General features: G+C 37.7%; 1 protein-coding gene across 4 annotated transcripts; it reads right to left on the minus strand.

The window, feature by feature from the left end:
* Positions 1-56784: 56784 nt before the first annotated feature.
* bcl11ba (BCL11 transcription factor B a) lies at positions 56785-116027 on the minus strand. 4 transcript variants are annotated; one of them, XM_015350524.2, is made up of 4 exons: positions 114979-116027; positions 102510-102884; positions 61883-63739; positions 56785-60515 (listed from the first exon to the last, which is right to left on the minus strand). In XM_015350524.2, the coding sequence occupies exons 1-4, from the start codon at positions 115034-115036 to the stop codon at positions 60415-60417; spliced, it is 2391 nt and encodes a 796-aa protein (XP_015206010.1). In that variant the 5' UTR covers positions 115037-116027; the 3' UTR covers positions 56785-60414. The 4 variants fall into 4 exon arrangements, with proteins under 4 accessions (XP_015206010.1, XP_015206012.1, XP_015206011.1 ...); XM_015350526.2 differs by having other exon boundaries at positions 56785-59148; positions 114979-116005; XM_015350525.2 differs by having other exon boundaries at positions 56785-59865; positions 114979-116005.
* Between the last annotated feature and the right edge of the window lie 5869 nt (positions 116028-121896).

A 121896-nucleotide genomic window follows, 5' to 3' on the forward strand; every position in this document is an offset into this window, starting at 1 on the left:
CCGCTGCAGGAATTCTTATGCCAATAGTACTAAGAGAAAAAACTGATATAGCGCCTTACCTTGTCCGGCACACATACTGTACATGCTTTACAACAAAACTTGTTCATGTTCTAACGATTCAATTTTAACTAGAACTCTCATCTCTGGAAGTGCATGGCTACACATTTTTGCTTTTAAATTTAGTGCACTACTGTAGAACATTTGAAATACAAACATTTTTATGTGGCTTACAAAACATATTAAATAGGCAATTCATATTAATTAATATTATTTAAAATATTTTATTTTGTTTTCCTTCAGTACTGTATTAGCACATTAAAAGAATGTATCACAGTACAACATCATGTGCAGTCTGTGCTGCTTTGCACACTCTACATTTCCTCTCATTTAACTGGAATGCAGAGGAGTTGTTTATTGTTTTTTTGGACTTAAAAAATCTCCTTTGCTACTCTTAGATCTAACCTAACGATTGCTTTAGATGTTTTACAGTTAGCACCTTGTAATTGTTTGAGAAAAAAAAAACAGTCCCCTAGAATCCGGACTCTAATTAGCCAGTTGTGTCTAAAGGAAACTAAACTAAAGGTGAGCTGAATTCTCAGCCAGCACAATGTAGCTGTGAAAGCAAATAATGCAATGTTCCAAGAAGATAGTTTTTTTGTGGGGTCTTAGCCAATTTAAATAGGGTATTGATCCACAAAATATGATCTGTATTGGAACCACAGTGGAAAGGATTATACAGTCAAAATGAGTATTAAGTTCTTTCTCCAAAGTTCCAAAGCATAAAATGTGTAATTTTATTTAATAGTTATAAAATCATTTGGAAATATCCTAGTGTCCTTATTTTGCCCGTGAGCTAAGTGTCCACTTCATAATAAAGGAATTAAATGAGCGATTGGCCACTGTCTGTCGGCAGGGAGAATCAGGCCCCGTCTGTTTGAAGATCAGGTTGCAGCCCTTCAGGTAGTCTTCAGAAAAAGACACCCATGCCTCCAGAATTTACAGTTTAGTTTGAACTACCTGTGTCTTTTCATTTCATCTTTAACTTTGAAGAGACAGATTTTGCATCTGGGAATCAAAATATTTGCAGGTGAAATGTGACTTCTTTGTAAAACAGAAGTCAAATGCTGAGTACCTTAAAACTGCTGTATAACAAATAACAATTGAGATACTTTTTTCCAACTTCCAACTGTAGGGTACTGTACTTCAGGATCCTAATCACAGTTGTTATGTTCCTTTGTATATTACTAATTTAAGACGGTGACTATTTTTTACTTATTTATTTTTATGTTTTTATCTGTGCACATAAACCAGGGGCAGTCTTCCACATAAAAAACTTGATAATAATGTTTAACTTTGTCATGTTGTGATAAGTCTGAATTAACATTTTTGTACACAGTGGACAGTGGCTGCCTTCCTAGAATAATGGCTTGGCTTTAAAGAACAAGAATAAAAGTGTAGGAGCATTCTTTTATTTCCAGTATATTAGCTATGTATAGTCACCTGTTTTGTGCAGAAGAACTGTTCTTATTTCCCAGCCTTACTCCATGCCTACTGTACAACAAAAGCTTTACCAACTGATTTATAAAATGTTTTGAATCAAACAAGCAAGATTTGAAAATTAATTATATCTTGATTTAAAGTGTGTAAAAACTAAGACTATAAAAAAACAACAACAAATGTAAACCATTCCTATAACTAGAAAAGTCATAGGCTAGTCAATTATTTTTCATGATGTGTTTCTGTGGAATTGTACTTTTTAAAAAAATCAATCTCCCCGACTGTAAAAATGTGATCATGCAAACTCTGTTAGTCATGGGATGATGCTTTAACGAGATCAGCCAATCAACCCATGTTTAGTTCATTAAAATCCATCCCCAACTTTGAGCAGACTCAGGTAAACTAAGGGTTTGGGCACAATTGTATCTTGGAACATCAGCAAATCAGCTTAAGACAGAGAACCACCTTTCACTCTGCAGTGTGAAGCAGTGCTATCAGAGTGCAACCCACCCAGAAGATCTGTTTTTAATATATGATTTTAAGAAATGATTATTTAACTAGGCTGCATTGTTGATTTTACTATATAAGTCAATAATCTTTTCTATTCCCCAGATTTAGTTAATCTTCCTAATTACAAATTAGCATTCTCCACATACCAGTCGTAGATTTCCAAATTAACACCCCCGGTTTCAAGGGACTGTGAATCAGCCATGCTCACTAATTCCTCCACGGACTGCCTGACGCACGGCAGATTTTAATATTCTTTTTTCCCCTCCTTTTTTTTTCTTCAAGTGTCTGGCTTGCGAGAACGAATTTATGAACCCAGCTATCGCTTGCACTTATCCTCTTACTGCTGGAGGGGGAGAAACAGAGCAGGCTGAGATCATGAGCATTAATAACAATTAAGGAGTAAAGCTGTGAGGTGGCGCAGGGATGATCTTCCTGTCTTAAGCCATCAGGAAGGTTGTGGGTTTGAATGTTGGTGGTGCCTGACATTGGAAGGTGGTGTCTGAATCAAGGAGTTTCAATTAGGGAAATCTAGGCTTGTCAAAATGCTAACGAAAAGTAAAAAAGGTGGATTATGCTTTGTATAGTAATGGTAGCAGGTGTTGGACTGGGGCTGATGACTGAGGTCTTCATTTCCTGATGCTGGTTTACTCAGGGGCTCGTTAAAGGGATATGAAAGGTGAAGTCAAAACATTGCAAACAGAATAAGCCAAAACCACGGACATATACAGAAATAGTGTGTTCAAAGGTCCGCTTTTTTCTGTGATGTTATTATATAAAGTACAAGTAATCAGTAGTGTCACTCATGCTTAGGATACAGTGCCTAAGCAAGAGTGAGAATTCAGTCCACCAAGTATACAGAAGTATGCAGGACAAGCAACAGCTAGGGGTTTTAAGGAAGAAACAACATTAAGAAATGCTGAACATCAAGAATAAGATAAAAGAATAAAAATGATAATAAGTAATAAGATTAGTTATGTCACCCAATATGTACAACTTATATGTCGAATTTTTTTTTTAGAAAATATGGAGAGGAACATTAATTATATTTATATTATTCCTAAACCATTTGCCTGCAACTCCTTTAAAATAAAGAGGATCCCAGATATCACAGCTGCAGTCCAATGGCACGCATTGAGAACAGTCATGGGGGAATGGGATGGGATAAAGCCGGCAACACGAAGAGATAACCTCATTGGCACACTAGGAGGATATGGGGAACTTTTACAATAATGAGAGAGTTGCGGTGGAGCTAAAATGTTAAAAGTACAATTCACCCTGATGAAGGAGTGGTACATTTTTTAGTTGTATCCAAAATTAAATCTTTATACAATGATAGTTAAGTACAAGGAAGTCATTTATCCAAATATTTATGATGACCAGGAATACAAGCATAAAGGACCTAATAGCAGAAGGTAGCAGATGGTCATGATGAGAGCAGAGTTCTTCAGCATTTGTGTCATTAAAGCTGTGTTGTATTTCCTCTAAAGGATCAGCAGTTGTACAGGACTCCTGTTCTTTGATTGGCATGCTGTTGTTTTATTAAATCCCCTTAAGGTCATTTCTTCCAAAAAAGTATGAGGTTACAGAAGAGGAATGCAAATGTGTGGAAGGCAGATGAATAAGAAGAACACTTGATAAAACATAGCCATGGAGTTTAATTACAACACTTACTGTACGAATGCCTTTAGAACTTTGTTAAAAACAGTGGAAAAAAAACTGTAATCTGTATAATACATTGTAATTCAAACTGCATTTATACTTTAACATTAGATACAAAATGACTGAAACATAATAAAGTTATAGCAGAAATTATTGCTTTTTCATAAGATGCATATGCTTAATTAGCAATTAAAATGTTTAAGTACTGTTAATTATCCATGTTAGAGTGAATGACAGACTTTCCCATTTTTTATACTGATCAGAGATGACACAACACTGTTTTATAGCTTTTTGTTCAGCAGTCAAGTCTATATTTGTGTAATGCGGTTAATAATCCACTAGGGGCAGAGCTGAGGCACTGACAATACAACCTGCTTTGGCTTGACACAAAGGTCCAAGTGGAAGAGACACCCTGCTGAGCTGTGTAGCCTTTTCCTCTTAAGTCACACGGGTCTGAAATATCTGGATTTAAATTTGTCCTCCAGAAGCAAGCACAGGGAAAAATATCTATGCATTTACAGTTCCTCATCAAACACAAAGTTGAGGGCAACAGGGGGAAAAATAAACAGATTTGAAAAAGCAATCAACATTTCCCTAAAGCTTGGAAACTGATTTGCATCCGATTTCTGAGATCATGTTTTATTTATCTGTAATCACAACCAATCAGGAGAGAAATTAATCAATGAAGGCGCTAGCAGGAGTGATATCCGGCCATCTGGGGGTCGCGATTGCCCCCCTCTTTCCGCTGTGCTTGTTGTGGGCCCATATTTAGGTGACTGATTTTTTTTCCAACGAGCTCTAAGGAACTCCATATGGCCAGGATCAAAGGTGTTGCTGGGTGCATGGTTCTGCTTTATTGCCAGCCGCTGCTGTTAATTAGAAAACAAGATCAGAGGCAGTATTAAAATCCAATTAAATTGATATGAACAGATTGCCAAGTGATGTTCGCTAATGTATAATTGAGCACCATGCAAATTTCAGTGGCTGCCTTTTGTTTTTTGTGTCTCTCTCCTTCTATCTCTCTTGTGCAGAATGAGCGATGAAGCTTGAAAGTTTTTTTTTTTCTTTAGCAAGAGATAAACAAGTTAATGCCATGAGATGAGGGTATTGCTTTCATCAGTTAAGTTAAAGTGGTATCCTCCAGATGTAGCTCTAGCACTGAGCGGTGTCAGTACACCTTACATTCCTAGGATTCAAGCTTTCCCAGAAAAGTCATTCCAAGGGTTGGGCAACTTAAATACCTGTCTGGACACGTGTGCATTAGGGCAATTTAGCAGACTCAGAGGGTCTGTGAAATGATCAGATATTCAGGGTGGAGTATGACTGTCATGTGGTATCTTGTGGACCAACTTGTATTAACGGTCATCAGCAATCTTTTGCATGATTCACAATTTCGCGGTACATTTTCAGTTCTATGTTTCCAATAACTAGCCCTTTAAGGAGGACTAGATAAAATCCTTGTACGTGAGGCTGTGACTGAGGAAATGTAATAAACTGCTTGAATTTTTCTGTAGTTCCGACACCAGTGTCACCAACAAAACCACAGCTGGACTTGATTTAACACGGTGCCATTCCATTCTCACAGTTGGTCCTTATTTTAGTTGCAGCCACATCTACTTCTCAAGTTTTTGAAACTGCACACACACGTCACTTAGCTTTCTACTGTAGTTTCTGTGCATGTATTAACTATAGAGCTTAAAATTAATTTACACCAACACATGGGTCAAAAAAGAAGATGCATTGGCTGAACATTCTGCCTTCTTCCTGCTTTCCTTGTGCACTGAGGGCTCCATTGCAGGCAGGTGAGGTGTCTTTGGGTGTTGTATTGTGCATCAAGGGCGTTCAGTCTGCACTGGTCAGCATGTGTTCTACTCTGGGTCTTCCACAGGAAGGCAATGGCGCTAACAGTAATATCATCACATGAGCTACACGTGATGTGTGAATTCTGAAAGTGTAGACAAATCACCTCTCTGGTATCAGAAAATAGACGAAAGCATACCTCTGTACACAAACGAATGTACCTCTGACACAATATAAATCACCCGCAAAGAATTAACATGATCAACATCGACATTCCGGAGTACATTTACTTTTTCAGTTAATAGTTTGAGCTCCCAAAATTGATAATTCACGTTTACTCTGGGACAGTACATTCAGCCATCTCAAGCCTGTCATAGAGTGGATTTGGTTTTCAGTTTGAATGGCTTTGATGTTCTATCGAAGGTGAGAAAAACTTACATATCCATAACTAGTGCTTTTTGAATTACAAAATGTAATACTAGAAGTAATTGTGCCAAAGGCATGTTGTACTTTACAGCTGATCCTGTGCTGTTCCTCTGAACCTGTGGACAGCCTGCTCAGGGTTTCTATCATGGCAGGAAGATGTGGAAAGTAGAGTTGTTCCTACACCTTGCCCTGGAGAGACATTGCTACAGCTGCCAGCTCGGTAAGAGTGACCACAGATGTAAAAAACAACACAGGCGCATTCTGCCTCATTTTCCAGAAAGCTTAGCTAGTAAATGCCATGGGAGTAGACGAAATTAGGATAATCATATATGTCAAAAATCTTGGACAGAATCCAACAATTCAACACATTACAAAAATATTCTGTCATGCTATTCAGACACACATCTCTTTATTGGATTTCAGGATTATTCTGTTTTTCAATCAGTTCTATTTTTGGATATGCAAAATTTTCACTTTGTACAAAACAAAATCTTTTAACATCTTTTTAGCGTAGCATGGTCGTGACAGATGTAACCAGATCATCGGATACTTTCTCCTTTATAACTTGAACCACAATAATCAAAGCTCTTTTTTCTCTGATAGAATCATGAATGGAGCCAGGTTTTGTTAAATGAGTACTTGGACATTGCTGGGTCATAAAATTAGAATATACCATTTAGTATTATTTACCTTAATAACAAACCTGCAGTGCTGTTGTGTAACACTGAAATAATTTTACTGCAGCAACATTTGTCAGATTACTCCATTTTGATCCTGGGAGTTAGCACTGTAAAGTCGTTCTTCTGAAAGAGAAAGCAGGAATGTACGTAGCTTGAAATTGCATAAGTAAAAAATTAATTTTACGACAGATAAAACTGACCCAGACCATATATGTGCACGAATGAAGCAAAAAATACAGTTCTTAAATCAAATTATGAAATCTTTGTATTAATAGTATTGTTTTGTATCAAGGTCTACAGTAAGATGTTATACTGTATGTGATATACACTTCTGTGTTTAGTTAATTGATCACTGGCCAATATCATTCTATATTTCTCAAGGTTCTGCACAAGAAAACTTACCATGTAATACACATATACAGTAATAGTGAGTTTAGTATGTGAACTAGTAATACAGTACATGCCTGGTGCAATTTCAGAGCACAATGAGACCAGTGGCCCTGCTTGTAAAGGGGTTTCATGGTTGATTTAAAATCATAACCACCACTGTACAGGTTAATGAGTCATTAAAAAGCTATGGTGAAAATGAGCTTGTATAATGTAAATTTTATCAGCTTTCAATAAGAGCCTTCACTTGTTCTACCACAGACAATTCAATTAACAAATTGCTGATTTTTTTTATTTCTAATAATTTACATAATGGTCTGTGAACACAACAAAGGGTTCTCTATCTTTGTGAAAATCTTCTATACTGGTGACAATTGGTTAACACTAAAATAAATCCACAGCAGATCCAGACCTAAAATAAATTATTTGTGCGAATGCTGGCCTTTTAATAAGCGACAGTGATTCTCCTAAGCTGAGGGTATCTTTATATACTCTGTAAGGCATCAGAAAAGTTTAGAAGTGCTTCCAGCTGGTGGTATTTGTCACTATGCTTCACTTCTGCATTTCCTAATGAAAGGTCTCATGAATCGCGTTAAAAAAAATTTCAAGCCAGATAACGATATGCTAATGTGATTGTCAGGAAATAAAACTTGAGTATCGGAAATTGCATAAATGCTCTGCAATAAAAATGGTAAAAATTTGGAAATATGCTCATCTTTATGAATAGCCGTAAAAATCCCAATAAATTCTAATAAAAGGATATGCAAAATATGTAAAACACGTGAGATACTGTATGAGCATTCCACTCCAACGAAAGGATGTGAAGCTATTGATTTAATTACAAAGTTTTAAAACTCTATCACTTGTTTGTTTCTGTGATACACTGCATGCTATATGAAAATAGGTGTAAAAAATTGGCTGACAACTTTATTCTGAAAATACTGAACCGTTATGAGATATCGAACACACCAGTGTAGTAATACGTGAAGCGTGTCCTGATAATACTTTTATTATTGCAGCTATAACTTGATATTTAATTCCCTATTTTCTCATACCATGCTGTTGTACATTATCCTTTTGTTCACTTTGAAGAAAGCAGGCCGAGCTGACTTCACTGGTCTAAGTATCACACAAAGGATACAAGTTTGTGGACACCTGCTTCATTCACTATTGAACACTCCTTACAGCTGAACAACAATCCATCACAAAGGGATTGGTTAGAAAGGCTGCATTAAACATTATTAGGATTATTTAGGTATTGTTGTCAACAACCCTTTTTGTAACCACACAACCGCAAAGAAAAAAAAACTTTGGAAATATTAAGTAAGCAAACATACACAAAGGCTCAATATTTAAAAAATAAAAAGTCCAAATGCAATTCCATGGGTTTTAAAAGGTTACTGCACATTATACAGCCAAGAAACTCATCATGTCTCTGAGTAGCACGCATTTAAAGAACATTAATATATGATTGTAACATAAATGTCCAGCCATTATCATTAAATTATGCGATGGAAATTCAAACTCTCTCTTTATTAAACTCATATTTTGTGCTGCCAGATGGCACTGCCCTGTGCAAGGAAAGATAATAATTAAATTAGACACCTTTAGTTGCTCCTGTGTCTGACAGTGCAGAATCAGTGTCTTTGCTAGACGCATTGTGATACTAATCTAATGACTTTATCAGGTGTCAGAAATTCGCATGTATACAATATTATGCATATTATATATGATATAGTCAGCAAGTAGAGAACTTCAGGGAACCAAGCAGTTTTCATCAAGCTTTCTGCTTTCTTCTCACATTGTCTCAACTCAAGATCACTACATTTTTTAAACAGCTGTTTGAAGAACAGTCGCTTTTTCTATCGAATCGGCCTGTTTTTTCTCTTCATGGTTCAAGACATGAATCGCCAACAATAATAAAAAAAAACATCAATAAGGAACTTATACTTATACTTGTGTGGTTTAACAATGTAGCAATAATTAGCTACATTTTATATGAAACTTGAATTTAAAAGTAATTTTACCATTTAAAATATCTAAAGGAGTCCAAAAATTATTTAATGGAGTATCTATGCATTCAAAAAACAAAAGATGGAACTTTGTGTCCTGTCTGTCCTTTGCTAGGAAGTAACCCAGCAATACCTCTGACGAAGTACACTGTTTAACCCATCACACTATACAAGAACACTGCAGCCCAGTCAAGACACGTCAGACATGCGCTCGCTTCACACATCATTGCACCATCTGCAGAGTGCCTGGTGCAAGCAGAGAAACAACAGGCAGGCCTGAAGAGGCAATTGGTGCCTCATCCTCACAGCTCTGGAGTTCTGGGTTCAATTCCAGTCTGGGTACCTTCTGTGTGGAGCTTGCATGTTCTCTTCCAAGTCTGTGTGGCTTTCCTCCAGGTAGTTCTGGATTCCTTCCACTTTGCGAAGACTTGCTGCTCAGAATAATTGGTGTCCATGTGTATACCCTACTGGCCTGTCCAGGGTGTAGTCCAACTGTTTTAAAACAGAAGTTTTGAAACAGAAATATAGGAAAGTCTAACCTCAGCTTCTACTGCTCTCCTACATCTCTTCACCCGATGTGCTCCCTTTCATACATCTTTTAGTTCACCACTTCCTCCGTCTGATCTTCACATTTGCCGCAGCTCCCTGCCTCATTCCCCGTGAGGCACAGGGGAAAGATGGAGGGTCCTGCCAGCCTTGTCCTTCCAGTCAGCCTGCCATTTCCTCAGCCAGATAGACTTTCAGCATGCTGTCTTAATGAACTTTGCCACTGCTTCACACTAAGCAGGAAAGGATAGCAAACCCTTGTGCTTTAAGGTTTTGTCTGACAGGGTGTGGCAACACACCTACTGTACTGGTCTTTCTGAGCTTCAAGTAAGCACACTGGGTGCGACAAAAAGTCAGAATGTCAGTGTGACAGATAATGACCAACGTGTAACTAACTGCATCAGAGTTACCTGGAAGCGAAGGCATAGCCATATGACAGGTAAAGCAAACATGCATTGATATTTATGTTACTTACCCACACATGCAAAAAAAGTTAAAAAAAAACATACTTTGCATTATCCATGCAATCATTTGGCTTTACCGTATCTGGTCTTTATCGACTGTCTTTACTTAAGAGCATGAGAAAGATCACAAATGAGAGGCTGTTCTGTAGCTGTGCCCCTTGTACTGTACCTGCTCAGGAGCCGGAAGCTGCTTGTACCCAGGAGTTCCCCACCCCAGCCTTCAAGAGCAACTGCGTCAGTCTTCACAGAGCAAGATGAGACTCCTCTGGTGACCTGAGTACCTGAAGACTCTGGCACATTAATTGCATGGTAAATAAAAAGGCAAAACTGTCCTGTTTCTGCTTTCAGTATCATTTCTTAAATCAGCCATCTGTACATTATAATTCCATGAGGCAGAAAATGTTAAATTCATATTACTCTTTTAAAAGTTAGTAATATATTATAATCCAGTGATCAAGATTTTTCTTTACAATAGTATGAGTTAGCTCTCTTTTGCCAGACTATTTAATGGATCAGACTCTCCCTTACTGCTCAGTGTATAAAATATTTTTTTGTATGTAGAAAAAATTAAAAGATACCCATTAGAAATCAGCACAAGCAATTACAAATCGTTAAAAATTAGAAAATAGTAAAATATTGCATTGTGATAAAGGTGAAAATCCTAAATGGGCTTGGTGGTATGAAATATTAACAGTCTCATAGAATGGTTTTAAAAGGAATTTTGAATCTAATAAGATTTTAGCAACACATCTCAGGAGCCATGAATAGTACTGGTGACAGATACTACAGTTTTGCTAAATTACATGTCTTTATAGTTAAGCAGGAATACAAAATGCAAGACTCCTTACAGAAATCGGGTAACACACCGTAGACTGTGGTGCAATAGGAGTGAATATGATCAATTTCAAACTATTGTCAGACTGTTACACCACCTGACTGAACACTGCCAGAATGACTGGGAGCTTGTGTTGTGCAAAATTGCATAAAAACGGCTTGAAGATCGCTAGCTCTTCAATCCTGACACAGCCAGTCTCATTTCCTTCAATGCAGAACTTATTGTCTGAGTATTGACTTATTTCATGCCAACCAAAAGGGCAAAACCCGGTCCCTCCTTGCTTTGCCAGGCAGTAAGTCAGACAGGATATCAGAGGTCTTGCATGATTAACCAACCTCACATGATCTTTCCTCCCTGGGCCACAGGAGCGCTAAGGGTCACTGCACGCTGCCCATGAATAAAAACACAAGCAGACTTCTGACGAAAATGAAAAGTGAAAAAACAAAGCTGTTTAGGTCAGCTACTCCCACATTTGGGTCTTACCATAGCAGAGCACAAAAAAGATAAAACAGGAGGGTTGTTTCGAAGAGAGGCAGGCCCTCCATTGAAACTGCAGTTCACAGAGGCTTGTGAATTTATTTATGGACATCACTAGAATTGGAAAGTTTTTTTTTCTTGGAGAAGTTTTTCAACCAGGTCGTCTGAGCCTTGAGGGCTCAGTCAGGGCTGTAGAGCCTGAAGGCTGAAGGGCAGTTTGTTGCTCGGAGAGAGATCAGAGAGGAGCATCACAGTGCTGCACATGTACACCACAGCAAGAAAGACATCTTTCTCCCTCTGAAGTCTTTCAGACTGCTTTTTGGTCAATTTTCTTTGACTTATTTGACTCAGTAAAATGAAGGACTGGTATACGTTTTTTTTGTGCTCCCTCCTGCCAGTGCAGTGGATTTTGCCTGTGTGCAAACCTTTCAACGGTGCCAGTTCTTGTCATACAAAGTGCCAGGTGTGAAGGCCTGGTATCAGCATAAAGAGCTATGTTGGCTATAACACGTACTGTAGGTTACTCTGAGTCTCCAGACATCTGCCAGCCCTGTGGCCTTATAAAGAAGAAATGAGTAACTAATGTATACCCTGGCTTCAATCCCCTCCCCAAAAAGGCATGTTTAAGTAATGTAGTGAGTGAGTGGTTTCCTCAGGAACAAGTAGATTCTACATTCACTTATTGATTCTTAATCTTCTGATCGTTTAACAGTTAAAATTAAGGTAATTAAATTATCTGAAATTGGCTTAAAAAACACTTATTACACTGTTCAATGAGTCTTTAATTTTATAGTGTACTGTGTAGGATTTTGGTTTACATTAAATTAATTACTGGTAATGGTAACAACTTCAAAATAATTACATCAAAAACAAAAAAAAAAAGTCCTGTTGATTTTTTCAAAATCTTGAATCTTCTAGCTGTTGTTCATAGTTGGGGCTGCCGGTGGAGATGCACAGTAGAAGGGGCAGATGTATACAGATGTGCAAACACGACTCTGGGATCTGAAACACTAAGTTTACTCTCGTCTGTTAAAAATAACAAAGAAAAAACAAATCATACTCTGTCACTAATTTATGTCATCTTACATGATGTTTTTCCAAAATTTTTCATTCTGCCACAATCACTTGGGGACAAAACGGATGATAAACTCCCACCTTCCCTTCCCTTATTGCTTAAGTGAGCATGAAGCAGAGAGTGACAGTGTCACATGCTCCCTGAGTTTCTGCCACACATAGGATATACAATGACATAATCTTCTTCATTTCCTTTATCTGCTTCTACTGTTGAAATTACCCAAGACAGTTTAAGGATGTAGAATTGATTCGTCTGAATAGGTTCTTTCCAGAAATTTACATGGCGTTGCTACAGTACCTGACTTAACTTTCCAAAATTTACCACAACCTTTCAGATCTGTAAATCTGACTTAAAGTCCATACAAATTCAAATGTAATAGGAATTATATTATCTGTTTGTAAACTGGTCAAAGCAATCCAAGATTAGGAATTTTCAAGGAATAAGCTATTGCCTGTTTTTAGATGTGCTTGGTCTTTCTGTCACCTGTTCTGTATCAACATTTTCAATGCTCTGAAATAAGCCTGCATCTATTAAATGTTTAAAGCATATGTTTAACAGCCCTCACTGCTAGACATGATGGGAACCTATGTGCTCCATATTCTCTGCAATTCCAAGGTATTGTATTTTAATTCCCAGCTCTCATCCTGCTGGACTGAATTCCATCCAGATCCGTGCTCATTTTGTGTGGGTTTGTAACTGTGCTGGGTTGAAACAGGTTCCACTAGGTATTTTAGAGCTTCCTTGGCTGACATGAATCAGCCCCTTGTCCAAAAACAACAAAACACACAATAATAAGCATTTGGAGAAGCAAGCAGCTCCTGTTACCAGGAATTAATATGGATGCCAGGCTGCCCCCTGCTGTAGCAATCTGGAAGAATTACAGTAAAAAGATAGACAAAAAGAACAGAAATACCTCACTGCCTCACAAGAAAGATCTCTCAGACCGAAACGCAAGTGTGCTCTTCTCTTGGTTCTGTGCTACAATGAATGACATCGCGCACACACAAAAAGGACTTGGCTACTGCTGTCTCAGAGCCTTTTGTCAGAGCAGACCTTGGCACATTTCACCCTAATGAGTGGCTTCCAGCTCAGCTCCACTCTATAGTCCCTTTTTAATGGATTTGCTTTTCTGATTTGCTGAAAATTACTCGCTTGTGCCAAATCTCTGTGCTCCGGTTTCTGGCCTTGGTCAACCACAACCGTGTAACCCCAAGCCTCCCGGAAGCAGAAAAATGAAAATAAAAAATTAAATTAAAACCACAATGGTTTTGCTTGTTGTTTTATCTGTTAGTAATTAAAACTGTTTTTGTTGTTGTTGTTAACCAATACTCATAAAAACTGGCCACAGGATGTGTATGTAGTGGACATAACTGCAGCCAAACTGTACCCATAGGAACCCTCAAAGTTTACATCCAAACCAGCTAGGATTGGAACATTCACAGTGAATATAGACTAGAAAGATATTACAGCTCTTGGACCTAAGTTTAAGTGTTTCAACCTTCAGTTGCAGTCTCATCTCTTGTATCAATGCTGTAAGGACCTGCAGTGCATATTGACATTTGGTTAAGAAAACTATTGAATCTCCTTTAAAAATGACATACAGCTACAAATATTGTACACAATTAGAAATTATAATTGTAGCCTTTTTTGGTCAGATATGTATTTCTTCAAATTACGCTTAGAATTTTTTGGCATGTTTTAGTGTAACACAAATCACCTTCACTCCTATGGTCACCTGCCTTATCTTGTTTCTGTAGATCATATAATAAATTAAAGATAATAATTGCTTATTACATTCAGACAAAAAAGCAGGATTTGGACTTCTGTTGAGCTGTTATACAAAGATGACACTATTTTTTAAAGGTAGGCAACAAACTAAGTTACATGTTATCAGTTCTTCTTGCAAGTGGCCTGTATATATGCAAAGCCACAGCATATATGCTACATAGACATCTGAGACAAAACAGTCACTCTGTGTTTTATATTAGTTCACAAGAAATCTCCATCAATACTTCTTGGGATAAATTTAATTCAATAAACCTAGAAGAGATATCTTTGTCAAATAAAATGTTGTTTAACAAATATTACAATATTGTAGTAGATTAGTGAACAGAACTACAGGAGACTGTGGGCATCTGAGGCTCTGTTACTCCACAGAAACATATTTTCACCCCAATTTCTTATTATGCAACACTAACCAGACAACCAGTATGAGAGTGATATTTTTTAAGAGATATAGCAATACATATGTTGTAAACATTTCTGCTGCCATTTCATTTTTCTCTGCACTGGCAACTCACATGTGATCAACCCAGAGCCCATCAAATTAACATGGCCCCAAACAAGAATCAATTACAGTCATTAGGCACCTCTACAATGGAAACATCTAGATTAAACATCACCGTGCTACAAAACTACAGTTTACATATCAGTGAGGATGACGATCTCTTGAATACTGGCGAGAAAAGGACATTTTGGGAATAAGACGTAGATGTGTGATGTGTGAGAAATTACAGAAGGTTCACTGAAGTAACAGTAACCTCTGTAACAAAAAATGCATGTAGGTGACAGGATTTTAAAGGTGTTGGGTCATTAATGTACTGTATAGTGGTATTTTGACAGCATTTTGAGATCTCTGCTCCACACACTGCTACAATAACCCCAATTGCAATACAATCCCTTAATCATTCAATATGATAATGCTTTTCCCAACATCAAGGGTCACTCAAGACTTTCTGTCTCAATCTTGGAATAATGCACTTGTAATAGGGTTCAGTGGCACTAAGCATATTACAGGGGTGACATCTATCTCTTGAAACACAGAGAGTGTAGAATTCTCCCATGGGAGAAGACCTGGTCTTTTGACGTAGAGAGTTCATTGCTATTTATGCGAGGCTGTACATTGTGTATCTTTGGAGCCCGTGAGCTGCCATGCTCAAATCCCAACAGAGGCAGAGCAAAACGGCACCTGTCACTGTCACGATCGTCATCCCTCCTCTTAAAGGCGCTCCGACCCTTTCGTATTTTAGTTGATTACGTGCAACTGCCCACTGTTTTGCCTGTTATTATTTAAGCCCGGCACTCCTGCTGTTCCTTGCTCAGCATTGGAAGATGGCTTGCCTATTCCCTGGGCTCGCGAGTAGCCCAAGGCCAGGCCTATTCCCCAGCGTTCTGACCATATGAGACCGGGTCCTAAACTGTTCTTCATGGGAGCCTGGACTGGCACCAGTTACAGTCACACTTATACCCTCTGTACCACTAGATCTTAAACTGGTGAAGCTCACTTGTGGGACAAGTAAGGTAGACAGACGTGAAGGAACAAGTAAAGGCTTATTCCATACTGAAAGGAAACGAAAAACAACACTTTGGCTGTGGGGCTTTTTTCTGGTGTGAAGAACTTCTTGAACTTCTAGGCAGATGCGAGTTGCTTTACAGATTGACCTGATTAATATTTTTGAAGTCTGTTTGCAGTAACTCTGACAGTCAGCGCCTGATTGTTTGCATGTTTGTGTTGGAGCTGATAGTGGATATACCAGGTATTGGTCGGACTTAAATACACCATGTGACCCAATTCCACTTGTAGACAGAGTTGTTTCCAAATGATGACACATGGAGTTAATCTGACTTTATCCTTTCTAATGTTTACTTTGAATATGATGTGGCACACCCAGGGCACGGGGTGCAGTAGCGGGTCTTGGTAAGTATATATGCACACTGCCGTAAGGTAAAAATACAGTACTCTTTCATTTACAGTTGTGGAAACCTCAAAACAAAAGCCTAAAACAAAAGCTATGCTCATCCTTGAGCTCGAACTACACATCTTCTGGTTTATTCCTCTATATCAATAGCTGGGCAACTAAGCTAATGCTTCCAAACACAAGACTCTTTGCAAGACCAAAAACACACTAAAACATCCGTCTGCATCATTCGGGTTGTTTAAGCAATCATGTAGCGCATTCCATTGATTTGTTCACTTGTACATGTACCAGGTTATGTGTCTCAAACTGAAATATGTTTATGTTCTTAGTATTACCAGTGGTGTTTCCCTTGATGGAAGAAAATGTGTGCAGACACATGGTGGCAACTTACCAATGAGTGGGGTGGAATTAGTGTGACCGATATCTTTTATACAAGAAGTCCTGCCATGGTCAGCTTGTTCCCCGGACCTGAGTCCAGTAGAACAGCTGTTGCACCATCACTCATAGCCATCAACAGGAAACATCTGCAAATGACCAAGGCTGGCCAGTTGGCTGCAGAGGCACATAAAGGGTGATGAAAACCCCCACAGCAGTCTGTCCAGAGGCTGATCAAGGCTCTGCATCAGTGCTGCAGGGAGTACTTGGGAGCTCATAGCCTTTCTCACTGTGAAATGCTTTTATTCTGTGAATTGAAGTGTGTAAGGTATTGAAATGTTATCAGGATGTTTTTTGTTCTTGTGATTTTTGGTTGACAACCATGTTTAAAATATTGGAATTAATCCATTAGACATGAGTGGTGAATTTCTCTTAAGCCTCAGGATATGTGTTTTTGTTTTTAAATATATGATTGCTACTGTATATAACCTTTAGAACAAAAGATTGTTAAGTACGGTGGAATAAGAGCAGGTGTACACAAAAAAAATAAAACCCAAATTGAGCTGTGTTCTGGATAACTGTGCCATTTTTTTATCTGACAGTGATTTCTTCATCTGACAGTAATTTTAGCCCATAAGTTAATGAATAATGTAATAAATGTGCTTAAATTCTAGAGACAGAAGTCAGTTTAACATAACCACTGCCATCACCACTGACATTAATTGCTACCTAATTCTGGCAGTCATGGCTTGAAGAGGCCAAAAGGAAAGAATAAGTGCACAAGTGAAGAGTATAAATCCTTGACGTGCTAGAGCAGTGATGGAGGCTACTGTTTCAGTGTATTGTTGGGAATGTGAAAAGGCCATTGTTTGTTGTTGGTGTCTGAAACTGGAATGGTCGTCTTTTTAAATTATGGACGACCTCTTTATTGGTTGTTTGTGACTTAAAAAAGACATGCAAGGACACCTATTAGTTGAAGGGTTTTCAAAAGCTAATATTACTAATATGATTTTCAAAAGCTAATGTTCGTGGTCAGATGCTTTTTCTAGAATGGATACCGTAAGCATATGTTGTGCAGTACATCAACATTGGGTTATCAATTAAATACACCAAGAAACAAAGCTGAGGGTATACATAAACATATCTAACAAAGTATTATGTAAAACTACATTATGAGCATGTAGTATCAACATAAAAGCATTCAATACTGTTAGCATACAGTGTATTTTCAACCCATGCTTTTTCTTGCATGATTCATTATTTTTTTCCATCCTGGAAGAATGCTGCGGAATGCTATTCTTGAATTCTGAATAATTCGCTTCAACATACTCATTTTTGAGCAAGTAAATTCAGTCAGTTAAAAAAAAAAACTCATTAAAGTTGAGTAACACAAATCACTCAGACATTAATTCTGAAGTAGCTGGCACCTTGTCCTCTGCTGATAATGTGAAAAACAAGTATCTAGAACAGTTTTGCCTCTTGCTACATGAAAGGCACATGATGACATCAGCTCTCTTTCCTAATTAATAAAGTGCCATTTGTCCCAAAGCATAAATCCTCTCTGTCATTAGCCTGAATATAAGATGGGCACTCTTCAGATTTTTCTCCTAGGGCAGCCACAGTCATGTCTAGTTTTCTACTGCCCTTTAAGCAACCATTAAGAGTTCAATATATCCAGGCTAGTTCTCCTGAGAGCACAGCGGACTCTGCGTGGTCTTGCTGTGAGCCTGGATTTAACACTTGGAGACAGCTTTTTAAATATTGTTTGGCCTTACCTCAGCGATCCCCACTCCAGTTAGTGTTTCCACTACCAAGTAACAGATTGTGAAGTAGGACAACCAAGGAGAGCTAATGAATTATGAAATCTTTATCACATGAGGTTGTTTATTTGTATAGATTTATGTATATAGTACTGTATATGGTTTAATTTATTGTACTATGTTAAAGCAAGGTCTGTTTAAAAACCAGCATTTACTTATCATTTCTTTTAGTTTTGTCCATTGAGTTGCAATCTACAGTATAAGGAATTTTAATATTGTATTTTTAATTTAATTACTTTAATTGAATTGTGCCCCTCCCCACAAGTCCTCTGAGCTTATGATCCTTTCAGATCCATGTGCTTTTCTGGCCCAGTGCTCACTCACCTGGTCCAAATGGTGGGAAACAGTGAAAGCTGCAGGTTTCATCCTAGATTATTGTATCATCAAACTGGTGTTGGCCAAACAGGGAGAGGTTCTACTTGATGAACATGGATTTTTAAACAACCAGAGGCTAGAATAACTGGCACAGACATTACTGATCTGAGATCTGAGCCGTTTTCCACAGAAAACTGAAGTAGATTAGATCTATTGAATTGGTCGTAATATGCTACACATACTACAGTATGCATGCATCCAGAACCAGACAACTGTTTTGTTTTTCAATATACACTGTGTTATCCTAGGAGGCATCATTCCCAAACAGCAAAGTATTATGACAGTATAATGAAGTTATAGTGATCATGAAATGGTCTCACAGAGAGTTGAGCAAAGGCTAGCAGAAGACCAATGGCCACTCCAGGACACATCATTGAACTTCAAGGTGTTGTTGTGTAGTCTGTACAAGTTCTCACATCAAACTCAGCTCCTTGCTTAACCTTCCCCAGGGGTCCTCAAGCCTAGCCTGCAGAATTTGTCTAATTTAACGTTAGTGAAAACAGGCTCATAGAAAGACACCGACAGCTGTATTTGAATAATTCTGCATTTGGAAATATAAGAAAAGGTAAATCTCCAAAGAAACAATTTCAATAATATTTCTTTTTTTTTGCTGTGACATATCATGCAGATATGCAAAGCACAATACTGTAAACTGTGTGAAATAAGGTTAGAAAACACGGAAAAGGGTGATTTGTCATAGGTAAAGGCCAAGGTAGAGGAAACAGGAGAAATATTTTGAAGCATGACCTTTTGAAATTTCTAATCTTTTCTTGATGCATAACAGCATCATAATTCAGCTGTGTTTAAATGTTTAACATCATGCACCCATATGCTTTAATTTCTCTTTTGTCAAAATTGATCAGTGCAGCGCTGGATGCTTCTGACTGGATTTGGCCGAAACGGACACAGCACAGTACCAGTCCTGTGTTACCTCCTCCTCCGAGTACATTTTGACTGTGCCCTTACAGTGCATCCTAACACAACGTCCTTCCCTAATGTAAATTACAAAGAGCACCGCATTTAAATAGAATAAATGACTCAATTAACAAGATGAAGCACGGCAGCATGGTGGCGGGCCTCCTCGATGCCACGGAAAATAAGTAGGATAAAAAAGAATTATCCCAGTGGGGTGTTAATGCAGGAAGGGGCACACTCCACAGCAGGTGGGGTCCGTGACTGACAGCCACCCAGCAAAGCTGACAGCTCCACCGGCTCTCTGCTGCTGGTTGGGGTTCCCCCCCATCTCAGCCCAGGAAGGGGACTGTTGTGCAGCAGCAGCAGAACAGGTAGTCGCTAGTCTCTCTTTTGGTGTAATTGGATTTGGTTTTTGTTTGCTAAGTTCATTTCTGTTTCTCTGACCCAGGATGCCTCTGGGATCCACGGACATTTCGGAAATTATTTGCAGTACCCCTTCCACAGTCAGAGAGACGAAAAAGTTCAATGTTAGCAGACACTTTCCCTGTCAGTTTATCTTGGGGAAAGGCTTACACACCCACAGTAGTTTGAGCTGTGAGCTTTATAATAAAGCAGCAGAATACGTGTGTTTTGTGGACTTTTGTGAAGGGCAACAGCTCTTCCAAGAGAAAATGCACCATCGGTGCTTCCAGCAGAATGTTCCCCTGTCGAACGTCTGTTAGTGGGATCACCTCAACAAGCCAGGGAGCTGTTATTGTTCCATGCAGGAAAGGTTTAGCATTCCCTTTTCCAAGTTCTTTTCAATTCTTAAGTGCATAAAGAAGATATCTTCTGTCAGACAAAGACAGGTAAAAAAGTTATTTTTCACTGAGAATTGGCTAAAGGTCATGAGAACAGAGAAATTCTTTTGTGTTTTGGAGGAAAGACCTTGAGCAGGAAATGGGTGAAGTTCCTATAGAGTTTTAAATAAAATAACAGTAATAGTAATATAATTCTTTTACTCTTTTATTATTGACATTTGTATTTCAAACCTCATATGAAACAAAGATTTTTTCTATACTGCTATTATACTGAACATCAGAATATGAAGCATTATTTTATTGTAGTAGTTCAGGTGAGTATCTGCATCAGCATGCGTAGGCTGCAAAGGAACAAGTAACAGGTTTATTCCATGCTGAAAAAAAGAAGAAAGAAAACACAACATTTTGTCCATGCAGCCTTTTTCAGGTGTGAGGGAATTATTTGACCATACTGATGATGTAACATTTTTTTAATTTGAAATGATTAATCTTCCAATGAAATGCCCCCTAAATACTTATCATTTCTGATCAGTTCTTTTCATTTCTTGACAGTAATTAATAAATACTGTATGTGCTTTCATGTCAGATGCATCGATTAGGATTCCAAGTCAAAGTCATTTCAAATCTGGAAAAGTAAAAATTAATTTTCAGATCTAGGATCCCTGTCTAATAACTTCAGCATTACAAAATCAATATATTACACTTTCAATAATACTGTAATATAGTGTTTTTCCCTAATTATAGGAATTTAAGATGCAATGCAAAGAAATGTAAGATATCTGTTAACTAATCACAGATTTTATGTTAATTTGTGGTTAAATGTCTCAAATATTGCGCTAAACAAGTTTTTTTGTCACAGATGGAGGCAGACATACGAAACAGAATTATATTAATTCTCTTTTAGACCTATTATATTGAAGATATCTTTAAAGTAAAGTACAGTAGAAAGCCAATACTGAAAATAATAAAAATAGATTTTGGTTATATTATGTATATGTAGGTGCTCACAACACTTTTATATGTACAATAAATAAGCATATATTTAATCAATATCCGTTGTCTTGCAAAAAAAAGTCTTAATCAATTTAAAACCATATTTTAAACTGGAATTTCCCTCTACTCTGGTAAATGTACATACAAATGTGAACTTTTATTAGTTAATAGAAAGAGCTAAGCTTCTAAGGATAAAATCCTGAAAGAATGAAAATCGGCCTCTGCTAAATGCTAAAAAATCCTAAATCTTGAGTTTTGTCGCCTGAGTGCGACTGGTTTTATTTTGGGAGAAAACCCCTAATTGTTCGACTGAAATGGTGAATAGGGGGAGGTGGGAGGAATCAAAGGAAATTTTCAGTTATTCTGATTTGTTACAACCAGCCTCAGTGGAAAGCCTGAAAATCGTATCTAGCTTTATTAAGCACAAAGGAGGATTTGAGTGCTTCAATCCAGCAAGCATTAATTTATTCATTTAAAACTCTTAATATATGGCAATAGTCAAAGGATCACACAACACATGTAAGGCATTTCTTTCTCTCTCTCAGTTTTTTTTTTAATTAAAAAGAGGTCAGGGTTTTTTTTCACAACCGTAAGACTATTTTCCTTTTACACTTATTGAAAACACAGAATTGGCTTTGCTGAACACAAAACAAGCTTTGAAGTTAGGAAAATTGACAGGGTTATTATCTCAGGTGTGTAGATATTCATTTAAAAAAATGAACTGACAGATTTTACTATCCTACTGATTTCCACCATATTTATCCTGTAACAGGGGTCACATACTGATTATTTTCAAATCATTCACTTTTTTAACAATAAATATTTGCTTTGTATAGCAGAGCATAAAACAGAGCAACAGTATTAATAACACTTTATTATTTCATTTAGAATCAATTTGAACCATCTAACATCATTTTTTTATAGTGCTTCAGTGAACAACAAAAAACATTAGTTTAATTCCATTCCGTAAGACGCCATGTTATCCTTTTCTATCCATCCATTTTCCAACTGCTTTATCCAATACAGGGTCACAGGGAGCAGGGCCTCTTGTAAAAGCTTTTCCCAGCTGAGTTGCTGTGGATCTTCATTTTCACCATCCATCCATTTTCTTACCCCTTCTTCTGATTCAGGGTCATGGAGAAACAGGGGCCTATGTCGGCAAGCAATGGGCACAAGGCAGAGTACACCCTGGACAGAACTACCACCCATCACAGGACACACACACACACACACACACACACACACACACACACACACACACACACACACACACACACACAGACAGCACCCCAGGGCCCCAGGGCCCCAGGGCCCCAGTGCTGCAAGGTAGCAATGCTGATCACTGCACCACTGGGCCACAAGGCCCTTCTCAACTTTTCTCCTTTAAAACAAACAGCATCTCTTTCACCTCAGAGAAATTCAGGGACTATTCATGTCGACCTAATACATGACACTGAAAAGTATAAGAACCGCAGGTATGTAACCCATTAAGCCGCATTATTCCAACTGGGAGCTTGTGCCCGGTGTGTTGACATGGCTTCTCCATGTTTCCTCTGGTGTGAACAATACTCTACTGCACTCCCTTACACTTTACTCTTCTCTTCCACTTCACTACGAGATACTATAGTATAATTTACTGTGCTTTTACCAAGGTGTGGCACCATACATTTTTTAAGTTAGATGGCCAATCAACCTATCTGCCTTATTTACTTAGTAACTAACTAATCTAAGGATCTTGTCCAGCTGTTTCTTGAAATAAGCCAGGGTATCAGCTTCAACAACACGTTGTGACATGCACTTCCAGGTATATACTATGTATGTGTATTCTGCATTGTGTTTTACTGTTGCTTAGGGTTGTTATGCAACATTGCAGCAGTATTTGCAACTCTTTTTTCCTTTCTTCAGAAAATAAGCAGTTTCACAGCTCCAAACACAACAAAAGTTGGTCATTACAATGTCGTTAAGATTCAGAATTGGCAGTTTGAGCTCAGCATTGACTATGAGGATTTGGAACAACACTTTATCTTCCATTCTCACGTTTCCATCCCACGTTAGGTCAGAACTGCGCAGAGCCGTGTATGTGTACACGCACATGTGTATGGCTGAGTTCAAAGACACAAAGCATTCCTGTCATTGGATAGCTGGCTGCCCGGGCCAGTCTGTCCCGGGAGGAGGGAACCTCTCCACACCGCAGTCACAACACAGCTGGAGGCTCCAGCAGGTTGTATAGGCCCTGACCCTGGAAGGTCACATCCTGTGAAGAAATTCTAAGACTTGACATCTGTTGCATGGCTTGCGAATGGAAAAAAACTCCAGCCTCTTGTAAAGTAATATACAGGCCTGAGCAAGGCAACCCCTATGCCAGGAACCTCGATTACCACTATAAGGAACCTTATACAACAAAACACGGATAACCACAGTCACCGGGCCAACTACCGAACCAGTCATCCTGTGTCATTGTTAACCATCTTAGATTGGAAATTAATAATAGGGATAACATTAAGTAGATTGAAAAACTACAAGACTCTCAATATGGTATTAAATTTAATGATGAATAATAAACTTTCCATATTGTATTTTTAAAGTAATCTCCTCAAAGGAAAGATATCTACATTTTTCGGGTGAGGCTCAGTGCACTATGTTTCTAAAAGTTTATTTGCCAGTTCCGACCATCGGTTTTAAATCACTGGTATTCTGTGCATTTTATGAAAAAAAAAAACGACCACACTGTCAAGGGAGAAACAAAAATGAGACTTTGTATCTGGTGAAAATCCTTTCTAATAAATGCTGTATCTACGGAGAAGAAGTTTTGGAAACTGATGAAGAGCTTAACATGTTTTGGTGATATGCTGTCATTTCTGCTTTTGAAGGTCCCTATTTTGAAATTCAGAGCTATTTAATTGTTTCCCAGTGTTGTTGGCATGGTTACCAAAGGAGAAAGCTGAGACTAAAATCTTATGACTGAATCTCCCTGAACCTAATGTAATCTGGGGCCAATCTCAGTATGAACGCTCAGCTCCCAGCTCTGCCTCCTTTTATACCAGGACTTCTGCACATGATGCAGTTGTGCAGATGTGCAAAGGTTTTTGTGGCAGGTGGAAAGTATACAATGAGGCTCAGAAATCATTTTGGATCAAAGCTCTGTTGCCTTATGTACAGTATAGCATTTGTGCTGAAGGTTAATTTAAAAAAGAAAATATAAATATGTCCTGTGGTAGCATTAAACTGGTGAATTTGGTCCTGAAGAATAATATTAAAATAAAGTTTAGGTGGTTTAAGCTCTAGAGACATGGCTAAAATATTATAAATAAACTCATAATTTCATAAATAGCCCATAATATTGCCACATGGTGATTAAAGCTATACATTTAAATGGCTTGTGCGGTTCGAACAGAATCTTTTCTTTAAACTCTAAAACTGAATTTTATGTTATTTATTATCATGCTCTACTAACGAGTATTGACCAGCATAATTTACCTTTTTCACAAACGATCATTAGTTTAATTTGATGAACTGTTTCTGAGATTAAGTTTAATGACATCATTCTCCTTGGGGAGAGCTTTCACTCGCTGCCCTTCTATTTCAAAGAAACACAGAGAATTAATTTTTACTGTCTGGTTAAGATAATGTGTGTTTAAGACATAAAGGAGTGATCAATATTACTTGCTTTGCAGTGACATTGCTCAGTGCAGTTTATGGACAGTCTGCCCACTAATCCATTTAATAAATCACTTTAAAAAGACACCCCATTGATCTTTAATTAGTAGTCACAGTTAATCACCTTTATAATTCTTTTATCTTGTAGCTAAAATCAGTGTGTTGCAGTATTTGAGTGAATCCCAGCTCATACTCATGTAAAAGGGAAAAATTCTCTTTAAACCAGGTTTTAAGTAGCTCCTAGGCCAACATGCCAAATTTCAACCACTAATTCTCATCCACAAAAAGAGTGGCAAACCTACTTTTTGTATACATGAATCACATGGGACAATTCTACTTTTTAGACGGATGAGTGGATTATAATGGACACGTGTAGAGTCTCACAATCCCTTCAGCAAGGTCACAGTTGTAGCACCTGCAATGTACGAACGACGAGAAAGTTTGTGTGATGTCGCTGATAATATAAGTTGATGCTGTGATTGTTGTAATAGTCCTTACATGCATGCTGTTAATGACTGATATTCATGTTTTGGTATGTGTGTAGCTCTGGATGCGGAGGCTCAAAGATATGCCAGCCGTGCCTGCTTAAGTGAGGAGCCCGATTTATCCTGCAGGTGTGGTGTGGCCGAAAGAAAGGACAGGTTGGCCACAGGTGCCATAGGGAGCAGCTTACCTGGAGTGTGTGCTGGTTTCCCCAAAGCACAAGCTTCACACCTGGGGTTCAGGCACCTGTCCTCCCCAGTTACAAGGGTTCTTAATTGTTTGAACCATCCCACCCCTGCTGCCTGATCTGTCTGGGCCTGTACACTAGGAATCAGTTCTTTAGTGAATCACTTGACAACTTTTAAAAGCTGAGAGGTGTATGCTGAATAATTGTCTAGTAATTTAGTTATTGTCAAATAAGGCTTAGAACTATTGCTCACATACAGTATACTGTCTAGTAAAATAGACAGTATACTGTAAAATAGTCTTTTAATGCCCATAGATTACATGTAGAAGTTATTGAAATACTATTGACTTACAGTTTAGTATGCACTCTCCCTGCTGCCATTAGGTACAACAGTTCTTCTCACATTCTGCCCTTTCAATTCAAAATTCTCACTTCAACTACAAAAAATAACATTAATAAGAAACACTTTCACCTGTGAACCAGGTTTCCTCTAGTATAATTGAAAATTGTTAATCATTGGTTCTATCCCGAAGAAAATAAATTTAAAAATTAAAAAGAGAAACAAAGGGAACTCCCGGTACTCAGTATATATTCCCCTAAAAAAACTTTTATTGACATTAGGAAAGGAAATGTTTTTTTTAAAATGTGGAAGAAAAGAAAAATACTGAGATTGAGAATGAGGAAGGAGCTGAATGGTGATTATAGCTGATGAGAGACATACAAATGTCTGTACAAGGATTCAACTTTATGATGGTCTTCACAAAAATACAGTGTGTAGAACAAGCGAACAGGTTAATAACAGTATTTGGGGAAAGAAGCAGCAGAATGCATACAGACAACCTGTTTAATAATCTGGTCGGGCAATTTTCATCAGTTTTTCTACCTTTTCAATGTACTGTTATAAAATCATGTGTAGCAAAGTGGTAGTATTTTTAAATCAGATCCCAAAAATCTTGTCAGTTGTGAAGCTTTTACAGGCACACAAAGAGAAAACTGCTGAGATTCACTTTTGAAGAAATTAAATGCCATTTCTTTACTAGTCTATATACTGTACATTTCTTACAGTTCCAGTTATCAGAACAACAGTGTTTATCGCACAAACGAGTTTGGTCACAGAGTGATACTTTACAGCCCTGTTCATATCTTGCAACCACAAAGTCACACAAGTGCCTCATACCTTGTTGATTTTCTCACATTAGGTTTATCTTCATGTCCTTATCTCTGGAAGTAATTGATACTAAAGTATGGTTTTGCAAGTGATAAGTATGCATTTTATGTAGTTCATTTGCTATTGCTTCAGTCTCATTAGCTATGTTTGTAACAAAATTAAGGGGTTGACAGCACATTGTCATAGCACTGTCTCCACTGCAGAGCTCCACCTGACAGCAGCCAAATGAGGGAGGAGAGGGATTTAAATGTCATTTGGGCATTTGTTGTAACAAATAATAATAATAATAATAATAATAATAATAATAATAATAATAATAATAATAATAATAACTACAGTAGATTAAGTTTTTTTTTCCTTGCATAGAACAAGTTTATTAATTGTGTTGAAGTAGTTGACACAACATTTACTATATAATAACTAATTGTTTTCATTTTTTAGGAAATCTTTACAGGGAAATTGTTACATTTTATGTGACAACAGGAAATGGTCTAAATCCTTGATATTCTAAATATCAAGGATATTCTTGATGACACAGCTTCAAAATGCAGACACCACCAATCATAATATACCTAAACAGAAGGTTGTAGATCTGGAGATCTATGAATATTTGTGCAAGTTTGTGTATACAGTATATTTTCAGTACAGCACTGCTGTCCTTACCTTTTTTTTGTTTTCAGGTATATAGTTTTCACCTACAGAAGTAGATGACTTACAGTAATTCCAGATGTATTCTCTATTTCACATCTGCATATGCCAGCATTAGTTTAAGAAACTATTAAGGAATTTGTATCTCTTTTTATTATTTGTGACCAGACACTAAGATTTGATTTTCTGTGTGCAGGACCACAGATGTTATTGAAAAAGGCGTTCCTCCACAAACTTCCAGAGAAAGTCACTTCTCTGACTGAGAAAAAGGGCAAAAATAGTCTAATGTTCACCAACAGCCATGACTGCCAAGGGATTGACAAAATAATATGCACCCATCGCTTTTGCTGAAGCAAAAAAATTTACAAAGGATGTGAAGCTCATTTTTTTTTAATCAGTAAAGGAAGAATGACAAGCCCAATCATAACAACACATCAGTTGTTAAATGGGCTTTTGCAATCACTGTCAGACAGGTTCCATTAGGGAGTCGTCCTTTCATGGACATCAATCACATTTTTTGGGGTTGTTTTTTTTATTATTATTTTTATTGCATTTCCTTAGATTTGAATTGCATGTTTTTTGCATGACATTTGCGTAATAGTAGTTCACTAACAAAGTAACATAAAGAATATTGTTCAAATTAAAAATGTTAGTAGATTTTGCATTCTTAGCAATATGTATTCAACTGTAGGCATATGTAAATCAGTTTTGATGGGATAAATACACTTTCATAACTGTTTTTTTCATTCTTCTCTTCCAAAATAATATACTGTATTTTTTTAGATGTCTTAATCATCTAAAAAATAAACATAACGTGTGTTGTTGCTTTTTAACACATATACACCTTGATAAAGGATGTAGTGCTTTTTTTGGCATTGTATTTTAAGTAAAAAAACATAAACAATAGAAATTTAGTACATTTTACAGTATTGCCAGTTTCAAACACACATATATATATAAATGTATACATTGATCATCAAAAGAAAGTTAGCACTATTTTTGCATTTATGTTTACATAAAATAAAGTATATGATTTTGGATGTTGATTAAATGTTTGGATAATTGAATCATCCGTGCCTGACTCGAGTGACTTCATTACACAAGCACCAAATCCAATGTTGAAACTGAGCTTTGGTTAATGTAGCTTGGGCACAGGTGACGAGGTGTCAAGACTGATGAAAAACCAAAACAAAAAACATAGAAACCCAAAAGCCCCACCTATTGAGACACCTGCATTTCCAGCCTGCGTTCCGGTGTGTTCAGGTATATGTTTGGGACACCTCAGACGGGCTCGCCAGCAGTGGAGCCAAGACGGATCTGATGGACATCAGCAAACAACACAACCATGCAGAATGAAGCACAAGTTTCTGTGAACAAAACATCAGCTGGCAGGGCATTCCATGTGCGATGGTCTGGACAGGTGTGTGTAGTCACAACAAAACTCCACTTGCACTTGCTGATGGCAGAAAGGACACCAAGGTTCCTGACATGACATTACAGCACAACAGCTAAAGTCCTAATGCTGCTCATGTATCAACATCTTTCTTGTGAGATGAGATTGTGAGAGTTTTTGTGAACACCCCATTCACCAGTTTGTGAATGGCATTGAGGGCTGACACTAATGAGAGGGCACAAGCTTGTCAAGTCTCCACAAGAGGAATGGGACACAATCCCACAAGACAGCAGATGCAACCTTGTGCAAAGCATGTGCCACAGATGTACTGTACTTGTATTACGTCCTGTAGTGAAGACACACACATTCTAGACTATAAATTTCACAGCAGACTCCCTGCTGATCAGCCATGCTGATGATAAATGTAATTAACAAAATGAATTTACCTGTGTCATGTCTGTTAAATAAAATGCCAGTGTACTGGCTACAAAAATAATTGTCATTTTCCACAAATCTTTGGGACTCATTTGCAACTATAAGTGTCATCATATTAATGTTCAGTGCTTTTATTCTCCAGGGGTAGAAATGTTTGTCTGATTTGGAAGACATGGGAACTGCAAAAAGAAACTAAAGTTTCAATCTTAACATATGAATGTTATCACTGTGAACTAGATTATTTCGACCACTTTAAGCACAATTGTATAAGGAGCCCAGCAATGCGATTCTACTGAGCGTAATGAATGTTCCACAATTCAAAATAGTCAAATAGTCAGCTGTGAATAATGAAAAATAATTAAGTGATATTATGTAATATTTAACTAACTAAAAATGGTAACATTGCCCCAGTAATCTAAGAAGTCTTTGGAAAATAATACACAAATATTAATGAACAAACAACATAATACACCAACTAAATCCATTCGTCTGGGAACACACTGGACTGATAAGTTCTCTTCAGTGCAGTCTATGCAGGATATTAACACTCCAGACTGTACAGGCTCTCCAATGACTAGGCAAGATCCCAGCCCAGGAGTTCATACAGTTCCCAAGGGCTGCTTGTGCAGTTTCTGAATTTTCATTCTTTAAAACATGCTTTAAGCTGCCAGAAACCAATTAGCATAGGAACAACCTGTAAAAAATCGTTAATTGCATGAAGAGATCCAGGTGTTTAATTCCTTCATTTTCAATCTATGTTTTTTCTATCCCTTATTGATCACTGAAGAAGCAACTTTGGCAATCTGTTAAAGTAAAAACTCAGTGCATTTCAAGCAGACTAATTATTGATTGGAGTGTCATTTATATTAAATTAATTAGTGGATGATGCCAAATGCTTATAATAATGGATTGAAAGAGAAAATACATTTTTTATATTATATCTTATATGATCACTTACATATTTATTTTGCAGTAAATTTGCAATACACAATTATACACTAATAAATACCAAAAAATGTACAGGTGAATTTATCTATGTGCATGTGATAAAAAGAATAATTTAAAAATCTATCATAATTCATATTATCAAGTAAATACTCTATATTACAGTCTATAAATTTCCTAAAATTATCCAATTCAGATTATCAGCTTATCATTGGCAATGAAAACAGCGTGTGGATTGAAAATGAATTAGCCTAATGAAAAACAGCCAATCACCTCCCGCATTTGACACATTTTTAACAGGATTCTCCTGTGTTAAGTGACATCTAATGGTATAAAGTCTTGTTTAAGTGGAAGTTTAAGTTGTAAAATCCCTTTAAAATTATATTCATCAATCCATGAGCCATCACTGATAATACCCAACCTCTGGATTCCTTTCCTCAGATCTGATGGCTTGACCAGCCTGGCCTGATGTGCACTAGGCATTAATAATAATAATAATAATAATTTAACCTTATATAGAGTTTTTCGGGACACTCCACTCGAAGCACTTTACAGGTAATGGGGATCCCCTCCACCACAGTGGGCAGATGAAGCCAGTTGAGAGATGGGGATTATTAGACTAGTAAAGACCAAATGGAAATTTGGCCAGTACACTAGGGTAACACCCCTAATCTTTTTGAGAAATGTCCTGGGATTTTTAATGACCACAGGGAGTCTGGACCTTGGTTTTACGTCTCATCCAAAGGCCTGCTCCTTTCTTTACAGTATAGCGTCCCTGCCACTATACAGGGGCATTAAGAACCACACAGACCGCAAGATGAGTGTCCTCTGCTGGCCCCACTAACACCTCTTCCAGCAGCAACCTTAGTGTTTCCCAGGAGGTCTCCCATCCAGGTACTGACCAGGCTCACACCTGCGTAGCTTCAGTGGGCCGCCAGCTGTGAGTGGCAGGGGGATATGGCTGCTGGCATTAGTGACTTGCAAAACAAAATTCTGACCAGTAGCTGCAGCACACATTCCACACATGGACAAGAGGTTTAATAATTTGTCTGTGTTTAACCCCCATGTTTATTGCACCTAACACTTTTCTGCTGTCATCATAGTGACAACCAGGTGCTGTACAACTCGCACAGCTTTACACTTCCAGAGCTTGTGGATAAAAAGGACATATCAGCACTTCTCTGTGCTGTATGCTATGCTATAATCAAGAATGCTCTAGTTTTTTGCCTGTGACTGGGAAAATAATAACATTAAAAGTTCAGGTTTTCATTTTCTTTCTTTTTTCTCACTGAAACAGTACATCCACTGGCTGAGACTGAGCTGCAATTCCGTTATTCTCATCTAGTGATCTTGCCATGCTATAAGGACCCCATACTCTAACTGCTACCGTGACTGAGTTCAGTCTCTTGGAAACTCTCCTGAAGTCTCTGGATTATTGGTCTGATGCCAATTTTACATTCCACAGGACTTTGAAAATCACCTGAGCCCCGTCATAATAGTCACTCTTGACATTGCAGACTTGGACAGACTTTTTCTAGCTGAATGGCACTTTCTCACAAGATCTAATTTTCTCTCAATGACATCCTCTTACATCAGTCATTTTGTGCAGCACATTTTATCTGTTTATTTTGTTCAGAATTGCCAATTATTTTTCTGTTTAATGCGTCCACCGAAGGGAATCTCTCAAAGGCACGTCCCCTGCGCCAGTGTTGTGGGAAAAAGTCCTGTGAGCTCGTGGCTGTGTAGCCTTGCCAGTTTTGTCCTGCCCAAACCGGTGGTGCTTTGCTAATTGTGTGCCGTGGATGGGGAAAACCCAGCCAGAGACAATGAACTCTAGGCTTGAATGGTAATGTCCGAACTACACAATGACATGCAGACATGGAGAAATGCATATACTGGACAGAAATCGGGTTAATCACAGAGACTGTAGCCAGTTTTGTACCTTACTAACCCTTTAAAGCTGTTTTTTGGGTGTCATTTTCTGATTTTATTTTCTGTGGATTGGTAGGTTAAGTGTGTACTACACAGCATATTCTTTAACCCTGAGAATAATAGTTTGTACACTGTGTACACTGAATCTGGAACTATTTCAAGCACACTGTCAATCTTTCCATACACGTAAAAAGAGTACTGATGTCTTATGTGTGTTTTTCTTTCTTTCAGCTGTCAGATTTTGACATTAGTTTTTCTTGTGCTTGTATACTGTACAGTTTTGCTTTTATTAGGTGTATCATCAAAAATAGGGCACAGTACCATGTTCCTTTAAATAAGATTAGCATTTAGTTTCACATTATATAAGCAAACATAAAAGCTTGATCGCATTTTTTTAATGATTATTACTCATAGCTGAGAAATGTGCCCTGGGCAATGGAACATGCTTTTTTGCTATTTTCGGAGTGAAGTTTCTACTCGAATTTCCTAACCTCGATAAATTCCTTTAGCACCTCCATGCACACCTAAAAGCATTCACCTTATCTGTCATTTGTCCATGAAATATGTTAAGAGAAGCTTTCACTGGAAAACAAAAATCACCATTTATATTTCCTTAAAAAAAGGAGGTATTCTTATTGTCCTTTCATTCACTGCAGTTATTTTACACTAACTTGCTACAAGGTTACAGTAAAGCTTAATAACATGATAATCAATGTCTTTGCTAGCCGACAGTGAAATCTTCAAGGTTACCAAGGATTTTAAAACAACTTTTGTGTTTTTTTCCAAATGTGCTGGTTTGATAATAAAATTAGGGTTTTTCACTTTAGCCAGTTTAGTGTACATGAAAATTTGCAACAAAAACTAAAAGCATTAGCATGCAGTTAACCTTGTTTAAAGCTCTGCACTTGGTTTGTTTCCTGAGATAAAAGGAAAAAAAAACTAAGGACATAAATCTAGTCTGTTTAAACCATTGCATGGCCAAATACCTTCCCCCATTTCATTTCATGATATGGAAGTTTCCTCTGAGGTTCAGGGAATGAAAGAGGTTGTGAAACATTCACTTATGCCTATCTATCTACTTTATTTAGGTGGTGTACATGTGGATAACAGCAAACTCCAAGAAAAACCTGTGTCAAATGTTGCGCGGTATGGTGCATGATCTAAATGTGGCAAGTAGCCACACTGCAGTAATGATTGCTAGCAAAGGCCTCTTTTTAATAAATTAGATAATTGGCTATCATTGTTTCTCAGTCCTATTTTATGATTCAGAATGAAAATGGCACAGACCAGATGCCCAGCTCCTGTACTCAAAGCACTTTAATTAGAGCAGGGCTTCTGAACCTAAGGACCACTGGAATACAAAAGAAAAAAGAGCAATTAACGCTCTTGCAGGCCCCTTTCTATCCATCTGTCATAACGCAGGTGAAGAGATGATAAAAGATCCCAGTCTCTGCACACAAAAGGCTGGGCCGTATGGAGACCCTTATGGTCCACCCCCACCCCCTTACGTTTTCTGCTTTTCTACATCAAAACCTGCCTGGGAATTCTAGGGGCTGTGGTGCAGACAGCCTGCTAGTTCCTCCTCAGCTTTGTTTCAGAAACTGCATAAACAAGCCGCAGCTACCCTCACAGCAGCAGTCAAGGAAGAAGGAATATTCATTTACTACACCTCTGAAACCCAGTCCTGCCATCGTATTTTAAACATCTGGGCCCACATGCTCAAAACTTACCATCGCTTTTACAGTGCCAGTGAAGGTGTTTTACGTGACAGCCTTTTGTTGTGTGAATTACAGAAAGCCTTTTCTGTCAAAAAAACATAATTCAGAGTGACACTGGAGACATATTTCCTATTAACACAGTATTTGTCTGATACTACAGGATCATGAAGCCAGCTGGTCAGATTATTTAGAAAATGAAATAAAATATGAAATGTCCACCTTCCTAGGTTAATTTATGTGATTATGAACAAATGGTTGAACTAAAGGTAATGATGAAGTATTTGAGTTGTATTATTTCAATATTCACTTTTATCTCCACCTCTCAGAACAGAAAAGGTTACTTTAAGCATTGACCTGTTTGTTGTGTTGTCTTTGTCTCCATTTAATCTTTTTTGCTGGGTTAACCAGCAGTACAATATAATGCTAAACTCCACCATCAAACTATATTGCCAAGAGTTTTTCACTGATAAAGTCTTTCCTTCAGTTTTATTTTTCTGGACATTATCCAGCACTAAGCAGTACAGATCAGTTTTAATAAAACTGTACTACAAAATGAATAAATAAATGAATGAATAAATAAATGTTCACAGTGTGACATCACAAAAAACCTTGCTTAATTGCATGTAAAACAGACACACTACAAACTACAGTACATACAAAATGTTTTCACCATTAAAGACTGTAATGAACTGTAAATATGCTCAACATGCTGCCTGTTTTCTTCCCCATCATTTTTCAAAGATAGATTATTTGGGGTCGGAAGTACATGCGATGCTACAGTATGCCCACACAGTTCTTGATGAAAGTGATAAAAATATTCCTCAAGCTCTTTTACAACTGCTTCAGGTTGTTGCGTTAAATGCACTAATGATATTCTCTACAGATATACTGGTAAGAATGTAACTGTGCTGAAATTCATCTAAATTAAGTGTGTCTGCATTCTGATGACTCCAAAGTAAAACATATGTAGGTTATTTGGTAGCTCACAGGTGTAAGGATCAGCTACAGTGTACAGTATTTCATGCAGAAATATATGCACCTTTCAAAGGCTTTCTACATCTGGTTTCCTGTTGCCATGGTACAAAAATAATTTAAGATAAGATCTGTCTTTATTTGGTTATCAGAGTGAAAAGTATAGTGAGAAGTGAAACACTTAAAATGTCTTGCTGTAAAGTACTATTAAATCTGCAGTGGGGTCCATTTTGAGCCAGATAAAGTCTTAGACAGGATGAAGAAACGATTAATTACTTATAAGAAGCACTGATTATATCTTTACTCTTGAGAAACTGAGTTAGATGCACTCTGCTTCCTTAATGCTTTAACTTGCTAAGTTTATTACCCAGCTGTTCTGTTTGGCATTATAATATATTACCAAGATATGATACTCTTTATTATGAAGTGATCAGAAGTTTGGCTGGATTCTGACAAATGCGATAGAGGGATGAAATACGTTGAGCATATTTGCTGTGACACCCCTACAGTAATTGAGGGAATGGCAGCCTAGCTGTGAGGATAAGGCTTCCCAAACTCCTTCACTATTGCGAGGAATGAGCCAGGGAGCTGCTGTAGGGGTGTAGGTGGGGAGGCAGACGGAAGAGAGGGAGTTATACAAAGGGAAGACCTGGGTGGACGACCTATACTGTATATACGTAGGTGAGCGGAAATGTGAGAGATTAAGATCTAACCTTCCTCCTGAACTCAAACATAAGATCTCTATAGTGTGCAATACATAAGCAGAACTAGGCCACCCAATGTGCTATGCACCTTTTGATCATGTGCATTTGATTCACACTAGGGTGATTTTAAAACCACAAACTAAAATACAGGGAACTTTTCTTCATGTCACATAGAAAGGTTTTGTGGCCCAGTTTCAGAAATTCTACCAACTGATGAAAGTTATTTCTCTATAAGAGTTTTATCTTTATCGTAATTATCAGTAGTATTTGTGATTGTCTGTATCAAGAGGCATTGAAGACAAAGTAAAATAGTTAAAGGAATTGCAGTGATTCTCTAAACAACATATAGTTTTCCCCTTGAGAAAGTATAGCTGTGGCTGAACTCAATCACACAAAAACACTATTTCACTTTAAATACGCACTTTAAGACATTTTTTGGTGTAATGTGACAGAATAATTCCAGTACCTGTTATACAGTAAGAGCAATATGACACCAAAGTGAAGCAATTTTGAAGTTTTCTTCACTCTTATCCTTAATGTGCTGTCACTTATGAAAAGCTGTATCTAATAGGATCCTCCTTTTTCATGTTATTTCACATTTAATAACAACAAAATGAAACAGTGGCTTATGCCATATGGTTACATCTTAGTCATAATTATATATTGTATGTGACACTGAAATGAGAGATACTCACAGACATGAGTTAATGCTCACTGTCCCTTTTATTAACTACAGCAGCAACCACAATAGCCACCTAAGAAGGCAACAGCCATCCCATAATGCTGTAGGTTGCAGGGTATGGCAAGCCAGATAAGACACACAATACAGAATATATAAGGAATGGTCATTTCACAACATGTTTTCTGAACTAAGGATTTTTCTGCCTCAGTAATAGGAGCCTTTGTCTGCCAGATTTTCAGATGTTGAAGTTCTTTCTTGTACCAGCAGTTATGTTTCGGTTGGACTCTACACATCAAAACAAGTGTGCAGCTGACATTCCATCATGAGAAAGGTGAGACACTTTGACAGTAGTATGAGGAGTGCTTCTATAAGACAGCAAGAAGGCATCCAGACATTTTTTAATGTCTGATTGTCATGAAAAATGTCCCTCTGTGGATCTTAAAGCTTGGTTCTGAACAATGTCATTCTCACAGAGTAAACTCAAACTCCTGTAAACAAACCAATTATTATATGTTCCTCACGCTGTGACATGAGGAACACATTAATGTCCTCCTTTCACTGTCCCTGTCAAATCCAGGCCACTAGAAGAAGTTAAGCTACTCTGGTGTTACCTAAGTAGTTTTGGAAACTTCCCATTAATCACTATGCTATGAACTCTGCACAGTACTGGATCCAGATATGTATACCATCTACCACAGTTGCTTTGTGTTTTGACAACAGGGGCAAGTGCATCTCTCCTATTACAATAACTTTATTATGGCAGCTGAATTTTAACCTGACAAATCAGTGCTGTTTTACATTGTAAGGGATGTTTCTGGTAAGAAGTACTTTCCTGTTATAAGATACTGTACTGCTTGTGTAAATCGTATTATTTGCCCATTTAGTGTATATTATGGTGCTTGTTTAAAAAGCTGAAGTGAAAGTACAAGTGTAATGCAAACACCATGTGCAGATGGGAGAACAGTGTTCTGAGTGATCCTGTTCTTTGTACTTTAGCAAACTGAAGGACACAGGAAGGCACTGTTGTTATCATTGCTGGCTCACAGCTCCTGGGCTCGTATGGAGCTTGCATGTTCTCTGCATGGTCACATGCTCTTTCTCTTGGTGCTCTGGTTTCCTTCCACGGTCCAAAGTCATGCTGTCTAGGTTCTTAAAATGTTCCCCATCCCAGGTGTGTTGTGCCCATTGACTGCTGGGAGAGGCCCTGACCTTAGGTGGGATTAAACAGTTATTGAAGATGAATGGATGAGAGAGAGAAATGTTTTATTTTACAAAAACACAGCAAAGGTCTTATGATCTTAGTCTTCAGAGGGATGGGATTTTGTAAAAATACAAAAACAATTAACAGAAATTGTCATATTTTATTTTCAGAAAACATGGCATGGTAATTTTAGAAATCAGTCAAAGCTAGTCAGTGTATGATTATTTACATACATATGTGAAGCCACTATTAGTTATGTTACAGCTAAAAGGCTTTTGTAGTGCAGCACATAGAAACAACAGGTTTTATTCACCAGATCTCCAATGTTAAAATATTTTTTTTATTTAATAAAAAGGGAAAATAATTATTACCATTAATAATCACAATCATATTATCACCTAGCAATGCATAATGACGAAATATTATGCAAATGCAAGGAAGTATTACTGTAAATGCAGTCAGAATGGTTAGATCTTTCACCATCATAGCTTTATTAGTTTCTTATTAGTTTAATTAAATACAAGTACAAAAAGCAGTTATATCTATTACAAAAATCAGACTGCTTACAAAATGAAGTGATCAGAAAGGAATGACAGCTAAATTTGTTTTCTGTGATTTGGGATTATTTTTTCATTTGTTCTCTTTGAATGCCTGGAATCTTTCAGGAAACTGTCCACAATTTAAATATTAATTATAAGTATATAAAATAGATAATAATTAAAATATTTTAAATATTGCATTATCATGCTGTTTTTATAACATGTATATTTAATATGGTTATAAATGATGTATTTTATAGTTACATGATATATAGGTTTTAATTTATTATTGTAAATTTGAGACACAATCAAATATTTGAAAGGTTTAATAAAAATAAATAAAATAAAACAACAGTAATTCCGTGTAACCACTGCTAACCTGAAGAAGACCTCCCCTTGTATTAAAAGGTATCTCACATACAATTATCAGATTTTTGTGTCGTGCTGATATCTGGACAGCCTTTGGGACTGATGTCTTTAGGACACAAGTGTTGCTCATGTGTGATATTATTCTTTGTGGATTTTTATCAGATCTGCCTTAGAGGGGAAAAAACGATTGACAAAATATAGTGTGTGCAATGAATATCATAAAGTAAAGTCCATAAATGAAAGGAAACAGCTTAACTGTGAGATTTCTGACTGCATCTTTGTGGTTGAAACTTTCTGTCTTAAAGTGCTACAGAATGAGGGAGAAATTCAGAAGCAGACAGCAATCTCATGGGAAGATGTCTGACGTTTAATGAATGGCGATGGAATGTAAAGTTATTACAGAAAGGATCCTGGTTTGCATTCCAAAACATCAACAGAAAGTACACCGCAATAAGGGGCTGGTTACCCAGTATGTTATCATTCGACCAGTCAGAACTTGATAAAAGTAGATTCCAAGGGAAGGCCACACTTTCACAGCTTGTTTGGTTTTATGACATAATTATAGATAAAATAAAATAAAATTATAGAGACTAGAATGTTTCCAATTTGACAAAACGGAGACTTATTCCTCCTTCAAAATAAAATTTGCCCATTTATCACACTATTTATCCAGACCAGGTCTTTTTGGGTATTATTTGACTGGCTGATTAAGGCACATGAAAAACCATCGGTAGGAAAATGAGCAGAACCAGCTGCAGACTGGAGATTAATGCCCTGATGCAAACAGAGGGCTCTGTCCAGAAAAACGACAAGCTCAGCGCAAATATCTCATTTATCCTGGGCTCTCCTGATCATTTGCAACCATCTAAAACCCAGTGTCACAGCTGTTTAGTTGTTTGCTAGAATTTGTTCTAATTAGACACAGAAATACATCTACTTCTTTTTAAACTTGTTTGCAGTTGTAGCTCCAGACTAACACATGTAATATCTCCTCGGTGGCTTTAGAAAGGTGGCTGAAGCGAAACGTTGGTTCAAACCAGCATGTGGATGCTACTGTTTTGTTCTCGATTACTTTCTTCAAAAACATGGAAATGGATCCAAAGGTGACCTTCTCCTTACATCTTACCACACTCCCCTTATGGAAGTTAATGTTCTGCTTTTCTTAATTTAAATGGAAATGTGCAAAACACAACTGGATGTGGAGAACAATGACTCCACACATTTTTTTCAAAGTTGAGATGCTGATGTGAGATTGCCAAACATTTGGGACTGTATTCATAAAACATTTACCACTGAGCTAAGTTTACACTTGTTTTGGCTTTTATTTTTCCTAATAAGAAAGCACAGCACAGTGAACTTGTAGAGTGTCATATAAATCTTTCAGGATGCTCATTTAAGAGTCCCTCAGGGAAGTTCTAACATTTCTTTTTTTTAATTTTGCAACATCAGGATGAGTTTGTTTTCCCTCTCTAAGAATATGTGCCTAAATTAGAGTGGCTGAGGATGGAGTCTTAGTGTAGCTCTTAATGGGAAAATCCAGCGAGTGTCACACAGCTCGAGCAGTACCTTCCCTCCATGCAGGAAAAAAAACAAGCAGAAGTGGAGAGCATTACTTATGACATTACTTTACCAAACGTCATTTGAATCTTTTCCACATTCATTTGGATGCAGCATTTTTAAATAAACCCAGAGAGTCTGAAAATATTAATGTTATGTTTATTGCTAGTTTTGTAATGCTAGATGACATTTTTCTCTTGTGAGAAGTGGTGTTTGTTTCATTTTGGAGTAAAAGCCTTCTGAAATTTCTACAGTCTGTCTCCCAAATATTCTCTCTTTTGAAATGAAGGTCTTTATTAAATGGTATCACTGTCTGGTCTTGTTCTTAAGGAATGTGGCTACAACATGATAAAACTGAGAGCAGAGCCCTGAAGAAGTTCCCCTTCTTCTGTGTAAAGAGTAGCTGTCTCTTTAATAGCATGTACAGCAGGTACAAATACCAAACAAATTCACAAGTTGGCCTTTTTTAATCTTGCTGCATGGGAATATTGCAATAACCATCCAATCTGATTGAGGAGCAAGATTTGCAAAAGGTCAGCTTATCTGCCAGACACATATGCAAGCAGCTAACAAAAATAAAAAATAATTCACTTCTCAGACAATAAAAGCAAAGATTCTATCACGAAATAAAATATATATAAGGACAGGTTTGTAATATTATGTTCAGTGCGGGCAGCGTTTTGCTTATCGCCTGCTGATCAGCAGATTGAGAGACACTGGTCTGCCCCCATAGCCTTTCTCTTCTGCCTCTTTCACGTCAGAGTCCTTTTATCATCTAATTTGGCACTGAAAGAGGAGGTGAACAGCTCCATGCTATTAGCCTGAACCAAGCTCAAGTGTAGTCAGATGTGGCTGAGTTTTTTTTTTCCTTTTCTAAAGCCTCATCTAAGGTCACATTAAAATGTAAAAGGGCTCTACTTTTATTTCTGAGGCTGTGCAGGGGAGGGAGGGTTCAGTCTCAGAGCCTGGGAGTTTTGGCAGTGTCCGCGGCTGGAGACAATGACAAAAGCAATGCCAGGCCTTTTCAATTCAGAGCAAGAGATCTAAGGTTTCGTTTCTCCTTGCCCCTCAGGCAAGGTGGCTGGCACTGAGAGGTATGCAAACCCTTGGAACAGGTCAGAGCAGCTCATTCGAGTGGCTGACTTAACCCCTGGGTGCCCAAAAGGGACAAATGCCCAACAAAATTTCCTGAAGTCCTTAGCTTCTTGAGTAAAACACATAGTGGGAAGCTCACTCTGAAATCTTGCAATGTTGTTTTAGTATTTGAATAGTAATGGTGGCTGTTGATATTCAATAAAGACAGCAGATAATCACTTACCTGTATTTCTAAGCACACCTAAAGCGTAACAACAGCAAACAAGACCTGGGTTCCATAAAGGGTGAAACTATAATACATTTTTTAAGACATGTTTTATTTTTAATTTTAATGAAAAAATGTGGAGAACTTGAGCCAAACCTCAAATAATACTAGAATGGTGCTATTCTGTGGATGTGAAAGAACACGCTGTCACATGTTAGCAGTGAATAACTCACTCTGTGTGTCTGAATGTTACCAACAACGCTCTTTCCCTAACAATTTGGATGACGATTTTATCACCTTTGTCAGCTGGTTAGTTGTTCCTTTGAGAAGGGAGAGGGTAAGAAGGTGTAATGCACAGCCATAGACAGTATATATGAAACGGTATTAGATCTTGATCCTACTTTGCAATAGTGCAGGTCTGGAAGAATAGCAGACTAAAGTCCATATTCAGCTTAGTGGCTCTCCATGCCAGAATTTAGTCCAGGATAGCTTTAAGCAGACTGAGGGTATGTGTCTCCCCCCTTGATGGAGCTCTGTTGGTACCCAGTTGTACAGCTGAGTGGACTGGAGAGAACCAGAGCAAACTAACCTGTTCAAGGATGCAACAGCAGTGAATCACAACTATTACACTAAACACGGATTCAAATGACATTTCTTTTTCCTCTGATATGGTATTAATCCCGTTCCTCCCAGCCCTGGTCATGAATGTCCCCTGTGTCTTCTGGATTTCGTTCCAACTGAGCCCTTAATCACTGAGGCTAACTGGTCCCTGTAATTGAATTTCTTACTTGATTAGACTTTTTCAGCTTTTTCTTGCAAGTCTTTGGTTTCAAATTCATTCTGCTGTAGATGTTTTCTCTCAAAGACCTCTGTCCATTCTCTCCTCTGCTTGCTTATTCAGTGGTTGCAGTCTTATGTCTGTTTAAACACTCTTGAAAGGTGACCAATTTATGCTGAACTGTGCAGGTGGGTTTGACACTGAATCAGCAGCTCCAGATTACTGCCGAACACATAACTTTGAGTCAGAATGAAACACAAAAATTAGCTTACTAACCCCACCGAACTTCTGAACCACAGAAAAAAAGAAAATTTATTGAAAATGGTGCCATGTGTTTTACTAAAGTTGGACAAACTTTCCCATTTAATTCAGTTCCAAGATCAGGTATTTCACCTGAGCATCTACCTTCAAGAGAGCTATCAGCCCCAGTTTCATCTAAGCAGCAAAAGAATGAATGTGAATTAACTGATCTGTTTCTCCATGATGGCCAGAACAGTCCTCTGTTATCTCTAAGCTCTAGCAGATAGGCCCTCTGGAAAAGCAGATCCTCTGAAAAGACAGCTGTTCTTCACAACTGCACTGTTTCATCCTTAAAGGTACCCCTGCTACTGCAGTGGTATTTTTTTAATCCTTTTATTTATTTTTTTTCCTTAAGTAGCAGCTGCTGTTTTTTTTTTCTGTTTGACTTCTATCCTACACTGGACGGCTTTGACATTTTATAGTCTTTGATTGTAAAATGGTCAAAGATCACGGCTACAAAGACAGTAATTAGTAATTGGATATAGACAGTGGGGCAGGCTATGCCTGTCACTGTGATCTGATAAAATGTGGATTGTGTGGAGCTTCTAGGGCCCAAGCCACAACCTCTTAAAACCCCTCTTCAGTGAGGCAGCGGGTTTTAGGCACTTCTAATTTAAGTCTGACCTTTTCAACCCCTGACTGCAGTAGCATGATGATTCCATTTGAAAAAGAAAACAAGCCCATTTTGATGCCATAACTAGTACTTCTTTCTTTTTTTTAAAGACAACTATGAAGCAAATGTGACACTGCAGCTTCAGCTCCATAGGTTTGATAAGCAATGTACCTTGTTACCAGGTTTAGAAAAAATATTCTGGAAGTAATCGGTTTATATTTTAAAACTGGAAACCTTTATTCCAATAACATATTAATTTTAAAACAATAAATAAATATGACACCAAGGATAATAAGAATTATAAGCAGATAGCATTCATATATTTCTTGACTTTAAACCTGAAAAATCAGTTCCAGGACCCTGGGAAATTGAGGATTTTTGGTGTTGTTGTATTTTGCCTTTATTGTGTCTGCTTTTTATTCCACTTTTAATTTGACAGCTGTAGGGATACTGATGACATACAGAGGTCCGCCTCAGGGGAATAACAGGGTGCTCTAGGCAAATACGAAATATATATGAATATAAAGATATTTAGAAAAAAAATGTAATTTTATTTGAAAAATGTTCAAAGAAGAGCGCTTCAATGAGTTGTGGTATACCTTGAAGCAATAGAGGATGACCACAATCTGAGGTTTTCATCACAAGGTCCAATATGTCTTTGCCTGAGGTCCAACAGGTAATTAGTAATAAAATATTTTTCTTAGAAAAACATGGCGTTATACTTCTGAAAACACTTCTTGGTTGAATGTCATCCATTTGTATTTATATTTTTAATCCACCAGGAAAGCCTCCTGGACTTTGATTCATTTCTCTGTAAATTAGAAGCTAATTAAACTATGTTTATTTTTATAACACCCAATTGATGAAAAAGTAATTAGCAAACACATGGTTATGCTTGCAAAATCTTTTTCTATTAGAGGTCTCTGGACAAGTTTGTAAATGAGTTATGGAAAGTTTCAAAGTTCAGCTGCAGCTCAGGTGGGGTGCATTGTGCATGTTCATACACATTAGGCAGATATTAGAAATTACTTGCCCTTTCCTTTTAGTGGCTCACTACTTTAGTGTTCTGCATAGTGTGATCATGGAGGTTTTACATCTCATCCAAAGGATGGCGCCTGTTTACAGTATAGTGTCCCCATCACTATACTGGGGCATTAGGACCCACATGGACCGCAGGGTGAGCGCCCCCTGCTGGCCCCGTATTGTCTAGGAAAGTGGATAGACTTCAGTATGTCCAGACGTCTGCAACTTGGGTGTGAACTTAAAGTGCGCTGCATCAGCATATGCTGTACCTCCCATCCTCCAGAAATTGCACCAGCTCCCTGCGATAGTTAATGGAGAACGGAGATCAGGAAAGGAAACAGGAAAAAGGAAACACAGGAGGAAACAGTGAAGTCTCCTGTGTTAATGTAACTTTTGGGAAGTCTGTTAGCAATAACATAGAAACAAACAGCAGCCTGAACTCCAGAGTACAACAGCTAAAATAATCACAAGACTTTATCTACAGTTCTCAAAATTTAAAAAGTGAACAAAAACAAGCTACAGTAAAAAAAATAACAGCAAGACACAGCAAATGTGTGACAGGAGGCATAATGAGGTAAAAGGTTAACACGTACAGGGAAAAACAAACACCTGCACACTCTATCAAACCTAGAGCTCCTCCCACTCAATTAAGCACATAACACTGACATCAAAGAAGGAAACACAGAAGCGCTTAGAGGAAGACACTCTGTTACACTGACCCAGAGGTGAATACAAACAACATGGAGAAAGAGGGAACAGGAAACTAACACACAGACATCTTTCACTGGTCCGCATTCGTTTAGAAAATGTCACTGTTCTAATGCACTATTAACATGTGCTGCATACATATTTTGTATGTCTGTGTATGTCAGCTAATGACAAGTGAGCTCATGGTGTCCTTTTCCTTTCTTCCACATGTCCTGTTTGCCAGAACTCTTGATGGAGCTTTTTGGAATCAAGTGAGTTAGGCTTTTGTTTTCATATGCATGCATGGTTGTGTTGTGTACATCCAGTCATTACGACTTCACTGTCACATCAAATTAAGGACTGGAATCAATAATTCAAGCTCTTTTTAGGACTTATTGTACAAGTGTTGTCCAGCTGCAAACAATAGCCTCGAAATGGATTCATACCCTTAATGAACCATAACTAAAAACAAAAACATTAAAATGTTATGTAACTTTCAGTATTGTACATATAAACAGAACATATGTCAGAAAGTTACATATTTTTCTTAATGCATGATGTTCACAATTATTTCTGCCCCGTCTATCAAAAGCTAGCTTGGCTGAATGGTCTCTTCTCTTTTGTAACCATTATTCTGTTCTTAGGTAATGCCCTACCAGTGTCTGTGATAAACAGTAAAGGACCTCAGATTGTTATGTTCTCTTCACCACTTGATCATGAAGGCTGATGCAGGCTTTGTATTGTTATCCCATTGTAAAGACCACTTGCAACCAGTCTCGAGCCTCTTAGCAGAAGGTGTCAGTTTTTGGCTACAATATCCTGAATACCTGTACAATGCATCAGTTCTAAGACAAGATGACCAGAGAATGAAAGCCAACCCTAAAATGGACCAGTTCCTTTTGTATTCTCCACAGAAGGAATGACATTCTTTAAGGGCGTCCTGGCCAAATTTCCCATTGGCCCTAACCAATCATGGCCTCCTAATAATCCCCATCTATGAATTGGCTTCATTACTCTCTGCTCTCCTCCCCACTAATAGCTGATGTGTGGTGAGCGTTCTGGTGCACTATGGCTGCCGTCGCATCATCCAGGTGGATGCTGCACATTGGTGGTGGTGGAGGGGAGACCCCATTACCTGTAAAGCGCTTTGAGTGGAGTGTCCAGAAAAGCGCTGTATAAGTGTAGAAGCTAATTAAACTATGTTTATTTTTATAACACCCAATTGATGAATTGGGTGTTATAAAAATATATAAAAAGGCAGAGGAATTAATTTCCTCTGCCTGTGCTAGACATACACCTGGTGAGAGTGTCCAGGAACTCAGTTTGCATTTCATCCACATCATGTGCTCCCAATTGATTTGGAGACAATTAATTTCTGTTTGGCTAATTCATTTCTTTGTTTCATTCTGCCCCAAAACTTTCACAGACCCAGGATTCATGCCGTCAGCCTTCAATGGTGGTCTTCTGTAATAGTAATGATGCCAGAGCTTTTCAAAGATTGTTAATTGTTTACCAGGAGTCTAAGTCTATCCTCCAAAAACTCTTATCTCACCTTAGATTTAGGTAAATTTTTCACTGTTCTGTTCTTAGAGGTTAGTAACCTTTGCATTAGGATTGGACTTCTTAATGACAGTAGATCCAGTCAAATTTGTGTCAAAATATTATATATAAAAATGGATTGGATAAAGTCCATAATCTTTTACCTTGTATCTTCAATCAATTCTTTGACTTTCTCCACCATGACATGGCACTGAGTGTTTGGTTTTTATGATAAATGTCCTTTAATACCGAGCATGAAAGTGGCAAACAAGAAGACGTCCATAAGCTTCAAGTAGATAGCTGCAGCAGAATGCGTAGACTCAAAAGAAACAATCAAAGGTTTATTCCATGATGAAAATAGAAGAAAAGAAACACAACCTTTTGAAGAAGGCTCCACAACTGAAATGCTGTGTTTCCTTTCTTCTCTTTTCAGTATGGAATAAACCTTTACTTATCCATAAGCTTCTATAAACTTTCTGAGACTATGTGAAACTACCAATTAACTAAAAAACATTAGATGGTTAAATTTAGTGCATTTACTTTGAACATCTTTACCACATATGAATACTTCTGGATATTTTGTATTTAGAAACATAAGTAAAGTATTTATCCCAGCTCATCAATGGTGTGAATAAACTTAAAGAGGCTACTGTACATACTTAAAAATAAAGAATTTTGTAATGTATTAATATGTCAATTTGCCATGACATATTAAACATGACAAAGATCTAAAATTGTTTTTCCTAATGCACTGGATGATTTTGAATGAGCGTCCTAACCTGTTAAAGAGCATATTGTGTGCTTTGTTATTCAGCTACAACATGTCTGAAAATAAACTTTGATAAAACAAAACATTGCATAGAAATAACACTATGTTGTGACATGGAGAGTAATATGGCTGAGTTTGTTGGCACAGGAAGGCTGAAGCATAACATGTCCTGCTTTACTGCTTGTTTCTGGCTTGTCAAATTGAAAATAGAGTCAGTCCTCTTTAAACATGTTACGCTTGAAGTCATTCTGTCTTTCTGGAGTGCTTGCTGGAAGAGTCTTCCCTCTGTGAATTTTTCTTCAGCCTTCATCTATCAGGAATATTGTCCTCACACCACACACAGGCCAAACGCAGTTCCAAGATCCGTTTGACAAACTCATCATTTGTGTTCGTGTGGAGAGACGGGGAAGGGAGTTCGAATAAAAATAAAAAATAAAAACCCAATGGAGGTGGAACATTTTTTAATTGGATTTTTCAACAAGATGCCTATCAGCTAGAACAGTATCTCTACCTAGGAGAAGGAAAATTTATAGTGATCGGCATTTTGTATGAATTTTCTGCAAGATGGGTTTATGCCTATCAAGGCCATCTGGTACTAATAGAACATCAATTGATGTGAACAGGAACAGAGACCAATTTGTTTTCTCACTAGGGGGCTGAAGGCTGGATGGTGAGTCCCCCTTCTGCGGCACAACAGAGAGAAAGGCTCCTGCTTGCCTTGCTCTCCTGGCTGTATGGCACTATCCGGTCTGTGGGGGAGCCTTAGGCTGCCGATGTCCGTCTCTGCAGTCGGAGGACACGAGCAGGCAGAGGCTCAGCTCACAAAGCAGGATCATAGGCAGGATGAGATTTGATTAACAAATTGACAGTCCTTTCTTAGGGACAGCAAATGCTTATTCAGTCGGTCTGTGGACGTGTCTGTGTTAGTGAGCTTCAGTAGCGCAGGGGGACAGGGAGGCTGGAGGAGAGTGGGGGTGGTGATATCTGTGTGTGTGCGGGGCGGGGGGGTAAATACTCACTGCAGCCACCAGCCAGCTGGAAGCCTCATCCCTTTGTAGACCGTAACTTTCACATCGCGTGTTCACTTTACAGGGAAATACAACTGGTGCGCATTGTTCAAGGATTCTAACAGTCATTGGCTGATTTTATTTTCTATAGTTCTTGGTTTCTTTTTTTGTTTTCCTTTGCAACTAAATAATTTGAGGCTAATGACTGCAATTCATCACGCATGCTTAATTTACCCAGGAATATACAAAAACTATCCTGTTTATTCACAGTACGGACACACTAATGCAGAGCTCGCTGAGGCACCTAATGCTTGCACAGTTTAGATTTCTTACTAGACAGCAGTTTCATGTTTTATTTTTAATAGGTTTGTCACAGATACAAGACAATGATGCGGCATGTTTAAGCAAAGATAAAATATGACAAAAGACCTTTTGATTCAGACTCTTTAGACTTGGCTCCAGCAAACCTTTCTTTTTTCTTTTTAAGGAAATAATAGATGCCTAGTTGCGTAAATCCCACCCCCGTCCAAGGGAGCTACTTTGTCTTAATTACCTCAGGACGAGCGAGTGGCCCCCGAAGCAATCATCTTTGTTTGTTAAAGCAGCCGTTATCTGCTCCAGTAAGGTCCATAAATAAAACATGGCCAAGATTACAATGTCATGTTCCTGAGGACTCCAGACCCCGGGACCTGATCACAACAGAATGCACAAAAACATCCCAGAGCACAGTAACACAGAGGAGAGAGGCTTTCTTTTTTTATCAGATGCCTGCTGCAAACCTGTCAGGCCTGAATGATCTATCACAGACTGATTATAAGTTTCAAAGATGTAAATAACCTTTTCAGTAGTTCAAGGTGGGATGTTGGCTACATAGGTCATTTGTTTATTTTATTACTCTCTACTGGAGAATCTGTGTGTAACTCCCAAGTGAGAGGAAGCAATAAATAATGACCTTTGTATTGGAATTCTAATCACTGAAGTGTTGCCTTGTGTACGCATTCCTGCAAATACAAGCAGAAAATAGACAATTGTAGCTCTGTAGGTGAAACAAGGTCATCGACTAATTAATTAACTACAGTAAATATTAATAATAAACTTTGTTCTAGCTAGATTTTACAGAGATTGTTGATTTGTGCTCATTTGCCAATTGTAATCTTTTATATCTTTTTAGACTTGTAATCTCGAAATATTTCTCGAAATATGTGTATTCCTTTCCCATTTGCAATTAATAAATACTAATCAAGTAGGGTTTCTTGCTGCGACCTGCTTAAGAGGGATGGAGACCCAACATATGTTCGACTCGTTCCTCTTAAGTCTGCACTGAGCCATCTCCCAGTTTTCACACTGAACTGCTGCAGTACTATTGGATTCATGATGCAGATCTCACTGACAAAACTGCACTCTCAGCTGTCTCTGAAACATCCCAGCATGAAGTTAAGGCTTCCCAGCTTAACCAGCCTCAGACATAAGAATCCCAGATACAGTTTGTGGCACAGCCGAGACTCAGACTGGAGATGTCTGGACTACAGGGCTCAACCATCTCAGTCATTTTTCCTGATGAAGAAATAGTTATCTAATAGTTAAGAGTCATGTTCTTATAAATGAGCTTATTTAAGTTAGTTACATCTGCAGCAGGGGTGGCATGGCATAGCGAGTAAGCCTTTGGACTCCAGCCTGACAGCTTGTAGGTTTGAGTTCCCTCTGCAGTTACTACACTTGTACCCTTGAGCAAAGCATTTACCCCAGTGACTCCAGTCCGCCCAGCTGTGTGAGAGCGAACCAACATTGCAGGGGGACAAGTCGACAAACAGATCTCTTTTACAGGAGTCAAATTACCTCACCGGAAACCAGGTAGAGCTCTGGTCCGACAACCCACTGTGGCTCTGGTGTGGAATTTAATTTTTATTTTTACATTTTTACATTTAGATCTAAAGTATATATTTACCTAATAGTGTGTGTAATTTGACAAATTGCTTTGTTTAACATTTAATTGTTTCAGTCCTACATAGCTCAGCATTTGGTAGTGAAATACAGGATGGTACGTCATCCCAGAAATGGAAGTGTTACTTCCACATGTCTGGAATGAGAGTTCATAAGTCCATCAACAAGAGGTTAAAACAGATTTTACATGGGATCTCTTGTAATTGAAAAAGACAATGAAGAAACTAACCTCTTCTCAGCTGAATGTTCTTCTCTGGTACACCCATCACCCAGATGTTTAATTTCAATTAACCCAGACTAGATTTGGAGCAACAAGCACTAACATTGTATTAAAACTAAAATTAAAAAATATCATCAATAAAGTTACTTACTAAAAAAAAGAAACTTTTACAATATGCTTTAAATCTGTTAGGTTATTTTTATTTTCCCTGATACAGATTCCCTTTGCAGTTAATTTTACAATTTTGACAATAACAATAATAGTAGAAATGTTTCTTAATAGAGGGAGCGAGATAGAGTAATTCTGTTCTTATAAACTTTCATAATGCTTGGACCACCTTGAAAAAAACAACCCATTTTAAAATAGACAGCCTTTCTGTTTGTTTTTAACGTTTTGCCTTTAGTGGTCAAAATCTTTTGATACAATCTCTCGGCTTAAAATAAACAGATTCACAATCACATAGGACAAATCCTATCAGGGCAAAGGCAGCACAACAATCTAGGTCAGTTTTCAAAATTACTGCTAAAGGCATCATGATTAAGGAGCATAGAAATGTAGCAAAGAAGGTTCACTAAATCAGTAATGAATTAGGTACTTTCTATTGCTTTCTAACACAGACAGCTAATACTTATTTTTCTTGTTCATTTTTTATGGTGAGGAGGAAAAAGGGAATAATGTATCTTTGTATCAACAGTACAGAGGATAATTTAGAATAAAACTTTCTTCTTTTTTCACTTTTCCCATTTCTAAAGCTTAACATCATTGTCTCAAACCTTTCTTTCATCTTAAGACAAAGATTTATGTAAATCTTCAGTCCCTGCGTTAATGCGAGGAACTATGTGAGAAATAGCATTCCTAAATCGTGGTATTGTTGTTGAAAATGACAAGGCAGCCTCTTAATCCCACAATGCGATCATCCAAATGTGTCATAATGCTGTGTGTAGGCAGGCAAATCTGAATATCAAAAAGGCGCCGTGCACCTCAGGAGCAGTCTCATTTCTTCTGAGTGCAGTTTTAAAGAACTCACCCTTTTGTCACTTGAAAAAAATACATAAATGTGAAGTTGAAATGATTGCAGCTGTTTGTAGTTGTAAAAATTAAAAACTAACCGATTTTTTTTAAAATTTTTACTAATGGCAAGACTGCATTTCAACACTAAAAAAAACTTAAATACTTTTTGAAATTGGAAGCATTTGGGAGTTTAATCACAACATATGGGAAAAGGTGATCAATTTCTGCTTTTTAAAGAGCCTGCTTCTGCAGGAGTCACCACTGGTGCAGAAACTGTTCCACTGTCTATGTTGTGCCCAGCAGTAGCTCTCAAGCATCAGGCAGAAGCCTAATAGTTTAATAAATAAATTAAATCTTTGATAATTTTCTGCCTTCCCTGAAGTGATCAGTCACCTCTTCAGAAGGGATCTGACTTGTGTGTTACATCAGATTATCTGAGAAAATCCTTGAGGGAAGTTGATATAGGATTACGTGCCCTAACATGTCGTTCTGTAACGACTTGAGAGTGCTCGCCTCTGTAGGATAGGGGAGCCAACAAAAACCATCTCTCATCTGTCCTGGTTTCTATCAGAATCCTCCAGGATACTCAAGTAAAAAGAGAAGGATGGAATCACAATGGGGAAGACCCACTTACAGGCTGGTTTGGTCAAATTCCTCAGACATGTTGCCCTTTGTTGCATCACACTTTTTCTGATATGCATTTATCTCAGTTGTTAAATATATTTTTTAACTTTCTACATTTTCTTAATGAGCCTTGTTATATTTGCATTTTATATGTGTTTTTCATTTTACAGAAAACATCGTTTATGAGTGGAAAGTGAGATTCCACCGGTTCGAAACATGCAGGAAACAACCATACCAATCAATTGGATAAGGGAATGTCTGCATTTAAAATGATGGGAATAATTACGATGGAAGTCTGGGGAATCCTTTGATTAGCCATGACACCCTCATAGAGAGATTTTCCATTGAGAGTTTTGATCTGTTACTTTAATTAAGTGCGGCCCCTTTTTACACGTCCCCTTGCTGTAGGTACAAGAATTAAACCTCACTCCTTTCCCCGTTGTGTCTTTATTTACTTATTACTGTCAGCCATTTAAAATCATGACCATCTCCAAACAGTGAATTCCTAGGCTGTCATTTAAAGCCTTGTCCAGAATTTGTCAGACAGGGCTCTGCTGATCTCCTGTTCCAAAGACACAGCACCTGTCAACAGCCAGGCTTCAAGCTGAAGACGATCACACAGTTACTCATCTTAAATGTCTTTAAATCATTCTGTGTCTATCAAGTACCCCATGTGGCTTTCAGTATTTTGCTGCTTTCACCGTAGTTAAAATGGGCTTTATTCTGAGGTGTGTGTGTGTGTGTGTTTGTTTGAGCAGAACTGAACTTGAGCCTGCCATTTGTCCTTCAGACATAAACACCAAACCCTTAGACACTATGATACATAAGACAGTTACAAACAGAAAGGTCTGAAGTTCTGTTTCTCGTTTTGAGCACCTCCTTCAGCCAGACCTGTGGGTCACACTGAAATCATACTGTAAGGCGCTGTCAGTTGTTTAGTGTTCACATTCTATTTTTTTTTAGTTTTGTCTTCTACTTGACAGAATATGACTTTGTTTTTCGAGAAGAACCCAAGTAGAAGCGTCTTGCACTTCTCTTTGCGCTTGTGCCTCCTCATTGGAAATGTTCTGCTGAGGTTCACCTTTTGTCAGGCTTTTGTTTTTGTTTCAGACACTAACCTGCAGAAGGTGTTGCATTCTTCCTCCTGGTGCTGTCTGATTGAGAGATCCACTGCTGTCAGCCTGGCCCTGTTGGAAACTTATCTCCCCACAGCTTCCAAAGCCTGGGCTTCTTGCAGTTGTGTGAACGCTGAGGAATGTCAGGTGTTTCAGGAAATGTATCTAGCTCAGATGCACTGTCTCTCCACAGCTCACACTTTTCCTTGCTAATTTAGGAAGTGTGCTGAAAGAGCAGTGTCTGAAGTGTGGCACCATGTCCTTCTGTTCGTGTTTTCACAATTGTAAGCTCTCCACTGTGAATGTAATGAGAAATGATTTGAGAAAAAAAGTATTTGTGGGATAGAAAAAAAAACATCTTATTTTGGGAAAAATCTGCATTTTTTGCAGGAACAAGAACTCTTGGGAGTTTTATCATTATTGTGAATTACTGTCTTTTTGAGGGGAGGATTCTAAGTCCTTGATAGTGTGTACATGATGGATAAGGATAGGTTTTTATTTAGCTGAATATTTAAACTTGGCTGCCCTGGGAAATCGTTGTCTTGATAAGTATTCTTTGTTAATTTGCAACTTTAACATTCATTTTACTTTGTATCTTGAAACAGAACAAACAAGAGTTTCTTGTGAAAACAGCAAACTGTTAACACCTGAAAAAAGAGAAAGGTGTAAGAATTGTGTGGGTTTCAGAAACCCACAGTGGAATGGCTGTAAGCCATTTAAAAAAAAAGATTATTAAAGAAAAGGATTTAAAAAACACTGTTTATAAAATAAAACACATAAATCGTGAGTGATAATGACAAGTATTTTAAAATTTATATATTCATAAAATTATAACAAAAATAAAAAAATATGAATGTTTAATGTTGCAAAGGATCTGCTTGGCAATTCTCTAAACAATGCCCCTGTGAAGAAGACGAATTCTTCAGAAGATAAATTAGACTGGATTAAAAAAGACGAATGTCTTTCTCCATGTGGCACTTTTGATATGTGGAATATTCAACCAAAAAGTCTTGGAAGTTTTGCAAGCCCAGAGGTTGCAGTGCGCTTTTGAATGTGTAACAAGACAAGGGCCCGAGAATCATCAGGAAACAACTCAGATGCACCTATAATTCCTAATATTGGCAGCATCACTTCATTTCAGTACGGAAGTGGTTTTGACATGTAGAAAAAAAAGTGACAATTACCCAGTGGAGCAGAAGCTGAATGTGACATCCCAGATTCCATTTGCATGAGTACTTGTACTGTTACAATTTGGAAATACAATACAAGAAAGGCCGAAGTAAAATCCTAAGAACGGAATGCATTTTTTATTCCTATTGCTGCCTGTTCTCTCTTTTTGTGTTCAACGACAGTTCTGCTGCCTTATTACCCACAGCAGTCTAACTGGATTTAGACTTTCTAGCAGCTCAGCCTCCAGTGTCATTTAACTGGTCTAGCTGTTTGCAGGCAGCACTTTCAGTGGAATGTACGAAGAAGGCGCCTGTCAGTTTTCTCTTCCCATGCTGAGCTAATCCTCCCTGCAGGGCACTTCAAAGAGCACGGTAGTCAAGGATATGGTTAATTACTGAATCTCCTTGAAACTGATGCCAAATCAAGACTTTTTCTGGTCCAGCTGAATTCTGTCTAGCCAGGACTAATTGTGGGCCCTGTTTCATTCTAAAAGGGAAAAAAAAGACATGACAAAATCTCCATGTTAAGAGTGGACTCACCGTTCCCCTGATTTTACTCTCTTTGGTTTTAAAAAACCCAACATAAATTTAACTTTTGTCAAGAGAGGTCTAAGGTATGGCTTGATCTGTGTGTACATGATTTCTGATGCAAAAGTAAATGATCTAGATAAGTGTGTATATATGAAAATCAAGCTTAACGGTAGAAATTGGGTGACACGTCTTTGCACAGAGGATTGTGGGAATGTGAATGCAGCATTCTAGCCACATCCTTGAAGCCAATCTGTAGGTTCCTTGGATACATTCATTCATCCCTCCACACGCAGCAGTGTATACAGTATGTATATAGGATAGCGCCAGTATGTCAGTGTACGAGCTGCAAAGGAATAAGTAGAGGTTAAAGCTCAGCTGAAAGGCAAAAAGAAAGAAAAAAAAAACAAGTTTCAGCTGTGGAGCCTCTTCAGCTTTGTGAGGGGATGAGGGCGAGATCAGGAATATGAGGCAAAGCATGGGTAAGGAGAACAAAAGAAAGGCCAGAATGTTAAAAGGTGTTGATATGATATTATATATCCTATTATATGTATACCAGTGTATACATATTATATACGTGTGGGTGTATGTAAATCCAGTCCTTCATGCATGCACACATATATTTGTTTCTGTAGTCACACCATATTGTGAAGTGAATATGTACAAAAGGAACCACTACTGTATGTACCTTAAGCTTGCTGCTTATCTTACAACCAAGCTAACGCCGGCTGTTATAATAATTATAGGTAAGGCTTGTTCATGTAGCCACTTTGATTCTATCAATCCCAAAGTTATGTTTTCCTGATGCAGAGCAATTCTGAAAGCTGTTTTGCCACAGTGTTCATAATTGCACATTACAGTTCGCATTTGCCACAAAAATAATATTTATCCTCTTAAAATGTTGTATTTTTTTCAATTCCATACTCTGTCATTACGAGAAAAGTTAAATTAAAGTCAAGCATTTTGCATCTAATTGCAGGATACATGCTATGATAAAAGTAACTTGAACTAGATCATTTATACCTGGGAGCCAAAACTACAATCCTTAATCCCTGACATTAAGTGGTATTTTAAAACAACAAAAATGTTTTAAAAATAAATGAGGGGGGGGAGAAAACAATGGAAATTATTTTAGCTGATAAAGACATGCTGTGGCAGCAGAATAATTTCCTTTTGGAGTTGCACACTTTTTTTGTGCATGTAAGTGTACTTTGCCTAGAAAGATGAAGTGATCACAGAGATCCATATAGGAATATAAGAAGCTCTCAGATATTCAATTGTATGGAGGAATGTGGCATATTATTCTCTCACTGAAGCTATCACTGTGTAAGTTATTGCAATGGACAAAGAAAAAGAATAGAACAAATTGTTAACCTTGTAGCTGCACTCTTGCTCAGCACTATACTTCCTGCTGCACATGTGGCTTTGACATAAAGAATTCAGTTCTGGAAGGACTTTTAAGTAACCAATCAGAGTTAAATAATATTTAGTTCTGTGTTTTGTTTCATTCAAATTTCTTGAGTTGCATTTTAAACTTTCTTGAGTTGATAAAAAATCTTGCAAGGTAATTAATAAGCTTTCCAGAGATTAAAGAAGAGAAGTCCACCTGGTTGTTTTTTTTTTTTGTGAGAGGTTTGAATTTTTAATTCAGAAGAGGCTATGTCAGTGAACTCAGTTTTCAAAATCATTTTGTGAGAGTCTTGTGTTAATCTGCAATGCCTATATTTAACACCACTGGAAGTACAATATCGGCAAGTTTGAATGATTGTGGTATAATGTGAGACTGCAGGTGTCATGACCACTGGACTGAAAATTAGCAGTTTCCACTTTGCTCAGTTCACAGAGCTCTGCCGACATACACAAAGTTTTCACACTAAGAAGATTAGTGAATACAAACAGGTACTGTCACACAATTCTGAATATTTTATTGCAGAATTGCTCCTAACATTGGACCTAAATATTCAAATATCTGAAATGAGCACAGCTGGTCATTTAAATCACACAACAAGAGATATCAATTTGTCCAGACCTTTTTTAAAAACAATGTGCAGGGTTCTGGGTACCCAACAAGTAAGATTTCTAAAACAAATGGCTGTAAATTAATATTAAGAGAATTCATAGCAGAAAGAGATCAGATTAAATCCAGAAAATTAGACATGGATATTTCTAGTGAATAATGCAGAGTTGTTTTGATACTGTAAAATGAAAGAAAACAGACAAATGAGGTGGAGTCCTTATGTAATGTTTACTATAATGATTCCACGTAGGCTAGTTTAGGCCCCAGGACAGCAGGTGTCTGCATCTTGGAATGACATCATAGACAACACAAGCCATAGCCTATAGAATCAGTTCATGTATTTAAATAAAGTGACATCACACACAGAATGCATAACATCCCTATTCATATTCCCTCCCCCTCCCCCCTTTTCGAACATTAGGACATATCAAAAGTTACAATTCCATCCCAACCCTGCATAATTATTAAATACAAACATTAAGAAAAAATAATGGAATGTCAAATAAGGAGTGAACAGCAGCAAAGCACTTTTATTCAAAGGACTGGCAAGACCTGCATACCAAAGTTGTCTCGTTCTGACTAGGAGGTGAGAGCTCCTAATGCTTAGACCTCCCCAAGCAAAACAGGGCATTGTCATGGAGTGGGGTGCACACAAGAAAGCAGCAGCAACTGTTCGGCTGTGCCTGATGTGGTCTATAGTGCTGAGGGGCTGAGCAGAGGCTAAGAGGAAACAGCTCTGAACCACTGTCCAAGCCTTGCTCTAAAACATAGTAACAGTGTTTTCCTGCAAACTCAGTGCAGAAGAACTGGACTTTTCTTAATGTGGGCAATTTTTAATTACATGTTTTAGCGGACTGATATGAATCCATGCAAATGTGTTCAGTTTATGAAGCGCTAAGTGCCTGTTATTGCACCCCATGGTTAGAAGCAAACACAGTTTCAAGCTGATCCAGTGTTGAGTAGTGCTACACTCATTATGAAAAGTATTGGATAGGACTGTATTGGACTGGACTTTCATAAAGATAAAGTATCTTGTGGATTACTGATCACTTCAAAGCCATCTTATATACCTACTTTATAGTTGATGCTACATTTACAGAAATTGCTCAAAGTCTTACTGAATGTTCTTTTAAAAGCAATAATCTGCTATAAAGACTCTTTAATGTGTGTGCTTGAATAGTGCATAGCAAATTCCCTAGTGCTGGTTTCCCTGTCTCATCTTAAGACTATGTACACAGAAGCCCACAGATCTCAAGCCCTGTGTGTCATAGTGGGCAGGCAGGTTTACAGGAGAGTGAGACAGAACAAGGGAGGTCTAATGAGAGAGTGGAACAGCCTGTATGTGTGCTCTACTCTGTTCGTGCAGAACAGTTCAGAGCAGGTGCCAATAAGAATCAGGTCTCGCACTTTTAGACCAGGAGAGTTTTAAAGGGTTGGCCCATGTAGCAGAAGATGCTGCCAATACCTGTCAGAACACACATACACACACAAAAAATCCAGGGTAATCATAAAAAATATTTACAACCAAAATACTAGTAAACAAAACATTTACTTTTGCATTTTTGTAGCTAAAAGGCTGTCAAACAACCTTTTAAACCCATCTGTACAATATGATTCATTTCAAGAATACAAATTATTAGCATTATTTTTTGCACTATTTTATCCTGCCAAATTAAAAAAATATATTGTGGCAGCCTGCGTGTTCTATGTTGATTTTTTTTCTGTTTTCAGTTAACATCCCCCCTCCCCTCCACCCTCCCCCCCCGAAAAAAAAACAAATGACAAAAAAGGTACTTTCGATACCTTTTTCACAAAAGGATGCGCATACAAGTTAAAAAATACAAGCTCCAGTAAAAAGACAGCAAGTGCCTACACAAGTATTTTAAACCAGCCATTAAGAATATCCATTCCAGAAGAAAAATAGGTACAGTTCAGGAATGTGATCATTTTCCTGCAAAGCAGTAACAATATGCACTGTGTTCTACTAGGGAATTCTCTACACCACACAGCTGGTCACATCGCTCCCCACACTGTGTTTACAGTTCGGGATTTCTTTTTTATTTTTTACACCCAAGGCAGAATAAAGTTTTACTAAAACTCAAGACTTTTACAGTTACAGTGACAAAAACATTTTAATAGACCCACCATTTAAATTTTGACTGCAAAATAAAAATAAAAAAGATTTTTTTTCTGTTTTTGTAAAATGCCCAGGCATTCTCCAATATTACAAATACTGGTATACTTTTACAGTAAACAAGAAAATTGTAATATATATTTATATATATTTACTAAAACCCCGTCACCAAAAAACCAATATACACATAGCCACTATGGCATTCAGAGAAACTTTATAAGCAAACTTGGAAAAAAAATACTTGATCATTTAAAACACACATACACGCAAATAATTTTTACCCTTGTACTTATTTCAATACTGTAAACGTATTTTAAGACAGAGTGCACTAATTTTTCTTAGTTTCTGCTGTTCCTGAATTTTGTCCAGTCTCGTCCTCGACTATCTGTGGTTTAACATTCCACTCCGGCGTTTGTCTATCGAAGGATGAAGTCTTGTCCTGAAGTGAAGAATTCAATATATGTATGTGCGCTTCTATGCATAAGAATATGAATATGCAAATACAGACACATATAAAAGTTGTGCTGGGTACTTCTACCTAAATGTATTTTCTGTTTCATTTTTTCATTTATTCTTTCTCGAAATTCTCTTAGAATTTGTATGCAAATTAGGATTATGTCAACAAATTGATGTTTTTTTTTTCTCATTCAATCCTTTTGCTTCACAAAAGTGTTGCATTTGTCTCAAGAAACATTAAATAGGAAGATCAGTATTCAAGGCACACCCATGTCAAATTGAATGGCAGTAGAACAACTGTCCCAATAAATTAATTTACAATTTTATAGTGCCAGTATTGTGAATGCCACGCTGAGCAACACTGGCACTTGAATCTCAGACACTCCCTTGTTCTCTAACCCTTTTGTGGGGTAAAGTAGATCCATGAAAAGTAATTTCTTGCTCAGAAGCCGTTTTTGTAAAATCAAATTCTAAAGTGCGGGTCGACTGAGTAGATCTTTCTTTTAATTATTAGACAATGTTCCTACAAGTTGCCAGGACTGGGAAAAAGCATTATTTAAAATAATGCAGCATTATAATTTAGGCAAAGATGGTGCTTGCTTAACAGAATTTTTTTTAAAAATTCAAAGTTCAGCTGTGCATTCTTTATGTGACAAAGTTGCTACTTCTTAGAATGTTCAACTACACATCACAGGAAGTCCTATATGAAAAAAAGAAAGAAAAATAGTCTTACTTTTTTAGTACAGGTTTAACAGAGAACTACAGATACTGTTACTGCACTGTGCAATGAATTACTCTGGAGAGATGGTACTGTTTCTACTCAACTGGGAAGTTACCAGATTAACCAGAAAAAAAATCCATAACCATTTTGAGGGTGTCGCACTAATTCAACAGATACATGAACTATGTTTTATTATAATATTTTAGCTATGGGGTCCTGGGGTTTCTTCTAAAAAGAACTAAACAAATAAAAATATAACTAAAATCAAATATAAGTAGGGTAAGCAGATTTTTTCTCAAGTGATTTGATATTGTAATGTTTGGGATTCTTTAATGAAAATGCAATTTCTTATTTAACAGTTGAAATATACATGTATATCTCAATATATCTGGTTAAAAAGGTGACATCCATTAAGACTGAAAAATTTGAGTCTTCCTGACAAAAATGACCCATTCTCATCCAAAAGCACACATAGCTATAGATGACACAGAACAGGTTACAAACAATCACTTGAAATTTATGGGATGATTACAACAGAAAGGAAGAGATATAGTGCTGAAAGCTATTTGTCTTCTTCAAATGTAGTTCCCTTTTTTCAAACTGCCTGGCACGTGGTTTGTGAGAAACAGCTGAAAAAGATGTGCATTCCAATGAGTTTCCATCAGTTTTGTTACTGAGACCTAGTTACAGAACTCAATAGCCACATATAAAACATTTTAGCATCAAGCCATGTTCTTTAGGGGAGCTGGCGCTGTGAAAAGCTAGATTTCTTTCCAGTTAGTGGGAATTACACTCTAGGCACAGGGAAACTAATGTACTAAACTATGCTTCCTAATTATCCAGAATAAGTGAACCTCAGAAATTATGGCCAGTTCATCTTTCTTGTTAGTTCTCCTTGCACTGCCTTTGCATAATGCAAATATTGATGTAAAAATTAAAATAAATTTTATAGTATTTGCATCAATTAAGTGGATACTAGCTGAGTTAAATGAGAGGGAGGGTATTTCATAGTGATGTCAACAGTTTGAATTTCATCTAATTAGACAACCTGTATGGTAAACCCCATGCTAATATTTTCTGTACTAGCGTTGTATGGATTGGTACTTAGTACCTAAAAGCAGCTGCCTCTTTAATTATCTGTTTTAACAGTTTTTAGTTTTCTCTTTTTTAAGTATCATAGGGAAAACTGGATTCAAGAACCCCATCCCTACCCTTTAATTTACTGTCAATACTGACATTCAGTGCTACATACCCAATTAAATTTATAACATTAAAAATTAGTACATGCTACAACATTTAAAGATTGTTGTCCGCTCTCGTTTCTATTATGTAAAACAAAAAAAGTAACTATCTTAGTTTTAATAAAAATTTCTAGATTGTTTCCGGCTTCTCTTCAAGAAATTACAAGTGTAGCTTAAATATACAATATTCTAGAAGCAGCGGCCCAAAAATGTAATTTAAAAACAACGGTATTATTTTTCGCTAAAAAATCTCAGGATTTCGTCTGGGTTAAAAAAGCCCAGCAATTAAAATAAGAAAGTAAACCCCCCAAAAATGAAGAAATAAACAAAAATGTACCTGCACATGCCAAAAATTATTACAAAAATCCAATAAATACAGAAATTATTGCACAGTTAAAAGGCTCCACGTATATTTTACTGCTTTAAATCATCCTCAGATAGTTTAAAAATTAAAATGCCAAATGAGGCAGTTTAGGCCGGTTTTAATCTTAATCTTATGTACTTATTCTCAGTTGGCAGTTTCTTAGGCAAAAAATAAAATTAACCCAAAATCAATTGGAAAAAAATCCAGCTACCCCCTTTTTTCAAGCAGTGGCAAGGAGGATTTTGAAAACTGGTTTAGCTTCTTTCTGCTTGCTCAATTTTTACCTCGTTCGTCATCAAATGTTCTCCATGCCACTTTTTCATGTGTTTCTCAAGGGTACTGTACACGCTGAAGGGCATTTGGCAAATGTCGCAGCGGTACACTTCCTTACCAAGCTGGCCGTGTGTCTTCATGTGGCGGGTGAGCTTGCTGCTCTGGGCACAGGCGTAGTTGCACAGCTCACACTTGTACGGCCGCTCTCCTGTGTGGCTGCGCCGGTGAACTGTCAGGTTGCTACAGTTCTTGAAAACCTTGCCGCAGAACTCACAGGTATCGCTTCTCCGTCCCTCCTTGGAGCTGGGCCTCCCCGGCCCGGGTCCTCCTCCGAGATGGGGGGTGCTGCCGCCGCTCGCTGTCCCACTGCGCCCTGAGAGGCCCCCGTCCAGCATGTCTCCCGGCGGGGTGGAGAAACGCAGGCTGCCGTTTTCTGAGGAGTGCTCTGAGGAAGTGGCAAAGGGGGATTGTCTAGAGTCGGTGAACCCCAGGAAGGGGTCCTTTATGAAGTGCCTGGATGCTGCATAACCTACCAGCCACTGGGAGTAAACGTTCTCAGAGGGGATCAGGGGAGCTGGAGGCAAGTCCAAATCTTTCTCCACCTTGATTCTCTTGGCTGAGGAGTTGGACAAACTCGGGCTCGTGATAGGGGTGGGCTTCCGAGGAAACAGGCCGACCAAGGAGTCGCCTGAGCCAAAGTTTCTACCATTCACAGCTCCAACCACCTGGTCTATTTCTCCCACCACTGAGTCTTCATCCCCCGTATCCCGCTGCCCATCCGAGCTCCTTTTCAAGAAGGGGCCCCTTTTCCGATTGTCGACTATCAAGTCATTGTACTGCTGGATTGCGCCCAGTCCCACGTTCTCCACCATCTTGCCTAATGAGAGGGCCTTCTCATCTGGTGGAGGTTTGGAACCATTCTCTCTGTTGCGGCTGAACTCTGAGTCCATGCTGAAATTAGACTCTGGCCTACTCTCATTTTCCAGTTCCTCTTCTTCCTCTTCCTCCTCCTCTTCCTCGTTGTCCTGGCCCAGAGATGTTTCACTTTCATTCCTGAACTCTCCTTCTCTGTTCTTTATCCCCTCGCCAGTGATCTCACTTGTGCCTGGCTCTGGAGAGCTCGTAGTTGACAGCCCATCATCAGACCTCCCTGTCATGGAGCCAGACTTGTGCATGTGCGTCTTCATGTGTCTCTTGAGCTTGCTGGCTTGGGAGCAGGCGTGGTCGCACAGCTGGCACTTGTATGGTTTTTCACCCGTGTGGCTTCGGCGGTGCACAACCAGGTTACTCTGAAACTTGAAAGTCTTTCCACAGAATTCACAGGACTTGCTCTTGGACTGGGTCTGTGGCGGGGTGGTGCTATTTGGGGGCATTGGTGGCAGTGGAGGGGTGCTCAGGAATGGGGATTTGGGGCTAGGTTGGAAAGGGTTGAGGAGGCGATGCATAGGGTTGGTGCGGCTCGGCGACAGTGGCGGTGTGGAGTTGTTGTTTCCTGCGAGCTCTCTGAGCCGCCGGGAAAAATCCATAGACTGGGACTCTATTGCCATGGGTGTCAGTCGCATTACTCTTTCAAAGGCACTGGGATGCTGGGAGATTAGGCCCATTTCTTCGGCACTGAGGCGTTCCAGGCGGTGAGGGTCCAGATGATGGCGGGGAGGTGGACTGACGAACGGGGGAGTATTCGGTAGGCGGCTTTCCACAAATCCTGGTGGCTCCCGCAGCACAGGTCCCGTCATCCGAAGCAGATGGAAAGGGTTGCTGTCTCCCAGAAAGTTGGTAAGAGGAGACTGGGGTATAGATTCGGTTCCCATGGGGGGAGGAATGGTGATCCTCGGAGTGAGGGAGCTGCTGGAAGGGTTTGTCTCCAGGTAGATACGGATGCCATGTGTGTTCTGAGCATGCTGGAGGAGGAACCAGGCGCTGGCAAAGGGCTGCTTGCATGTCGTGCAAATGTAGCTTGATGGCTCATCTCTACCTGCAATAAATAAGAGAAAAAAATGGATTGTAAACAAAACATAATTCCCAAAGAGGAGCACATTTTTTAATACTGAAGCTGTTGTTAGCTGTTACATCACAATACTAAAACACTGTCTCTTTATTAGAAATGGTGTCTTGTAGGTTTGAATGTCTACATTTGTTTGACGTTTGAATGAGGGGTACTTGTGATTCTACTAGAAAAGTGAGCTCTACCTCAGGACATGGAATCATCCTAGAAAAAAAAACACTCATACCATAAAGCAATCGAACCACAATTCCTCTGAAAAGAATGGAGAATGAAAGCAGCACAATGGTTCAAAGGTCTCTGTTATGCCTGATGCAAAGTCGACAAATAACAGAAATCTTAACTTTTCCTGTCCGGAGAGATAATGTATCCACCATTACATTAAGATTTAGTATTGATTATACTATTAAAGCTGTAAATATGCTAGAACCTTTAACTTCCATGAATTCCTGATCCTTTGTCAGTAGTTCTATGACATTGCAAGGTTTTGAATTTGATAACGATTTTATCTGCCAAATTCAGTTAAAGAAATTGCCGTGCTTTACATACTCTCAACATGTAAATTACCAGAGTTAGATGGGATGCGCTAATAATGGGGAAAGTGCATGCATGATTTAAGCACTGCTTAATTGTCCTTTTTACAACCCACTGAATATTTTACCAGCAAAAGGCCAGGCAAGTGTGCCTTTACAGCTGAACAGTACTATCTCCCAAAAGACTCTATTTAATCTTTTTCAAGACCAGGATCATCCCTGTAATATCCTGCTATAAACAACACTAAAGATTTGATTATAGACACTGCCATTGCCACAGAAAAAAACAAAACAATCAAGACTTTTCCCCTCTATAAAACAAACAAAAGGTTATATCATGATGAACCCTCGGAAAAAAGATCAATAATAAAAATAAAAACTTGAATCGGAGAGAATAAATTAATATAATTATGAGAGGGTTATTTAGTATTTAAGTCACTGGTATTTAAAATGGTGCCTTGGGCCATTCAGTGTCACTCTAGCCTCACAAAATTAATCAATTACAACAGATGGTTATACTGTCAGAGTTCTTCATTGTGGGTTATTCTAGGTGTCTCCATAAAGCCATTGCACTCACTTTATTACCAGCCTCCCTAGAGAAGTAAACCTCCTTTACTCACTTCTTTCATTTAGCAGGGCAAGGGACGTATTAACCATGACAATTATGTCAGTTACAGAGCTACTTTAAGTACTGACTCCTCCTTAGTGATATGAAGGTTATTTAAAATATACAGGAAAAATAAGTACTTTTAACCCAAGTTAAAACTATATCTTATAAAGAAAGTGTAATTGACCTCTATCCCTGCAGTAACATCAATTGGGATAAATTATTACAAAAAAGTAATGTGAGAGATTTCTCTATTTCTCCTTCTATTGTTTCCAGTGACAGGATAATGTGTCTTTAACAGCTTTCCTCAAATTTACATTCTTTTAGGACTGTTTGAGTCTATTAATTATGAACCATATAGGCAGATTAATCCTTTGCTAACGAGACAGGTCAGTTTTGCAGCAGTCATTATGGTATTCTGTTATGTAGCAGTTTTCAACTTTAATACGGTTTCATATTCCCCAAATGTCAGGTACTGCACAGCTCTACACGATAATGCAGGACTTTCTCAGATCTGTGTGTGATGGAGTGTCAACTGAATGACTGCTGTCCTTCACAGTCTGGTCACTCCCAGGCCTGGGCTGTTTGCTCATCTTTAAAGCCCTGGCCAGCATGCACAAAGAACACGTTTATTTAATTGTTAAACGAGTGGCTAGTAAATCACAAAGCTGATGCATCGTCCACATGGATGAGACATACTAATAATAAAACAGCGATAAATTTGGCACCAACTAAAACATGCATACGTAATCAACTTTTGAATATCAAATATTGAAGTATATAAAATAATATACATCTACATTATCTATATTATGCAAAAATATATAACTAATATAATTAATAATAATGTATATTTATCGTTAAATATAAAACCCTAATGAGTGATTAAATTGTGATTCAACTGAGTAGCATAATTTTAGAGCTTCAGATACATGTAATTACTGCGGCTCTCCTGCTCCAACTAGGAGCCTGGTCAAGTTGATCAAAGCCCTCTGTGCAGAAGAGGCAGGAGCTCTGAGACGCAGCACCGCAGCACCTAAGGAAAGGAGAACAGCAGCTGCTGCAGGCTGCTCTGTACTTTCAGCTGTACATGACAATGTGAGGCTGCTGCCACACTGCCAAGCGCAGGCTCTGCGATGAGAAGGGGACCTGTTTGAGTACTAGGGCAAACAAACAGATATACACAGCGAGACGTGGAGCTAAACTGTAGTGTGGTCTTTGGGGATTTATCAAACCATGCCTAAAATGCTAATTGTGCCCTTGGAAAACAAATCTCATTTATTTATTAAATTAACGCATACTGTTCTGACCTAAACAATTCTAAAAGTACTGCCGCAGTCATTGTATGAAGACTTGAGTGCTTAGCCGTTTGTCTGTGCTGTATGAGCGAGTGTGCTTATGGAGATCATGAGAGACGTAACGAGATTCCCCTGTAAGCGCACATCCCACTGTGCTGATCAAAAGGAAACCAGGGGAATGTCTCTGTGCTGGTCAGTTCTGTGCATGAGTTCATCCAGTCTTATTATATGCCAGTCAGGATGCAGAACAAGCTTTCTTTAGCCTGGGCCAGGGTTTAAACTCCTTGGCTAAGATTTAATGTATGAACCGCACAGTATGAACTGCGGCACAGTAACAGATGTTTAGAAATTTTAAACAATGGTTTTGATTTTGCCGCTAGCTGTATTAGTCCTGGAGTTTGGCGCAGTTTGTAGGGACCAGCACTCAATTGTTGTGAAGTCCTTGGACAATCTGACATTAAGCTCCAAGTCCATGTAAAATAATATTTTTCGTATGTTAGAATTGCATGCTAAGCACTAAGTATGAAGAAGAAATTTGTAACTCTACACAAATTCCATGTTTTTGTGCCCAAGTGGAGGAAGTAAACCACATAAACTTTGCTCTTTGGCTTTTCTAGAGAGAAATAAGTTAAAGTCACTATTTGATTCCTCTTGGAACTGTCAGTATTTTATGATGATATTGATATGTCTGGCACCCTAAGTTTATTAAGGTTTGTGTGATGAATTTATTTTTCAAATTGAGCTTTTTTTGTATGTGTATTAAATGTATTTTCAAATTATAACACAACTAGTTAAAATAATCAACATTAACTATTTCAGTTATAACAGCATCCAATATTTTTATATCGTTTAATGTAGTTCTATAAGTTTGAAATAAAACAGCAAGTGACTTGAAAGCAGACATACAGTTCACGCTCATTAAAAACCCCTATTATAACACCGTTCCCTGACTCTGACATAAGACAACTGCTATACCTTGGCTCCCAGCAACATTAAATCCTATTAGAATCACCGTCATTATATCACACAACTCGTTATTACTGGCAAAATCGTTAGCTCCCACAGGCACTCTTATGGATGGTGTACGAAATTAAAATGTGTACGAAATGTGGATGGTGTACGAAATTAAAATGTAAATATATTCTGTCTTAGTTTGTAAACTTTATTATTAGTATTATCATCACTATTATTATTTATTGAACAGTTACAAACCATTTTGGGAATAATATCCTACAGAAGACAACTGTGTTTTTTAAGATGTCATAAATTAATTTCTATTCACAGCATTTGTTATTCATCAATTCGTCTAATTCATTGTATCAGTAAAAAAAACCTTTCAACTGAGATATCTATTCTTTGTAATATACCGTATATATACAGTATTAGAATGAATCTTAAGATCTTTAAAAACCAGTGTTTCTTTTCTCTCCATACTGCTACATTACATCTAAACTCCAGGTGCACAGCTTTCAGACATGTAGAAAACAGGGTTTAATTTAGTGAAAATGAAGCAGAATGTGTGATAGCAAACAATGTATACAAAATTTAAGAACTGCTATATACTGTATAACACTTCTTGCCAGCACCCACATCACCCAGACCAGTAGCTGGATGGGAGACTCCTGGGAAAGCTAAGGTTGCTGCTGAAAGAGGTGTTAGTTTAGTCAATAGGGCGCGCTCACCCCACAGTCTGTGTGGGTCCTAATTCCCCAGTATAATGGGACACTACACTGTAAAAAGACACCGTCCTTCGGATGAGATGTAAAATCGAGGTCCTGACTCTGCACGGTCATTAAAAATCCCAGGGTGTTTCTCAAAAAGAGTAGGGGTGTTACCCCAGTATCCTGGACAATTATCCCCCTAGCCTTTAGCAGTCATGGCCTCCTAATAATCCCCATCTCTGAACTGGCTTCATCACTCTGCTCTCCTCCCCACTGAGAGCAGGTGTGAGGGGAGCTGACTGGCGCATCATCCAGGTGGGGCTCCGCAAACCTACAGCACCAACGTCCAATCAGTACACCCCCTTGCCCAGAGGGCCCGCCTCCACCAGGAGGGCGGCGACGGGATGTTTACATCACCAGTCCTGTTGGCCACGTGAGCCAGAAACGAGCAAGGCAGGAGGCCGAAACCAAAACCGTTCAGGTGGATCGGCCTTCCACTTCCCTCCTGAGAGTGTGAGAACCAGGTTTACGGGTACAGCGCCGTCACCTTGAGATCCAACGCATGAGACGGATTGGGTCCCCCTCCCCTTTCACTTGAGCACTAGATGGAAACTTTCTTACCTTCTCGCTTGCCAGTGCGTGTGCAAACACCGCGCTCTGACACCGACACACCCCTCTCTTGAGATTTGGATAGTCAATAAAGCAGTAGCTTAGTTTGTTTTTTACGGATGTGTGCTTGTGGTTTTGCGTATTTGCAGTTTTTGTATGAACTGTTGGGACAGTCTCTCTGAGCTCAGTCTGCACACTAAGAAATGCTGGGCGTGCTGCAGAGCCGGCGCCCCTGTCGGGACACGGCTGCTGAAGTCCCCCAAAACGAGGATGCACCCCCAATGAGCTGCTATCTCCGAGGACTGAGTGCCTGAGAAGAACATTGAGGAAAACAGCGGTGCTACTGGTATATAAATTGTTTGCCATAAATCTATTTGTACTGTAATTTATAATACCAGATGAATAGTCAGACCATGGCTACAGTACGGGCATGCAATTATTTCAATACCTGGTAGCAACATTAAGCTGGTCCTTAACAAATCCACCTCCATCTATCGATTTTCTAACCACTTTACCCAACTGAGGGTCACGGGGGAGCCAGAGCTTATCCCAGCAAGCACCGAGGGCAAGGCAGGGTACACTCTGGACAGGACGCCAGTCCATCGACAAACTACATATATTGTTGCAAACTGCATATGACTTAATACGCAGTATCATTGAAACTAGATAAATCAGAAATGAACTGTTCCCAAGGATGATGCCAATCTTTTAGACAAAAACTGTTTTTTCTATAAATGATATAAGATTTATTACCCTTAATCACTGTGGCTCAAAAGTAAATAGACAGACATGAGATTAGGAAAACAAAAATTCTGCAAACTTATTGTAATGTATTAATGCTTGGCTTGTACATGCACTATAGTAGACAGTCCAATTAGACTTTATAAAACAAACTAAAAAAGAAAGGATTTCTGGATTTAAAAAAAGGCCACAAAATAGTAGTGTGCACCATACAGCATTATCGTTCAAGAAGAACCTCCCAAGCAAAGCAGTTTTTTCAGAGATTGTCTCAGGGACCAGATCTGTCCACAAATGCTCCGGATACTCCTGTGTGAGTTACAGTACTACTCAATATATATGAATTCAAAAAACGTAACTCCTCATCATCATGCTTGGGAAAAAAAAGATGTATTGTGCAATTTGTCGGATCGCAAGTTATCATAGCAGGTTCCTCTCCTTGGATTTAATATTTTCTGTGCTCTGTCAATGTAGATGTCAAATTGTCAGTAATATAAAGGTAAAAAATCTCCTCAAAAATGAATCCAGTTGAATCTCCCCCATCCCAAAAGCAGTTCAGTCAGGAAAATAGACAACTGTGTGCATTTAACATTTACAATTTATATTTAACTGCATAGTGCTGCCAGTTCAATTGTAACTGCTTAGCTACCTACCTCTACAGTGTGTTTTACCTTTCAATTTGTCCAGACACTGGTCAGTATCACCTACCATTGCTACTGCTAACCCCAGAGACTAGAAAATTACTATCCCAACAACAAAAAAAGAGCAGCCTATGGTTTTCATAGGTAACCTTCTCCTTTTTATTTCTGGTTCATCTGGCTGGGCAAGAGGCTTACTGTACAGGCTTAACTTCTCACAGAGCACAGAAGTCATTGGGGCTGAATGTCCATTTCTGCCCCACAATTAAGACGAGTCAATGCATCCTGCCTCAAATGGTATTTCTCCTCACGATAAAGGGACTCGGGCGTGAGTTTATTGAGAACTGTTCAGTGTCTGCCCTCCCGGGGGGATTTCAGTCCGACGCAGATGGCAAATAAAGTATTCAGCCTTAGGCGAGAGCACATTATGCTAATTCTAATGTCAGCTGTACTTTAATATACAGCTCTATTTAATCACCCCATTATTTCACATTTCCATATGAAAAAAAAAGCAGAAAAACCTGCGGCACTTCTGCTGCCGCTGCTGGGGCGGATGCTTCTCTGCTCTGTGTGACAGTGTGAAGATCTTTCGCTGTGACTCGCTCGCCGGCGCGCACACACACACACACTCTCTCGCTGCAGCGCGTAAACACGTGGACTCAGGCACACTAGCACACGCTCAGCGAAAGTGCAGGGCCGTTTCAGTGCCCTGATTGTTTGCAAGTTTCTCTAGGCGTGACCTGTCACAATCCGTGTAGGCAAACTAATAAAAGACGCAGTGTCACCAAATTCCGTTAGTGATTTTACTACCCTGTTTAAAACCTTTTAACAAAGCTTCAAAGATGAATGCTGTACATGAGGACGTCGCAAGCAAACATGCAGGCGTTAGCTTTTTAGTTGGATTTCAAGTAGACAATTTCAAATGAAAACATTGTAAGCACGGTGTGAACCAGCTGCTGGGATTTCGGGAAATTCGAAACTCAGCGCAGTTGATGCCTCGCTGCGCGTTAGACTGGACTGAATTAACTAGATAGTAGTAATAATAACCGCCTTGCGTTTCGAAACGGGTTTAGTAAAATAGGTGTCAATCAAAGCACACAAAACGAAACAAGGCCAGACAAAACTATTATTTTTGTAGCTGTTCTAAAATATTTAGGAAGAGTTTTGGCTTGAAGGTTACAGTCGGAATTTGCACGAGAACCTTCCGTGATCTCTAATCAGGCAGGGTCAGGGTGGCGCGTGTGGCGCCTGGGACGTCGTTCTGCTCCCATCAGTACGAGTTTAAAAGTATTCAGAAGTCCGAGTTTCCAGTCTATTTGTTTCGGAAAATCACATTGCAAATATCTATTATTTCGCATAGTTGTTGTTGCTGGAATCCTTAAGTTATTTAATCTTAAAAAAAAAACTCAGCAATGGCGGCTAGAAAATCACCTAAACTATATTTTGTATTAATTCTAATAATCAAGTTTTTGGTTGTCGACATGTATTGACAGTGCGAGTGAGCCAGATTTAAAAAAAAAAAAACAGAAGATGCTCTCAAAATCAGCAGAACCAAACTTTGGTCATGAGGCCAAAAACACGATTCTATCGAATTCTGACTCCTGCACAATAAAACCTAATTTAAACATAAGAAAAAGGATATTGCATCTTTTAATGAGGTGCTCATTTGCTGACATTGGTTTTTACTACAGGGACTTCATTTAGGCTGTCATTAAGCTATTATCTAGCGTAAAGAATTTTGCTGTCCTGTAAGTACCGTGTTAGGTCTGGAAGCTTTTCTCTCTCTATTAGTGGAAGCGTGCCTCGTTTGGCTGGAAGGGTGCCTGTGTTTTGTTTGGCTTTCCTTCACACACTGCCTTGGCAGGAATTCTCTTGGATGGCTTACAGAGGGAAAAAAAATCATTCGAGTACGGTAGCAATCTCAATCTAATAGGAGTCCGTCACACGCTCTCTGTAGTGTACAGTATTAAAGTCGATGTTTCCCCCCCCTAAACAAGTTGCTATCATCGTACTGTAAAAATGGATTCTTAAAAACGCAAGCTATTCAATTTCTGGGAAAAGAAAATAAAAGCAAACAATATATTTAACCCTTTGAAAGGGCGCCCTTTAAGATTAAATTCCATTCCTGAAGGCAACATAGTTTTAAATTAGGCACTTCATTAACCCATCTTACACTATTGTGCTAGACACGACAAACACAATCATTTCAGTTGTCCGTTTAAAGAAAGACAGCACATTTTAAGATAAGCATGTTAAACTATCTATTTTCTTATTCGACATTAATTTATTTCAGTACACCACGATTCAGTACTGTAAAGGAAATTGCACTGACTCTCCCTTGTTCGAAAATGGTAACAGGTACAGTACTTAAATGCTGTGTTTTAAAAACCCATTTCAACACTGCAGCTGAAGCCTGTCTATAATCTTCAGGTTTTGAAGCACGTGTTAAACTACTGAAACTCGAGATCGAAGTGCTGGTTTTCTCCTGACAGTGGCTTCTCTGTCAGGAAGAATCTCCTAACCAGGCACAGTTCACACACCTCTCAGAAGGCTACATTACAAGCAAACATGCATTAAATATTTTTTACTTGTCATCTGTCAATTCATTAATGAAATGTCAGATTTTTACATACAGTGGATTTCTTTATAAGGTCAATATCAAGGGCATTACACACTTCAAATAGTTATAATCCTTTTGCTCACTAACACAACATAATAATGAATCAATAAATTATACATACTATAGTTCTAAAATGCAAAAATATTTAAACATATATTTTTTTAAATCAGTTGAATTCTGAGATGCTCCTTTGTTTGAGTATAGTCATATTACACACAGTCAATCCTCTCTAGAAGCATTGTCAATTTCTTGTGAAACCTCCTAAAAGTAGTTATGAAATTATTTAGCATATTTGGAAGAAAAGTATAACATTTTCAAACTCTATATGGTCTACTCTATAGAATTCCAGTAGTTTATTGCCGATGAGGGAAACATGCTGTGATGTTAATGTTAATTCAGGAGGATTTCTAGATTATTATCCAAGTGGAAGCACTGTTTGAAAATTAAGAAAGATCTTCCTCTGTAAGATATGCACAATGACGTATGTCCTCTTAATTAGAACTCAAGCTGCTGTTTGCTGAGAAGTCTCATCAAGAAATGTTGTTACAACCTCAATCACAACTGACATTTCCCTAGTAAGCTCCATGCAGCTCACAGTTTATGTTTTCCATCCTCTATTCCACCATCTGAACAATGAAAATAGATTTGTTTCTGGCAACAAAGTCTTAGCTATCTGAATCCGCTGAGTTTTGTAAAGATTGTTGTGTATTGTACTGTGATGCAACATAGTGGACACAAGAATATGGGGAACTCTGGTCTTTATACATATGTCAGCTGTGTGTATTCATGAATTGATGTTAATATATATAAATAAACACACAATGTGTAAGTATTTTCTTTTTTATACAGTGTGTAAATCTACTACATAAAACTGTACACTTAGTTTTCCCATTTATTTTATTTCCATATCATACATGAGCAGCTCCTAGTTAAAGATAATTGTTATAATGTGATAAATGAATATGCATATGGAAACTATATCAAACAATTAAATAGATACCGATATTAAAATATACACACATATAACAGATTTCTGTTAAGATAAGATTATTGCAACTTCCAATTTTTTATTCACCAGTATTATTTTTAGGAACACAGAAATGAAAAGAGTAAACCTACACATCCTGAATTCTGTCCTACTGTAAGAGGGGCGGGAGGTTCAGGCGCTGTGTATTGTGGGACACCCTGCTGTTTCTCTCTGGAATACTGTGATGTACTGTCTTCAAAAAACCTCATGTCACTTTCTCTGCCTAATTTAAAGTCAGACTCCCCCAATTTGCATCTTTCCACATTGTACAGATCGTGCCATATGTCGTTAAAAGACAAGGGCTATAAATACATTGGCAAAACGAGAAAAAAAAAGCCTGACAATAGATTATGGGAGTTTAAGGATAGCCAGTTAGTATTCCTGCCAACACCTTCCACAGAAAAAATATATTATTTCTGACAGAAAAAAAGTATAATCTTCAATAAAAAGATGTGTAAAGAATTAACAGAACAAGGATATCGAAACATTTCCCTTTGTTATAGGTGGTAGAAATGTATAGTGGGAGAATTACTACACTGCTCACCAAATAAAAATGAGAAAATCCTCTTGCTGTTTTGACTGCTAGACTAGCTCTGAGCAGTACACCGCTGCCTTTCTACACAGAACACAGACGTCAGACTTCAGAGCATAGCTGGAAAGTGCAATAACGAATAAAAATGCTCATTATGGAATGATTTCAGTTTTCACTATGATTCAATTTGCAGTAATTACTGTGGCCCGCGCTAATAAAAACTGCTACAAAATGCTAAGGTCAACTACCAGTTAGGAGTGTTCATTTTCATCTCAATGTATTCATCGTCAGCTCCTAATGGCCCAATTTTCTCCCCTCGCTCTTCAATAAATATTGCTGGAATTACAGGTTAAATAGCTAAATTAAATCATCGCTATTATGGTAGGCTGCACTGCACTGCTTCAGAAACAGGTTTACCTCTCAGTGTTCAATTAGAGGGGAAGTGCCAATAGCCAGGCAGCTCACGATTAATGTCAGAAGAGTAGAACGATCAAATTATAACAATTTTTTCTGTTCACCAAATAAAAGACAAAGGTGTTCTGTTGCAGATTTATTGCAAAACTGCTAGACCTTATCTGCTGGGGAACTGAAGAGGAATGCAAACTGTAAAAAAAAAGGAATGTTAATTGTAAAAAAAATATCCGGCTTCTTGCTCCAGAAAGCGTGTCTCCTCAATAGCAAATTATGATGAATGATTCAGGATCACTCATTTTGTGCAGCAGATAATTCCCTCTATGGACTATTTGTCAAGGGAATCAAACAAGAAAGGCTCTTCTGCTGACTTGTGGTCACTTTGCAACACGTTCTGTTGTTTTGTTTGATCAAATTAAGCATTGGTAAAATGGATAATCTCTTCTTCTTCAAACTGATGATGTACCCTATTTTAAAACACCTAAATATTATTATGAGAAGAGTTTTATGGAATTTCAAATTTAGGCAGAAAGTTATTTTAGAAAATTATAATGAGCCACTTAAATTCAGAATGACCAGTACAGCATGTGTCCCTCTGTACTACAGAAATGGTTTTATCAGGACTAGGAGAGAGATAAATTAGAGGAAATGTAGCTGTGCCTCCATCACGACCTAAGGTGAAATAAACTTGGCTGAAGAAAGCCTCACAAGCTCTCTCAAGGACTGATTATGACATACATTTGGTGTGAGAGTTACATGTGCTTGTGGATGGCTCTGCCGCAGTACACCCCCATTTGTCAGGAATATTTGTCTCCTGTGGAGATAATATTTGCCTTAATTAGGAACAATTTCAGCTAAAATAACGTCCAACCCCCACCCAGTCCCACATACACATTTATTATTAATGCAAGAGTCTTACACACTAATAAAGGGCAATGCTCAGAGTTTGATTATTGTGAGTGGTTCAAATTGTCACATTGTTGAAAACCACTTTCTCCCAACATTGATCACAATCACCTGTAACAGGTTAGAATAGCCTTCTGCCATGCAAGGTGCATGCTTTGGCCTTTGAGCTCAAACAAAAAATCGTCTTTTAGTTTTTATCAATCAGTCAGTGTTCTAAATATTTAGCACCTGGACACATGTGTCACTTGGAATAGGACCTGTTTCAAGTTTTGAGGCTCATGCTTTTGTTAAACTGATCATTTTTTTTTCTGCATCTGAACATGTAACAGAAAAAAGTAAATAATTCATAGGATTATTTTGTTCCTCTCCTTCAATACTTCAATTAAGTATATTTTAAATTAATATTTTATTCTGTTGTCAACTGAATTCTCATGTAGAGGAACAGGGAGTTAAATGTGGTCACAAGAAAATAAAAAATACTGCCAAAAGACTGGCTATTCTGTTAATCAGAGCTTGCCCACATAACCTTGGGATTCATAGAATGTTTTAACCTTGTGTCTTAATGCCAGAACATCTAGCTTTGAGGCATATTTCTTAGAGCAAGGTGCTTAAATTATTAAAGATGATACTATATTTCCCGTAACTTTAAGACTGTTTTCTTTCCTGGAGTCATTCCATCAAATTATCATCTATTTTCTATGCAAAAAGAAAATGTTAAGGAATGATTTCAAAATACCTAAATACATAGAAACCACAGTCTTCATAACAATTTGTTTTTAAAAAATCATCTTTCATCTGTTTTTGATCACCAATAGTGAACTAATCTGTCCTTGAGTTAGGAGAAAGCCTTGTAGCGCACAGTAGAAACAGTGTAATGTTTTCATTTTCTGTTATACAGAACAGATGCAATTTTCCATTGCCATCTAAGAGACTGATAAAAATATAAATAACTGACAAATGTCTGGGTCATTTTTTTTACAGAAAATAGGTGTTAAAAAGAATATTATTGTGTACCGAGTTTGCGCCCAAGTATGTTACTGTGGTTAATGTTGAGATTGCACATCTAGCAAGTCCATGTCAAGGATTTGTGTTTAGAACAAAGAAGATGTGTGCTAAAGACACTGCGTCTGTGCATTTTCTTGCACACCTTCTGACAGTTTCGTGACATTTCTCTGCATTATTAAGCTCAAGGTTCATTATCATGTGTACGAGCTATACTCTCAGAAGCTTCTAATTCTTCAACCTGCATTTCTAATGTGTTGTCTATAACTATTATAGTGCACCTAAGGCAAAAAAATTACATGCAAATCTGTTTATAGTGTTGTGGTACCGTGGACAAATCTGCGAGCGTCAGTCCATCTCTTCTCTTTTCATCTCTTTTCTCTTTTCATCCCAAGACTTATTTATTTCAATTTATTGTGTGATTTTCTTTCTTACCAGTATTTTTTATCGTAACCAGAGAATATGGAACTGCAACAGACATTTATTAATAATATTTCACTCATCATATGATTCGGATTACATTCATGTCAATGAGTATCCTTCCTGCCCTCCGTTCTTTTTTTAATCCCATCTGTTAAAGTAAGGTACCGAAATCACTGCTGATCAGGCAAGGAAGGCTGAGGTGTGGAGGTTAAACATAGGACTGCATAAGAACTCTGATCAAGATCAAGATCGCCTGACAGACCAGTAGTTCCAAGTGTCATTTGTGTTTCAGAAACTAATAGGTGAAATTAAAATTGAATTAACAGTGATCAGTTAATTAATTAAATTAACAGTGATCAGTTGAATTGAATTAACAGTGAGAACAGTGATCTTTGAATGTTGCTCTAATAAAAGACTTTATCAGTGAATTGAATTTTATCAACATGACAAATAATTAAAAATAATGTGTGTGAAAATGAATACATTAATTGCAAATTGCTTGCTATTAGGAATTACAGGAGATCAAATCCTTGACAATATTTTTAAACAATAAGAATAATAATAACAGTTCAAAACACATTTTCCTAATTGAGAGGAACCTTTCCTTATATCACACACTGCACTACTTGTCTTTAAAAATGAAAAATGTATCATAATTGCTAAAGATTGTTTTCATAAAAAAGTAAAAAATGTGCCCATTTTCAAAAGTTCACCATTTGGTGTATAATTTAATTTTGAATGTTTCCACATTCCATGTTAATTTTGAATTATTCTGGAGGTGTGGATAAATCTTAGTAGTGGAGTACAAGTCCTGCTCTGTACAGTACAGCCAGGCATTGCCTGGGATATATTGAGGGCGAGTGAGTCACAGGAATCTGGGAGCAGCTGGTTTTTACTGTCAGTTTGACATACTAGTTGAGATCCAAAATGGACAGTGCACAGATTTCCCACATCCAACATCTGCTTCCAATTCTGTTATTCAACACAGTTCTCCATTGGACACTTCAAGTGCTGTGGAATAAAGGAACGGTAGTTGTTTTTCATTAAATTTATACTGTATATCAAACAATAAAAAGCTGTTTATTTTTTGGTCTTTTAAAAAAGAGGTTTAAATGCTGTAAAGGATTTATATTCCTTGCTGAGTTTCTGAAAAAAGCACATTGTGTCAGTATAAAATAGGGGCCACACACTAACTTTAATTAAAAGTACACACCATAAAAGCACAAAAATATACATATATTTAATCCCTCCCAACATTTGGGTCTCATTCACAGGAAAGATAAGATTTTCATTACTGTCAGTTTAAAGCAAAGGATACATATTAAAATTTATCACACACAGTAAAACTACAGAAGTTTTACCACTTCAAGACGGTAGCAAAATGCTGCATACAGAGAACCACAGATTAATGAAGAACTAATGGAATAGGTATCATGGATGTGTACATAACACATTACAAAATAAAAATGATAGTGTGGCAATAAAAAATATCCTCAATCAGATTTAGAAGTTGGAATACATACACAAAAAATGTTCTTGTCCTAGTAACACAAAAATTACACAACAACCTTCAACAATCGTAAGACTTGCAAGGATAGAAAAAAAACAACTTTTTACTGCTTCCTGAACTTTCTAAAATGGCCATCATTGAATTGCAGGCCTTACACTTCACCCTGGGTGTTGTCACTGGGTCTAGCCCAGGATGTGACAGTTCAGTCATGTGTGGACTGTGCACTAGAAGCACAGCCCTCCCAGCAAGCGCCGTGCCCCAGGTGTGATGAGCTGCTGGCTGGTGGGCACCGTGAACTTTAAAATTAATGGTTACTGCCATCAAGTACTGTTTGTTAACAGATAGTGGTTTCGGTCAAAACTGCATTTGCTCTCACTGATATGTAGCCAGAGAAACATTTCAAGGTGAATTGAGAAGAAAAGACTAATTCCTGTACATAATTATACACTCAATCTTGTGTGATTTCTGCATTGTAAGGCTTTGTATTTTTCACTATGACCGTGAAATAATTTACTTTTTAAAAGAATATGAAACATCAGAATGTACAGTAGATGTCATCCGATTTCAATAGCACCTAACTACATGTACTGTGATATGTTTTTTATTAAAAGTACCCAGGGCTGAATGGAAGCAGTTCAGGGGCAGGGGCTCCACTAACTCCTACTGCTGAATGGAAGAAACGGACAGGGGCGCACCAGGGGCACCGGGATTCAGGACATTGTTAAGATATTTCACTAATTTAAACAAACATATATTTGGCATATCACAATCAACATGAAGTACATTTCAAACCCCAAACTCCAGTAACCTGGCAACCTTATAAGAAAAATTAAGCACCGTTCTCAAATGAAGGCACATCATTTGATATGGGCCTTGAGGGGAAGAAACCAAGATTTTTAAATGTTCTGCGATCGTGTGTCAGTGCTACAAGGCCCAGAGGGTCAGAACGGAAGGAGATTTCATTTACTGTAACATCTGATTTACTAAGTTACAAAGGAAGCAGCCAGTATTAACTGTTAATAGTCTGAAAGACCCCATTTATGACAAACCAGCTTCCTGTTGAGGTTTCCAAAGCAGCAGAGGAAGTAAGCTGTAGCATACAGTATACTCTGAAATCACTGAACCACACATCAGGCAAAATAAATCAAGACCTAGAAGACGAACTGAGATAAATGGACCCTAACATTTGAATAGTGGCAAATGTGTTTGTTTACAAATGCTTGAAGCAAGCATTAAGATGAGGTCCTGTGAAAGTGCCCACCTCAACAAAGAGCAACACCCAGGGCCCTGGAATATTCCAATCCAGTTAAGAAACAGCTGAAGGGGGACTACTTTCAGTGTTCAGTTAATACAGGGGTATGCGAGTTTTTGGGAATTAGGGGACTACTTTCAGTGTTCAGTTAATACAGGGGTATGCGAGTTTTTGGGAATTAGTGGTCAATGAGATTTCCCTCTGTCCTCCCAGTTTTTACTTTCTACATTGCTGAAAAACTGCTGGGTTTTGGACATTTATGTTTATGCAAAACATAATTCACAATATGCAGAATTTATAATGTGACTGAAAATACAGAGAGCTGTAAAATATTTATCTAATACATTTAAAGATATTTTATTTCGGTATTTGACAACATTAAATCAAAGAGCATTTTAGGAGATTCTGTGCTGCCTGATGATGATTTTGAAAAAAATCAGAAAAAATAAAAATAGTGTTTGTCAACAGTCACAACTGTTGTTCTATGTACAAATACAGGATTGGATAAACATGTTATAAGCCTGATTTGCACAGGACTAAAAATCAACAGATTTTTGGATGATCTCTGCATCCCCCTTGAGAAACCTAATCCAAAGTGAGTCGTCCATGTGGGAGACTCCTAAAGACTCTGCACAACAGGAGCTATTTCCAGGTTTTCAACTGGACCTTCAGATAAAATTCCTAGTTGAATATCCTGAGGTGATTAATCTGAATGTGAGCAGGGGCCATGTCAGTGTCACAGAAACAGACCAGCACCGTCAGGAAATCAGATGAGCTACAGAAAGCAGGAGGACTTGACCAAACTTTCCAACTGCATTACTGAACCAAAATCGTCGCCAAAAATAAATGTCTTGCCTTTTATTTTTGACCTGAAAGTCTAACTTTAACTGATGGTATTGTATTTTAACACAGATTTGCTCTCTTCTCTAAAAAAGAGAAAATACATAACTTTGCAAATGGTTGATTTCATCACTTGTGAATTGCGTAGCTACCTACAGGGATCTAACATTTACTTCACTCCTCTCTCTCCAAGCAGTGCTAATTTTTAAATCCCACATTATATACAAGTGCAATACATTATACTCCTGATTCTTAAATAAAATGTTTTTTTCTCCATCTTGATAAGGTATCTTTATGCCTTTCAGAAAACCAAGAGTAAATTCTGTGGCATAACAAAAAAGCTGTGAAATTCCCCCTTAAGTTTGCTGCCAATAATATTTTACTCATACAGTTGTTATATATAATTATTTATTTCCTGAGCAGACACCCTTAATCAGGGCAAAGTATGTTTACACAGTTTCATTTGAGGTGTAGATCAGCTGTTGTATTTAACTGTGAAATAAGACAAAAATATTTATTTTTGCAAGTGATGAATACTCTCTCAAACTATTGTTTACCTTACTCTTCTATCTCAACTGGCATTATGCCTTTTAATTGTTTAATGGTGTCAAAATACACAGAACAGTGAGAATTGGCTTATGATCTCTTAGTAATATTTAAGGCTATAACTCCAAAAAAGAGTAAAAATCAAGTGTTCAGAATACTGCAGTTAGTCAACTCCAAGCTGACTGTAACCTGAGAAGAGACCTCTTGCATTTTTGAAAATCCAAAGATATAGGACGTAAAGTTGGTGAAAAGACACTGATGCAAGATTCCTAAAAATAACACATTCAGCACTGAAAACTTAAACAATACACAACACTATCTGTTCACCTAGCTAAATTAAGAAAAATAAAGCAAGGAAATTATCTGGGGAGACAAGAATCTGGAATGAGCATATATTCATGTTAAAAAAACAGCATTCACAACCCCACCCATCCAGGAGAAATGAATCAACCATTTGATTATCAGAATATTCATATTCATAGAAGTGAATTTGTATTCTTAGCAGTGGGACACTGCCCAGACTGGAAGAGTATTCAGAGTTTATAAAGTCAGCATACAGCAGGTCCAGTTGGTCTTGAAAGTAAGATCCAGACCAGATGAGGGTTATAATATTCACTGTGGACAGTCAGTTAGTATGCTCCACCTTGCCTTATAAGGTACTGATATTGTGTGCACAGCATTAAACAAGCAGAGGGTATCATTATTTATCCTAATACCTTTGCTTTCAGGCTTGGAAAAAAAACCTGAAAGTAGCATATTCCCCTGCATTCTTAATCCTTACTTGCTTGGTCTTATGAAGTATGAACCTTTCTTTAATAACCACCTGTAAAATGTACTCATGCATGCAAAACACACTCAATTATTGTCCCAGCCTTTTTGAGCCATGACTGCTTGGTATTTCAAAACACAATATCATCTGCAATAATGAATTAATTATACAATCATTGTATTTTCTTAGGATACGTATTGATGGTTATATACTCCACCACCCCAGAGCCCCCAATTTAAATACTGTTTTAAATGAATTGTTGTAAAACCGTAGAAAAACTCTTCTCACAGGCCATCAGCGCACAGTAAAACAAATTTCTCAACAGCGAAGGTGTACTTGTGATTAACACTGTACACTATATCTAAATGTGCAAATCAGGTTGTTAGCATTAAGGATCCATCCCCAGGGCATGAAGTCACGAAGCATGCTTTTTCTCCTTCCCTTCCTCTGACTCTGAGTTATACTGTAGTGGATTTGTAAATGTTCACTGTCAGAAGCCCAAGCCTCTTATCAGAAACTTTCTCGGGACAAAACCTTTCCCAGAAGCTTGTGTTTTAAGAAGTATCCTTCCATTCCTTAACACTGTAGCCCTGACTGCTGTAAAAAATAAGAAAAAATTATTAGCAGTAACAATACATTAAATGATACATTTTTCTTATTACTTTTAAGCCCTGGAAAAAAAAATGAAGCTTAAGAAAGGCCACTCCAGAAAGCAAATCTGGAAAAAAACATGTTAAGGACTGTAAACCCAGCAAAGGGTGGTAGTAGTGGGGGGTATGGCTTTTGCACAGTATGTCTGGCTCCAGTATAACTGAAACCAGGCACTCTCGTATAACCAGTCCAATCTGTTTTGATTTGCAAGAAACAGAACTTTTTTTAACAGGAGGAGGACTTCAAAAATATAGCAGACCTTCTTAGTCTTTAAAGGGGCAGTGCTGCTGTTCTCTTCCCTTCGAAACACTTATAAAAGGTGTGGGTTGTGAATCACTATCTTTCTTCTCAGGTACGGGAACTGCATACCAGTCTTCTTTTCATGTATAAATAGCACATGTACAAAGGCAGCGAGACGACGATGAAATTTCTATTGTTATTCACCTGCATTCCAGGAAAAAAATACCACATGCAGCAGGTCAACCAACCAAAGGCAGCTCTAGAACATGCACGTACATGACCTTTGTCTTTGTTAATGCATGTTTTTCATTTTTAATATGGGTAAGAGTCATACAAGTTAAAAATAACAAAGGTATATAGAATAACCAACAAAATGGTGAAGTACAAAGGAATGCAATGGTGCCCCACAGTAAAACCTCTTCATCTAGAAAAATATGTTAACGGCTGAGGGCAGACTTCTGGGGAGGGGAAGACAATGAAAAATAACTGGAAAAGCTTCTCTGTCAGTGAGAGCTATGATTCTTGGCATTGCTTCAGTAGAATAAAAAGCCGGACTGCAAAAATTGCATTAGCTAAGCTTTTCATTTCATTTCAGCGAATTTAAATCACTGCTTCTGGTCAGGCTGTGTGCATGATAGTTGTGTCCCTCTCCCTGTTTAATGTACTTCTGGTCACAGTGAAATAAGTTTGGCAAAGCCTTAATAGGAAAAATTTAAAAAAGTTGTTTCAGATCAATTAATGATAAATTCATGTTAGATTCAGACCAAGTAATTCTTTCATACACAAAGTACAAATCTTAGTAACTGTAAAAATCTATTATATTAATTCATTTTAAATCCTCAATCTCTTACACAATATTTTATATAGTTATGTTTGGAATTACTAACTGTTCTTTTAAACAATACGAAGTTGTCATAAGAGTGATTCTTTAAGTTGTGCAGAAAATTCTACACAACATCAGCGGGACTCCAGAAACAGCCTGATTGATGACTTATGTATATACTGTATGGGAATTAATTGCATGTGCATTTTTGGATAGTATATAACATAATGAGCACCAGCTGTACCAAGCATTCAAACCCTTCAATGCAAACTATAAAAAAGCATTCAACATGCCTTCACAAACAGGGCACTAAAAAGTATCCCAAGATTTGTGGACAAAAACATACAGTAGACAATTGCTTGGCAGAGTTACAGCAAATTATGCACAGAAATGGAGCCTTTTTGTGCTTTTCCAGTATCTACCTCCTTTGAATTGACATTTATATCTCGTTCCCTGCTTATGTTAAATTAACAATATTCTAAACTGCAGTTATTCAGAGATTTTACTGGCAGACTGGTGCTGCCCCCTTCATACTTTGTGTGCTGAAGGGGGCCCACACTGAGGGCAGAGCCCATATGTGCACAAAGCAATCATGAATCCCTCCGTCATGTGTAAAGAACAAAATAAAAATCTAAACACATTTTCACATCAGCGCTTAATCCTCTGTATTCACTAGTAATCTTCAAGGAAGTACTGTTATTTTCACTGCTTTTCATGGCATGCCTGATCAAAATGGCCAATGTTCTACAACAGATACTTACAGTATGTTTAGGTATTTTCTGTAGAAGATTAAGCTTAGCACAGCCCATTTTGGGGCCTTCATTGATCTGTGTTATTACCTTGGTGAAAGGGGTACAGGCCAATGAACAGTGTCTGCTGAAATGTTCTGGTTTACGTTAGAGATTCCCATCCTGTGCCTGTATGCGTACCCAGTTATAGAGCCAACAAGAGCCAACAGGAATGTTCAGATAAGAAAGCGCTGATGCGCCAGAGCTCTTTTAATTTAATTTCACATGGCACCTCCTCTCACTTTCATATTAGGCAGATGGCCCAAGATCTGCTTACAGCAAAATTCTGCATTGTGTACACTCTCGGTAGTGTGTTTTTAGGAGGACAAGACAGGAACCTTCCTGTACGTCCACACAGCTCCCTGTCCGAGCTCATTTAAAGCACCAAAAACTGAACGAAGTGGTCCCATGTACTGTAAACCTAAGGGGCGAAAAATAGGGGGGAAAAACATTGAGACTTGGAAGTCTGGGTGGTCCTACCTGGCAAATTCCATCGGCCAGTTTAAATAATATAATCAAAACAAAATGAAAACTTTGATATAATTAAGGGTGGAGAAATGTAACCATACAAAAACTTTAAAACCCATAATTTCCTTAAAGGTATGCCTTTTATCTTCAGGTTGCCTTCAACTAATGCCAGGTGTGTTAAACACCTTCTCATTCAGACAACAGAGGTGCCAGCTTAAAACAACATGGCTCTGCTCTCCTGCTCAACAGTGATCAGCAATTTTGTCAATTAAGCCCTGTGTTTTACTTGTGGCTTTGGGACTTTAGCAGGTAAAGAAATGGGAGATTTTTCTTCTTTGTAATCAGTTGGATTCATTTCGAGCTTCACAAGTGGCCATCTTCTGGAGATCACCCAGTATTGCCTGCTGTCAAAAGCTCTTTTCCATATTTCAGTGCATTATCTTACACACATGACCATTTCAATCCTGAAGGCTGGAAATATCAACCAATATTAACAAAATGACACATTTTGAAAATGTATTGTATTTTATGAAAGGTAAATATTTATATGAAGGGCAAAGACTTCCATAAAGCTTTGTGTTTGTTTTTTGGTGATCTAACATCGTTCATGAACATCAGATGAATTAGAACAATACAATTTGTTGGATTTTACTGAATGGTAATATGAGTGGAATGGAAATATTACTAAAATCACTTTATACAACCATCATACATTTTAATAATGAATTTAGCTTGGTAGAGGTTTTGTTAGGAGTGAGAAAATGATAGGATAAACATTTCGAACATTACAGAATATTTTCATAGTGAAAAGTTTTATTTTTATTTAACCTCAGCTCACACTACCATCATACAATATTAAATTTTAAAAAATCTGTGCAGTCAATGACATACCAGCAATGTAGTTTCTAATAAAATACAACTTTAAAATTTTGCCCAATTCTGAAATGAACTATAAATGACGCAGAGTTACATAGAAACAAAATATACAAACTCATTCCTGCAGTTCCTGCTGTTATTTTCCTGGATTCACAGGGGTTAACTGAACTCACGGCTTTTTCTCTCGGGATATCATAGCTAAGTCTGCTTCTGCTACGAAAACCTGGCCTGTGCTTTGATAGAGGGAATTTTCTGAACCCTGCAGACGAGAGCAATTACTGTAAGAGACCATGATTACAGGTCTACATATCCACACAGAGCTGGCATTCACTTTTTAGAGGCAGAATGTTTTAAAAAACAGAAAGCGCAAAATATCAATACATAGGACTTTTTTGGGTTTAAAAAAACGTTAAGCCATACTGTAACTGTCTACGGCTGCACAAAATTTCAAGCCTGTATGCAGCTGTTAAACTGGACAGATTTAAAGCCCAGACAATGGGATCAACAAGAATTCCTGCAGTAAAGCACCATGGTACAAGTTACCACATGTAATCTTCAAAGTGCAGTGCTCCTTCAGACCAATTCAGACCAAATTTTAGCTCTGGTCTAAGAAAACAACTCTCCACTCTTTGTAATTGCGGTTTAAATCCCCAGAATTTCACATTATTCCAGTACAAACCTAATCCTCCCAGTTAACCAACTGAAAAATTAGCTTTTGTTAAGTGGTGATTCCTCTTGCTAAATGGCAACACCCTTTGTCAAAAATACTTTTGGATGAAAGGCTTTATTAAACAGTAGGATTTAAGAAGTAAACAGTAAGATCGACTAATTCTTTCGGCAGTTGTGTCAAAAGCCTTTCTGACCCTACGGAGGATTGTAGTTGTCGTTAAACCTGTACAGACCTGCTAATCCCATCCTGTCCACTGTATTTTTCACCAAACAGAATTACCTTGCACATGTAATCCATTTCATCAAAGCGGCTTCACCACCATGTGTACGATCCAGTGTGCAATGATTTACCAAAAACCCTCCAGTGTGATTCATAGGTGCCAATCAAATCCTTAACGCCCGTTTTTCAAAATCAGCTTTGGCAGCTTTTTTAATAACACTTCTTTATTATGGTCAATTAGGGCATATGTTTATATGAAAGTTTTAACATTTTATTACAGTTGCTAGAAAAGAGTTTAAAATATATATGCAGAGCTACTATTTACAGGGGGAACTTGCCTTCACAACAGAAATGTAATGCAGATTGTTTCTAATAATGTTTCTTGGTATCCGTAATAATATACCAAATAAATATTTTGTATTTCTAAATTAAATTAAATAACAAAACAGATGGAGCTGACCTTTAAAAATAATTTAAAAAAAACATCACTGCATTTAGTTATCCAAGGAAAGAGTGTATTTTTAATTCATGTAGAATTAACATACAACTGGACAAAAATATTAGCAAATGCCAACATTTTAGGAGCATTTGCAACCAAATTAGTGGCAAGTTTATTCCCTGCTGTGGTAGGAAAATATAAAATATACCACCATGTGACCACTATAAACCCACATGTGGACTGTTTGATGTCTTTATGTGGGATAATATTAACTTACTACAGTGAGAGCTTTTCCAAACACACTGGGTACACTTCTGCAGCATTTAACATGCTACGAACCGCTCACACCTGGTAAATCAATACAGTGGCAATATGGCCTGAGGGCAGCACAACTGCATTCCTTCTTATGCTGCCTTGGGCCTCACTGTCAGCATACTGGGTCTTTTCCAAAGTACCACCACACTGGCACTACAGTCTTAATAGGAGACCACCTCCAGTATACCACACGCCCTGTATTCAAACCACTAAAATCACCATAAGAAATATTTAGATTTCAAGAATCTAAGTGCTGTAAATATCAGGCTCCAAGTATTTAACATGTTCTGTGTTCACATTAGTATGTTTACCTGAAAAGGTCAAAGACAACAATGTCCTACAGATATATTCATACCACTGATCACATCCGAACACAAACATCATACAGCAGGGTGAGTTATGGACTGGATACTGTGTCTGACTTAAAAAAGTTGTATTAATATTACACTGTAATCATAGCACTGCACAGCATAACATCATATCCGTCAAATAATTCACTGAAATCCAATAAACAAGAGGGTCACATTTACTCACACCTCTCAGCAATGCATTTCAATCAAATTAAAAACAAATCTACAGTCATGTACTGTTCAATGGGAGTGCAGTGGAAGCCTCCAGAGCCATACAGAGGCCTTGCAGGCTTTCTCTTTCCCTGGGGTATAAAAAGAAGTTATTCTCAGAGATCCACATCATCATGGTTAAGGTCAGAGAGCTCTATGAACACTGCAGGCAAATGGTCATTAACCCCCACAAGCTGGGGGATGGCTATAAACGAATAAAAACTAAGCTGAATCTGGTGAATCTAGTAGACTCTACTATTAAGAGTCTACAGTGTCTATTATTAAGGCATTCAGGGCTACTGGTATAGGCAAGTAAATAGCCAGGAGGAGGACACGAGCATATCTTGCCACTGTTGTCTCCGAAACAGGTGGTTTGGGAGGTAACTGTAATTCCAAAGGCAACAGCTGGAGATTTGCAAAACAAAGTGGCAACCTCAGGACACGAAGTGTAAAGAACTGCCATTCGTAGCCCCTTGGAAGAATGAAGCACTCATAGCTGGGATGCAAAGAAAGAAACCTCTTCCGACACCAGACTACAAAGAGAGGCGACTCAACATCATTTGAATGACAATTGCAACATTGTTTCATGATCAAATGAGATGAAAATGGTGTCTTTTGGACATGGTCATCAAAACAATGCTTGGCCTAAAAAATGTAGCTCACACTGAGAACACACAAATGCCCACCACAAAATATTGTTGGGGATCTGTTGTGTTTTGTGGTTAAGTACTGTATCTTCTTTTCCTGAAGCCCTTACCAAAACAAGGGAAATCATGAAATCCAACATATACCAGGACATTTTGACCGGACACCTGGCTGTTTCTGCCAAGATGCTGAAAATGCATGAAGTGATCCTAGGCATACATCCAAATCAACAAAAGAATGGTTAAAATTGCAAAAGATAAAATGTTCTTCATCTCAATCGTCAGGCCTCAATCCCATTTAATTTTTAATACTTGTAATTCTAACACAAGATGGTAGCTCACTAATGGAAACCAAAGGGTCTGAGGGCCTATAGCAAATGTACATGGAGAAATGTTCATAAAGTGCTAGAACACTGCACACTACGAGAGGCATCTAAGTACTGTGATCCCAGCCGGAGGAGGATTTACTAAATATTAGCTACAGGGGTGTGAATTAATGTAACCCTCACGTTTTCTGGACTTAAATTAATGTTCACAAATATGGCTCAATACAATACTATTCAGATTATACCAATACCATTCAGAGCATTTACAAAAAAAATTTAGCATAAAACTCGTTATTTGATGTAGATGCATCCTATTTCATCAGGGGTATGAATAAATTTGGAGGGCACTGTTTACACACACAAACTTAAATAAAGGAAAATGTACAGCACATATATACTGTGTCTACCAAGTTTCAGTTCATTTAATCTTATTTAAAGAATTATATGAAAAATCTATCTACTTGTTTCTGAAAAGCAGTAAATGAAATGTGATCTGCCTTGTGTATTTTGATTTAACCACAATCATTTACATTTACAATTTACAATTCCATAATGCTTCAACTGAGCAAGGAAAATAATATCTAAAGTGAAATAAAGTATTTTTAAATAGTTTTGCTTATCTTTTTTATACATTTATACTCAGAAATAAATGTATCATAATGTTGAGTTCAACACCTCCAGACCTAAATTAAACAGTGACAGGTATACAGGCTCAGCAGCACTGCAGAACATCTTGAGACAGTCACACTGAAGTCAACGTAAATTAATAGGAATCTGTGTGCAGGGAGATGATTAATTTTACCCAGAAACTGTTAGGCAACAAATGTCCTTCTCTGTTGAGGTCAAGGGTCTAATTTGTGTGTATGTCTGATAAGGAATGTAAAATTACCAATACCGTTTTCTCAGCACTCAGTACTTGTCATTAGGCAGTGGAATAGGTGTTCAGTGTGTGCAGAACTGAATAACATTCAGATTGTCCCCTATCATTATGAATTTTTAAAGTCTGGCCCATGACCGAGCAGTGAACTATCCAACATGGACAGTATATAATTATGTCCACTCCACACCAGATATGGAGAATACGGCTATCACATACAAGAAAAACTGATGCAGTGCTTAACTTGTTCTATTTAAATCTCCATTTTGAAGCTACAAATTCTGCACTAATTAGACACTCACAATATACGGACAGAAACATAAATACACCAGAGGCTGATGGAGAGACATGCAGTCTGATTATGTATTTGTGAACAAATGAGAAGGGTCTTTCAGAAAACATGTCATTGTAAACCTACAGTAGATTTGAATACACAATTCAGTATTAAAGCACCTGTTCAACAGGTATGCCGATTGCTGGAAACCGAGTTTACTGCTGGATATACCATCGAAATGCTAATCTAAGAAAGAACATGATGATTCCATTATGGGTCTACATTCTTATTGCAGTGCATCATTTTATTAATTCAGCGTGAACTGTACAGAGGCTTCAAATAGTAAAGGATGACTTTTCTATTAAATTCCCTTTTGAAATGAAAATGGGATGACATACCAGATTTTGTAATGTCTATCTCCAGTATTTCCATTGAGGCCCTTCATGTTTCCTTTGTATTGTATTTTGCAGTGCAATTATCACAACAGTTGACACACAGTAAGCCTTTTTCAATTTCCAAAACAGTTTCTGCCAAAATCTTCTAAACTGGTTTTCAGCGGTACGCTGCTGCTTTAAATATCTGTCTGCTTTGGATGTCTTCGTTCTGGCACCAGCCCCAGTCTCTCCACGTTGATAAAAGGACTGTGTTTAATTCTGTCGTTATGTTAAACGGCTGGGAGACCACCAGTTTAAAAAAGCACACACACATATTTGTGTGAAGCTTCTGCCAAAACCACAAGTGAAGGGCCAAAATTCCTTAAGTAAATACTTGAACTCCAAGGGCCCAGAGCAAAATTTTAAACTGAAATGCTGCTTTTGTAAAAGGGGTATAAATTTAACTGCAAACCAATATGATAGCCCCCATGGGATATTTAAAAATGGGTTTAATCTTCTGGGAAATGCTTAAAATAAAATTAAGGGTATTGAATAACACTTTGCCAAATGTTTCCTTGATTAAAGGGCTGTGACTACGCAGTTACTTTATTGCAAAGCATAAAAGCAAAAGAAGACTCAACAGCATGACAGTGACGTCACCAGCAAGGTTCGGACCTTTTGAGATGAAACATCGGCTTGGGTACACAGAGGTTCTGAATCACATCATGGGAAACTCGGTGGCCAACAATTAGGATTTAAAGAAAACAGATCACTTAAAATTGTCTTTACCCCAGTCTAATACAAAATTAATTAATTGAAGGTGTGTGATAAGGCTTATCATCCACATACAGAAAGAAACTCACAGCAATGTGAATCTGTAAGAGGCTGAACTGTGTCTGAATCTGTTATTAGCAGCAGTGATCTGAACGTATCAGGTAGGTTTTATATTCCAGCTCCAGTAGACACTCTGGTAACTCATGACCAGAGATCACAGGTAAGCTTTTCTGAAACTTCTAGTCAAAACAACACCCTGTGTTGTAGCGAATGACAGAGGTAAATGGTTTTAAACTACAAAACAGCCACATTTTCCTCTCTCTCCGTGTAATGTTTTATGCCGTACAGATGCAAACCACTGAAATAAATCCTCTTCTTTCTTCAATTCCACATGCTTGTGAAAACCAGTAAGAGAGCAGTGTAATAAAAAGCTAGCACAGACACACCAATGTGCCATTCCCCTGCTTTCAGCACCCCCACCCCCGCCAACACCACTGCCACCAATCACAACACCAACGCCAAGACATCAATTCTCGCAAGTCGCAGAAAATTACCATGCATGAATGCAAAAAAGCCTGATCAGGAGTAATTAACACGGCTTCATATGCAAATTTTATTAATGCAGAACTACAAAGTCATTATGCAAATGAAACTTTCGTCAAGCCTCTTGACAAATATTCAGTGCTTGAGCCAGAGAACAGGTTTTTCTCTCTTTTTCTTTCTTTTTTTTTTTCCAAAGCGGCAGGAATGTATAACAAGTACGTAAAGTTATTTTAAACTTCAGAAATGAGTTTTAGGTTCTTGCGAAACTCAGAATCTGAGCAGGAAGGCGATGATGGCTGGGCATCAGCAATTAAAATGCTGGCTCTTGGTAATGACTGTTTGGCTTCAGAGTGAGGTAATGAACCTGTAGTACAGGGAAATGAATATTCATGAGGCCCGCTGCCTTTGATGATTAAAGAAAATTTTAATATTTAAATGAGTGCATGCAAAGTGATTAACAAAAAAAAAGCAAGGAGGCAAAAATGTAAAAAGGATTTGGAGATGCTAAGAACTACATGGATGCAGCTTTCCCTTTTCATGGTCCATTAATGAGTAAAAAAACTGTACTTTTTAAAAAAATCTGGACTTCTACCAGGGAGCAGGATTTTGCAGAGATTTCAAGCACAGCATAAGGTAGCAGTTTCCTGGTTTCTGTGTCGTAGGATGAAGTACAGCAAACATCGAGCGCGTGGAAAAAGCCACATTCAGCTCAGAGCTAGATATTATTAGCACTGTAGAAATTGTACATAAAAACAGCTCAGCTAAGGCTGTGTTATCACTTGCTTTTCATTGAAAACAATAAAATAATATTTAAGAAGACAAAGGATCATTAATTGAAGCATGCTACATTCCTTTTTCTAGATTTTGGGTCTGCATGTTTGTGACATGTAGGCTATGCTTTCTACTGGGTTTTTAAAAGCTAAAGTCTTTAAGTCTAACATGTCACTTCTCTAAATGTCATAACGTGTAACAACTACAGTTTACGTTTTGTGATTGCCAATATAATGGTGAATGTACAGGACAGACTTTTGTTGCTGAGTAAGGCACAAGTGTGGTATAAAAAGAGCCAAGTCATGTTTACTATCATCCTACTCACTCACTAATAAATTACATCAAAACAAGGAAGGATAGATAAACTAGTGCCACACAGGTTTTTCAGAAAAATATTTCAGAAAATGTTATGCTGAGTCATGAACATTTCAGCATCGGGCAAGGAGACTAGGAGTTAAATGATTTAAAATATATACAACATTAAAATTATCCAATAAACGCAATAAAAATAAATTATTTGGTTAAACATGGTATTATAATCTCTACTGTGTATGTTATTGGATGTGTTATTTTTTATTCCCTATTTACCTGCAGTGTGCAGATTTTCTCCAGTCCATAAAACTATATATCAAGGTAAACACTTCACATTTGATGTGCCTTTGCTACATTTGAAAAAATACATATAGATGATTCTTGATCATTTCATTACAGATACCAAAACCAAAGGTATGTTAATGCATTACTTTGCAATAACACATCTAATACTGACTCTAACAGTGAGCAACACAATAAAAATGAATTCAGGGATTTTGTGTTTTCTTAAAGATAGTTGCAGAAAGGATACATTCGCTGAGGAAGAGCCCACTTCACTGTCTGCCAGCATCCCTCCCAACGCACATGGTACACATTGATGGAGAGCCCTTGATTCAGTTTCCAGCTCTATACAAAGGAAGATAAACGGCCTCTCTTCACAGCAACACACCCGCTAGAATCCCCACCCATGCAGGCACAATGCCTAATCTGGCACTCTCACAAACTATTAAATATGCATCAAAACTGCATTGCAGATAGTGACATTTCATTTGAAATGCATATAGAAAACCTCTTGTCGGAACTTAGCCAAGAGCTAAAATATCCAAACAGCTCAGAAAAAAGGGGAACAAGACAAAACTGAGCAATTACCACTTCAAAACTGCTTCCAGACCAAGGCACACACTGCTTTATTGAAACAACAAAAACAAGAACACCACCAGGAATAATCAAAACAAAGTAGCACATTAAATCAAATTCATATTCACTTCACTACATAATCTCTCCACATTTATTATCTGGCACTACCTCAATATTACAGCGTTCTCTGCTTTTGTCATTTTTAATTGCAAAGAAAAAGAAGGAGAACTCACAAAGCCATACTGCTCCACAACCTCTATCATGCCACGACTTATTGAAAAGCATGTTTGCAGTGTTTCCAGTCAGAGCTACTAACAAACGCCTAAACGCAGTATAAGAGAGAATATACTGTAGGCCTGTATCTCCAGAAGGAAGGAATGGACTATGCTGGCATCCTGTTTCATAGGATAAAGCAAAAGAATTGTGTCCTAAAGTTAATTTACTGTACGTCTTCAGATTTTTTCTAATTTTCAAGTGCTATTTAATTTAAGAAATGTGCTTGAAATATGGAGATGAGTATGGTGTCTTTCTGTAGTATATGAGTATGGCTGTTGGAAATGATTTATTATTTTAAAATTTTTACTGGACATGTGACTGATGTCCCTAAAAAATTGAAAAGGAGTAAAAAATATACAAAAAGCATGCTATGGAGGATATGGCGTTTTTAAACCTTAAATTGAGCAAATATCATATTCTGAGGTTGGATTTTTTTTCGATGTATCACAAGTGCTCCTTGATTGAGAAAAGCAGTTTCCTTTAAAAAATTGAGTGTAAATACACTTCTGCGCTACGTCAGAGCTATATATAACCTCAACTTTAAAAATAACCAACTGGTGTTTATGATTACAAACTAACAAACAGGAAACCCCCGATGAAAAAAAAAACGTCACTCACATTTACCATCCAAAAATCAAGTTGGCAATGGGAGCGAGCAGCTGGCATGAGACAGAGTTTTGTGATGAAACAAATCTTTCTGGGCAGGCGCTCAAAAACAGGTAGGAAGAGAGTGCTTAGAAACAGGAAGTCACATGGGCCAGGCAGCCTGAGTTCTGAGTTTGGAGCCAATTTGGGTTATGTGAATTTAGGTTATCTTCCACTATAAGGAAGATATATCCAATATCCTATCAATGTCTTATCAGCTACAAAAAATATTAAAAACATCACCCTAAAATAAATATGCTTACACAAGGCAAGGAAAATGCTGTCTTTTATTGAACAGAAGCACAGCATATGTAAAATAAAAAATATAATTGAAGAGGGTGTTTAACCCATGCATTTAGAAAGACAAGTTGGATTAACGTCAATTATCTCTGTAAATGTACCTCTTTTAGGCACTCCAACATAAATTATCTATGGATTAAAAAAAGTCAAATTATTTAACTATATAAAATTCAGGATGCTTTTTTAACTTAACATTGCAGATTTATTTGTAAACAGTTTTCTTTAATATCTGTAGTTTTTCCTTAAACTAAACAGTATATGTTTCCACATCTAAAGATCAATTAAATAAAATCTTTACATACGTCTATATTATTCATGTAAAGAATATGTACTGTACGTCACCGCTGAACATCTCAAAATATACTGACGCAAAATAAGAAACCAGAATATGAAATTGGAAATAAATGTATTTTCTCACACAAATACATTTTGAACCACACAGGTATAGAATTGCCTCTCCCATGCAAATAGAGTGTGTTATTTAGAGTGAGTGCCCAGGAGAGTTGTCTGGACACAGCTCCATTAGAATAGTACAAGTCAGCAGTTGACTTGTATTTGTTAATGACTCCTAATAAAAATAATGCAGGATTTGTGTTTTTCACATCTAGTTCTTTTCCTAAATAACACATTCTTTGTAGTTATGGTTTCCAATTTGTGAGTTTGCAGTAATGCAGCCAGGAATTGCATAAAAAGATCCAAAACAAACATAGAAGAGCCGTATACCGCATACTGTATCTGTGGTGAATATTTCTAAAAATACTGTCTGTTTTATCACAGCATTCGTAAACAATGAGTTAAAAATCAATTCTTCCCACAGTACTTGTTATGGCCGTACACCTTTGAGAGGAACGGAATGCGCTGAAGATCAAGTGCAGATCCAGCCGAGGATCACAGCACAAACAACAGCAGCTGGATAGTCCCACCAAACAAACATCACCTCCACCATGAGGTTTCTTCCTAGGGCAGTACAGGATAAACAGTGTCTGGATATGATCTGGACAGGACAAATCAGAATATTAGCTTAACACAAAATATTTAATCTCTGTTAAAATCTGTTATTTTAACTGTTAAAATTGCTTCAAGAGAAAAGCGGATTCCCTTCAGTATCAGTGGTAGAAAAAACAGAGGCTCCGTGGACATACTGTAAACACAAAGACCTGCTCGTTTTCCATTCTGCTCTCTGTCGCCACGGGCCACGATAGCTCTCTTCTTTGCAGAAGGTACGCTGGACCTGTGCCAGATCTAGGCAGCACTGTTTAAAAAAAACAGCTTGAGATACTCCCCTTCTCCCAATCTTTATGTGACAACAAAAGCCTTCCCCTAGACACCTTTCGAGACTGAAAGACACATTACAGGTTTATCCGAAATTAACTCTTTCCCGGTGCTGCTGCGGCGCTTTAACAAATACATGAACAGTAGTTGTGATTCTCCTTCCGGAAGGAGCTGGTTGACCTGGACTTGTGGGATGTGCAGGAGCAGGACATAAATGACGCAACTCCTTCTGGTAAATGACAGGGTGTGCTGGCTGGTAGCAGACACAGGGCACCTCTGTCCAGAAACCTGACACCTGGAGCCCTTCCCTGAAGTACAGGCACAGCCCAGGACTGTGGCTGGATGGCCTGGCCAGGGCACAGAGGGGCTTGACCGGAGCAGGGATCTCTGCTGGTGGCTGATTACACAGCTGTCAACACACCGCTGCTAGAGGGGCAGTTTATTGCTACTATTGATTATATTAGTTACTATTCTGCTTGTATATACTATGTAAGTACACTCTATTAGTTTAGAATTGTACTAGTTTATTGTTACTATATCTCCAGGATTTCCTGCTAAGCCCAGAGCCCCAAGGGTAGACCACAGCCTTGAAAAAGCTTTAGGAAAACCAAGAAAATAAAGCTTTGGGATATATACAGACATTATAGTGTTATATAATGCTTCTATATTACAGATATTGAATATACCGTAGGTGTGTGTGTATATAATGAGTTATTTTTGTTATGCATAAAATTAGGAGCCAAAGTTATTTTTTTCAAGAAACGAATAGACAGGAAATTACTGTACATCTTCTTACTGTATGTTTGTATCTCGAATTCCAACACAACACCTGTTCATAAACATGGTGTGAAAATGTACTCATTGTAAGACATTATTACTGTGCAGAAATTTTGTTTTGACTGTGCAAAGAAATCTTTCTGAGCTACCATTTCCACCAAACTTTAGACCTCAGACCATATTCGGCCCATCTGGTTTTTTTGGGTTGCTGGTAGCCAGTTGATCCAAGAATCTCATCCAGCTGTTTCCTGAAAGGAGTCAGGGTGTCGACTTCAACAAGATGGCTGTGCAGCTTCATTCCAAAAGCTTCCCGATTCGCATACTGGAGGACTGGCTCAGCCGCCCACGACACCTGATCACGCGATTTACCACCTGTGGACTCCTGAGGATGTAGAGGCATCGGACGTGTAACAAGGTTATTCAAATCTGCCCGACATGCTTCAGCATGTGATGTTGAATTTGACTGCTTGTGGAATGTGAGCGAACACACTCACACTGAGCATGGTTATAAAACAAGATCTGAATATCCAAAGTCCAAAGACATTTACATTTGGATTTGGTGCACCTTAAATATTTAAAATATTCTAATCACATGTAACAGTCATGAATAAATACAAAGTTTAATTTTTAAAGCAGTCAAATCTCCCAATTGCATAAACAGCGCAGCATGTTATCTATCTGTCTCTGTCCAACTGTGTCTGTCTCGCCTTATCCTGATTTTACTTTCATAGAAGCCATTGGGTTTTATTAGTGTTATTAGATGTGATATTTTGAGGGCAGGTTTACTTACTATTGAACTATTTATTTAATTATTAGTTTAGTAATATTTCCTTAATGCCTTACAAAAGCATAGCCCTCTGTTAACACCTAAGGGTCTATAGATTTTCCAAACTTGTGTCATACACATGGCCTGCTACTGTTACTACATGACACAACATCGGGCAAACCCTACTGAGAACTGCATAAGAGCCCCACTGTACTGCAGCAGCAAGTCTGCTATCAGTGGTACTGATGAAGCAGAAGACAAAATGGACCTGTGCAATGCGAGTCCTGTTTGTGAAAAAAAAATGGTGAAAAAACTACATTTAAAATATGTGAAAGCACACATTGCTTCTACATTAACACACACAGCACTAATGGACAGGGAGCACACAGGTCGTCAAAAGCATTAAAATGAAGACATTTCCTTTCTTATTATATCAGTCTTACTTGGTGTTTGAAACATCCAGCTACAGAATATTTGAACCTGCAGGTTTGTCACATTTGTCACATTGCAGTACTGCTTACATTATAAAATACTAAATTCCACATGAGAATTCCACAGAGAGCATCATCTGATAAAAATATCCTTCTTTTGCTACATATAACTATGAGTATTTTAAAATAAATTAGAAGTCAGTTAACCTAATTTATAAAATGCTTCTCAATGGGCTGCAAGAACAATTGCAGTGAAATTGGAAAATCATTTTTAAAGGTGCAATATTGATGCAAGCAGCACAAAAACACGAACAAATAATGAGTCACAGTTGACTGTAAGCCAAGTTAAAGAAATTAATCTTAATACTGTGAAAAAGGGTTGAGTCCAAGAGTTTCATTATAATCAAGAAAATCCTGCAGGACTCCTGCAAAGAAAAAAAGAAAGACGCAAGATTTTGAAGTCAAACTCTTTTTCTACATAAAAATTCCTACAAATATCCTACAGAACACCTTTAAGAATCCAGGGAAAGATCTTTTTGGACCTCTGTCCTAAGAAAAATAAAAGTTTGCTGAATGGGTCTTGCAGGATAATTGCAAAAAAAACATAAGATTTTGCCACAAAAAGTCCTGTTGGATTTCAGAATGTGTGCCACAGTATTTTTTTTGTGGGAAATCTGCATGACGCTTTTGTGCTGGGTAGACACAATACTCGTGTCTCTCTACAAGACACCATTTAGTCTTTGGATGTTGCCTTGGTGTGTAAGCAAACAGGTTGATCTGAATCTGACAATCCCTCAGTACAGGCTGAATTTCTGCTGCTCCCGTTACTAGATAAGAAAAGACTACATCAAGCGAACACTATCTTTAATGCTTAGCGAAAGAGAGAAAATTTATTTGGGTTTTCACAGCTGCAGAATACTATTTTCTTAATACATATCTAGAAAAACTGGCATCAAGTGAGCTACTAGTTGTACAAATAAAAAGCCAAGATTAAACCACTGAATGATAGCCGAATGATACCTGAATTTTGTAAAAGGTTTGTTTGGTGTGTTATTTGATTTGAATACTCTGGTTAGCAAATGTAGCTGCCCTTTCTGCACCAAACCACTGCAAAATGCCTGAACAGGGGTCCTGATCTTTATATTTATATTAAAACATTATAAATTATGAATATCCTGGGTTATTTATGACCATACAGTAACTTTACAGTAATTTATGTGCATTTATAGCAAATTAATTATTTAAACAAAGTGTTTCTCAATATACAGTATACATATTAATTCTACTCTGTTCCCACACACAGAAGCCCTCAGCTCTCCTTTCCTGCCCTTAAGAATAAATCCCTTTGACGGTAAGAGACACCCTGCACCCCAAACTTCATATTATAAAATCAACATCTGTGGCCAGTCTTCAATGCAAGAATCTTTCTGAGACCGAAGACTATCAATCTGCAGAAAGCAGATAACTTAAATACTGTGAGAGAATGATCTGATAAAGGATATTAGGTCAATGAATTTATCAAGTTTTAGAACTGTCAAAATATCCAGCGTAATTCTGGGCGCAGGAAAGTTTGGAGATCTGAAGATGACAAAAAATGATTTAAAACCCTTTACATGTATTCACAGGGCAAGGCCTGCGGGGTGTTAATGCTGTTCCCTTCATAATCTAGTTTTTGATTTTGTCTAGTGGATGTGAACTGATTTTCTTTCCTTATTTTGCTGTGAAGGACTGACAGATGGATGCATTAAAAAAATGAAAAAAATCCAAGAAAAATGATCTGTGCTTGGAGAATATGGATTCTATTTCTATTTTTGAACTGAATTCTGCATTTTAAAAAAATCATGTTGGGAAGAAATTGAGCTGTAAAGGTTTAACATAAAAGAATACTTCCACCTGCTCTGAAGCAATTATAACTATGTGTTGTGGAATTAATGTTTAGTTGAATCCATTTTCATACATTCAAGTCTCACCATCACAGTTCACACATATTTAATCCTTTCGCTTTATGCCCTGCAATCAGACTGTTTATTCAGAAGTTAAGTTATGGATTAGGTGCTAGGGTTTAAAATTAACACCTGTTAAACTATAGAAATTTTCTATTTAAGGCATGCGTATATATAGTATGTACTGTACAGTATGTTTTAGCTAATACATTAAAAAGATATTTATTACATCTAAGACTAGATCAACAATTTATTTTTTAACATGTAATCATAGCCATAGGTTGTATCTAGTGTCCTTTCTCAATATTGTAATTTGTATTGTACTGTCACAATAGTTCCATGTCATAGCAGTGTGAGTGTGAACCACGATCCCAGTGGATATATATACATACAGATATTGTAAGAACGTTAAGACTTTTTTTGTGGTCCAGCAATGTTGTACTGTCTATTGTACTGTTTCAGACACTGCCACTCATCTGTGAGCAACATGATGGGCCCTTTCTTTATATACATACTGACTTACTGTTCGCAAAAATACTGCTTCTCCCCATTAAAATTAAACCATTAAAATTCTGTCAGAAATAAAATGACACATTGCTTTCCAAGTATAGATTTCAAATTCCTATATTTATAATTATTTTAGTACGATTCTACATACCTTTCTGTAAACAAAATTTTGCATTTAAACATATCCATAGCTCAAATTGAAGGTCTGTATGAATTTCAAAGGACTCTGTAGCTATTTCAATCTTTCTTGTCTCAAATATTAAGCTTTTGCAATTGCAGCTGGGAACCTAGCTTTTCACAGCATGGTGACAGAGGCTCTCTCACTTGAAAAATGAAAATAATCATGTCAGGCATTTTTTAGTGATGGAACTTATCATAGCAGTATGAATCAGAATATTGCTCCCTGGTTTTCAAATTTCAGGAAGCATGTAAAACAGCAGAATTACGCATATTAAAATTAAACGAAATAAAATCAAACAAAGTAAAATGTAACATCCACATGCAATTACCTGTCCTGGTATATTTGTTGTACTTTCATTTTAATTGCTTGTTCATATTTTACCTCATTTCACACTGTGACGCACAAAAAATATAAAGCTGAAAGTGTAGAATGATTTTTTTTAGATGAAGGCAGTGGGTAAGTATCTTATCTACAAATACAATTGCTGATAATAAATCCCATTAGAATACAGTTAATTTGTAGAAAATGTTTTTATGTAATAAGCAATCTGTTATTGCACATTTAAAGTAAATGCCAAAAATATACTTTAAACTTTAGTGCCGTTAAATATTAAACTCAAACTAGTATAATATGTCATGTTTATTTACTGTATAGTACCTTATAAAATTTCACATCAATATTGTATAATTTCAGGAAATGTTGTCATAGTTCATTCACTCACAAAATCCGTTTTAATACATGCTTGCAATTTTTATTGTAGAGCTAAGTGCATGAAAATAAACCTCTTTTTCCTCAAGACCCTTAAGGAACGGAAAGGAAAAAAAACTGACCGAGCTACCAGCTTTTGCATTGTTTTACAAGGAAACTATTAACAAAGCAAGACTTCAAATGAATTTCCCCCAGAAGACATTTAGGGTTATAATTCTATGGCGGATCATATGGCATAAGGCAGCCCAGAACATAAAAGTGATCCAAAAAGTAGGCCCGTAGGTTGCAAACCATTTTACAATATTACCAATATAACATCATGAGGCATGCATGTGTTTCAGCTAATAAGTAAATATTTTCTGATTTTTCTGTTGCCTTCTCAAATGTTTTTTGTGTCATCAGAGGCCTATCATTTGTTCATTTTTACATGTGTTCTTTTAAATAATTACGGCCATTACTGATGTCAAGAATGTCTTCTGAAATGTAAGGAATAATGAGTTTTTTGACTCAGCAAAAAGAGTATTCTTTGCAACTACAGGAACATTTTGTAAATATGAGCTCTAAAGAAAAAGTTATATTCAGGAAGCCAAGCAGCATTATAGGCTGTTTTGTCAGTTTTTCAAGGTAGTTTCGTCAAACTGAACATTGTTTTATGAAAACTATTTCATAAGATGCTTTCGAGTTCTTCACAAAGGCCCCGATTGCACTGTTTTGCAAGATAACTATTAAAGTTCTTCCCTGCAGCAGGTCTAAACCAAAATACCTCTTTACCCCACTGAATAGGAAACTAGCTTTTTAATCCTTTTCATTTTTGAGTATTTGAATCTTAAGCAGATGGCTCACGCTGGATTTCTCTGTGAATATAGGGAGAGTTTTCCACAACTTGTTTCAACCACTAACTCTCTTCTGGGGGTCTGAGCTGCTAAGCTGCTAGCCTTTAATGTGATGTTTTATTCTGAATAGCTGCAACTTCCCTAATGAAATCAGGCAAAGAACAATTTGTTTTTAGGTTCTGTGTCGAACAGTACGAAAACCTGCACTGGAACGTACGTGGCTGCAAAGGTCAGTCGAAGTCCGTGTGAGTATTTGTCCCATTTTCACATTTTGAAAGGTTGCCTGTCAGAAATCACCTGCTGGCCTAATGTCTGGGGTGTAGCTGTGCTGGTATGTTGGAGAATACCTTTTGTAGAAGAAGGTGTAAAGTGAGACATACCTGCGGTGATGTTCTCTTGCTTTGGGCAAATTCCTTTCGTGGGTGTCAACAGTCTCTCGTCCTCCTCCTCGGGCGTCACCTGGATCCCGATTTCGACTGGTTCTACCACTTTCCTGAGCTCAGAGCGCGGCGGCGACGGGCTGCCTCTGTCCATGCTTTTCTCATAACACCCTGGCCCGGTAATCAGCCCATTACACTGCTTCTTTTTGTGCTCAATAAAAACCAAGATTTCCCCAAGAGGGAAATTCATCTGGCACTGTCCACAGGTCAGGAGGTCGTGGTCCCCCAACCCTCCAGTGGGGCCCACACCACTGGGGTCCATAGGAGTGTGAGCTTCGGTGCTGGCAATTCCTGCTTCCACATGGTCAGTTTCGGCTGCCGGGAAGAAAAAGGATAACAGATAAACACACTGGATCAGATTCCCACGGCCTACAGAGAAGGGCACCATGTTGGAGTTTCCCTTTCCTAAAAACCGCTGACAATAACAATCTGGACAGTCCCAACATAGACAGCAGCAGATACACTGGAGCCATCTGAGTACGTTGTTTGGGGGTACTATTGAAGCATCCCACACAATGATAGACTTGCTCACGTATGTGGAAGCGGGCCCTCCTGGTTGTTGGAGGCGTTCTCTCTGATTCCTTCCCACCCAGCTGTACCAGTAGGGGGCAGCACAGTAAAAGGCTGAGGAACACAGCACTTCTGTACCTCTTTACCGGTTTTTCTGTTCCTATTCTAAGACACCCCTAATGGTGACAGCAGTGTTGTGTAATAGCAGAGGTCGTGCGCGTCAGTTACGTCACACCCCAGGCCCACCATGGTCAGCATGCGCAAAAACACGCCCTCTCTGAGAACAAGTGCTGAAGCCAGCATTATTAAGCCGCAGCACCAGTGACTTCTGCGGGTGAGACAAATTGCACAAGAGCCAGGAGCAGCTTCAGAAATGTACTTGTGCAGCCACGAAGCATGAAATTTTGCAGATCTTTGTGATGATTTTGTCACGCAGATAAACACTCAAAACGGACACAGTGGCAACCACAGACCACGTGACTCCTCAACACCGCCAAAGACAGCAAGAGCTTGTTCAATACTTTGCTCCAGTCTCCATTTTGTATTCCATGAGAGAAATTCAACTTTTTAATTTAAGTACCTAAGTACCAGCCCCTGCAGAACAAGCCCAGCGATATTCTACAGAGGAGGTTTCACCTCGGCTCCACTGCGCCACCACTTTTACAGATCTGCTCAGAACTGCAAGATGGCACCCTCTGAGGGAAGACCAAGCCTCACCTCACACACCGGACTGTAGGTCCGACCAAATTCCACCCTCAACGGTCAACAGATTTTAAAGTAACTGTAGTAAATCCTGTAAGAACAACTGAGGATTAAGGACATTCATGTAAGGTCTGAGACTCATAAGCCATTAATATACCTGTGAGGCCATGAAAGCAGCATTCCCTTTCTCAGTACTTTTTCTGCAGATACCCACAGGGCTGGTGGGCCTATAGTAACAGCTGTGTCACAGCTATAGACAAACTGTGTCAAAATGTAGGGTGCCGAGTATAAGAACATTAGAAAGTTTACAAATAACAGGGCACCATTCAGGCCCTCTAGCCTGTTTGACATCCAGCAGGCCGAACATGGCTTTCAGCCTCTTGTGCACGTCAGTGATATGCAGCTGTATAAAAGCCTGTAACCAGTGTGTCTTGTGCTCATCGCCCCCAATACAACCAAAATGCTCATTTCAGAGAACCTGCAGCTCTCTGCTTTGGTGAACATCACTCAAGAGCTATACATTAAAAATATTTTCGACACTTGGTGCTGCTCTAGCACGGATCATCCTTTTGCTATGTACTGTGAGACATTGCTCCGAAGCTCCGTGTGTACAGAGGATTTAGAAGAACTGTCATTAAATAAGAAAACACTAGACATTTATCCGGGGGTCTGATTCATCTCAACAACACCTCTCGCCATTTCTAATTTATTAGCAAATTTTGTAAATTCCATTTTTTAACGTTAATGTATTATAGGTAAAAACTCAACAGAACTAGGATTCTAATTTTGAATTTTATGCCCACTTAATGAAGAGGTTTTTTTCATATTGAGAGGGTGGTAAGGAGACAGTTCCCCCTCTTCATCACTTCATGAAATGTCTCCGGCGTATCTCAAGTACAGATTTATTAGGGTGAAAGAGCCAAAAAAAGAGGTTCAGCGTAGTGGCGCCAAAATGTTAATCTTGTTTGAGTGAAAAAAAAAAACTTTCACAGTCTTGAATTTAAACACACATAATTCTAATAAATTTCCAAAGGTGTTCAGGTTTTCTTCTGAAATTAAATGCATAACTTTTACCACACAGAGCACAGGAAGCAAACTAGGCTACAAACTATCAAACGTCTAATATTCTTCAAAGAAATAATTTAGCATTAAAACTCAGAAGAGACCCCAGACACATTTACAATGGCCTACTTAACTATTCACATCCGGTTTCCAATGACATTGAAAAAGGGCTGGGTTATAAAGGGCTACAAAAACCTAAGCAAATATATCAATGATTATAATGTATATGTCTTTTTTCTGCGACAAAATCTGCATATTCCCTTTCTCCAAGCACACGAACCCCAACAGCTTCTAATCATACAGCCTAGCACACTCCTCGTGATACACCACTGATAACAATGCAGTCACCTAGGCAACATTATGGCTCATCATTTCTTTGATCCTTCGACAAATACTTCCTATAATTCTATCAGTGCAAAGAAATGTCAAATCTTATTTGTCTTTACTTCTCCTTTCACAGCAGAAAAAAGAATATATATACTGTACAACCTATTCTCTTCTACCCTGTTTAACCCAGTAGATACTCATTTGAGACTCTTTTAAGAACCTTTTTAACCCAATAATGTTTATATTTCTGTCACATGTATGATTGACGGATTTTACTGTTGATGTCCGCTTTACAAAACACTGCCAATTTAAGTTCATTTATGAAGATATTCTACTCAGTACTCAAAACTTTGGTCCACTTTACCTAATAAGGAGAGATGACTCAATGCACACTTCAGTACAGTTTCCATTGCTGTAATGAAGAATAAGAGCAAAGCAAATTATTTAACCAGAAAAGACCCACTATTCTCAGCATGCATGTATAAATGTATTCAAACTGTTGTATTGTGTTTGTCTGCTAATATAACAAAATAATCGGTGAAGTATCCTTCTCTACAACAGAGCTGCTTAATCTTATGTTCGTTATTGTTTTTAACATACTATGTCTGAGCAGCCATCCTTTGTGCAAACACTGACCGCCAGAGTGGTCAGTCAAGTGGACGACAGGAAAGGCTCCACAAATAGTTTAGCAGTGTCCCTCAAGACCCGCAATGGAAAACATGATGTTTTGTTTACTTTTTTAACTAAGATGGTGTTTTAAGGTCATTAAAACATGGAACTTTCCAGAAAGATAAAGTTAATTTATACGCAATACATAGCTTCCTGCCATACCTCAACACTTAAACTCTTCTGAGCCCGAACACCACAAACTGTGGTGTTAACCTCAGGCTAACTAGGATACATTGCCAGGCTTTAAACTTTCTGTTTATGTTTGGAGGATTTTTTAACTTTGCGAAGCTCTTCTGTCCAGACTTACAAATTGACAGCGCAGCAGGTTAAGGGCACTTTGAGGGGTGAAGACTCTAAGGTAAACTGTAACACTTAAACCTGTCAAAAGGGTCTAGTCTCGTACTACCAGCTCAAAGTTTACTTCCTATTTTTTCTTCATTTTCTTTTAATCCCCAAAAGTCCCCTATCAATTTAATAGATCCACTGTTTGCTCTTCAGTGGCTCACTGCAGGGAGAGGGGCAGTGCAAATAGCTGCAGGCTGCCCTGTAACCAATGCATGCCACTGCCCACTCGAGATTGGCAGCCCGATCCACAGCTCGCTGCAAAGGATCTTCATTTATTTCCCAGTCCCCCACTGTCACCCCAGGGCAAATACGAACCCCATCAGTGATGAAAGTGACCCCCTGCTCCACAGAATCAAGATCTGGAAATTCACGGCGTCTCTGAGCTGAATTTGGAATTCGGCCTGACAGATTGCATTTCAACAACCTCCTCGTTCAGACAGTCAACAAACAAATGAACCACTGTAATGAGGCTCCGTGCCTCCCCATACAGGAATTCACTTTATCCACTCTCCAAATGACAATGAATATTGATTACAACAGCCTGCACAAACACCAGCGCTTAACCCTTCTCCCAAAATGTCTTATGTTCTTAAACCAGCATGCACAAACAGAGCTGTTCGTGTACAATTAACTGCTGGATTTGTGAGTATAATTTTTCAACTTTGCAAAAACTGCTAGACATTTGCTGTAATTCAGGCCGTACGAACAACATGCAAACTCAGGCTTGCAATGATTCGCTAAAATGGTACGTTAAACAATTCCTTTGTGTTTGTTTTGATGTTGTACTGTACATAGTTGGTTGTAACCTGGTAAAGGACGTACAGTAATAACATAATAAAAGGTACGGTACTGATTGCAGATAATAGTTTTAAGTTTAATTTTAAGTAATAGGTTACAGAGCCAGTAAATGGAGATAAAGAAATTAAGATGGTTTTGACTGCAGTCATGCAGATAAAACAGTAATGCATTGTGATGCATTGTGAAGGTTACCGAGTAGACTATGGAACAAGCAATAGTACGACTATGTGACCCTTAATGCACATACGATCAAAAAATGTAACGTGTGGAAATCAGCTGCTAACAGGGGAAAATCACTGATCAGTGTGCAGTGAAGTACAGAAATTCTAACACCAACTTCCACCGTGAGCCTGGTGTACTGTAATTAAAAAAGGGAGAAATTAGTCTTCTCACAGGTAAAATGAGATTAACATGGAGAACTCCACTGGGATGAAGCATAAAGTGCTGCTAACCCTCTATCAGAAAATCTCATCAGGGAAACATTAGCTAATATTTTCATTTAGAAAGGAAGGGGTATACAGTAGGCTCTCCTACCTCCCCTTCATTCTGTGTAAATGCAGTTGTGTCGCACTGTGCAGTTATGTATTTCTTTATAGTCAAAACATGCCGATAAAAGAAATTTCCATAATGCTTAATGACAGAAGTGATGCAAGTCTATTTTCAAATCTCTAGTAACATGTAGGCTATGTATATGTGCATACATGTTTGTGAGTGTGTGTGTATATTAATATATATGATATGCGGGTGACCGAGTGTGCAGGAGTGTCTGTGCATAGAAATATATACAGACAGAAAGAAGTAGAAACCATTAAACACTGCAGTAGCAATAGGAGGATATTACTGTCCGTGGACAAATTGTAAAGCTATAAATGTTCATGCTTATTCTTTCTTCTACAGTGTGGAAAAAAAATTCATGCAATTTACCATCCAAACAAAATGCTCTGGAAGTAAAAGACATTTTCTGCTTAAAAACCATCAAAAAAGATGAAACCTTCCGTAGAAGGAAACAAAAGCAACTAAGAAATTCTCGGAAAAAAATACCCAAGCATATTAATCAAACTCACAAGGAAGACATTTTGTCAAATTGCTCTTGGGGGAAAATGTGTTATCACACTGGAGAGCGTACTTCCTCTCAGGCTTCAAACTCCCGGTATATATTTATTTATACAGCACACCAAAAGCATTGTTTTTAAATGGACTTTCTGGAATTTTAGGAAAAATCATGGTTTTTCTACAAATACAGCAATCAATAGCTAATTGAAACTTGCTTTGAGGTTTAAATATTTGGCTCATATGGGTTGTATGATTCTATGTGAAGTTTCACAACACTAAACTTAATTATTCTTTCTCATTTTGTCTATAATAAAAAATCATCTCACATCTGTTGCTTTGTTTTTGCTCCCAGCGGTTATATATCAAGACGTTAAGAATATTAAGCCTCCCACAATCATTGACAATATTTTAAAAATATTGTTCACTGAATAACTTTAGAGTTTTCACATTTTCAAACTCCAGTGAGAACAATATTACAAAAGTCATGTTGTTTACATTAAGGAGTACTTACAGTATGTGGAAAAGTTAAAAGTTTGAACACAATTCTTGGAAAAAAATAATGGAGCTGTCATGTTAAAACATCTTCTACACTTCCACACTAACATTTCTAATGCATGCAAGGTTTTAATCATGATAGTGTCTAAAATATGTATGAGAAGAGTAATCAAAAGCTACTAGTTTGAAGTTCCTGCACCCAACCCCCATGACAACAAAGATTTCTGAACTGTTTGTGTTCTTGTCCAACTTGTCCCCTTACTCATAGACTCAGAGCTCCCCCTAGCAGGTCTGAAGGTGCAAAAACACTCTAAAGGTAATTCTACCTCAGACCTTTGTAAGGAAGTAGCAACAAAGAAATGATGTAGGGTGGAAAAAATATGCAATAAACTGTTTGCAGACAAATAAGTAAATACCCTATAGTGCAATAATCAAATCTACTTAACTACCCAAAGATTAGCAAGGAAAAGACACACAGTTTGTCTTTGCTCTGAAGTAGAGAATATACATCTATATAACACAGAGGACAAAAATGGGCTGTTCTTTCAGCTGAATACGTTTAGGCATGCAGGTTCATACCCTTGTCTTAGCTTGTAATTATTTACTCAGCCAAAAATGTTTCTTGTGTATTTTTCTTACACAACAAAGCAGTGACATCATTTTCATGAGGAAATCATATAGCTTTTGGGTCGCATATAGTGTTATAAGCAATTCCATTGTGCTGAAAGCTTTAAACTCAATTAAGTAACATTTATGGTACCGTAACTGTTTAATGAACATGTATAATTAAAGCCTCTATGTTCCGACAAAGTTGTCATTCAAGCAATGTCGATAAAAGACAAAAGGGTATTGACATGAAATGTGGTTATTTTCACCCTTAACTCAGAGCTGCCAAAAAGCTTTTTTGAATGTGTGCAATTATTAGTATTATTTACTGACTGCATACCTACCTTCTAAACATTAACTGTATACCTAAAGCTGTAACTTGTTGCAGTGATTAACAATATGTAATTTTGAATAATCATGTAATTTTAATGAGTACCAGGTTTACCATTAAACTACTCTGTATTAAGCAGGCCATTTGTCATAAATTACAGTGGTTTTTATCATAAGTACTAATATATTACTTTAATAAGAGGATGTTTTCTACCTTTTTTAGAAAAAAGTTTTGGATTATAATATTACTGTTCTATCAAACTAAGCAGTAGCGGTAAGAAGCATCACACTCTATTTTTATATTTTGGTTTAGAATTTAAGTTTTGTAATTCCATTATAAATGTTTTTGTTTTTAGTGTTTTTGTTAGCATTTATTTTTATATTTTATTAATTACATTTTTCCTTTTTTGAAAGCATTTAAATAACTTAATCAAGGCAATGTAAATAATTAAAGTAGACATAATGTAATGGAAAGCACTGTACTCTGTTGTTCCGTGTCTTTCTTAAAAATTAACTTTAAAACACAGTACAGGATAGCATCTGTTATTAATAACATAAAAAAGTAATAAATTGTTTTTATATTATTATCAGAGATACTTTTCTGTAAAACGATCAATACCAGCCTGATAATAAAAATATCATGAAGATGCATGTAGAAATATGTGAGCAATGTGTATGTAAGATTTCTGTTCATACAGTACAAGATCTAATGTTAAAAACTAAGCTTGTTACAATACCGTACAGTATGTGCCAGTTGTACACAAAATCATTGAGTTATTACTCTTCACTTGACAAAACCTAAGACGCATATCTCATTTAGCACTGGTGAGTTTGCAAAGCATGGTTTCACGATTTAATATTAATTGCACCACTGAGTTTAGGGATACAAAATACACAAAAGGTTTATTCTGTTCAAGAACGTAAGGCCTTTCAAACTGAACAAATCTGCCTATTTGTAATATTCTGCAGGTATTTTTACTTTAGCATACGACGTGTTCGGTGTGGGACCTAACCTAGCCCTTGTGTGGTTGCACTGCATTTTAAAATATTGAACTGAAACACTGCAAAGTTCTTCAAAGCTTGAAAGTTATAAGATTTAACTGCTACAGTTGAACCTTTTGAAAAATTGGCTCCAACTGACTGAATGCTAATCCACTGAAAGACTAGCGGTTAACAAAAACTGAATACCACAGACGACATGTTGACTAGCAGGCGTACACCCACATTTAACAGCTTTTTCAAGAGCTTCAACAAGAACTGAAGCTAAGAAGTCGGAACAGCACCTCAGTGCTTCTTCCCTCACATGTAATGAGGAAAACGTAATTTAAATTTTAAAAATTCCCAAAGTGCTGTATTATTAACTTTTAAGGTTTCTGTACACACTTTCTGGCAAGAATTTAAATACATCTCTTTGACAGATTCTGAAGCACTATTGCTATAGCTAAGGCTGTAGAAATTTTCAAAAGGTGTGATTCCCAGAGCTTTTCTAATTAGGATATGAACAAATTGTTATGTCTGCATTCTGAATATAACATAAAACTAAATGATAAAAATGTGCACAGTGAAAAGACTAAATAAATCTCTACGCACAGCAAACAGATAAAGGTTCAATTATTCTTAAATTTTCTAAACATATATTGATAGGATAGCGTTTTAATGTTCTAAACCTGAGGTATTAATATTACAAAATCTTATGTGCCCAGTATGCATTTTGTAGGAAAAATATATAAGAAAATAATCCTTATTATGGAATAAGGTGCTCAGAAAGTCTGAGTTGGTGTCCCGCTTCAGTTTTCCATACTGGAATCATCCTTATTCCTTAATAAACTGTAGTGTGTACGCCAAAGTGAATTTGTACTTACAGGCAGTGCAAACTGAGTGCCTGCCTCTTCCGGCTCTGCCAAAGATTTTGATCAAATGTGACAACTTCATTTCTACGAAAATGTAAAATTATTTTTAATCTGAAATTCTAGCCAAAAAACGTTTTGCCCTATCCAAAGTTCATGAATCTTAATTCTTCTGCAGTGTACACATAGCTGTTAAATGCTTTCAGATACTAACAGAGACTTTTTCACTGGTACCTAGGCTGAAACTACAGTGTCGCGCGGGGACCCAGGCAGTACCTAACTCTGTGTGATCATACAGAAACACAGTCACAGTCACACGTACTCTTCTGTGTTCCTGTGTGTGCGTGTGTCTGTATCGATGAATACAGTAAATGTAGTGTATGGTTTTAGCAACAGTTTGTGTATGCCCTTTGCTTGTGTGGTATTGACCTATCTCAGCTCTAAAATGCCAAAGCAACCTCTGAGAACATTCAGAGTTCATGAAGGCCCTGAATCCAGATCGACTAGCAATAGGTGCTGAGAAAACGATTACGTGGAAATTATTTTACCTTTAAGCTCACTTCCTTTCAATTACTTAAGCAGATGCAAAATGAAATAGTATGGAAGCTGTTATGCTTGCATTTTCCAAAAGCTTGACAGCAGTTTGACGGCCTTGGTGAGATAGTGAAAGATGTATCTGTATACACACACATATATATGCATAAACCATTAAACATGGAAGTCTGAGAATACTGTATCCCTATATTAAGACCCTCTGAACACAGCATTAAATACCAATTTAGCCAACATATAGTCAAAGGGTATGTTGTCATAAGATATAAAAGAAGAACTATAAAGGTTGAAAAATCATGATTCTGTAACTGTCACAGCTATTCTGTTCGTATTGCTTTGTTTAAATGTCCTGTTCTCCAGAAAGCAACATTTCTGGTGTGTTACAATGCTGACACTTACATGTACAGTTATACACAGCAATTAGGAAAAGCTTAATTGAAATATGCCCTTTATGAATTGTTTACATCTAACTATATTTTGTTTATTGCTTTTTGTTTGCAAAAAAATTATTTCTGCAAAACTAATTACATTCCACTGTACCTTCCATGATGAATGTATCCTTTTGTGTTATTCAACGATGTATCAGAATACAAAAAGCATAATTTTGAAGAATAAAAAGACAAAAAGTGATTATCCTATAAATTAAAGGATAGTGTGTAGAACAGAATGTGCAGAATACACAGTACTAACCCAACACAACACAAAACAGATTTGAGTATGATTACATCATACACTTCTGTTATGAATTATCTGGATTAGCCTACTATGAGACTCCATGTAATCATGGTAAAACGCTTGAAAAATATTGATTTCACTGATTTTAAACGATTCCCTTAAGTTTTAAACCTATTCCCTGTAGAAGCTGTAAAACTTCTTCCAGCCCAAACAGTTCAATATCAATTAATACACTGCATTTTGCATAAACTCCTTTCCAGAAGATTTCAGTAAAAAAAAAAATACAATGAATGGAATGAAAGACGTGTGCTCGCCGTTTGTAACTAATGTGGTTAACAAAATATAACAGAGGAAAGCACAACAAAAATAACTGTATTCAAATGTCCTTCATGTTTATGTAGTATTCAATTTCAAAATTCGGTTGCAAAAAGAGGGAATCAGCGCTTTTCTCATAAAATGTCTGCGTTTCCTGTGCCTACCTCTCTACCTTTAGTTTCTCATTGTGCAACCTTGCCCGCACCTCAGCGTGCAGGGATATGAAGACACTTCGCTCTCACTCGCTGTTCCGGCAGGCGTAGGCTCCACTTTATTGTTATAAAGATTAAATGTAGTAATGATGTGCCCGTGTGCTTCATCTTACAGCACACATGAACAATTAAAGAACAGTTTTAAGACGATGTGCGTGTATTATCGTCCTATACATGTTATTCATTTAAGACCTTTAATGAAATACTGCGACCACTGAGATAGATTGAATGAGTCCTTCAAGGAAAGGAGCTCTCTTTAGAGCAGCTAAAATGCGGGGTTTATTTTCAATCTTGCTTTAAGCATATAACTGAATTACACTGGTTAAACAAATTGTATGATTAAACTCTGAAATCTGAATATATATACAAAAATATTACATGCTTACGAATTACTTGTCCAGAGAAAGCTTCAGATAAGATCAAATGAACGCGTACCGAATAAGGATTGTATAGTCCAATTTTCGCATTGCCTTCTTTTTAAAATAATGTACAAATATATAAAAAATAATAATAAAAAGACACAAACAATACCGTGGCTGTAAGCTGCAGCTGGCGGTGCTGGTGCGAGGTTTTCTGAACAGTGTATTTGTCAGGGGAGGAGAAAACTCCATAATATTTATATATTTAAATTCTGTTGTAAAATAAAACATAAATATTCCGAGATCCACCGTCTCGCTCCGAGTCAGCCTCTCGGCTGACGCGCCACAAACTTACAAGTAAGTTCATTTTATTTTTAGATTTTTTTGGGGGGGAATTTATTTTTAGTATTTTATTTTTACACATTCATGAAAATCGCGTTAGGTGTCATGCCCTACGTAGAATCACTTAAAAAATAAATACCCCTGGCTTTGGTCATACTTTAAAACAAAAAGCGGGCTTGTGGTCTTGGCATCGATGCCTAAAACCTGCACAGTTTCAGCAGCTCGTATTTCACATTAGTTACCCAGGGGCCAGGGCGAAGCGGAAAATGTCCACCTTCATATAGCTTTGCGTGTGTTGTGTTTGCGTGTGCGTCTGTGGGTGCATATCTGAGAGTAGGAGTGTGTGTGTATGAATTCATGCATGTACATGTGCGTTGTCTGTGTTACACAATTATGCAACTGCAAGAGGTGCTTTATCCATGCCATGCTAATCTTGCTCAAATCCAAATAATTGTTTTTTCCCTGTTTCTCACCAAATACTATTACACCGGCTTGTTTCATCCAGCAGAACGTGGTTTTCATTATTTTGCTATCTTATGAAAACGGCCTAACTCGCGCAACTACTGGACAATTTAAGTACCCTGCTTTTTTTCATTAATTATACTAACAAAAAGAAACGCTTGGTCTTTTAAAAGAGGTCCTCTGCACTGAGGACAAATTCCTCCTCCGTGATCATTAATACTCCCGAATGTACTTATTCTGGATACAAAATGAATAATTTTTAAAAGAAATCTGTCCGTCCCAACCACCCTTCAAAAATAACGAAAAGTATTTTTTTTAATCACTACAGTTACAATATCGAAAATCACCTGTTTTTTTTTTATTTATTTAAACAATTGCGACTTTTTTCTCTTGCAGTTAGGGGTAGTTCACTGCGACCATGTATCCTACGTCTTGGCCATCATAGCCCACACACAGTATACAGCAGTTCATGTCTCCTCTGTCGATTAACTTTCATAGATTTATTTTATTATCCTCATCTGCTTATGTTCGAATTCAGACGGGTTTTTTAGAATTACAACTCTTTAATGTTATAAGATACTCTTAAAATACACATGACAAAAACGTTTTTTTTTTACTTTGCTACGAATGAATACAGAAACAAAAAAAACTACCCTAGGATATTTATAACATACGTCTATTAATTCTGTAAATAATAAATACCAAAGGCTTCATTTTCCATAATTATAATGTTAAAAAATGTACTTACGTGTTATTATTTCTCTCTGTGACAAATGCTGTGGGTTTCCCTGCTTGCGACGGGACATTGCCCTGGCATTTAGATTGGCATCGCCCGGAGACCTATACACTGAAGAATCGCCTTGCTTCTTCCCCTTTCCGTCCACTTCGTCTTCCTTTCTTCTCCTGTAAGTTTTCCTGGGACTTCCTCAAAACTGGCACTGCTCCACCGCTTCGAGTGCCAGCTGGAGAAATCTGACTTTATAGGGGTCCCTCGGTCACAACTGACACTGTCTTTGCGTCTGGCTACAAAGTCCAGTACAGTCTCTCCCTGCTGCCTCAGACTCGGACCGCAAGAAAGCAGGACTTCACCTCCACAATTTTCTAAGTCACACCATGAGGCAAGGTGTACGGTCAGCAGAACCTCTCCGGGTTACAAAAACGCAAAAATATCCTCTTTCTTTTTTCTCTCTCTCTCTTTCTCAGGTGCCTGTGAATGACAGTTGTGTGCAGACCACTGCGAATGTCTTTCTATCTTTCTCAACAATCAAAACGCTCTGTGCACTGTGCAAGTACAGCGCTTGACAGCTACACCGAGCACCACTCTTCACCCAAACTGTGGATCTGGTGTTTGGTTGGCGAATATATACTTTTTGTCACACAAAAAATATATATTACAATAATAAAAAAAAAATCCAATGTCCTCTTGGCACTTGGTCTGCCAAGCGATGGGCACCTTCGCTCCTTGAGCACTGGCACTACCCGAGCGCGTGCAATGCCAATTACTTTTCAGGCTTTCCAACTCTTTGCACTTGCCCCCTTGTATGGCACGGAGGAAAACAGGGACATAGACTGCCACCTCCTTTCCAAATAAAACAAGACCTGCTGGCTTTTTTTTCTCTCTTTTCCTTTCACTGTGAAGATGGCGGAGTCCTGCTTCTCTGGGAGCTCTCTGTCTCTCTGTGGCTGGGGCTGCCTCTGTACAATGGGATAAAATTCAAGTTCAAGTGCGGACGTGACGTTAAGTCTACAGTGAGAAAGAAAAATTGGAGACTGAGCGAGACTGCAAGAGCACTGGGGGCGACTAGTGGTGGCTTTTCACATCGGATCACTTGAACAGCAGCTCAGTGTGGGTAGAGCTGATGGGCAGCGCGCCTCCGCTCACCCCTCGGAGTAAGAGAAGCCGCACACTGCAGCTCTGCGCGGTGATCTCCGCGCTGCGTGGCTACAGCTCCACAACACTCTGATGGGGTCACTTCAGCGCCAATTGAATGGAAAAGTTTTACAACACAATTTTATTTTGGACAGTATTCCAACACCTTGATGTAAGGTTCACCCTTGAGAAGTGAGAAGTGAAAGTGTCACACTACAAATACCAGGGCGATTTCCAGTTCAGCGGTTGCTGCAGTTGCCTATACGGTGCGATTAAAAACAGAAATACACATAATACTTTTTCCTTCTTTTTTTTGCGTGATGTTTTGCATTAGATTTTAACGGAAAGAGACTGCTTTACATATCAGATCATTAAAAATGAGTTCATTTGTGAGGATTGACACGGAACTGCCCTAAGGTTGTTATTCAATGGAAATGAAGCTAAGTGTTCTGTAAATGGGATGGGTGCAGTAGTTATTTCCAAATAAACTATATGTATGCATATATACACAAATATATATTCCTCATGCATCTGTATTGAAATCTGGTGTCTGGGGGAACGTCTTCTTCATTTTCATGACTTCTATATGTTTGATGTTCTGGTATTGACCTCACATTTGCTTTTGAAGCCTGAAAACAATTACAGAATTGTGCTGAAGAAGGAAGACCATCTCCAAATGGCTGCTATTCAGCAAGAAGATGAAAGGATTTTTAGAGATAATATAAAATGTTTTACTCTGCATACTAAAAAAATCACACCACAGTCCTTCCACTTTCTGTTTTTAATTCCTTTAACATTATAATGGTTTTATACAGATAAGATTCCTATGTTTCTGAGAATATTAAAAAGGTTAATTCTGCTTTGTGAATTAAAATACATTGCATTAATTACCTGGCATATAGCTGAAAAGCATGTATTAATTTTCCTAAAAAGCACTGATTTGCACAGATTAAAGACAATATGGAGAAGTAAATTTAATTGAATCATTTAAATGTGACTAGTATGGTATACTTTGAGCGGAAGAAGTGATTTGTGTCAAAAGCTGTGTATTTTTTGTATTTTCTTAAAATCAGAAACATTATATTATGACTTAGCCCCCTTTTAAATGAGAAACACTGAAAATGTGTATGTAAATTAAAAAAAGGAATTTGTTTCTTGTTTACCCTATTGACCACTTGGTTCTGTTGTTGTAAAAGTGTACTTTAAACATTTTGCACACTTTAGCCTAGCCTATTAAATATGTAATATATTTGTACTCCCAAAATGGTCCACCTGTCCAAAATCCTGTCAGTAATTTTCCATATCAGGTCCGGAGATCAGAAAGAAACAGATAAGTCATTTTTAACATCACAATCAAGAGAAGAAAAGCCTCACTGCAAACCAGTGAACCAAACTGATCAGAGATATTTCTTAATCTGTATTTAATTCTAAACTTTCTTCTTAAATGTTGAAGAGTTCAGAAAGATACGATTCTTCTGTTTTCTACGTATGCGATGTTGCATCACGAGTTGTGACACTTCACTCTTCTGGATCTGGTGACTGGTGACAGGACTGGAGAGCGATTTGAACATTTTGGGGAAATACAGTATGTACAGACTGGTATGTGTCAGGGGTTCTAATGTAAAAAGTACTTACTTTAAAAGGTAAGGTGCTGTAATTTCACATCAGTGAGAGATGCCTGCCAAACAAATCTTCCAATACTATGCAGTTTCTATTGATTTACCATTGTGTAGTTGCTGGTGAGCTGCAGAGCTCAGTGTTAAAGTTTACAGAAGCTACATTTCCATTGATTGATTCTATCAGATCAAGCGGTGTCTGCGGTGATCCATCTTGTTGTGATCTATAGCGTGTGCTCCTGGTCAGCCCGCACACCCTTCTGCCCGGCTGTCTCTGTACTGCCAGCTAGCTGGAACATCCCAGGCATCTGTCATTGAGCTCATGAAAGCTTTGAGACAAACTACCTCATCCTTGAACCTTTTTATTTTCCCTGGGGCTGGATAGATTCACAGAGACGGCTCCTGTTATCTTTCTATTTTTATTATTGCTTATTTTCACTTTTTCTCTGAAGAAGTAATGCCTATTTGAACCAAAGCAAATGTAGCCAGTACTGCTTGTAGTTCAGGGAACAGAGGAGGAGATGCAAAGTTTCCCACTTATCAGTATCAATGAACTCCACCTTGTAAAATCTCGCTTCCCTGTTCTGTTTCTAAACTGTCTGTGTGTTTGAGCAAAGATTTTCCCTTCTCAGGGCCAGCGGCTCCCCCATCCCACCCCACAGGACTGGCCACCATCTGCGACAGCTGGAGCCCTTCAGCCAATACGAAACGTGATGTCTAAGCTCTTATCAGCTCATACTTCAACACAGTGGAAATGCAACTGCAAATGAACGGTTGCAGACAATTACAAATTCCTTAACAAAAGAGACTTTTGTGTTTGTTTCTCCTACAGTTTTGTCCAGTAATGTAGACCAGGAAAAACACTGTATCTGGCTAATGTCTCTCACTCTTTTCCTACTAAAAGTTTTCTTTTAGCAAACTCTTCAATCCCACACAGCATCACTCTGCTCTCCTGGTCCTGGTAGATCATTTTCAATTTTTGCCTAAACACTTTCTGCCTTCTGTTATCTTGACAAGACTGTAAAACTGAGTGGCAGATTTCAATATGTCCAAAGAGGGCTGGGTCAAACATGGCTTTGCTGTTCTGATCTCAGTTAGCCGTGAACTCAATTCACAAGAGGAGAGAGGTTTGAAATACTAGGAAATTATCCTGCTCAGCCTGGTTCTCTATATTCCCCAAATTTTGAATCAGTGTCTGAAAGTTTGTCTTTTTGCCAGGTGTTGTTGATATTTCAGATGATTTTGTCGTGCTAGCCATGAAATATGTTTTGAAAGCTGTAGTGGCCCACTGTTGTGATCAGATTTACATTAAATGATTCATGGGACTCAATTTGGTACATTCTTCCATATTGCCTTAAGTGGTCTCCTCTTTCTCAAATAAACAATCTTTTCTTCAAGGGTAGTTTTGGCTGAAGTCGCAGAAGCTTCACTTCTCTTTGTACCAGCTTGCCTTTCTGTGAGCCAACTGCTCCTTCTTCCTGCAACAGTAGGAGGTTATAAATAGCATCTTCAAGCTCATTTACGAATAAAGGAAGAAAAAGGGGGATTGCTTGTTCTTCCAAATGGTGTTTTTGTTATAGAAATAACAGAACACCCACACCTATTTGGAAAAGTGCTCAGGCTGGTTTGTCTTTTCAATACTCAGCTAAATGGCCAAGGTAAATCATTGTTATATTAACACACTTAAATCAGAAATTGAACGTACGTTTTGCTGTTAGTCTTGGATTGCTTAGTGTACTTTTTCAGGTTTATTTGGTTTTATTATTGTTGACACCAATTGTTTGTAAAGGACACATTTTGTCAATCAAGCAGCAAAGTTCACAATACTATCTGGACATATATAATGGATTTTCATTCTCAGCTAAGATGGTATCTTTAAAGATTCTTCTGAGTGAGATGGTTCCTATATCTAATGTAATCCTAGACCTTCACAGAATTATTTCTTCACCTTCAGCTCTTGAAGTGTCTCATTATCCTCTATTTGCCTGTTTCCTGTTTGGTTCATTGCTGATCTCTGAGATTTAGAGGGATGAACCAAGATATTCTGCTTTCAGAATTTAGGTACCAGTTTGTAATAAACGTATGTCACGTATATTTATATTAACCAAGAAGCAGGCTCCACAAACAGTAGCAATTATGGTAAGACACTTTGATTTTCTGCTTTTATCACCGACCACGGGCCATTAGCTTTTTCTGCTTCCAAAAATGTACAACAGCATTTATTTTGTGACACCAGTTAAACTGTGTACCAGTAAGTGGTCAAAGCACTTATACAGTATATTCTTTTTCAAAATGCTGAGCCACAGCGTCAGGATCTGCGCACTTCCAAGAGTCTGGAGAATGAAAACTCCAATTCACTTATTTACGGAATTTAGGGGGTCAACAAACCTGCATGCTGTTAACTATCAGCAAACGCTAAAGCATATTCGGATACAAACGTAAGTTTACCAGATTTACTGTATGTTCTCTATTTCATCACTGACTTTAACCTTTAAATTATTTTTAAAAAATATAGAATTATAACATCGCAGCCATTTTACCGCTTCCTCCTTGACCTAACAATTTTATTTTTGAGCCTCTGTGTTGCAAGATACTCAGTATATGTTTTTTCGGAAATAACACGTTTATAAATGACAAATCTACCATCGATAGACGCTGAAACACAGTCAAAACCTAAAGCAGACTGTACGTACATGTAAGTGCAATTTCAGAAACGGCTAACGGATCACTATTATAATCACAACGGTTAATTTATTGAAACAAGAATTAGGATTGGGCAGATTTTTGAGATTTTTATGTTTTATGAAGAGAAAAACTGAAAGTTAGCTACACTAAAGATTTGATTAAGAAGAAGTGAAATAGTTTGTCTAAGGTATAGTAGCACCTCCCATTACATCACTGTGTAATTATAAATTATCTTCTGAAAAACAACCTTATTCAATTGAATGCATGTGCAATTATGCTGGGACTCATTAACTTACAAGTAGGAACTCAGCGTTACTGTTTAGCATTTTACCCAAATATTACAATTAAATATAAAATATTTCATAATATAATTCAGATTTTATAATAACCGTCGTATACATTAAATGCTCCCATTTCCTAATTATCCTGAAAATAAAGTTGCTTTGAAAAAACTTGATTAAGGAAAATAACATTTCCATGTTAATTATGAATCCAGTTGCACTGCAGAATGTGTTAACAGCTTCTAAATAAATATGTCGTTAGCATTTTTTCTTTAAAAAGAATACTTTAATCTTTGATATTTAATGCTAATTGCTTTAAAGTTTTTAAGTCTTCAGATGTGGGAACTAATGCAAATCAGAAGTCCTTATACTGCAACATTTAAAAAACACGTTTATTTTTATTCATGTTGCCTCTACAATTTTAAATATTCATCTGAGTATTCACAGTGCATGTGTAGTGGCTGTCTCCACTCGGAGAGCGAGGTTAGTGCTTGCCTCATACAGTATTTTGGTATTTGTGCCATGGATTGTAATTCAGATTGCACGATATCAATTCAATAGTTCATTTTGAACGTATTAATTTCTTGGCCTCCTTATCACATGTACTTTTAATACAACAGTACCCTCTGTTGGCAGCCAGTTGTCACATGTAAATTATGACTTAGGAATTCCAGGGCGTGATCTTTCTTTTTGGGGAGGGGACGAAGATACGTATCTTATTAACGTTATTCTTTTTAAAGACACGTTTCCTTGAATGGCTTCCTTTCTTCTGAGTTCAGTTTATTATGAGTACAGCATTTCAAATAGCCCCCCCAAAAAAACAGAAACAAAGGCCACTGCAGGTCTCTCAGTTAACACAGCAGAGAACCGAGTCACTTATTTAATAAGGAACACATTTGAGGGTTCTAGTGTGTTTTTAAAGAGCAGCCAGTCGAAGAATGATGGGAATGTGAATATATGAGCTCAGGCCGTGTCACAACACCAGAAAGCAGAGCAGAGTTGGCTTAACAGACTTCTGTTTCCGTTTCGTGACAGCTGTTTCGCCCTACCTAAGGTTGATATCCATCTAGTCTATCAGTTTTGTAGGGGGACACTTTCAGTAGACTGGTGTTTTCCAAGAGCATACAGTCACTATAGATCATGAAATTGCAAATATTAATAACTTCTTTGTGTTTCACAGAAAACAGAACAGCACACCTCTATAAAGTAGACTT

The sequence above is a fragment of the Lepisosteus oculatus genome, chromosome 8 (assembly GCF_040954835.1).
Source record: "Lepisosteus oculatus isolate fLepOcu1 chromosome 8, fLepOcu1.hap2, whole genome shotgun sequence".
In the NCBI taxonomy this organism is placed as follows: domain Eukaryota; kingdom Metazoa; phylum Chordata; class Actinopteri; order Semionotiformes; family Lepisosteidae; genus Lepisosteus; species Lepisosteus oculatus.

Coding starts and splice junctions, on each gene's coding strand:
- bcl11ba (XM_006632124.3), bottom strand. CDS start 115,036: ATGTCCCGTCGCAAGCAGGGAAACCCACAGCATTTGTCACAGAGAGAA. Junction 102,885..114,978: donor ACAGAGAGAAATAATAACAC/GTAAGTACATTT, acceptor TCTTCCCGGCAG/CCGAAACTGACCATGTGGAA. Junction 63,740..102,509: donor GCAAGAGAACATCACCGCAG/GTATGTCTCACT, acceptor TATTTATTGCAG/GTAGAGATGAGCCATCAAGC.